The 108778-nt window shown below is 40.7% G+C and overlaps 2 protein-coding genes and 16 non-coding genes across 19 annotated transcripts; 6 read left to right on the top strand and 12 right to left on the bottom strand.

The window, feature by feature from the left end:
* Positions 1-4679: 4679 nt before the first annotated feature.
* On the top strand, positions 4680-4751 carry TRNAA-CGC (transfer RNA alanine (anticodon CGC)). The gene has a single exon. It is a non-coding gene; the product is annotated as a tRNA-Ala (tRNA).
* A 1290-nt stretch (positions 4752-6041) lies between these two features.
* On the bottom strand, positions 6042-6173 carry LOC132538492 (small nucleolar RNA SNORA70). Its single transcript, XR_009549848.1, has one exon. It is a non-coding gene; the product is annotated as a small nucleolar RNA SNORA70 (small nucleolar RNA).
* A 2494-nt stretch (positions 6174-8667) lies between these two features.
* On the bottom strand, positions 8668-8739 carry TRNAA-AGC (transfer RNA alanine (anticodon AGC)). Its single transcript has one exon. It is a non-coding gene; the product is annotated as a tRNA-Ala (tRNA).
* Positions 8740-9495: 756 nt separating this feature from the next.
* Positions 9496-9602, top strand: LOC132538402 (U6 spliceosomal RNA). Its single transcript, XR_009549770.1, has one exon. It is a non-coding gene; the product is annotated as a U6 spliceosomal RNA (small nuclear RNA).
* Positions 9603-14116: 4514 nt separating this feature from the next.
* On the top strand, positions 14117-14189 carry TRNAK-UUU (transfer RNA lysine (anticodon UUU)). The gene has a single exon. It is a non-coding gene; the product is annotated as a tRNA-Lys (tRNA).
* Positions 14190-14713: 524 nt separating this feature from the next.
* On the bottom strand, positions 14714-14786 carry TRNAK-UUU (transfer RNA lysine (anticodon UUU)). Its single transcript has one exon. It is a non-coding gene; the product is annotated as a tRNA-Lys (tRNA).
* A 329-nt stretch (positions 14787-15115) lies between these two features.
* TRNAA-UGC (transfer RNA alanine (anticodon UGC)) lies at positions 15116-15187 on the bottom strand. Its single transcript has one exon. It is a non-coding gene; the product is annotated as a tRNA-Ala (tRNA).
* A 7464-nt stretch (positions 15188-22651) lies between these two features.
* TRNAA-AGC (transfer RNA alanine (anticodon AGC)) lies at positions 22652-22723 on the bottom strand. Its single transcript has one exon. It is a non-coding gene; the product is annotated as a tRNA-Ala (tRNA).
* Positions 22724-27709: 4986 nt separating this feature from the next.
* TRNAA-AGC (transfer RNA alanine (anticodon AGC)) lies at positions 27710-27781 on the bottom strand. The gene has a single exon. It is a non-coding gene; the product is annotated as a tRNA-Ala (tRNA).
* Positions 27782-28989: 1208 nt separating this feature from the next.
* TRNAL-CAA (transfer RNA leucine (anticodon CAA)) lies at positions 28990-29095 on the bottom strand. The gene is made up of 2 exons: positions 29058-29095; positions 28990-29035 (listed from the first exon to the last, which is right to left on the bottom strand). It is a non-coding gene; the product is annotated as a tRNA-Leu (tRNA).
* Positions 29096-44951: 15856 nt separating this feature from the next.
* Positions 44952-73467, bottom strand: TRIM27 (tripartite motif containing 27). 2 transcript variants are annotated; one of them, XM_007538640.3, is made up of 8 exons: positions 72690-73467; positions 71317-71412; positions 65110-65340; positions 59369-59391; positions 52985-53100; positions 52836-52868; positions 50763-50789; positions 44952-46568 (listed from the first exon to the last, which is right to left on the bottom strand). In XM_007538640.3, the coding sequence occupies exons 1-8, from the start codon at positions 73107-73109 to the stop codon at positions 45973-45975; spliced, it is 1542 nt and encodes a 513-aa protein (XP_007538702.1). In that variant the 5' UTR covers positions 73110-73467; the 3' UTR covers positions 44952-45972. The 2 variants fall into 2 exon arrangements, with proteins under 2 accessions (XP_007538702.1, XP_016050531.1); XM_016195045.2 differs by lacking the exon at positions 50763-50789 and having other exon boundaries at positions 72690-73235.
* Positions 73468-76742: 3275 nt separating this feature from the next.
* On the top strand, positions 76743-76850 carry TRNAL-CAA (transfer RNA leucine (anticodon CAA)). The gene is made up of 2 exons: positions 76743-76780; positions 76805-76850. It is a non-coding gene; the product is annotated as a tRNA-Leu (tRNA).
* A 361-nt stretch (positions 76851-77211) lies between these two features.
* On the top strand, positions 77212-77319 carry TRNAL-CAA (transfer RNA leucine (anticodon CAA)). The gene is made up of 2 exons: positions 77212-77249; positions 77274-77319. It is a non-coding gene; the product is annotated as a tRNA-Leu (tRNA).
* Positions 77320-77717: 398 nt separating this feature from the next.
* TRNAQ-CUG (transfer RNA glutamine (anticodon CUG)) lies at positions 77718-77789 on the bottom strand. Its single transcript has one exon. It is a non-coding gene; the product is annotated as a tRNA-Gln (tRNA).
* Positions 77790-79079: 1290 nt separating this feature from the next.
* TRNAL-AAG (transfer RNA leucine (anticodon AAG)) lies at positions 79080-79161 on the bottom strand. Its single transcript has one exon. It is a non-coding gene; the product is annotated as a tRNA-Leu (tRNA).
* A 697-nt stretch (positions 79162-79858) lies between these two features.
* TRNAM-CAU (transfer RNA methionine (anticodon CAU)) lies at positions 79859-79931 on the top strand. The gene has a single exon. It is a non-coding gene; the product is annotated as a tRNA-Met (tRNA).
* Positions 79932-83228: 3297 nt separating this feature from the next.
* On the bottom strand, positions 83229-83301 carry TRNAF-GAA (transfer RNA phenylalanine (anticodon GAA)). The gene has a single exon. It is a non-coding gene; the product is annotated as a tRNA-Phe (tRNA).
* A 21212-nt stretch (positions 83302-104513) lies between these two features.
* On the bottom strand, positions 104514-105449 carry LOC103127763 (putative olfactory receptor 2W6). The gene has a single exon (XM_007538642.2). The coding sequence runs from the start codon at positions 105447-105449 to the stop codon at positions 104514-104516; it is 936 nt and encodes a 311-aa protein (XP_007538704.2).
* Between the last annotated feature and the right edge of the window lie 3329 nt (positions 105450-108778).

Below are 108778 nucleotides of genomic sequence, written 5' to 3'. Positions count from 1 at the left end.
AGACCATAAATATGGCCAGTATTAAATTAAATTAAATAAAACATATATATATATATATACCCTCCACTCAATAGTTTTTTTTTTAATTTAAAGAAAGGTTTGATTCAAAGAAATTGTGATGTAAATTTAAAAAAAATTCTGATTTTTTTAGGATTTAGGTCTGCGAGGTGACCACTAAACTTGAGCGAATGGGGTTGCATGTTTGATCCCAAGCATTACATATGCCAGTGTGAAACTCTGGTTCTTTCTCTGTTAATAAATAAACAAGAAGTCTTTTTAAAAATAATAATAGAGGGTGGTGGGTAGATAGCATAATGTTTATGTAAACAGAGTTTCATGCCTGAGGCTCCAAAGTCCCAGGTTCAGGTTCCTGCATCACCATAAGACAGAGCTGAATAGTACTCTGGTTGAGAAAATAAAAATAACAAAAATAAATAAATAATAAAATAATTATAGACTTATCAGTATCAACAAAGTGTTCTTTGATTTTTCATGTAGTTTGTGCATTCAATTTGCAATTAAAATATTTTGCATATTGAATCATGTTGGAAAAATCTATAAATTTCTTACTGTTGATTTGTATTATAGAAGGTTTCCATTTAAACAAATTCTCATTTCTGTTCATTTAGTTCAGAAATAAAATCTTACCCCTTTTGGAGCTTAGTTTGTTCAAATACATTTCCATTGGCCATTTTTTCTACAAAAAGAATGTTTTGCATATATACCTTCTGCACAAAGACTAAAGTTAGCAGTACAGTAAATTTTCACAAGTATTCCATGACAAAAAAAAAATGGAAGAGAATTTATATCTTTTGTATTCACTGGCAAAGAATACAAGATTGTCAAATTAATTGTCTTATATTTCCTAAAATACCAAATATCTACCATAATTATAACATTTACATGCACACACTGAATGATTTTGTCAGTGATATACATGACAATTTTTAGAATCTTCTTTAGAAAAATCAAGCAAAAATATTTTTAAAGGGTTATAAGAAGTTTACTGGAATAAACAAGGTAAAAAAATAGACACCAGGAGAAGGGCAGCACAAACAGTAAAAAAAGGAGCCATTTACCTCAAAAGTGAGACAAAGGAAGACATTGTGTCTTGAACACAAATATTTTTAAACACACTTCATAAAATAAAAGAAGCAAGGGAAATAGCATCTCATTTCAAAAGGATAATGTATTTTTACTTTTTAAAATGTATTTATTAGAAACATAGGAGGAGACCCACCTGCAGGGGGAAACCTTTGTGAGTGGTGAAGCAGTGCTGCAGGTGTCTCTCTGCCTTTCTACCTCTCTATCCCCTGCTTCCCTCTTGATTTCTGGCTGTCTCTATCCAATAAATAAATAAAGTTAATTTAAAAAATTAAGGAAAAAAAAGAAATATAGGAGGAGAGAGAAAGAACCAGACAACACTCTGGTGCCTGTGTTGCCAGGGACTGAACTCTGGACCTCATGTTTGAGAGTCCAATGCACTGCGCCATCTCCCAGACCACTTATTTTGACTTTTTTCTTTTAATTTATTTATTCCCTTTTGTTGCCCTTGTTGTTTTATCATTGTTGTGTTTATTATTGTTGTTATTGATATAAATAGGACAGAGAGAAATGGAGGCGGGGAAGACAGAGAGGAGGAAAGAAATAGAGACACCTGCAGACCTGCTTCACCGCTTGTGAAGTAAGTGATTTTTTTAAGACATGCTTCTTTTAAAATTGTTTTCTTGGACTCCACTTCCAAGGTGGCGGCGCCCAGTTCATGGCGATGTGAACTTGTAAGGGTAGCAAGGGTGGAATGGACCAACTTGGTGAGACAGCCTAGCTGGTGACAGGTGGAAAGGCAGGCATCTCTGTTGACTTGATATTGTTTCCTCTGGATACCATTAAAACTAGGCTGCAGAGTCCCCAAGGGTTTAAAAAAGCTGGTGGTTAGGGTTAGGGTCTGCAGGTATCTATCTTTCTCTCCCCCTCTCTATCTTCCCCTCCTCTCTCCATTTCTCTCTGTCCTGTCCAGCAACAACGACAACAATGGCAACGATGATAATAACCACAACAATGGTAAAAACAACCTGGGTAACAAGTGGGAAAAAATGGCCTCCAGGAGCAGTGGATTCGTGGTGCAGGTTCTGAGCCCCGGCAACAACCTTGGAGGCAAAAAAAAAAAAAAAAAAAAAAGCGCACAATTTTTCGTATTATACAGAGATGTGTCCAGCAGTCCATGTGGTGTGAGAGAAAGCAGCTGCAGCTCAGGTGACTAGGTAGCCCTCTGAGGAAGTGAGTCCCACTCCATGGCAGCCTGAGTTGGCTACAAAAAGAGTTTCTTCATTTCTAACCAGTAAGATTTGTTGTCTAGCATTTTAAAGTTCAGTACTAGCAACAGAAAGGATGAGATATAATAGATGGTTAACATTTTAGACTAATTTAATATGCTCCAGGTGTTAGAAAAATTCTCAGGAATTTATTAATGTGCGTCTTCCCTGAAGCAACAGAATATGATTTTGCTTTGCCTATTTTTTTTTCCTTTTTTGGAGAAAAGAGTAATTAATAGCAGAATGACCACATTAGGAGGAAAGATCACCTCCAGACTGACCCCAGTATACTTAACATTTACAACTGAACCTTTAAACATGTATATATGAACCTTTATTAAAGACACTTCAATGTCATTTGTTAGGCGCTTCAATATTTTACATGTTTTTCAATGTACATTATGTCAAAACTTCTACAAATAAATAGCTCTGTACATAAAAGTAAAAATTTTAAAAAAGTATTTTCTTTACCTGAGCACTACTCAGCTGGGCCTTATGGTTGTACTAGGGATCAAACCTGGGCATTCAGATCCCCAAGCATGACAGACCTTTGTATAACCACGTGCTAGCACCCAGCATGTTTGCTTAACAACAATGTTATCTCCTCAGCTCTTAGAGTGCTTTTAATATAATCCTTAGCAAAAGGATTACGTAGACAGTGTTTCTAATATTCTACATCTCTTTCACATATGCTTGGCTACTATACCAGGCAGTGAAAATCCAACCTGTTACTTATTTTATCCATGTTTTCCATGACTTCATATTGAAATTCAGACACATGCCAAATAACCAAGGATTGCACTTCCACACTCAGCATTACTGTGTTCCCTATACATAAGGACTAGAATAACCTTTATTTCCTTGTGACTTTTAACGAAACTACCCATAATTGTAGCTACTAAGCAGTAATCATACTAACTGAAAATAAATTTCCAAGTGCTCAATCTGAGAATCTAACATGGAGCCAGCCAAATCTTCCCACAGCAAAAATGTTTTCAGCCTGTTCCCGTTAGGAGAAAATAAGCTTATCTGTTCTTTTTGTACCACCTGCACTTGACCTGCTGTACTACGGCCTGGTTCCATATATATATTCCCTTTTTGTTGCCCTTATTGTTTATCATAGTTGTTGTTAGATAAAACAGAGAGAAATGGAGAGAGGAGGGGAAGACAGAGAGGGGGAGAGAAAGATAGACACCTGCAGACCTGCTTCACTGCCTGTGAAGCGACTCCCCTGCAGGTGGGGAGCCAAGGGCTGGAACCGTGATATTATCTATTCTTTTGTAGCTAGAGGAACAGAGAAAGATGTAGAGCTTACTTGGTCAATTTACATATTTCCTATTAAAACTGTCAATCTCGGGGTCCGGCTGTATCGCAGTGGGTTAAACGCAAGTGGTGCAAAACGCAAGGACCCGCGCAAGGACCGGAGGTGGGATCCCGGCTCCCCACCTGTAGGGGAGTCACTTGACAGGCAGTGAAGCAGGTCTGCAGGTGTTTGTATTTCTCTCCCCCTCTCTGTCTTCCCCTCCTCTCTCCAGTTCTCTCTGTCCTATCCAACAACAACGACATCAATAATAACGATAACAACGATAATAATAACCACAACAATGGTAAAACAACCAGGGTAACAAAAGGGAAAAAATGGCAGTGGGAAAAAAGGAGCAGTGGGTTCATGGTGCAGGCACCGAGTCCAGGCAATAACCCTGGAAGCTAAATAAATAAATAATGCTCTCTAAAACTCATATGGAGTGGGTCATTATACAAAATTAGTTTGGGGAGAGAAACAATGCAACTAACTATCCTTTGTGACTCAGGTGACAAATTAGATTTATGGAATTCTTGAGGCCTATAGAAGGTTAACAAGAAATGGTGGATAGAGATGAGGGATTGGTGGAACCAGAATTGAGATAGTCTCAGAAATAACTATGATGCTTGAGTTGGGAAATGGATGTTATTTGAGTATCTGATCAAACGCCGTGTGAATTTCAATTCTTCACTTTGACTAAAATTGGCAATTGACTCCAGACGGAGAGGGCACTTCATTTGAACCAGGACGACTGGCGATTTGTGTAGGAAATTTATGACTTTCCTTGGTGAAGAAAGTAATTTTCACTCTGCCTTTGAGCAGATCTCGAAGCAGGCTAGGAGTGTGAAAGCCCTAGGACCAGAAACTGTGTTGGTTATACTGTAATCTTGGTGTTTCAGTGAAGCTGTGGCAAACGCTAGAAGAAGAAGAAGTGAAGCTGTCAGACATTTTCCGATTTAGTAGTTGCACAAGGGGAGGAATTTAACCCAGAATAACTGACAGAAAATACTTTGGAATGTATAAGAAACTTGATATACGATCAAAACCACTCCTAGGCGGCAGTAGGGGGTGTAGCTCAGTGGTAGAGCGCGTGCTTCGCATGTACGAGGTCCCGGGTTCAAACCCCGGCTCCTCCACTCGGCTTTTTCTTGCTTCATTTCGACTTTCACTTCCCCCCTCACACACTGCATTAAGAACATACCCCTTAGGCGTTATATTCCTTTTACCACCAGGGTCCCAGTGCCATCCAAGACTCAGGGATTCACAAAGAAAGAGAAAGTAAACAAAACGTGCACCAGCGTCTCTTCGCGAAGCAAGAATCCTACAGCCTCTCTGACGGCCCTGTTTTCTCCGGATTCCGTTTGGCAGTGGCAATAAAGAGCAAGAGAAAAGAAAGAAAGGAAATTAGGAGGGAAATAATAGTTGCGCGAAGTTTCGTCCATTTCATGTTGCACTGGTAGCAGACCCAGAAAAACTTGCCAGTGTTTTCCTTAAACCTCGCTTCTTCCTGCTCCCCCTAGTGTCTGCGCGGCGCAGTACACTGTGAAAGTCTAAGCGGCCGGCGCCAGGGCTCGGCCTTTCTGGCTCAGACAGAAGGTGGACGCAGGGCAACCGCAAGGGAGAGTTTAGCAACACCTCTGTCACAAGCAGGCATACAACAGAATTTGGAAGACTGAATGACTAACTTCATCCTGCCCAGGAGAATTTAGACTAAGGTAAAAAGTTACCAAACAGATTTTAAAAGCCAGACATTGAGTTTGGGCAGGACAGTTATTTTTTATTTCATAAAAATTGACTTTCATTGGAATTTACACAAAATACATGGCAGAAGACCCACATAAGGCCCCATAACCAAAACACCTAGTTGAAGTGAAATCTCGGCAACACTGGTAAATAGCTGATTTAAATTCCTTACCTTCTACATTTCCTCCCTAAAGTTCATATGGTTGAGGTCTGGTGTTTTTGTTTGATAGTTTTGTCTCCCTCCTTCCCAATTCTTTCTTTATTTTTCAAAAGCAGGATCTTGATTTATTGTAATTGATGAAGGCAAATCTGTGAGGCTCTCAGGAGAGCAGGTCCCTCCACTTGTGCAGGGGACCGTGGTTGGGGATGTATTTTACTCCACTGCCACCTGGGATGAGGTGCTTTTCAGCCATCCGGTCTTCAGATTCATCTGCGTTGAACTTGGGGAAGCCCACTTCTTGGAGATGTGGATCTTCAGTTGTTCAGGGAACTTGAAGTCGGGCCTGCTCAGGGCCTAGATCACATGTTCCTTGTTCTGCTGCTTGGTGCGGATGGACTTGATAACCTGGCCAATGTGGACCCTGGCCACAGTGCCCTGGGGCTTTCCAAAGAAAAGCATTCCTGCCCGGAACCTAAGATTAGGAACAGCAGGGGGTCAGGCATGAAATGAACACAGAAGGAAGGGTTGTCTCCAAGGCCCATTAGGGGAGCCTGTGCAAGCAACAGGCTGCATGTACTACCCAGAAGGCTGCTGTTTGCGGCCATTGCACACCGGGCGTTATGGTGGGCAGCACAGTCGGTTTAATTGGCTGCAGTCGCCCTATCTAATTCCTTAAATAAATTAATAACTACATCTTGTAGCACTACAATGAATATTCCAGAGTAAGATGTGACCAAAGAGAGGATATATATTTTCTTGCATTGAAACACACTCCTGGTAAGGTGTCATTACAAACTATGTTGTATCTTTTCTCTACACTTCATTTCCTGTGCAAGCCATATGTTAGATGAACATACCCAAACCAGTCGCATGTTTATTTGCCAAATCTCTTGCTTCTTGCCCTTTGTACTATAAAAGAATGTTTTAAAATGTGAGTTGAGTGGTCTGGGAGGTGGTGTAGTGGATGAAGCATCAGATCCTCCAGCATGAGGTCCTGAGTTGAATCCCTGGTAGCACATGTACCAGGGTGATACCTGGTTTTTTCTCCTCCTATGTTTCTCATTAATAAATAAGTAAAATCTTTTTAAAAATATTTATTTATGTATTCATTCCCTTTTGTTGCCCTTGTTTTATTGTTGTAGTTATTATTATTGTCATCATTGTTGGATAGCACAGAGAGAAATGGAAAGAGGAGGGGAAGATAGAGAAGGGGAGAGAAAGATAGACACCTGCAGACCTGCTTCACTGCATGTGAAGTGACTCCCCTGCAGGTGGGGAGCCCGAATCAAACCCGTATCCTTCTGCCAATCCTTGTGCTTTGTGCCACGTGCGCTTAACCTGCTGAAAATCTTTTTTTATTTTATTAGCTTTATTTCTTTTTTATATTGTATTTATTCCCTTTTGTTGCCCTTGTTGTTTTAATATTTTATATATATATAAATAAAATCTTTTTTTTAATGTGAGTTGAAATTTCAAGATGGGCAAGTATAAACCTATGGGACTACATCAAATTAAAAAGCTTCTTCGCAGCAAAAGAAACCACTACCCAAACTAAGAGACCCCTCACAGAATGGGAGAAGATCTTTACATGCCATACATCAGACAAGAGTTTAATAACCAACATATATAAAGAGCTTGCCAAACTCAACAACAAGACAACAAATAACCCCATCCAAAAATGGGAGGAGGACATGGACAGAATATTCACCACAGAAGAGATCCAAAAGGCTGAGAAACACATGAATAAATGTTCCAAATCTCTGATTGTCAGAGAAATACAAATAAAGACAACAACGAGATACCACTTCACTCCTGTGAGAATGTCATACATCAGAAAAGGTAAAAACAGCAAATGCTGGAGAAGGTGTGGGGTCAAAGGAACCCTCCTACACTGCTGGTGGGAATGTCAGTTGGTCCAACCTCTGTGGAGTACAGTCTGGAGAACTCTCAGGAGGCTAGAAATGGACCTACCCTATGATCCTGCAATTCCTCTCCTGGGGATATAGCCTAAGGAACCCAACATACCCATCCAAAAAGATCTGTGTACATATATGTTCTTGGCAGCACATTGTAATAGCCAAAACCTGGAAGCAACCCAGGTGTCCAACAACAGATGAGTGGCTGAGCAAGTTGTGGTATATATACACAATGGAATACTACTCAGCTGTAAAAAATGGTGACTTCACCATTTTCAGCTGATCTTGGATGGACCTTGAAAAAAATCATGTTGAGTGAAATAAGTCAGAAACAGAAGGATGAATATGGGATGATCTCACTCTCAGGCCGAAGTCGAAAAACAAGATCAGAAGAGAAAACAAAAGCAGAACCTGAAATGGAATTGGCATATTGCACCAAAGTAAAAGACTCTGGGGTGGGTGGGTGGGGAGAATATAGGTCCAAGAAGGATTCAGAGGACCTAGTGGGGGTTGTTATATGGGAAACTGGGGAATGTTATGCATGTACAAATTATTGTACTTACTGTTGAATGTAAAACATTAATTCCCCCAACAAAAAAAAAAAAAAAAAAGAAAGAAAGAAAGAAGAAGAAGAAAAAAAGAAATTTCAAGATGACATGAAAGGTTACTTATTTGGATAAACTTAAAATATCTCCTCTGGAATCAGGAGAGGGATGGAGTTGATTCCTGTAGTAATACTAGGAACTGAACCTGGAGCCTCCTACATACAGGATCATCACCCCACTCGTGCACCACCACTTTATTCTGTTTTTTGAGCCAGCTGCCTTTTGCTTGATTTCTAGTAATAAAAGTTACAGCAAAGAGAATTATCAAGCTATGATTTCATGTCATGTTTTGTTCTTTATCTTCAGCTGATTCTAAGTGAGCAATTTCTGAATTTTTGTTCTTAGTTTTAGTGCGCTGAAGCAGGCAGGATGGGAAGTTCAAGGAGTATAAAGTTCCACTGACAAAAATAGGTAAGTACTGAATAATACACAAGTTAAGGTATGCACAAAGAATATGGAGAATTATCAACATTTAGCTATGAAGGAAAGAAGAAAAAACAAGTTTACTAAATGGTACACGTTAAGTTATGCATATAGACAAGAAAAAAAAATAGGGAGGTCTAGGTCACCAATACTTATCTGTGAGGGAAGAAAAAAAAAAGATTAAAATGAAGGAAAAAAATAAAACTGGAGGTACTGGGGATCGAACCCAGGACCTCATGCATGCTAAGCATGCGCTCTACCACTGAGCTATACCCCCTACTATGAGGATGCTTGAAAATAGTCAGTAGTGTTTTTTTTATTGCATTGTTTGAGAGTTGACAAATCCAAAGTCTTTATGTTTACTTTCTGTTTCTGAAGTTTCTAAACTGATTCCTGTCTCACAGCTATGCCAAGAAAAAAATTGCAGTCTGGATTGAAAGACCCTTAGATCTTTCCAGTTTTCCTCCACTAAAAGGACTGTTTCTAGCCAGTTGTTCACAAGAAGGGAATGTCTCCTCCCTATCTACTCCCCCTCCCCTCTCAATTTCTCGGTCTCTATCTAATAATAATAAAAAACGGGGAATCTCATGACTGAATCTTTTGCTATGTCTTTAGATTGCATTCTCCTTTCATAAAGAGAGAAAAAGAAAGAAAGGGGAAGGGTAGAGAAACAGAGAAAGAGTTCTCTACCTAGGAAATTGTCATGAAGATACAACAGGTAACATTAGCAAACACAAAGACAACGTTCCATGAGGCTGTTTAATTCAGAGTAAGAGTCTCAAGGTAGTCTCATACCATTTGCAAACTATTGGATCCAGCATCTGGATTTGAAAATGTGGTAGTGACTTTGTTTTGGCAAAACTATAGCTTTGTCTTAAAAGACCGTATACAAGAGAGTTAGAAGACAAGAGAAATGTATATACTCCTGGTGTCACAGCATCTCTTTCAGGCATATGACCCTCTAAAAGGTAATCATTTTTCAAGCATATGACCCACTAAAATGTACTCATTTTTCTTAAGATTGACTCACGATGTGCTCGCTTCAGCAGCACATATACTAAAATTGGAACGATACAGAGAAGATTAGCATGGCCCCTGCGCAAGGATGACACGCAAATTCGTGAAGCATTCCATATCTTGCACCAAGAACATAGGAAAAAAAAAAAAAAAGATTGACTCATGAGTGCCTTACGTACACTTCCCCATGCATTGAACAGAAGGACACATCTATGATTCAATAACTGTAGAATAGTAGTCACAGTTATTGGAGACTTCTGAAAGGCAGTGTTGTAGGTATCCCTATGTAGAAACAGCCTTGAATTCAGAAACTAGGCAGGATTTTGTGCTTTCATTGAGAAATAACTGATTTAACAGATTTGAGTTAAAAAATAAAAGAGAATGATGGGGGGGAAAAACTACGTAGTGATTAATGGAATATTTAGGGGAAATAAACTTTTTGGGGGGGAAATTAACTTTGAGTTCTATTTTTCAGTAGCACTGAAGAACAGAAAAGGGGGGGGGATGAAAAGAGGAGGAAACAACCCACAAGGACCCTGGGTCCATACTCCCAGAGGGATAGAGAATGGGAAGGCTATCAGGGATGGGATATGGAGAGCAGGTGGCAGTAACTGTGTGGAGTTGTACCCCTCCTATCCTACGGTTTTGTTAATATCTGTTTTCTTAAATTAAATAAATAAACAAATAAATAAATAAATAGGAGGAAAAAGAAAGAATCTTATAGACATTTTTGTTGAATCTCTTGATTTTGAGAGATGAAACAGCACACAACAGAGCTGGGGAGGTAGTAAAATGGTTATGCAAAAGCCTCTCATACCTGATACTCTGAGATTATAGGTTCAATCTCCAGTGCTACCGAAAACCAGAGTTCAACAGTGCTCTTATCTCTGTCTTTCTCTGTATCTTTCTTTCTCATTAGAGTAAATAAAATATTTTTATAAGAACAAAAATCCTTCCCACTGAACTTTCCTACCTATAACTATTTTTTTTTTTTTACTTATTTATTTTGGTTAAAGTCAGAGAAAAATTGAGAAGGGAGAGATAGAGAGACAGAGAATAGGACAGACACCTTTAGCACTGCTTCATCACTTGTAAAACGTTCCCCCTATAGCTGGGGACCAGGAGCTAGAACCTGGGTCATTGCACACTGTAGCATGTGTGTCTCCCAGGTGTACCACTGCCTGGTTCCGCTAACTTTTCTTCTAACCCCCCTCACACACACACACACCTCCATCCATCCATCACCACCAAAAATTGAATCCTAAATCTTTCTGGGTATGTGGAAAATGAGAGAGTGAATAGTGAAACTTAAAACCCATTTAAACAGTTGAAAAAGCAATTAAAATATGTATTAACCCTTCTGAATGATCCAAGATAGTTCAAAGTGAATAATAGCATGAGGCTGACACAACTAACTATTTTGGGCAACATCAAGTCATCCTTCGAATTACACTAGCATACATCATATAATGGAAAATACTAACACCCTATGCATAGTGAAGGCAAATAACAGTAAGGCTAGACAATAATCGACTTGTTGGTTCGGAGTAAATTCTCAGGGAAAGTTGGGTCCCTAAGCCTAGATAGTTTGGGTGATGAAAAGCAAGTTCTCACTGTGAAGGTCCAGATCTCAAGCATCTGTTCAGAGTTCAGTATATCTACCTCTTCAAATACATATCTCTACCTCTTAAGTAGAAGCTCTTTAAAACACAGATTTCTTCAAAGAGTTGTCTGCAGTAGTTTTTTTTACTCATACTCATTTATTGTTGGTTACCTACCAGTTCTAGAGCAGGACTGTGAACCAGAAAAATCTGACATAATATCAATAACAACTATTTAGTATCTCTACTATTTAGTGACCCTGTGCCAAAGACAAAAATGTTAAATACATATGTATACATATATAGATATGTATATTTATGCTTGCTTTTAGGTTTTATGTGAATGTTTTAAGACTGATTCACTTTAGGTTTCCAAAATCTTCTCCAGGGTCAACAGGTGGAAATCAAACGCTTATTGGAAAACAAAATAACATCGACCACGAAGGACTCGAACCCTCAATCTTCTGATCCGGAATCAGACGCCTTATCCATTAGGCCACGCGGCCAACAGGAGTATGGGTTTCCTCCAAATCTGAAAGCTGGAATGTAGAATGTTTCTGCTCTAAAAATACCAAAAACACAACTATAGCTGGAGGATGATTCATTAACAATATTCAAGACAAGACGTAAAAGAATAAAACTCCATTTGCAACCCCTAACAACTAATTAGTACTCTGAGATTATGAATAATGACATAATTATGATCTTTCACTAAGTACCACCACCACCACTACCACCCTAGCCATGGAGCAAGTTCTCACAGTGAGAACTACTTTTCTCCTAAACTTCGAGAGAATGGAATGCAGTAGGGGATGCAGTTTGGTGACTTCCAAACTACTTCAAGTGGAGAGTGGAGAGTTTGACTACACTTGGAGGAAAGTTTGATTGACATGACGTGTTTTGCATAAAGATCGTCCACTCTAAATTTTCATGATAACTGATTATCCTTCTACTTATCTCCAATCTTCCTATTTATACCCTACCAAAGATAATGGAAGAAAATGAAGAGTCCCTAAATTCCTAAAGTTAAGCAATTGCGGATTTTCTCTGTATTCCTATGGTCTCGGTTTCCAGAAAATGTCAAATTATTTGAGAAAAAGAAGCAATAGTTCTCTTTGTCTTTTCTCTGCAGACAGGTTAGGTTAGCCTTCCTCTCACAACTTGCTTGTTGCTAAAGCCCTTCTTCAGGTAGATTTAGATCAAAACTGCTGAACAAGTTTAGTTATATTCTGGATGGCATGCTCACTGATTTATCATAATAATTATCCACTTTAAAACAGCTAAGAACAGGTTGGACTAAATGGGTCTGGTTAAACCAAAAAAATTACTTCTACTGTTTTCTACGAATCCAATTTAATTGAATTCCTCTCTCTTAATGGATTCTCTAAGTGTTCAGTAGGATCATGATCCTTTGTAAGCCTGTAAGGGAAGCTACTGGATTCAGTAGAAGCTGGAGGTAAGGATTGGGGGGGGGGGGGTGTTCATAACCACCAACACTCAAAAAAGTTCCAGTTCTCAAGTACATTCATACACTGATTGTTCTCACTTGTTCCAGGTCTGCTTGCTTGGTGATTTTTATGACTGAAGAAACAGAAACACGAAATTATATTAAATTTCAAGAATTGATGCTTTGTTCAGCCTAGAGAGGAAAATATTCACTGGCCGGCAAAGGCAGCTGAGTAAGATTGGTGGATGGAACAAAAACCATCAAAATTTCTTTCTTGCAGAGAATGCTATGGCACAACAGGAAAGGTTGGCATATGTGCCAGAAACAGAAGAATAAAATTGTGTGAAAGAATAGCTAGCTAATAAATAGCTCTTGAAAAGAATTATAAAATTTTGTTTACGAAAATATTTTCAAGAAGTTACTCAGTGCTCTCTTATCTCGTATCTCCTTTGGGATTCTTATTCATTTATTTATTTTTAGTAACATATTCCCTTTTGTTGCCCTTGTTGTTTTATTGTTGTTGTTGGATAGGACAGAGAGAAATGGAGACAAGAGAAGACAAGGGGAGCCGGGCAGGGGGCTCGAGCTGGGATTCTTACACCGGTCCTTGCTTTTCGCACCACGTGCTTAAGCCGCTGCGCTACCGCCCAACTCCACCATCTAGCGTTTTTAAATCTGATATTCTCCTGTCAAAGTTTCTTCAAAATTTTAAAAATATTTTTGAAAGCTATATCAGTCTAGGAAGAGGAGAAGGAAAGGCAGTGAAGAAGAGGACAAAAACGGGGAGGAAAGTATCAGTTAAATTTGATTTCCTTAAGAACATCAAAGAAAGGAGAAATGGCTGGGACATAACTTTATTTTATCTAGGAAGCCTGGAAATACAGAACAGTGAACCCAGGGCACCCCTACAAGTTAAATATTTACTCTTCCATATTTTGGATAGTTAAAACACCTTTAACTATCGTTTGGGGAATGAAGGGAAGAACAAGGCTTGCTGTACTTAGTAAACAGACGACAACAGAAACTGCTGAATACTAAGTCAATAAAGAGAGATCCTTAGATTGTAAAAGGAATTCTTGCATAGCAGTACCATTCCACAGAGAGGAGACCATTCTGAAACATTATCAGTGTCTTCAAATTCTTCTTTCTGCAGAACTATGGTGATTGTTGTTGGCTGGATCCGGGCACAGAACTTTGGTGGTGAGTGCGATGTGGAACCTTATAATCTTGTAAACCACTATTAAGTCACTAATAAAAATTTTAGAAGTAAATAAAGTAGAGAGAGTCAAAGGAAATATATTCAAGACAGTATACTGGGATACAGACAGAAAAAGTGTGTTGCTGAGAAATTTATGTGCATGTATCTAGCTACTCTCTAGGCCTTCCTCCAATGATGTGTAGGTTTCTGATTCCAAAAACCTGCAGGTGTGAAGACAAAGATGAGAGAATGAAGGGAAATTCTCCTTCTAGAAATTATGACTCAAACAGAGTCCTTTTTGGAATGAATAGTTAATTTGGAAATGAACAGCATGAAAATGAATGGGTTGACTGTAAGAATCTAGATTAGATACCCAAAAGGTAAGGCATGAGCCTGGATAGCTCAGTCGGTAGAGCATCAGACTTTTAATCTGAGGGTCCAGGGTTCAAGTCCCTGTTCAGGCGGTATGTGCTTTTTGCCAAGTAGCAGAAGAGTTTTGGAGGATTGCTAAAAGAGGGAAAGAATTAAAACAACTTAAAGAAAAATGTCATGTCTCTCTGGTTTCATTATTTTGTTGTTGTTGTTGAAGAATTCAGGAGTTTTGATTAAAATGCTCCAATCAGTTAATGAGACGCCTCTCTAAAACCAGTTATCTCTGGGTTATCAATCTATACAAAGATTTGACTGAGAAGTACTGAGGCACTACTTGGAAAGAAAATTCTGTATAACTGAGTTGTTGCATAACACCTTACAGGATGTGTTTCCCAAAGCCTAAAACTGAAAAAATCATCAAGGTCGTAAATTATGTGGTTTTGAGGAATGGGCAAATTTACCATGTAACTATTTCATACCTGAATACTAAAGAGAACAGTGAATTTTCCTTTTAAATTCTTCCTCTCCTTTTCACAGAGTTTTTCAGTGTCAAAGTATACTAGAACTAAGGACTAGAACTCTTCTAATTAAATTATCTATGATAAAAACACTAAGTCGCCTGAACAGGGACTTGAACCCTGGACCCTCAGATTAAAAGTCTGATGCTCTACCGACTGAGCTACCCAGGCCCTTGTATACCCCCTGTGGATGCCTATCTACTGTTCTCAGTTCCCACCACACTTCTTTTTCTTTTGTTGTACTGCTTTACCATTGTGTCAAGAATCATCCTGTCAAAAACTATCGATTGTATTGTAAACCATTGACTTCCCAGTAAAGTAAAATATTTTATGTTGAACGTACATAAAAACACAACAGACGAGAAAATTAAATAAATCTATTAGGTTATAGTTTTACTTTTGAAGAGTGGAGGAGTGGGAGAAAGAAACTTGTATATATTGTTTGAATTACAGGTTTGAGGAATGTTTGGTGGCTGGGGAGGGAAAAAGACAACCTTGACTGGAGGTGCTGGGGTTCGAACCCAGGGCCTCATACATGCAAAGCATGCGCTCTACCACTGAACTACACCCCCTTCTGGGACTGAAAATGCATATGATTATTTAGCAGTGGGTTTTATTTTCTAGGATTTTTATCATTATAATGGTAATGTTCAGTACTAATGTACATCAGTAATAGATTTCAGTTATAAAACCTTCAGGAGCCAAAAACTGATATTAATTCTTTACTTACAGAACTTAATCTGGAAAGCAAAAATCGAAAATAAGTTTCCAACAACAACCACAAGAATATTCTCTTTTGACTTTAAAATATGACAAGGGTCTACTGTTCTGCAAGGAATCAAATTCCATGTTGCAAATCATTCAGTTCCTCCAAATATGTCTTAAACTGAGACACAGTGCTATTGAAATTCAACTTTTCTCCTCTGTAAACATTTCATAGCATTTGTTTATTCTATCAGAATATGAAGGACTGAGGTTGATGCTGGGAAACTAGCGTCAGAAAAATGTGTTCACTCACTATAAGGTTCTTTTCTAATCCACATATCCAGGTTATTTAAGAGACCCAGTAGTCAGCCCCAAATCTCACTAACAAGGTAGGAATGCAACAACAGCTTCAGGGGTAGAGAAAAATGTCAAATTGTGAGAATGAGACAAAAAATCAGTAGCCACAAATGTGCATTTGTATTTCCTTATCTTTACATAAGGAATAAATAAAGTCTTTATTTATTTGAGGACAGGGATTACGAACCAGAAAGCATGTTTTTGTTACTGGACACATTTTTTCTATTTTTATTGATGATTTAACAATGGTTTATAAGATTACAAGGTTTTAGTTCCATCTGCACCCACAGAAGTTCTGCGACTCCCCCCAACACGTACACAACCTCTCCCTGCCCCACCCCACTTCACACTATAACCACCATAGTTTTCATAGTCTTAGAGACAGGTTAGTCACTTCTTTTTCCCTACTTCATGTGTTTCATTTCCCTATATTCTACATATGAACGAAACCACGCAGGACACTTCTTTAACCCTGGGAGTTTATAACTATTAGGACTATATAAACAAGCAGCTTGAGAGGCGATGAATTCCATAAAATGTTGAACACTCAAGTTGGTCTGGAGTTGGAGCACCGACACGACGTGTGCCGTAGCGATGCTCCCTTTCCAAGATTACAAGAGAACTCATTTCTTGGAACCAGGTTTCTAGCGGTTAACTTTCTGATTTAGTGACTCCAGGTGAACTCTCTTTAAAAAATTGGAATAATGTGACTTGTCTGGCAGAATTGTTCTTTCAAATGATTCACAGCATTTAAAAAATAAAACAGAACAGTAAGTGATAGCCTTTGAGTTAGGAGGGCTAAGTGGCTAATGGATTGAGTGTATACATCTCAAATAATTGTACAATCACTGTCTCTAATGTTGCTTCTCTCCCTCTCTCTCTCTCTCTCTCTCTCTCTCAACAATTTTCCCATTGCAACCTGAAACACTATCTATCCCCCGCCCCCTTTTGTAGTATTTCTGATGTTGAAGTACTATAATTTTTTTTTCTCCTGACAGTGTCCCGGAGTTCTCAATGGGAAATAAAAACAAAAACTGTAAAATCAGAACAGTAATTTAAGAATTCAGAAGTTCTAGCAGGTTAAAGCATAACTATTCTTTCACTCCTGTTGAGGTACGATCTGGCTGTTTCACTCAAGACAGCAGACTCGGGAAGGACGCACGTGGAGCGGTGAGGAAGGGGCTACCGGCCTAGCCAATCTTACCATCCGAATCAACCTTAGTAATCACAGGTGTTATATCCACCTCTCCCTCATATCCTGAAACTGTAATTAAAAACAAACAAACAAAAAGGAACAATTCAATGATCCAAGAACCATCTAACAATGATAGTTTTCAAGAAAGTAGCTGAAATGGGAAGATGTTTTACTTGTGTCTGAGTTTTGTTGACTGTTCATGTGTCTCCACTGTTTTATGTCCCTTTGTGAATTTCAGTTGTATAATTCTTATGGAATTGCTTATTTTCATTTACTTTTCACTACAGAAAATAAAACAGAAAATAGCAAGTTAAACATGTTTTCGGTAGGAATGCAAGGCTTGACAAGAAAACACAGGGTGTTCTTGTAATTGTTTAAAAATTCAGTGATACTCAGCAATGTTCCGTACATATTCCAGAAGTTTAATAGTGGAACAGACTCAAGGTGCAAACCTAGATTTTTCTAATTGGAAATTTTTTCTTGCAAATGCTACACCTATAGACACACATTGACTAGTAGTAGCTCTTTTTCTACAAATTACCCTACACATAATTCTTGTGATTAAAACGTCTATCTCTCACACAGCACCAAAGCAGAAACTAATTGTAAGTACAATGCATGTAGGTATTAGAATCTCTTAACTACCTAGGAAAATAAATTTTTAGATTTTTCACCCTTAAATAAATTATGTACTGTCAGTTAACATTTAGTGGAAAACCTCAGAGAAATAATCCAACTAAAAGAGACTGATAAAAAAAAAACAACATATGTACAATTTTTGATAGGATTTTCAAAAGCTGGTAGAAACTAGTTTTATACATTTACTACTATCGAATTTAAGTATTATGTAAAGCAATGACAGAACCCAAATTCGACCTTCAGATCTTCATTCTCATGCTCTCCCAACTGAGTTGTTTCGCCAAATGTCACAGTGAAGTCTATAATTCCACCAAAATACGATAGTGTTAACTGAGTACAGAAAGCATTAATGTATTATTCAATATCTATATGTTCCACTACCCCCCCAACACTCAATACTCAGTTCCCTTGAATTCCTTATCTAAATTTAAGATCTGGTTTTTAGAGACAATGGAACGGTTGGCAGAAGACAAGAGAAGAAAGAGAGGAATGGAGGGTAGGGGTAGGGGAGACTTGGGAAGGGAAGGGAGCAGGTCTCTCCTTACTTATAAACTTGTAGATTAACAGGGCAGGGAGGGAATACAGTTTAAATAAAACATTTTATTTTTTTCTGGGCAAGGGGGAAGAGGAGTGATAGATCTAGTCACCTTCCACAGCCCTCCAAGATTAGTTTTATTTTGTGTGTGTTATTTTTCTTATTAGAAAAAAGCATACATTATGAAAAACAAACAAAAAAATATATTCAGCCATGGGCAGGGGTAGATAACATAATGGTTATGCAAAGACTCTCATGCCTGAGGCTCCAAAATCCCAGGTTCAATCCCCTGCACCACCATAAACCAGAGCTGAGCAGTGCTCTGGTTAAAAAAAAAAAAAATCAGCCTTTAAATACAAAATTATTGGGCTGGGGAGATATAATGGATATGCAAAAGACCCTCATGCCTGAGGCTCTGATGATCCAGGTTCAATCCCCAGCACCATCATAAACCAGAACTGAGCAGTGTTCTGTTGTGTTTGTCTCTATCTCTCATTAAAATAAAATACTTTTTTAATAATGTAGAGTTCTTCCTCAATGTTTCTGCTTAAAAGTGTGGGTGTACAGTCTCAAACACACCACGTTAACTTAAAAAAAGTCATAGGGGAGGGGGCTTTCATGTCCTGGTGCATTATGGTGGAGGACTTAGGCTGGGGATGAGTGTTTTGCAGAAAACAGAAAGTTAATATATGCATAAACAACTGTCTTTACTGTAAACCATTAATCTCCCCAATAATAAAAAAGAAAAGAAAAGAAAAGAAAAGAAAAAGAAGGGAAAGGAGAGGAGAGGAGAGGAGAGGAGAGGAGAGGAGAGGAGAGGAGAGGAGAGGAGAGGGGAGGGGAAGGGAGGGGAGAGAGAGGCGGGGCGGGGCGGGGCGAGGCGAGGCAAAGGTGGGGTATAGCATAGTGGTTATGCAAAGAGACTTTCATGCCTGAGGTTATCAAGTTCCAGGTTCAATCCTCCACACTACCATAAGCCAGAGCTGAGCAGTTCTCTGGTTAAAAAAGGACAGAAGAGGTTCCTCTTCACTTAAACAAATAAAAAAAATCATCAGAGAGCAGTGGAGATAACACAATGGCTATAATTCTTTTCATTTATTTATTTATAAAATGGAAATATTGACAAGACCATAGGATAAGAGAAGTCCAATTTCACACAATTCACACCGCCAGAACTCTGTATCCAATCTCCTCCCTTTATGGCTTTCCTATTCTTTGTCCCTCTGGGAGTATGGACCCAGGATCATTCTAGGATGCAAAAGGTAGAAGGTCTGGCTTCTGTAATTGCTTCCACACTGAACATGGACATTGGCAGGTCAATCCATACTCCCAGCCTGTCTCTCTCTTTCCCTAGTGGGGCAGGAATCTGGGGAGGTGAGGTTCTAGGACATATTGGTAGGATCGTCTGCTCAGGGAAGTCCGGTTGGCATCATGGTAGCATCTGGAACCTAGTGGCTGAAAAAGAGTTAAGATATAAAGCAGAACAAATTGTTGGCTAATTATGAACCTAAAGGCAAGAATATTGCAGATGAAGATTTGGGGTCTTCATTTTGAAAAAGGGTGGTAGTTTTATTCCCATGACTTTACTAGTTTTTGCCTGAGCCTGACATCTAGTATGCAGGTGGACCCAAGTCATTGCCTGGTGAGATGGTGTCATAGTGGAGCAAACAAATTCTTATGTTTAAGGCTCCAAGGTCCCAAATTCAGTCCCCAGCACCACTATAAGCCAGTGTTCTGATATGAGCAGTGTTCTGGTAACTCTCTAAGATTTTTTTACTATTATTATTAATGAGAAAGACAGGAGGAGAGAGAAAAAGAACCAGGCGACACTCTGGTACATGTGAACCAGGGATTGAACCTGGACCTCATGTTTGAGAATCCAGTGTTTTATCCACTGTGCCACCTCTGGAACTACTCTCTCTGTGTCTCTCTATCACATACCCCACCCTTGATTTCTGACTATATCAAGTAAAGATAATTTTAAAAAAGATTTTTAAAAAGTATATATGTGTGTGTGTGTGTGTGTGTGTATGTATATGTATATATATTTTTAAAACTTTTTAAAAAGCCTGGCTCGTGAATACTAGCTCCATTTTTTCTATTAAATCCTAACATCAAGATATCCTAACTTGAGAAAGAATACCTTTTGGATTTATTTTTTTCCCTTGATAATTAACAGGAAGAGGTAGTCTGGCATTTCTATTGAGAAAATCAGGGATTTCTCAATCCTTGCCCAACTTCTCCGTTCATACTTATATTCCAGCTGCTAATAGTTTGAGGATCTTCAAAATCTATCACAGGGATTTATGCACAAAAGGAAATGAATACAAAATTTCCTAAATACTTACTGATGGAAGGCAGGTCTGAGTTTTGAAATGATTGAGATCTTTTCCTATTAAAAATTATTTCCCAGTGGCTTAGTAGGTGGTGCAGTGGGTAGAGGGATTTAAGAGCGTGAGGTCCTGGATTTGATCTCCCATATTCCATATGCCAAAGTAATGCTGTGTTTCTCTCCCTTGAGTTAAAATAAGTAACTATTTTTAAATAAAATAAGATACTGAGCTCTAAAATCCCAGGTTTAATCCCCAGCACTACTATAAGCCAAAGCTGAGCAGTTCTCTGGTAAAATTAATTAGCTAATTAAATAAAAATAAAATATTGGGGCCAGGGAAGTGATGCTGTGGATAAAGTGCTGAACTCTCAAGTATGTGCCTCTTATTCTCTGACTCTCTCTCATAAGTAAATATATAAAACTTTAAACAAAATAAGATATTGCCCAACAGAAGCATAGGTTCAGTTTTCCAGTTTATACTGAAAGCTAGCATAGCAATTGCTAAACTTGCAAACTTTTTCTTCTTTATTAAAAAGCTATATCTTATGTCAGTTTCAATGTTTACTGTTTTTGAAATACCCTTGTACTATAGAAGGGAAAAAGAGCCAATTGTTAGGACACAAACAGTTCAGTACTTTTTAAAAAAAGTCTTATTTGTTTATTTTTATTACTTTTATTTATTTATTTTTTTAGAGAGAGATGCAGAGAGACACACAGAGAGAAATACGAGAGAACTGCTCAGCTCTGGCTTATGGTGGTGAGGGGATTGAACCTGGGATTTTGGAGCCTCAGGCATGAGAGTCTCTTTGCATAACCATTATACTGTCTCCCCCACCCTAGTTCAATACTTTTTACAGTCAACATTTTTACACTGGTGTAGGAAATAGAAGAAAAAAATTAAATCTGGCAAGTATTTATAAAATATGTTCTCTTAGTTCAAACCACTACACTCAAGCCGATACTTTTCAAACTTTAATGTGCAGAGGAATCACAGCATGTTGAAATCTTGGACGTAGTTTAGTAGGCCTGGGATAGAGCTCATTCTGCATTTCTTCTTATTTTTTTAAAATTTCATTAGTGATTTAATATTGATTAACAAAATTGTAAGACAACAGGGATACAATTCTATACAGATACAGAGTTCTGTCCCCTCCATTGGTAGCTTCCCTATTTTTTATTCCCCTGGAAGTATGGATCAAAATTCTTTATTGGGTGCAGAAAGTGGAAGGTCTGACTTCTGTAATTGCTTCTCCACTGAACATGAGCTTTGGCAGGTAGCTCCATACCCCCAGCCTGTTTCTATTCCTAGTGGGGGAGGGCTCTGGAGAGGTGAGGAAGTCACAAGAGTGTCATGGTAGCATCTGCAGCTTGGTGGCTGAAAGGCAGTAAAATATAAAGCAGGACAAATTGTTTAATACACAGGAACCCAAAAGTAGGAGTAAAGCAGATGAAAGTAGGGGTCTTCGTGTAGTAAGAGGCTAGGAAGCCTATTTTAGGCATGTTCCAAGAGGCCCATGATTTTAGTAATTTTTGCCTGAGCCTGACAGTTAAAAGTAGGTGGAAAAAATAAATAAAAAAATAAATGTAGGTGGACTAAAAATATTGTCTGGGAAAATGTCAGAGTTTAGAATAGTGCTAGAAAACTGGATTAGGGCAGAAATTCTTCATTTCTACAAAATCAGCTACGATCAACTCTTGGTTCAAGGACCATACTAACCAAATATCTGGCAAACTCCTTTCTGATAGAGGGCACAAATCATCAAAAACATCTAGTCCAGTCCATTTCCTGCGTGAGTAAAGATAGGACAAAACTGGAACATAATTCATGAATTTTGAGATTGTCAACAGAATGTATTTCCCTACGGAGTTATTTTAGGCTAGAGTGGCGTCTCCATATGTGCTAATGAAATACTTCTGTTCCCCAAATGGAACTCTTTTCTCCTTTCACATTTTTCTTTCTTTTTTTTTTTTTAATTTGTTTCTTTATTGGGGAATTAATGTTTTACATTCAACAGTAAATACAATAGTTTGTACATGCATAACATTCCCCAGTTTCCCATTTAACCATACAACCCCCACTATGTCATTTATCGTCCTTCATGGACCTGTATTCTCCCCATGTTTCACGTGTTTCATGCTAGTGGCTAGCACAGAGCAAAATTTTTTTTTCTGAGGATCTACGTTGTTTTTCTCAAACTTCTCATTGCTTGTTTTCTTTTTGCTGTGTTTTCAAGTTTCAGATTAGAACCAAGAATTTTAAATTGTCTAAAAGCTGGAGGTGCCGGGGATTGAACCCGGGGCCTCGTGCATGCTAAGCACGCGCTCTACCACTGAGCTACACCCCCTCGACAGAAAGCAACTCTTGGGAATATCTTCAAGACAAAATGCAGCCATTTTTAGTAGATTTCGCAGGAATCAGTATTTAAGTTAAAGTTGTCTCTGCTTGACTCTGTTCTTTTGGAAAAAGTCAAGCGTGGTTCACGCTTGCTAAAATAAATCAATTCTATTTTAGACCCAAAGCCCCTCTTGATAGTTTTGGAACCCTTTCGACTGCAGTCACCATCCTGAGGGCACTATAAAGCCAAGAATTAGATATATTCTTTCGAGTTTTCCTTTGTTCTTGGACTATCGCAACGGATACAAAAACGGCCTTTTGCTCCAGAAGTTAAGAGAAGACGAAGGAAAAATGCAGAACTTTTGATGTCTGTCGCCCAGGAGCTATTATTATCAGGGGTGCTCTTGGGGTAAAATGTTTCCCCTGAAAAGGAAACCGCAGAAAGACTATGGACGAGATGCGTATTAACCCTTTGTTTGAAAGATAAAAACAAAACAACAAACAAATAAAAAAAGCTCTGCACATTGAAATGTAAATTGTTCTAATCATCTTTGGAAAAGCAGCTATTGACTGAGCTTCTAGAGAAGCTAAAAGTGGAACTACCATACCGTAGCAACCTAATAAGAAAACATTATTACTGAAATTTATACCCACCTCGGTGTTTATTGTAGCCTTATTGGCAATATCAAAAATGTGTAAAGAATGAGGCTGGTAGCATGATTGTTACACAGAGACTTTCATGCCTGAGGCTCCGAAGTCCCTGGTTCAATCCTCCCACACCGCTCTAAACCAGAACTGAGCAGTGCTCAGGTGGAGATAAAAAAAAAATGGAGTGTTCCGAAAGGTTGCAACGGGTAAAGGGTTGGATTCTCGCACCTGAGGTCCTGAGTTCAATCCCCGCCAGTACATGTACCGGAATGACGTTTGGTTCTTTCTCTCTCTCCTCCTATTCCTCATTAATAAATAGTTTTTTTTTTTTTTTTAAAGTGGGGTTGGGGCCGCGCGGTAGCGCACCTGGTTGAGCGCACATGTTATAGTGCACAAGGACCCAGATTCGAGGCCCCGGTCCCCACCTGCAGGGGGAAAGTTTCACAAGTGGTGAAGCAGGGCTGCAGGTGTCTCTCTCCCTCTCTGTCTCCTCCTTCCTTCTGTATTTCTGGCTGTCTCTATCCAATAAGTAAATAAAAATAATTAATAATAATAAAACGAAGGATTATTCTTTTATTAACAAAGATGAAATTTTGCCATTATCTGTAAAACAAAAGACCCTTGTTAGCGAGCATAAATCAAACCACCATCCACTGTAAGGAAGCAAAGATGTTTATTGACGAATTGCAATCCGGGCCGAGATGGTGACTGGTGTTAGTCTACCAAACTCGACCCCGAACAGGGCTCAAACCATACAATTTATAGGAATTCAGACTACACTCAGGGAGGGGGAGCACATCACCTTATCAACCTACATCCAATAACAGGCTATAGCAAACACAAGATCCAATCATTTCAAACTTAGCAAAAGCATGATCCATTCAAAGCAAAGCGGGGGCTAGTTTCAAATATAGTAAGATCACACAACCAATAGAATTCAACCAGGCAGGGTCACCACATCCTCCTGCTATCGGCTATGACCACCCATCCGGTAGGCAGCACACCACAAAGTCTGTTCAAAGGTCCTGATAAGGCTTGTCCCCATGTAGGGTCCTTCGAACAATGGGTGGCCTTCACTGATGAGGTCCTGATAAGGCTTGTCCCCAGGCAGGGTCCTTCGAACAATGGGTGGCCTTCACTGATTAGGTCCTGCTTATTCAAGGGGGAAGGGGAAAGGAATTTTACACCTCATACTACAAGCAACTCATACTAAAAGCACTTAACAAACAACTGCATAAAAAGGGAATTTCAAGGCTACTGCCTTTTACAACCCTCCAGAAGATTATGCAAGGTTTGATAAATCAGAAGAGGAAAAGGCAAATATTGGATGATTGCACTCATGAATGTGTTGGATGGATATAAAAGTGATAAACAGACAAAAGAAAAGAAAATGAAAAACCAATAAACATTGACAACAGAACTAAGCTTATCTGAGCCAGAAGAGGAAAGAGGGTGGAAGCTAGCAAACTGGGGTGCTGTGGAGGATATTAAATATTTTTTAACTAAAAATAACCATCTCCTAAGATGGTTATACTCTACAGGATAGATACTACAAGAATAGACAAGTTGTTAGAGTAAGCTATGTAAACATGCAGTTGTGAAAAGCATTGATAATTGTTTCTATGCACTCAAAATTCCTACAAGTTAAACAGTCTCAAAATTATGATAAAATTTCCTAAGGCGCATCTAGCTGAAGAACTGAGCAAGTAAATGTTCACTATGTAAGGAAGGAAAGTACCAGAAGAAAAACAAATGAACAAAAATTTGTGGCACTCTGAACTGGCTCACCAATCTCACATTCCTATGAAGACTCCACCTGCCCAGTAAGAGGACAGAACCTCAGTAAACATTGGAAAAGTCTCTTGCTTGAGGGAAAGACACAATCACTTTATATAGTAAATGATACTCTTCTACAATTAAAAGACTGTTAATAATAATGAAAATAAGTTAATCAAATACTCAATTCAAGATGCTACAAAGTGAAGAACAAAAAAATCTAAATAAATAAAAAAGAAGGTGGACGAAATGAGAAAACAATGAGTTGTTTCTAAGTAGAATTAACAAAAATATTTGATGAATTTGGATATTTGAAAAGCCAACAAAATAAATGACTAGCCTGCATAATCAACAGATGATTAAAGGATGGAGGGTAGATAGCATAATGGTTAAGCAAACAGACTCTCATGCCTGAGGCTCTAAAGTCCTGGGTTCAATACCCTGCACCATCATAAACCAGAACTGAACAATGTCCTGGCTAAAAATAAATAAATAAATAAAATTAAAAAAAAGAAATGATTAATGTAAACACACAATTAGAACTAAATGGAAGAAATAACCATCAAAGGAAAATTAAAATCAATTTTTTAATATTTTATTTATTTATTATCGGACAGAGATAGAAAGAAATAGAGAAGGAAGGAGGCGATAGAGATATTTGCAACTCTGCTTCACCACTCATGAAGCTTTCCCCCTGAAGATGGAGGTTAGGGACTTGAACCTAAGTCCTGGTGCATGGTAATGTGAGTGCTTAACCAGGTGTGCCATCAGCAGGCCTCCCTCCCCCCAGTTTTTTTAATCATAAGAAATATAGCACAGGGAGTCGGGCTGTAGCGCAGCGGGTTAAGCGCAGGTGGTGCAAAGCACAAGGACCAGCATAAGGATTCCGGTTTGAACCCCGGCTCCCCACCTGCAGCGGAGTCGCTTCACAGGCAGTGAAGCTGGTCTGCAGGTGTCTATCTTTCTCTCTTCCAGATCTCTGTCTTCCCCTCCTCTCTCCATTTCTCTCTGTCCTATCCAACAACAACGACAACAACAATAATAACTACAACAATAAAACAACAAGGGCAACAAAAGGGAATAAATAAATAAAATAAAATATTTTTAAAAATTTTAAAAAAATTAAAATTAAAAATAAAAATAAAAAGAAATATAGCACAACTTAACAAATGATTTGAAAACTTGGACGAACTGGATTTTGTATATAATATACCTACATTAGTCCCTGTAGAGAAAGAAAAATCTAAAGAGATCATTAATTTGGAAAAATAGAAAAAATAATTGAGTATGTCTGCCCTTCCAAAAGAGGAAACAAAGACAAATACCTTGAAAAAGAAATTCTATCAATGTGTCAAGTATCATGGTATCAAAATTCTCAAGACAGGAGAAAAAAAAAAAAAAAAAGAAAATCTTTGAATTCATTTTACCAAGTCACCACAAACTTTCTCAGTTTGAACAACAATGAAAGCTACAAGTCACTTTCTTACAATATAGGGTATCTAAATGGGGGTTATTTCAGAAATGTAACTCTCACTGAATGTTAAGAAAGACACCAAAATTTTCTCCTCAGCCGAACTTTGTACAGGAGCCTCTGAACTCTATGTTTCAAGGAGGTCTTTATTTTGGAGTTTAGTACTTATCTTTGTTTTGTCCAATGTCAGTAAGAATTCTGCTTAGTTGGACTCCCCCATTCTCCACTTGCTCTCAACATATTAATTGAGTTCTTCATCTTCCACCATCTCCCAGGGGATGGCTAAGCACTTTGACCTACCCACGACCAGATCCTTTTAGGTTGGTTTAGATAAAGTCCACCACTCTCCCTGAAAGTTCCTTAGTGGTTTTTTCTATCCACTGTACCACCCCTACCTTCTTTCTCTATAAATTGCTATTTGTCTATGCTGAATTCAGAATTGAACCTGATTGTATGGCTCAGGTTTCTTTTTCCTTGTTGCAACACTCTTGAATGGACTCTGTACTGCTTTAGTTACTACTGTCGAGCTTTGATTTATCCTAGTAGTATTAATATAGTCCATCACATTCTTAGAGATAAGGAGCAAAACCATAGGCGATTATCATCATATATGTAGAAAAAGCATTTGACAATAGACAACATATATTTAATATTGCCATGGGAGTTTTCCAAAAATGCAGGTCCATTTGAAACCTGACATTAATTTAGGCACAGTCTTTATATTGACAGTAAACATGAAATTATATTTGGGTTATAATAAACCCTATATCCAGTCATTTATGTTTTTATAAGACAATTTTTTTAAATGTTAACAATCCAGAAGGGCATTAAAAATATATAATGTGCAATTTCAGAGATATCTGAACTCCGCAAAGGACTCTGGTGTTCCCAAAATAGCCACAAGGTGGTGCCCAAGTAATTACATCTCTGAGGGTTAGCATTACGTGAAGGCACTCAGAATAGTAAATAAAAATTCCTAAAATTTTAAAAGAAAAAAAACACGACTTCAACAAAGTCTTCTATGAGTGACTGGTCTCTATGTTTAGCGGAACCCCTTGAAAAAGGTAAAGTTGTAACCAGAATTAAACCAGCTACTAAAACTGGAGGTGCCGGGGATTGAACCCGGGGCCTCGTGCATGCTAAGCACGCGCTCTACCACTGAGCTACACCCCCCCTTGCAACAGAGGTCTCTCCGGAACCTTTCTATACCCTATAATAGTGACTTTCCCTAAAAAAAATGTTAGCAATAGAATATCTTTGCTGAGTTCAGTTTTTAATTTAATTTCTGTTTTTTAATACTAGGCACCTTCTTGAAGCCAAGCTAGGAAAAGCAATCTTAAATGTGGTATTTCTGAGGCGCAAGCATAGCCATTTGACTGGCATACAAACTTTACAAGTGCCGATATTTTTATTTAACTGATCTGTTCTGTTCTATTCCATTATATTTCATTTCGTTTTCAACAGCGATAGGCTACTTAATACCTCTAACTAAAATTTTGTTGTATGATTACGAGTATTCTAAATGTTTCGCAGTCAAAGAAGTGGATAAGCGAAATAGTATAATCTGGGCTGTGAAATTATTTGCTGTATTTCCTTTTGTAATTAAGGGGGGGGGGGAGATGTTCTCACGTGGAAAGAGTCCAAAATACAGTGTCTGTGAATACATATATGCAAACCTAGAGAAAATGAAACTGTATATAATATAAAAAAATATAAATGGTGGTTACATTTGTGGGAGGAAGGCATAGCGTTAATCTATTAATGAGATAAAATGAGTAGTACTCAGTTCTGACTTCGGAAGAAAAATCTGTCAGATGCCAACCTTAGTGTCAATGTGCATACTTCATAATGGACTTTTTAAAAATTATTATTAATTTTCCCTTTTGTTGCCCTTGTTGTCAAAGGAGATTTTTCAGAATTAGTTGCATATACTTTAGAAGTAGAGAGCAGATGATGTATGTAGGGTTTCTTTACAGAGCACTGGGGTAAGCTAGAGGTAAATGTACTCCATTAGCAAGTTACTATACAAGTGGAATACAGCTGGTGACAGGGCTGGAAAACAGAAGGCCTTCCCGCCATGTCCCTTCCACCGAGAAGTTCCAAAATATCGCGGCTTCAGATTAACTCGCGAAGTATCAGAGAAGCCAGCCATCAGTCATTTCTGCTCTTTCGTCGGAGTTTCCCCCAAATCTCGCGATTCCAAAATATGTCGCGATGTTTTCGGTTTTTTGTTTTTATTTACTGAGTCCTTTTGAGGTTTAAAAAAAAAACAACAAACTTCTTTTTAGACGTGTAGCTTCTTAAAAAAAAAAAAAAGTGTAAACTGTTAAGTTCGGTGAGCAGATATAGTGTATGTTTTGCAAATTAGAAAGAAAAGATCGTGTCAGAAGTGGGATTCGAACCCACGCCTCCATTCGGAGACCAGAATCCCCAGTACAGGGAAGCAGAGCTTGAGTCTGGCGCCTTAGACCACTCGGCCATCCTGACACTTCGCCTAGCTGCCTGAGATTTTTCTCTAAAGTAGAAATAAGGAGCAGTGTTTCTGTGATGATTTTGGAAGTGTTGTTAACGTTGCCTGGCAACAGCCTACGAAGACTGTCACCTGTGATTTGAAAATACAAATTTTTCCCCCCGAAAAGGAAGATTTTTCAAGAGAAAAGGAAACCACCCATAAAACTGGGGACAATTCACTCTCAGGTCTTCATACTCTGGAATTCCCATGTTAAGAAGGAAGTGCAAAGATACCTTGTGCAGACAGGCCAGGTATTCGGGCGGAACCGTGCTATTTGTTTTGGTGCCTCTTTCTGACGATTAATTCTCACCGAGATATACACATATTTTTAAGAATAATCTATAACTTTTAAAAAAGAAATATACAAATAACTGTTGTAAGGATAGCATTCAGTTGTCCGGGAGTTGGTGTAGTGATAAAGCCTTGGGCTTTCAAACATGAGATCCCGAGTTTGATCCCTGGTAGCACATGTGCTAGAGAGATGTTTGGTTCTTTCTCTCCTCCTATCTTTCTCATAAATAGAGTCTTAGATAATAATATTCAAACTGTATTTTTGTTTGTTAATTTTTTATTTATAAAAAGGAAACATCGTAGTCCAGGAAGTGGCCCAGTGGATAAAGCATCGGACTGTCAACCATGAGGTTCTGAGTTCAATTCCCTGCAGCATATGTACTGGAGTAATGTCTGGCTCTTTCTCACTCTTCCTATGTTTCTCATTAATAATAAAATAAAATCTTTCAAAAACAAAAAGGGAACACTGACTAAACCATAGGATAAGAGAGGTACAGCTTCACACAATTCCCTCCACCAGAACTCTGTATCTCATCCCACCCCGTGATAGCTTTCCTATTCTTTAACCCTCTGGGAGTATGGACCCGAGGTCATTGTGGGATGCAGAAGGTGAAAGGTCTGGCTTCTGTAACTGCTTCCCTGCTGAACATGAGCTTTGACAGGTCGATCCATACTCCCAGCCTGTCTTTCTTTTTCCCTAGTGGGGAAGGGCTCTGGGGAAGCAGAGCTCCAGGATGCATTGGTGGTGTCATATGTCCAGGGAAGTCTGGTCAGCATCATGCTAGCATCTGGAACCTGGTGGTTGAAAATAGAGTTAACATACAAAGCCAAACAAATTGTTAACCAATCATGGACCTAAAGGCTGTAATAGTGCAGATGAAGAGCTGGGGGGACAGTCCATTTTTTAGATAGCTAGTAGGCATATTTTAGTTATATTTCAAAGGGCATGTGGCTATACTAGAGGTTTTGTTTTGTTTTTGCCTGAGCCTGAAATCTGATATGCAGGTGGTTCCTAATTATTGTCTGGGGAGGTGATGTCATGACTGGCAGAAGGACCAGAAAGCTGCATTAGGGAAGAGAGTAGCTTCCAAATGAAAGGTGTATAAATATTGTTGACTGTAAACCTCATCGATTTGATGTGATCTGGGGCCCATATTCAGCTTAGGAGCTTATGTGACCTCTGCATCCCTGTAGATCTAAGCTCACATTCTGTGGTCATGAGTAGGAACGTTCCAAGCTGCCCCAATATCAGGACCCATCTTCCTCAGGTGTAGCATAGTATTGTCCAGCCTCCCTTTGGAGGATGGAACATTCTCTATCATTGTTGATCCAAGTTGAGGGCAAGGTCCTATAGGGGCCCACAAAGGGGTCTATTGTGTTGTTTCTGATAAGAATGACCTGTAACAATGGAGAGAGGGATTTATTCAAGGTCTAGGCCCATCATGTCTGGGAATCTCAGGACTCCCTGATTAGGGCCCCAGCTGATGGAATGGCCTGATAGTGACTAAAGAGTCATCGTTAAAGTATGCCCGTCTCTTGCCCTTATTCAGCTTTTGCAGTCCTTGCTTTGATAAGGTTAGCTTTGGAGTAAGTGAAAGAACTGTAATAGGAAGTAGGTGAGGAGGGTATCTAAGTCTAAGTAGACACTATTTCATTATGAACTTTTTACTGATTCACTACAGTCTATTGTGTACTTTTGCTTTCAGGTATGTATTTTGCCCTAATTTATGGATACATGTGAACATATGCTCTATCTTACGGGACCTGGTCTATACCTAGGTTTTGGGATTTTTTTAGGAAGTGAACCTCCTGGAATGGAATTTGAGAATACTATGAAAGGAAAGGTCTCACCCGAGTAATGAGGGTGAAGGGTTGACATTCCATGCCTGAAGTCTCTGGACACAGTCTGAAGTGAAGCAAGCTGAGCCAAACCATGTTTTAAAACAATAATAGTCAAACCATGTCTTTTTATATTTCATCAAAATCTTGACCTTGACATGTTTAGTCCTGAGATTTCTTTCTTTTGAAGATGGTAAGAGATTGGGGGGGGGGGGATCCCGCAGCTTCATTCCTTTTAATCTCAATTTAGATCCCCTAAATTGTCTAAATTAAATTCCCTAGATTGTCCCCTAAACTATTTTGCCACTCCAAGAGTTTCTTTGGGGTTCTCTAGGTGGCAACCTGAGACAGTCCCTGTGGGCAGGACAAGGTCTCCCTGGGCTCTGAGGGGCTTCCTGTCCCAGATGCAGAGAAACTCCTGGAGCGATCTTTCTGGTTATTCTCCAGAGGGAAACTCTTCATTCGTCCACTGCCAGGTCTGGGACCACAGAGATTTTAAATGGGGTGAGAGCATGCTATACCTCCTCATTCAAACTTCTCCAGCTGCTGGGCAGCTTTCTTAAGAGACGGTCTGTAAGTCCAGAACTCACTAATTATTGTGTTAAGATAGTCACAAGACTAATTATTTCTTCAATTACACTGAGAACTCTTTGGAGTCAGTCAAACTGTGTTAAAAACAACTTAGGTAGGACCATTGCCTGCTCAGAATAGTGTCTGGCACATATATGGCAGAGACTCAATACTTAAAGCAATTCTGGACTGTGTAATTCAGAGTAAAAGTGGATTGGGAAATTTTTATTAGATTCTATCTCCATAGATTATGTTCTTTATGTGTTAACACATTAAGATTTCCCTTTTTTCTTTCTGTAAGGAAAGGTTCTATTTTATGCATTTCAGGTTTTTAAAAAAAATTTCTTTATTGGGGAATTAATGTTTTATATTCGACAGTAAATACAATAGTTTGTAAGTTTTTTTTAAAAAAGATTTTATTTATTAATGTGAAACAGGAGGAGAGAGAAAGAACCAGGCATCACCCCGGTACATGTGTGCCGGGGACTGAACTCAGGACCTCATGCTTGAGAGTCTGATGCTTTATCCACTTGCGCCACCTCCTGAACCACGTAAGTTTTATTTTTTATTTTTTAATTTATTTAAAAAAGAAGACATTAACAAAACTGTAGAATAAGAGGGGGACAATTCCACACAATTCCCACCACCAGATCTCAGTATCCCATCCCTCCCTTGATAGCTTTCCTATTCTTTAACCCTCTGGGAGTATGGACCCAAGGTCATTGTGGGATTGCAGGAGGTGGAAGGTCTGGCTTCTGTAATTGCTTCCCCGCTGAACATGAGCTTTGACAGGTCGACCCATACTCCCAGCTTGTCTTTCTCTTTCCCTATTGAGGAAGGGCTCTGGGGAAGCGGAGCTCCAGGACACATTGGTGGGGACATATGTCCAGGGAAGTCTGGTCAGCATCATGCTAGCATCTGGAACCTGGTGGCTAAAAAGAGAGTTAACATACAAAGCCAAACAAATTGTTGAGCAAAATTTTCTTTAAAAAATTTATTTATGGGAGTCCGGGAGCTGTAGCGCAGCAGGTTAAGCGCAGGTGGTGCAAAGCACAAGGACCGACATAAGGATCCCGGTTCGAACCCCAGCTCCCCACCTGCAGGGGAGTCGCTTCACAGGCGGTAAGGCAGGTCTGCAGGTGTCTATCTCTCCTCCTCTCTGTCTTCCCCTCCTCTCTCCATTTCTCTCTGTCCTATCCAACAACGACAACAATAATAACTACAACAATAAAACAACAAGGTCAACAAAAGAGAATAAATAAATAAATTAAATAATTATTTATTTATTTATTTATGAGAAAGATAAGAGGAGAGAGAAAGAACCAGACATCACTCTGGCACATGTGCTGCCAGGGATCGAACTCAGGACTTCATGCTTGAAAGTCCAAAGCTTTATCACTGCACCACCTCCCAGACCACAAAGTTGTTTTTTTTTTAAAGACACATATTTTACTTATTACCTATGCCAGAACTTCACAAAAGACAAAGAGGCACAGTGTTGAGGATTCAATTACAACCTCAGGTATGCAAGTTCATTGTTCTGCAGGTTGAGCCATCTTCTCAATCGCTACAGTTATTCTTATAGGTTTTGTTTACAATTTCAAAGTATTGAGCATGGGGTGGGAGTAGATAGCATAATGGTTATGCAAACAGACTCTTATACCTGGTCGTCTGAGGTGCAATCACTCGCCCTATCATTAAGCCAAGAGTGGTACTCTGGTAAAAAAAAAAAAAAAGTATTGTGGGTGGAGGAAATAGCATTATGGTTATGCAAAGAGACTTTAATGAATGAGGTTCCAAGGTCCCAGCTTCAATCTTCCACACCACCATAAACCAGAGCTGAGCCGTGCTCTGGTGAAAATAAAAATTAATAAAAAAGAGTTAAAAAAATATTGACATTACAGATATCCCATATCAAATTCTGTTATTTCTATTTTTTTTTCCAATTTTATGAACAGTGCTCTAAAGAACAATCTTGGGGGTTGGGCAGTAGCGCAGCGGGTTAAGTGCACATGGCGCAAAGTGCAAGGACCGGCTTAAGGATTCCTAGGTTCCAGCCCCTGGCTCCCCACCTGCAGGGATGTTGCTTCACAGGTGGTGAAGCAGGTCTGCAGGTGTCTATCTTTCTCTCCCCCTCTGTCTTCCCCTCCTCTCTCCATTTCTCTCTGTCCTATCCAACAACGACAATACCAATAACAAGTACAACAATAAAACAATAAGGGCAACAAAAGGGAATAGATATTAAAAAAAAAACTTTGATATTTTCAAATGTTCATACTTTATCTCCTTAAATTCTGGAAATAGAATAATTAAACCAAAGTGTATCCAGTGTTTTGTTAGATTGTTTTAAGGCTTGTTAAGAGACTGGGTGAGAACCAAAGCATCACTCTGGTATGTGGGATGCTGGAGGTTGAACTTGCTACCTCATGCTTGAAATTTCAAAGCTTTAAACAATGTACCACCTCGTGGACTTCAATCCAGCTTTTAAAAGCTTCTGATAGACTGGCAAGTTGTCTACTAAATATTTGAAGCAATTTAGATACTCGAGGGACAAGGCTAATGGACAGGGTGATGGCGCACCTCATTGAACACACACATTACAACACACAAGGACCTTGGTTCAAGCCTCTGGCTCCCCAACTGCAGAGGGTTAGTCCTCCCCTACTCTCTCGATTTCTGTCCTATCCAACAACAACAACAATAATAACAACAATAAACAAGGATGACAAAAGTGGAAAAATAGCCTCCAGAATCAGTGATTCATAATGCTGGTACCGAGACCCAGCAATAACCCTGGAGGCAAGAAAGAAAGAAAAGAGAGAGAGAGAGAGTTGTTTTATTGTTGTAGTTGTTTAAAATTTTTATTTATTTAATGGTAGAAACAGGAAAATTGAGAGGAAGGAAGGAATGAATGAATGAATGAATGAATGAATGAATGAATACCCGGACCCCACTAATGTGTCCTGGAGCTCCACTTCCCCAGAGCCCCACCCTACTAGGGAAAGAGAGGCAGACTGGGAGTATGGACCAACCAGTCAACGTCCATGTTCAGCGGGGAAGCAATTACAGAAGCCAGACCTTCCATCTTCTGCAACCCACAACGACCCTGGGTCCATACTCCCAGAGGGATAGAGAATAGGAAAGCTATCAGGGGAGGGGATGGGATATAGAGATCTAGTGGTGGGAATTGTGTGGAGTTGTACCCCTCCTATCCTATGGTTCTGTTAATGTCTCCCTTTTTAAATAAATAAAATAATTAAAAAAAATTACTGGGGAGCCAGTTGGTGGTACACCTGGTTGACTGCACATGTTACAGTACTCAAGCACCTGGGTTCAAGGACGTGGGTTCAAGCCCCAAGTCCCCACCTGCAGGGGGAAAGCTTCATGAGTGGTGTAGCAGGTCTACAAGTGTCTCTCTGTCTCTCTCCCCTCTTGATTTCTGGTTATATTTGTCTAGTAAATCAATAAAGACAACAAAATTTAAAAATTTTATTTATTTATTGGTAGAAACAGGAAAATTGAGAGGGGAGGTAGAGATAGAGGGAGACAGAGAGACACCTACAGCTTTACTTCACCACTTCTGAAGCTTCTCCCCTGCAGGTGGGGACCAGAGGTTTTAACCCGTGCCTTTGTGCACTGTAGTGTATGCACTCAACCAGGTGTGCCACTGCCTGGCCTCTTAAAAATAATTTTTACATTTCTTCCTCTGTAATTAATTGCTCACCAAATATTTATTGAGGAGTATTCTTTCCTTAGTGATTGATAAGACTCATAGAAAGGCAAATCAAATGTGGTTGTTTATGTTCACCAAGAACCCAGGCAAAATGTCTTTTACTAACAAGAATCCCATTAATTCCCATAGTCAACTTGCTTCTCATAAAAATGTATGATAAATATTATATGAGTTGTACCATAGCATAATTAAAAGTTAATAAGGTTTCCATGTCAAACTTTTAAAACCTAAAATGTACAGGCAGCAAAATAGCTTACTGTGCTGATTTTGCTTAGTGTAGCTGATTTGCCATATGCGCAACCTATGTGTGACACCAGCCCCAACCTCACTGAACATAAGATTTGGTGCTATGGTCTCATACACTCTCTCTGCCTTCATTGTCTCTGTCTTAAAACAAAAAAACACACCAAACTGTCCATATTCACCTTAATTTTTAAAAATTCTTATGGCAAGTTAAACTGATACTACTTTGACACATATATAATTTTATTGAACAAAAATACAGTTTAAGTTCTATACTCATCCTTCTGCACCACCTCCTCAGCTTCATCTTGTCGGTTTTTTTTAAAATTATTATTTATTTTCCCTTTTGTTGCCCTTGTTTTTATTGTTGTTGTAGTTAATGTCGTCACTGGTGGATAGAACAGAGAGAAATGGAGAGAGAAGGGGAAGACAGAGAGGGGGAGAGAAAGATAGACACCTGTAGATCTGCTTCACCGCCTGTGAACAACTCCCCTGAAGGTGGGGAGCCAGGGCTTGAACTGGTATCCTTAAGCCGGTCCTTGTGCTTCATGCCACGGTGTGCTTAACCTGCTGCAGCTACTGCCCAATTCCTTCCCCCCTTTTTTTTTCTAAAGAATTTGAAGTCTTTCTGCAAGTGACTATACTTAAAGTTAGGGTTAGGATGATATTGAGGTGTATACTATATATATTTTCTTCATTTCTGTGTATGCTTAAATTTTTCCATCAAGAAGAGTTCAGTACAGGAATGAAAAGCATCCGTTAACACTTCGGTATATTTCTGTACAAGTACTGTGAGTTAACCAACTGCGCAACTGGAGCTCCTCATTTTGGTATATTTCTTATCAGTTTTTAAATGTGTATATTGAAAATGGTGAAATCTATCTTCAAAAAAAAGAAACATCTTTTTCTTTTCTATTGTTGTTACATTCTTTTTTTTATATTCAATTTATTTGTGAAATAATTTGGAGAAGTTGAGAGCAAAGGGGGATACGAAAAGGGAAGGAAGGAGGGAGAGAAAGCGAGAGCGCGAACGAGAGACCAGAGATATATGCAACACTGCCTCACAGCTCATGAAGCTTACCAGATGCAGGTGGGGACCTAGAACTTGAACCTGGGTTCTCATGCATTATAACATGTGCTCTCTATCATATGTGCCACCTCCCAACCCCCTTGATAATACATTCTTCTTGTGTACCAAGTCACAAACTGGGTTCGACAACTACAATCCACACTACAGTCCAGACAAATATGCTTTGAATGAGCAGTCTGAGAAAGAATAAAAGTCTATCTTAAAAGGTTACTTTATTTATTTAATTTATTGGCTAGAGACAGAAATTGAGAGGGGAGAGAGAGATAGAGTGAGAGACAGAGAGACACCTGCAGCCCTGCTTCACCACTCGTGAAGCTTTCCGCCTGCAGGTGGGGACCAGGTGCATGACCCTGGAACCTTGCACGCTGTAATGTGAGCATTTAACCAGATGCATCACCATCTGGCCCCTCTCAAAAGGTTACTTTCAGTTCCAGGTTATAATTGTAAATTAAGCTAACAAATATGTTAAATTTGTCTTGGAGTATTTTTTCATATCTGTTGGCCTTTTGGATATCTTCTTTGGTGAATATTCTGTTCTTATTCTTTCCCCAATTTTGGATGGAGTGTGACTTAGTTTTTTAAATTAATTTGTGGGAGCAGGTGGTGGTGCACCCAGTTAAGCACATATAGTACTAAGCCCAGGAACCTACGCAGGATCTGGGTTCATGGCCCCACTCCACACCTGCAGGAGGGATGCGTCACAAGTGATGAAGCAGGTCTTTGGGTATCTTTCTTTCTCCCATTCTATCTCCCCTTCCTCTCCAAAATTATCTGTCCTATTCATTAAAGTAGAAAAAAAAAAAAAAGGAGTTGGGCGGTAGCTCAGCAGGTTAAGTGCACATAGTGCAAAGTGCAAGGAACTGCATAAAGGTCCCGGTTTGAGCCCCCAGCTCCTCACCTTCGGGGTAGTCTCTTCACAGGTGGTGAAGCAGGTCTGCAGGTGTCTATCTTTCTCTTCCAGTCTTCCCCTCCTCTCTCCATTTCTCTCTGTCCTATCCAACAATAACTACAACAATAAAATAACAAAACAGAATAAATGCTTTTTAAAAAATGGGAGGAAAAAAAAATCTCCAGGAGCAGTGGATTCATAGTGCTAGCATCAAGCTCCAGCGATAACCCTGCAAGCAAACTAAATAAAAATAGAAAATAGTGGTCTGGGAGGTGGCGCAGTGGGTAAAGCATTGGACTCTCAACCATGATGTCCTGAGTTCGATCCCTGGCAGCACATGTACCAGAGTGATGTCTGATCTTTCTCTCCTTCTATTTTTCTCATGAATAAATAAATAAATTCTAAAAAAAAAATAAAAGTAATTTGTTATTTACTAACTAGAGACAGAGAAATTGAGAGGGAGATAGAGGCTAAGAGAGAGATTTCTATAGCACTGCTTCAGAAGCTTCGCCCCCCATGTAGGTGGGGACTGACCATGGCTCAAATCCAGGTCCTTGTGCATTATAATGTGTGCTCAGCCAGAAACACCACCACCCAGCCCCTAATTCAGAACATTTAAAAAAATATTTATTTATACCCTTTTGTTGCCCTCGTTGTTTTATTGTTGTAGTTATAATTGCTGTTGTTGTTGTTGGATAGGACAGAGAGAAATGGAGAGAGGAGGGGGAGACAGAAAGGGAGAAAGATAAACATCTGCAGACCTGTTTCACCGCCTGTGAAATGAACCTACTGAGATGGGGAGCCGGAGGCTTGAACCAGAATCCTTACGCCGGTCCTTGTGCTTTCTGCAACCTGCGCTTGCTTAACTTGCTGCGCTACCGCCTGACTCCCTCAGAACATATTTTAAGTATACTTAGAGAACTATTTGACCTGGATAGCGGCATATCTGGTTGAATGCATATACTACCATGTGCAAGGACCTAGGTTTGAACCTCCAGTCCCCACTTGCTGGGGTAATCTTCAATGCTGCAGATGTCTTTCTCTCTATCATCCTATCTTCCCTTTCCCTCTCAATGTCTCTGTCCCTATCCAAAGCAGATAAAATTTAAGAAATTATTTATTTTAATGAAATACAAAGAGAAAGATACAGAGACCAAAGAACTACTCAGTTCTTGCTGATGGTGGCGCAGGGTAGGAGCCTTAGACGTGAAAATCTTTGACATAGTTTTTATGCTGTCTCCTCTGTCCTATGTGCACTGTTCAGCTCTGGCTTAAGGTGGTGTGGGACACTGGACCTGGGACTCATTTCAGGCATGGAAGTCTCTTTACATAATAACCATTATGCTATCTTCTCCCACCAAGTGCACTTTTTATATTTTCTGACTACTGCTCATGCAAACACGAGTAGATGGAAAGGGGTTAAATCTGGACTTTACAGATGTCCTTCAGACCTAATACAAATATTTGAAGTTATTCTTTAAAATATTTATTGCCTTTTGTTGCCCTTGTTTTATTGTTATAGTTATTGTTGTTGATGTCACTGTTGGATAGGACAGAGAGAAATGGAGAGAAGAAGGGAAGACAGAGAGGGGGAGAGAAAGATAGACACCTGCAGACCTGCTTCACCGCCTGGAAGCGACACCCCTGCAGGTAGGGAGCCAGGGGCTCGAACCAGGATCGTTATGTCGGTCCTTGCGCTTTGTGCCACATGTGCTTAACCCGCTGTGCTACCGCCCGACTCCCTGAAGTTATTTTTATATACTACTTCAGTATGAAGACCTAGGTTCAAACTCCTGGTCCCCACCTGCATGAAGGAAGTTTCATGAGTAGTGGAGCAACACTGCAGGTATCTCTCCTTCTGTATCTTACCTCTACCAGAGAAAAATAATGGCTGTTAGGAGATGGTGGTGGACCCAGATAGGCAATGAGCCCATGATAAGATAATCCTGGGAGCTAAAAAAAAAAAGCTGGTAAAAGGGAGTTGGGGCAGTAGAAAGACATCTGAGTCTATAGCATCTGTTTCTTTCTGTCCTATCCAACAGTGACGACATCAATAAAAATAACTACAATAAAAAAAAAAGGGCAACAAAAAATAAATTTTTTAAAAAGCTGGTAAAATAGCTTATTTGGATAATGTGCTGCTTAGGTAGAGGTAAACAGCATAATGGTTATGTAAAGAAACTCTCATGCCTGAGGCTCTAAAGTCCTAGGTTCAGTCCCCCACACTACCAAAAGTCAGAGCTGAGCAGTGATCTGGTAAAAATTAAAGAAAAAAAAAATAGTGTGCTGCTCTGCCATGTGTGTAACCCAGGTTCAATTCTTTTTTTTTTTTTTTTTTTAAATTTTTTATTTATAAAAGGAAACATTGACTAAGCCATAGGAGAAGAGAGGTACAACTTCACACAATTCCCACCACCAGAACTCTGTATCCCATCTCCTCCCCTGATAGCTTTCCTATTCTTTATCCCTCTGGGAGTATGGACCCAAGGTCATTGTGGGATGCAGAAGGTGGAAGGTCTGGCTTCTGTAATTGCTTCCCTGCTGAACATGGGCGTTGACTGGTCGATCCACACTCCCAGCCGACCCAGGTTCAATTCTAGCCCCCATCATATTGAAGGTAGTTTAGGCACTGTGGTCTTTTTTTTTTTTTTTTTTTTGCCTCCAGGGTTATTGCTGTCGATCAGTGACTGGACTATGAATCCACTGCTCCTGGAGGCCATTTTTCCCATTTTGTTGCCCTTGTTGTTACCTTATTATTATTGTCATTGCTGCTGTTGTTGTTGTTAGCTAGGACAGAGAGAAATCGAGGCAGGGGGAGAGGTTGAGAGGGGAGAGAAAGACAGACACCTGCAAACGTGCTTCACTGCTCATGAAGCGACTCCCCTGCAGTTGGGGAGCCGGGGGGTCGAACCGGGATCCTTATGCTGGTCCTTGTGCTTTGCTCCATATGTGCTTAAGCTGCCATGCTACAGCTCGACCCCTGAGTGGTCTCTTTAATAGTCTCTCTGCATTCTGTCTCTGTCTGGGGGAAAAATGTCATTAAGGATTGTGTGGCAGCACATCTGATTAAGCATACACACTACAACGCTCAAGGACTTGGGTTCAAGCCTCCAGTTACCACCTGCAGGAGGAAAGCTTTTCAAATGGTAAAGCAGAGCTGATAGGTGTCTTTCCTTCTATCTCCCTTCCTCTCGATTTCTGACTGTCTCTAGTAAATAAAGATAATATGGTAGGGGTATAAAGGTTATACAGACTCTCATGCATAAGGCTCTGAAGTCCCAGGTACAGTCCCCTGCACCACTGTAAGCCAGAGCTGAGCAGTGCTCTGGTAAAAAATAAAGTAAAATAAAATAAAAGGGACCAGGTAGTAGCACAACCAGCTGCTGCAGGTGTCTCTTTCTCCTTCTTTATCCCCCCATTTCCTCTCAATCTGTTCTATCAAATAAATATTCCTCTACTTCATGCTCACACACAATGGTAATGATTATTATTATTAAACTATAATTTTTTACTAGAGCACTGCTCAGCTTTGGCTTATAGCAGTGCTGATGATTGCACTTGGGATCTTTGGTGCCTCAGGAATGAGTCTTTTTACATAACCCCTGTACTGTCTCCCCAGCCCAAGATTATCCTTTATTCATTTATTTTTGCCTTCAGAGTTATTGCTGGGGCTTGGTGGTGGCCAGTTTTTCCTCTTTTCCATTTTCCCATTTTATTTGATAGGACAGAGAAAAATTGAAAGGGGAGTAAGAGATTAAGAGAGGGAGACAGATACCTGTAGACCTGTTTTTATTGCTCATGAAGCATCCTTGCTGCAGGCAGGGAGTGGGAGCTCAAACCCAGGTCTGTGAGCAGATCCTTATGCATGGTAGGTACTATGTGAGCTTAACTGGATGTGTTAACATCCAGTCCCCAGATCCTTTTTTTTAAGATATTCTTATCTTGACATATGATTATTTTTAGACATAGGGATGTCATTTCATTCTTTTTTTTTTTTTTTTAGAATTTATTAATGAGAAAGAACTAGACGTCAATCTCTGGTACTTGTGCTGCAGGGATTGAACTCAGAACCTCATGGTTGAGAATCCAATGCTTTTTTTTTTTTTTAACTTATTTATTTTTCTTTTTGTTGCTTTTGCTGTTTTCTTCATTGCTGTAGTAATTATTGTTGTTGTTATTGATGTCGTCGTTGTTGGATAGAGAGAAATGGAGAGAGGAGGGGAAGAGAGGAAGAGACAAAGATAAGACACCTGCAGACCTGTTTCACTGCCTGTGAAGCGACACCTCTGCAGGTGGGGAGCCGGGGTCTGGAACCGGGATCCTTACGCCAGTCCTTGTGTTTTGCACCATGTGCACTTAACCCGCTGGCTACTGCCCGACTCCCCAATGCTTTATCTACTGTGCAAGCTCCCAGACCAGTTTCATCCTTGTTCAATTCGTTTCAACAATTCTTTAATTTTTAAAAAATATTTATTTTCCCTTTTGCTGCCCTTGTTTTTCATTGTTGTAGTAGTAATTGTTGTTGTTACTGATGTCGTTGTTGTTGGATAGGACAGACAGAAATGGAGAGAGGAGGGGAAGACAAGAGGGGGAGAGAAAGACCTGCAGACCTGATTCACCACTTGTGATTCCCTTGCAGGTGGGGACTGAGGGCTTGAACCGGCATCCTTGAACAGGTCCTTGCGCTTTGTACCATGTGTGCTTAACCTGCTGTGCTAACGCCCAACTCCCACAATTTTTTAAAATTCGTTTTAACAATTTTTTATTATCTTTATTTATTTGATAGAGACAGTCAGAAGTCAAGAAGGAAAGGGGAAATAGTAAGAGACAGAAAGACACCTGCAGCACTGCTTCACCACTTGTGAAGCTTTCCCCCTGCAGGTGGGGACTGGGGGCTCAAACCTGAGTACTTGTGCATTGTAACACGTGCACTCAACCAAGTGCGCCACTCCCCTGCCCCTTTTAAAAATTAAAAATATATATTTTTTATCATCTTTATTTATTGGATATGCAGCCAGAAATCGACAGGGAGCAAGATAGAGACACTTGCAGGCCCGCTTCACCACTCATGAAGCTTTCCCTCTACAGATGGGGACCAGGGGCCCAAACCTGGGTCCTTGCTGTACCGTATGCTCAACCAGGTGTATGCTCAACCAGGTGCAACACTACCTGCCCCCCACCCCAATATTCAATTCTGAAGTAGCTTTCTGAATCCAACAAGTTCTGCTCTAGCTGTTAATAAACATGCACTAAGCTATTGCTCCTAAACCATGTCTACTAGGGATCAAGTGGATAATGTGGGACCCTGTTAGCCTGGAAACAGCTCTACCACCACACAGCAAGAATCAGAAATCCATCTCAAAGGCTCATTTGCTTGTTTTGGACAAGTATAAGAGAAGTGCTTTCCTGTGGTCTGGAAGGTGTTGCAGTGGATAAAGCACTGGACTCTCAAGCATGAGGTCATGAGTTCAGTTCCTGGCAGCGCATGTACCAGCACATGTACTGGTTCTTTCTCTCTCCTCCTATGTTTCTCATTAACAATTAACATCTTTAAGGATGAATATGGGATGATCTCACTCTCAGGCAGAAGTTGAAAAACAAGATCAGAAACAAAAACACAAGTAGAACCTGAAATGTAATTGGCATATTGCACCAAAGTAAAAGACTCTGGGGTGGGAGTGGGTGGGTGGGGAGACTACAGGTCCATGAAGGATGATAAATGACATAGTGGGGGTTGTATTGTTAAATGGGAAACTGGGGAATGTTATGCATGTACAAACTATTGTATTTACTGTTGAATGTAAAACATTAATTCCCCAATAAAGAAATAAATTAAAAAAGAAAATTCATAATTACAATAAAAATTAATTAATTAATAACATCTTTAAAAAACAACAACAAAAAAGTACTTTCCTTGCAGGTCCTTCTTTCTTTGCTGCCCCAATTGACTAAATTTAAATGAATGTGGAATGAGACTTCGGGCCTCTTTTCAGTTGCAGATCCCTAAGCCCAAACTTAGCGGATCTTGTTAAAGGTACCCCAGCTGGATGAGCTGGCATTCCATCAGATCTCTGCTTTCCCTTCATCTACAGAGAAGCATAATCCGAATATATATTATGGGGTATTATGTAATGCATATGGTCACATGTTCTATGTTCATTTGAACCCTGGTTTTGCTGTTTGTAAGTAGTATCTTCTTGGATAAGTCATTTATCCTTTTGTTGTTTTTGTTTCTCATGTGATAAAAGGGCAATAGCCAATCTCCTCTCCTCTCCTTTCATCTGTAAGGCTATTAAAACCATCAAATAAGTTATTGTGCATCAAGACTGCTACGTTAGTTGGACTGTACATGGTATTTAATGTAATCATCTGTATTTATGTCTAAGAGTATTCCATAAGAGCGAAGCTAGTTTCCCAGAATTTCCTCTACAGCCACTGGTTATATTTCCTTTAAAAAAAAAATCTTTATCAAGAGGGCTGGTGCACAGCTCACTTGGTAGAATGTATACATTATTATGCATGAGGCTTCTACCCCTGGCACTACACGGCTACTCCATAGTACCAGGGAGAGCTCCAGGGATGATGCAATGGTGGTGCTGTGGTTTGCCTCCCTCTGTCTTTATCTGAAATAGAAAGAATGAAAAAGTCTTCTTTTTTTTAACCCCCCCCCAAAAAAAAAAAGTCTTGAGAGCAGTGGAATCACACATGTGCAAAGACACACACCACACACTAACAACCTCATGAATAAATGACTTAGGAAATGACATCACCAATCTATAATCCTCAGTCAAAGCCCTAATGCCTGGTTTAAGACCATAAATAGAAAAGATCCAATTCCCTAGGAATGGAAATAATCACTCAATATAATCTTTCTTCCTAGTTTATGATGTTAGCACTCCAAAGAGCTAATGGTGATGGTTTTGAGTCGAGAAACGAATTCTGGGTCTGAAGATATATGCCAAGTATTGCTATATTACTTCACTGATGAGTATAGAAAGACAATTTCCCTAGTGAAGTCACTAATATGGAGCTGTAGGCTATAGACGTTCAAAACTTTTCCAGCATTATTTGAAAATAGTGACAACAAGTAGTTTTATTATTCAGCTGGAAGGGAAAAATCCTCATTAATCACTCCCCTCCTCCAACCCCACCAAACCCCAGAAAACAGCAACAATGTAAACAACATCCATACTTACTTTATTTTCAAACAGAGAGGCATGTACCCAAAGAAGTAGAACTAATAACTGTGATGGGAATTTGTTCAAAGTGATCTGCCTTAACACCAGAATGCTTTATGATTTGAATGGCTAGGGCAATGAACTGCCCCTGCACAGTACACACATCAGAAAGGTCAATTTCCCCACCCCGCAAAGGAGATGGAGAAAAAGGGAGCAGAAGTCAATGAATTCCTGGAATATTGCTCCAGAATCCTTCCAGGTATGGCATATGACTGACCATCAGTCCACAAAAGTCAGTGGAAGGGGAGCTAAGACAACAGATGATGTTGGGCAGAAAATAACCCTGGGTGATGTGTATCTAGCACCTGGATACACCTTTCATTAGAATGAAGGGAGCAGACAGAGTCCTCAGAAAGACACAGAGGCAAAGAGCACACTGATTAGAGCATTATCTCGTAACAGAGGTGGGGTCATTTCCCACATTATTGTAAAATAACTGTAACTAATCAAAACACATAAGCCTCTTTAACGGAGTTAATAAAACTATGGCAGATTGGTAGTCAAGAGGAGAGGTACTAGTCCCATAAAGAGAAACTGGGATAACGGGAACCATGCTGTCAGGTCCTATAGTTTCACCTTAGGATCTTAGAAAGGACCCTTAGTCCAGAAATGACAAGAACCCATGACCAATATATGGAGCTGAACCAGATGTAAATATCTTAAATGGCTCTCTAGACCCTAAGATGATCCATTTTCTTTATCCTCTCCAGTAATTTGTAAAAAGTGTAGACCACTGGAGGTGGACACTAAATTTGACTTCTGGGCAATTTTGAGGCTTCTCATATTTCACAATTTCTGTGGGAAGGGACAGGATGGTAGAGAACATGGATATCATATTCCCACTGCAGAAGCATGAAAAGTGGAGATATCCAGTTGTGATGAACAAAGTGGCAAGGCAACAAGATGCCTTATACCTAGGGTAGGATTAGAGCCAACAGCACTTTTGGCCTGAGTTCACTTCAAGGGGAGGTCTCCATGGAATGACCATTATTCCCAACATGGCCTGAAAACCCATCGATCCCACTCATGGGGCAGATGATCAGAGGAGCTGCACTCTTCCCTCCCGAGTAACTTAAACTGAAGTAGGGCCGGACAGGACCACAGAAAGTAGCATGAGAGAAAGTAAAGGTGTGACATCTCTCTGTCACATTGTAGAAGGAGACCTCACCAGCATCATAGTCCAAGAAAATCCCTACCCGCTGGAGAGGTGTCCGCAGAGGGAGGGCTGTCATCGGGGAGGTGAGAGCCCAATATTCTTTCCCATACCACAAGGACACTGCCCAGAATCCATTCTGGGGGGCTGAGGTTACTCCACCTTTTCTGCACACTGAGTCTTCACAGACACCTATGGTCCACTTGGCTTTATCTCCCACCTCTACCTCCCAATAATGTCTCCCAGCGATGAAACATGGAGAGCCCAAGACACAAGGAAACAGATTGAACCGCTCAGGGTTGTCTGGTAGGTCCTGCTGGAGGTAACTGTATCGAACTTGCCGTAGATTATCAGAGAGTATTAGGCTGGGGTAGGCTGTGTCTGGATCCAAAGTCACATCCACTGGAAAAAAAAAAAAAGTAGGTCAGGTCAGTGGGAGTCACAAGAATCCACTCTGGAATACCCACCGTTTCTCCTACTTTAGAAGAGAATAACCTCCCTCCCCACTTTAGCATGCATTTATCTTATGATCAAGTACATTCTAAAAACTATTTCAAGTGTAGCAGAGGAAGTAGCATAGTGAATAAAGTGTTGAACTCCTAAGCATAAGGCCCTTAGTTCAATCCCTGGTATTACATGTGCTAGAGTAATGGTTTGGTTTTCCCTCCCTCCTTCTATTATTCAGTAGATTTATTTTGTGTGTGTGTGTGAAACAATCACATAACAGAGCCATTTAGAATTTATAGATTTTGGATAAGAGATTAGGAACCTGTATAAATTGTCTATTTTTCAAATTACTTTCACATCCTTCATCTCATGAGATCTTTACTTGGAACATTCAAACCCTATCTAACGTCCTGGGCAAGAACCACAGATTCCTCGAAGATTCTGATAACCAGCCCAAGTCATCACACCCTCCTCCCTTGTCTTAAATCTAAAACCATGTTACCCAAACCATGAAGCCTGGTTTTGTGTTAACCTGAAATCACTAATTTTCCAGCTTGACAAGCACTGATAAATGTTTTCTTATGTGATCTTCACATCCTGTTATGAAGAGAGCATACTTAATGATTCCTGCTTGTTCTTGCTCTCTCTTTTTAAAAAAGATTTCTTTTACTTTTTGGGGGGTGGGATGGGGGTAGCCAGAACACAACTCCTACCTAGCACATGCAGTACTGGGGACTGAACTAGGAGCCTCAGGTATGCAAGCACACCCCACCAACTGCACCAGCTTAGTTCTTTCCCCAGCTTCTCCTGCCTATTCTTCTGATTTTTTTTTTTTTTTTAAACAAAGCAGAGGCAGGACTGTGTGGTGATGCACCTGGTTGAGAGCAAGGACCCGGGTTCAAGACCTAGGTCTCCACCTGTAGAAGGATAGCTTCGTAAGTGATGAAGCAGCTGTAGGTATCTTTTTTTCCCAAAGGTAATTATTATTTTAAAAATTATTTTCATTATCTTTATTTATTTATTGGATAGAGTCAGAAATCGAGAGGGAAGGGAGGGATAGAGAGGGTGAGAAACAGAGAGACACCTTCAGTACTGCTTCACCACTTGTGAAGCTCTCCCCCTGCAGGTGGGGACTGGGGGCTTGAACCTGGGTCCTTACGCACTACAACACGTGCGCTGAACCAGGTGTGCCACCACCTGGTCCTTCAAAGGTTATTATTTATCTAAATTATTTTATTGGGGGGAATAATAGTTTATAGGACAGCTGTTGACAAATAATTGTTGCCTCTTTCTTATCTCCTCTTCCCCAATTTGTCTCTATCCAACTTAAAAAAAAAAAAAAGGAGGCAGAGAGTGAAGAATGAAAGAGACCACAACACTAAAGCTTCCTTCAGTGTGGTGGGTGCTGGGCTCAAATCTGGGTAACACACAAGACAAAGCAGCACACAATACACGTGAGCCATTTCTCAGGCCACTCCTGCTAGTTCTTTTACTTTTTAACCAGAGCACTACTCAGCTTTGGCTTATGGCGGTGCTGGGGATTGAACTGGGACCTCACAGCCTCAGTTTATATAACTATTAGATTATGCTATCTCCCCAACCCCTTGGTTCATAATTCTTTGTTTTTGTTTTTTATTTCATAATTCTGTAACATAAATCTAGATGTCTAATTTCTTTTGTATGTCATGATTTACCATATATTATAAACATAGTATACTTTCAGAGTAGAATCCTGTCTTATGCACTCTTTGCCTTTACAGTACTATGAACAATATAAGATACAAGCAAATAGGGAGTTGGGCGGTAGTGCAGAGGGCTAAGCGCACATGGTGCAAAGCACAAGGACCGGTGTAAGGATCCCAGTTCGAGCCCCCAGCTCCCCACCTACAGAGGAGTTGCTTCACAGGTGGTGAAGCAGGTCTGCAGGTATCTATCTTTCTCTGCCCCTCTGCTCTCCATTTTTCTCTGTCCTATCTAACAACGACGACATCAATAACAACAAAAATAACTACTATAACAATGATAAAAAAAAAAACAAGGGCAATAAAAGGGAAAATAAATAAATAAATATAAAAAAACTTCTCTCATGCCTGAGGCTCTGAGGTATCAGGTTCAAGTTGTAACACCGCCATAAGCCAGAGCTGAGCAGTGCTCTGGTCTTTCTCTCTCTCATTGAAAAAAGAATTAAATATGGATTATCACAGCCAGTGATGAAAGATCTGTAGTAGCTAAAGTCCCTCTCTTTATGAATAAAATTACACAAACTAAAACATGGCCATGTGACTAAGGAAAAGTACATATGGGTGGGGGTAGATAGCATCATGACTGTGCAAAGAGACTTTCATGCCTGAGGCTCTAAAGTTCCAGGTTCGATCCTCTGTACCACCATAAGCCAGAGCTGAGCAGTGCTCTGGTAAAAATAAATAAAAAATAAGAAAGCACTTCTTACCTCATTTGAGAATCTCTGGGACTGTAGATTTAGTTTCTTTGAAGCTTAGCTGAAGGTGCTGAGGAGGAGGGGACTTTCAACACTTCCCAGGGGCACAAAGATAGATGTGGTTTTGGGGGCTAGGTTGTGGCTTACCTCATATCATGCACATGTTACAGTGGGAAAGGACCAGGGTTTAAGTTTCAGTCCCCATCTGCAAGGGGGAAGCTTTACAGTGCTGCAGGTCTCTCTCTCTCACCTTCCTTTTCTCTCAAAATTTGTCTCTACTCAAAAATAAATAAAATATATCTAAAAATAAATATGTTTAAACATGAATAGAAGGTGGTCTGGGAGGTGGTGCAGTGGATAAAGCATTGGGGTCTCAAACATCAGGTCTTGGGTTCAATCCCTGGCAGCACAAGTACCAGAATATACATCTGTTCTTTTCTCATTAGTAAGTAAATAAAACCTTTAAAAAATAAAAACAAATAGGAGAAATGGTGGATTCTTAGCTTCTCCCATGTCCAGGAGAGAAGCAATTACAGAACTCCCACCTTCTGTACCCCATAAAGAATTTTGGTCCATATTCCCAGAGGGTTAAATACTAGGAAATATGACGAGAGGGCTCTGAGCTCCAATTCCGTCAGGATCCAAAGAGAGAAGAGGGGGAAAAAAAAAAAAAGACACTCAGAAGCTCAGAAATGGTAGGTGTGACTTAGGAAGAAAAGACAACACCATAGAAAAATTGTGCAAATATATATATAATTATAGACAGTTGTAGAAATAACCTGGGTAAGTGCTCAAATTTAAGTGCACAAGGGCCCAGGTTCAAGTCCCTGGTCCCCATCTGTAGGTAGAAGCTTCACAAATGGTGAAGCAGGGCTGCAGGTATCTGTCTCTTTCCCTCAATATCTCCTCTCCCTTCTCAGTTTCCTGTCTCTAAATTAATAAATACTTCCAAATTAAAAAAAAGTAAGTTAATCCATTATCTTATAATTTTTAAAAACACACACACACAGACACACACACACACACACACACACACACACACACACACACGAGCTGAACTTATTCACTCTTTTGAGATGGGAAGACTGCTTTTTCAAACCACACACTGTCTCCTCTAAGGCTGGGCAGGTAGAGCAATGAACCAGTATACCAGCAGCATTCCAATTTGGGAACTCCAATTTCCACTACACACACACACACACACACTTATTTACTGTTACTATTATTATTACTATTATTTTTACCAGATCACTGTTCAGCTCTGGCTTATGATGGTGCAGGGGATTGAACCTGGGATTGGAGCCTCAGGCATGAGAATCTGTTTGCATAACCATTATGCTATCTCCTCCGTCCTATAATCCTTTAACAAAACAAACAAAATATATATTTAAATGATCCTTTAATTCCAGATAGGTGGTTTTCTATGTACTGGACAGAGAAATCAAGAGGGGAAAGGAAGATGGAGAGGGAGAGAAACAGACAACTGTATCACTACTTCACCACTTACAAAGGTTCCCCCTTGCAGGTGGGGACCAGGTGTTTGAACCTGGGTCCTCGCCCTCAACCAGGTGTCCCACCACACAGCCCCCACTCTGTAATTAATCCTTTACACCATATGAGCCTAATCTCTTATTTCAAAGATTTAAGTTCTGAGACATTTATACTGGCAAAGATACTGTAAACACATCATAGTCTTGTCTTCTATGACCTACCTGAGTATAACTGAGCCTCTCTCAACTCTGAAAGAACAAAAGAGAAAAGAAATTATGAAAATCATGAGTATTTCAGAAAATGCCAGAGGGAACTTGGGTTAAAGTTATGATAAAACAGAGGTCTCAATCAGAAACTCTAGAACCTCTGCTGTCAATCATATACTAATTTATTCATATAATGTATGACTTCTTCTTATAGCCAAAGACTCTAGGGAACAGAGACTAGGGACTGGATAGAAAGATAAGCACATGACTGACACTGGTTGCATGAAGGGGAACTAAGCCAAGATGAAGAATTCAATCCTCTGATGGGTCAGTTGGTTCAGCAGGTAAAGCAGAGTTTCAAGACCACTTAACATAACTCTTCACTTTTTTTTTCTTAAACAAGAGCACTGTTCAGCTCTGGCTTATGGTGGTACTGGGGATGGAACCTGGGAACTTTGGTGCCTCAGGCATGAAAGGCTTTCTACATAACCATTATGCTATGTCCCTAGCCCAAACTCTGCTTTCTTATGTCACCTGTGTTCTAGGGGTTGGATAACTACAGTGATATAAAGTAGCAAAATGCAATAAATAAAAGCATTCATTTAAAAGACACCTTACTGGGCAGGGTGGTGGCCCACCCAGTACAACATACACATTATCATGCATAAGGGCCCTATGTCAACCTCCATCCTCAATTGCAGGGGGAAAACTTCAGAAGCACTAGAGCAGTTCTGCAGGTATTTTCCTTCTGTCTCTCCCTTTCACTCTAAACCTCTACTGAAAGGGTAAGAAGAGGGGGTGGGGGTGGGGGTGGCAGCATCTTATAGGTGACAACGCATTTACACAATAATGTTCTCAGTGAGACTTATAGAGTGGCAGAAGAGCAGAACCTGATCAAAGAAGGACAAGTCTGAATTTACTACTTCTGGATTCATCCACTATTGTAACTAGAGTTTTTCCATATTTGTTTATGGAGGACATACAAGTAATTCCTACTACATTGCTAGATGAAAAGATGTAATGCAGGAGGCTAGGCAGTGGCACACCTGGTTAAGTGCACACATTACAGTGCATAAGGATGCAGGTTCAAACCCCTGTTCTCCACCTGCAGGGGAAAAGCTTCAAGTGGTGAAGAAAGGCTACAGGTGTCTCTGTCTCCCTCTTTATCTACCCTTCCCCTCTCAATTTCTGTCTCTACATATATGAAAAGATGTAATGTAAACAAAGAATCAGCATCTATATTTTTGAAATTATGAAATTAAAGACTTCTATATTAAATATCAGCATAGCACAAAGGCAGGGACAATACATGAACAATGGAGGGTGGTTGAAGTCAAGTTTTTGAAGGCATTTCTATTTATTTATCTAATGAGATACAGAGAGTATGATAGAGAGACTGAAGCATCGCTCAGCTCTGGCTTATGGTGGTACTGGAGACTGGACCTGGGACCTCAGAGTCTCAGTCATGCAAAGTTTTTGCATAACCATTATGCTGTCTCCCCAGCCTGAATTTTAGCATTTAGTATTTATTTAGTCAATTCTTGAGTAAAGGTAGCTCATGGACAGAAGCAATTTTATCTGAAAGAGGTTCCCTTAAATATCTAGAACACTGGGGCAGGGAGGTGATGACTAGGTTGAGTGCAAACATTAGCTTGTACAAGGTCCCAGGTTCAAGCCCCCAGTATCTATCCGCCTGCAGGGGGGAAGGGAGGAAGCTTGATGAAGTGAAGCAGTGTTACAGGCCTTTCTCTTTCTCTCTCCCCTACCCCTCTCAATTTCTCTCTATCCTATCAAAGTTTCTAGAACAGCTTTTTCCCTGTCTCTATCCAATTATAAATAAATAAATAAATAAATGATTAATTCATTGTTCTGGATCATCTATTGATCCATGAGTGAGATGAGAACTGACTGAACCAAGCTAAAGGATATTAAGCTGAAGACTATCACTGAAAAATTTAACTAAGTAAAAGGAAAGATAAAAATACTATGGAATGCTGAATAGTGAATATCACTTCTCTCCCACTATCCCACATGTCTAATGCAGATGTTCATTTACCCAAGAAACTTCAACCCAGTACACATACTTACCTTGGATTTTCTCCATATCTGACTGCATTTTTTCTAAGGAGAGAAAAGGATAAGTATTTTTACTTGGTTGGAAAATATATCCTTTTAGGCAAAACAAATATTCAGAATATACATCAATTTCCCCTCATGGATTTCTCTCCTTATATTACCTGTAAACTGCTTCAGACTCTCAGTTAAGAACAGACACTTCTGGGCAAAAATGTGGATTTTCTCTTGCAGATCTGGAGGCGTAATCCAAGGCTCAGGGATCCTGATTCTTTCAGCCCTAAATTAGACACACATACACGGATAAATGAATCCTTGTGAATCCATTCCCTAACTTTAATCTACCAGGCGCCACAACAGAAACTGAGCTAAAGTGGTCAACTTTTAAAAGCAGTCATTACATCATTTTATATACTCTCCTCCTAGATTACAATACTTTAGACATGCTTTTAGTAGAGACATCTCATTCCTTTTTTTAAATTTCCTTTTTATTTTTTATGTTTATTTAGTTTCCTTTTTGTTACCCTTTTTTTTTTTTAATTGTTGTAGTAATTATTGTTATTGATGTCATCACTGTTGGATAAGACAGAGAAATGGAGCGAGGAAGGGAAGATAGAAAGGGGGAGAGAAAAGGACACCTGCAGACCTGCTTCACTGCTTGTCAAGCGACATCCCTGCAAGTGGGGAGCCGGGTGCTTGAACTGGGATCCTTAAGCTGGTCCTTGCACTTTGTGCCATGTGCACTTAACCCACTGTGCTACCACCCGACCCCCTTTTTACTTATTTGTAATTTAACAATATTTTATGAAATTGTTAAGAATACAGAAGTGGGGCCAGATGGTAGCACATCTGGTTAAGCATCCTCACTGCAGTGTGCAAGGGCCCAAGTTCAAGCCCCTAGTCCCCACCTACAGGGGGAAAGCTTCACAAGTGAAGTAGAGCTGCAGGTGTCTCTGCCTCTCACCCTCTCTATGTGCCCCTTCCCTCCCAATCTCTATCCAAAAATACATAAATAAAATAATTAAAAATGAAATAAAATTCATCCCAATTCACAATATTAAAAAAAAAATAGAGGTATAGTTCCATACCATGCCAGCCACTAAAGTATTTTGCTACCAACTCCCCTACTCTAACTCATTTTTAAAACTAATTTATTTCCTTTTTGTTGCACTTTTTTTTTTTATTGTTGTTGTAGTTGTGATTGATGTCATCATTGTTGGATAGGAGAGAAATGGAGAGAGGAGGGGAAGACAAAGAGGAGGAGAGAAAGATAGGCACCTGCAGACCTGCTTCACCACTGGTTTGGTCTCCTTCCCCCCACCTCTGAGAGAATTGGTTTGGCCATTGCTAGTTTCGCGCCCCTCTTTCTCCCCACCCCCTATGCTACGTAGTGCCAGAGTTCTTGGCGCCGCTGCGTGAGGGGATGCAGGACAGATCTGTGTGGCGATTAGTTTAAGGGTCTCTCTCTGCCGCCAGAGCAGAAAGACAGGAGAGCACGTGTTTGCCCACTCGTGAATAAAGCCTCTCTGCCTAGCCGTGCGCCTATGGTCGTCTCTGTCTAACGCCGCGAAGCTAGCCCGGCCTGCTGGAGCCCCGAAATTTAACAACACCCATGCAGGTGGGGAGCCAGGGCTCAAACCAGGATCCTTACACTGGTTCTTGTGCTTTGCGCCATGTGCGCTCAACCTGCTGCGCTACCGCCCAACCCCCACTCATTTTTTTAAAAAAGATTTTAATTTATTTATGAGAAAGATAGGAGAGAGAAAGAACCAGACATCACTCTGGCACATGTGCCGCCGGGGATCAAACTCGGGACCTCATGCTTGAGAGTCCAAAGCTTTACCACTGCACCACCTCCTGGATCATCCGAATTCATTTTCATAGCTTCCAAAACATCTTAACCATAGCTCTTTGAATGGCATGTCCTCAAAAGTTTATTGAACTAAATTGAAAGCACAGCTGATCTTTTCAGGAAGCATCTGATTCTATATAGTCGAAAAGCCCTCTGGTCACCAAATATGGCAAGAATAGTATCTTCAGACAACTAAGTCTGCTCTGGAGAATACCCAACTACCTATTTCTCTTAAGTGATGTGGCAAAGGCTGATCACTAGATGCCTACCAACATCTCATCTTCTAAATTTTTCTGGGTTCAGGGCTACTTGGTCTAGATGTAACCATGTGAAGTTATGACCAGTGGTAGCTAATACCTTGTGGTAATTTGAGAAGCATGCTTATAAAACAATGTGATATCTCTTTCCCACCTAGAAACTATGGTGAACCCTAAGAATGAGGGGGCCACATACCGAATAGACAGACATCTGAAAGTTTTGATGACCACTGGAATCATATCAGTTCTAGATTTCCTTATATTCGAACAATATAACTTTTTTGAGCCTAGCACCCAGTGCATTGAAGTTTTGGTGCTGTCCTGTCTTTCACTCTTTCTCTCTAAAAATAAGTATTTTTTAAAAAGAGAGTTCCCACAATGACGTTGGGTCCATAGTCCCAGAGAGTTAAAGAATAGGAAAGCTATCAAGGGAGGTGGGATGGGATACAGAGTTCTGGTGGTGGGAATTGTGTGGAGTTGTACCCCTCTTATCCTATGGTTCTGTCAGTTAGGGTTAGGATTGGGGGGGAAAGTTTTTTTTTTAAATAAATGGGGGGGTTTTCACTTGATGATTAACATTCTGCTTTGCCATGTTCATAATCAAGGATCAAGGTTCATACCCTGACCCAACTGCATTTAAGGAAGATTTAGTGCTATGATTTATCTCTCTCTCTCTACATTACTTTTAAAAAATATTTATTTATTCAAATATTCCCATTTGCTGCCCTTGTTTTATTATTGTAGTTATTACTGTTGTTATTGATGTTGTTGTTGTTGGATAGGACAGAGAGAAATGGAGAGGGGAGGGGAAGACAGAAACGGAGATAGACACACCTGCAGACCTGCTTCACTGCCTATCAAGCAAACCCTGTAACGTGGTTTCTTTTTTAAAACATTTTTTAAAAAAGAGGGAGACAAGACAGATTCCTGCAACACTGCTGTACCATTTACAAAGCTGTCCCGCTACAGGTAGGGACCAGGGGCTTAAACCTGCTCCCTTGTATATTGTAACATGTGATTTCTTTTCTTTTTCTTTTAAATATTTATTCATTCCCTTTTGTTGCCTTGTTGTTTTATTGTTGTAGTTATTATTGTTGTTGTTATTGATGTTGTCATTGTTACACAAGACAGAGAGAAATGGAGAGGGGAGGGGAAGACAGAAAGGGAGATAGACACCTGCAGACCTGCTTCACTGCCTATCAAGCGAACCCCGTAATGTGGTTTCTTTTTTAAAAAATTTTTTAAAAAAGAGGGAGACAAGACAGATCCCTGCAACACTGCTGTACCACTTACAAAGCTGTCCCGCTACAGGTAAGGACCAGGGGCTCAAACCTGCTCCCTTGTATATTGTAACATGTGATTTCTTTTTCTTTTAAATATTTATTCATTCCCTTTTGCTGCCCTTGTTATTTTATTGTTGTAGTTTTTATTGTTGTTATTGATGTTGTTGTTGTTACACAGGACAGAGAGAAATAGAGGAGGGGAAGACAGAAAGGGAGATAGACACCTGCAGACCTGCTTCACTGCCTATCAAGCAACCCCTGTAACGTGGTTTCTTTTTCAAAAATTAAAAAAAAATATTTATTCCCTTTTGTTGCTCTTGTTGTTTTATTGTTGTAGTTATATTGTTATTGATGTCATCACTGTTGGATAGGACAGAGAGAAATGGAGCGAGAAGGGGGAGACAGAGGGGGAAAGATAAGACACCTGAAGACCTGCTTCACTGCTTGTGAAGCGACTCCCCTGAAGGTGGGGAGCCGGGGGCTCGAACTGGGATCCTTATGCCAGTCCTTGCATTTTGCACCACCTGCACTTAACCTGATGTGCTACCGCCTGACTCTCAACATGTGATTTCAACCAGGTGTGCCACCACCTGGCTCCTTTCTCTCTTTCTCGGTCTTGTTCTACCTGAAAAAGTCAGCCTGGGGTGGTGAAGCCCCAAATGAGAGGGAGGGAGGAAGGGGGAGGGAGAGGAGGGAGAGGGGGGAGAGAGGGGGGGGGAGAGAGAGAAAGAGAGAGAGAGAGATATGAAGGTAGTATTTGATAGGTAGAGGCTGGTACAATTTCCAATTCATTTTCTCCTAGGAGCCATGAGGAACCTCAATTCTATCAATATGATTCTATTTGCATAGGCCTCTCAGACAACCTGTCTCCTATTTCCTTAAATATTCCCAGAGCCAAGCTGCCATTATTTTCCTAGAAATTTTTCACCATACAGGATTTTACTCAGTTTCAAAGTCCATCTTTTCCCTTCAGAAAATCAATCTGTCCCTACAGACATACCTGAACCAAAATTATATTCCCAAGGCCTATTGTGTTGGCTTTGAATTCTTTTATTTATTTATTTTTTAGACTTTATTTATTCCCTTTTATTGCCCTTGCTGTAGTTATTATTGTTGTTGTTATTGATGTCATTGTTGTTGATGTCGTTGTTGTCAGATAGGACAGAGAGAAACGGAGAGAAGAAGGGAAGACAGAGAGGGGGAGAGAAAGACAGACACCTGCAGACCTGCTTCACCGCTTGTGAAGCGACTCCCCTGCAGGTGGGGAGCCGGGGGCTCGAACCGGGATCCTTAAGCCAGTCCCTTGCGCTTTGCACCACGTGCGCTTAACCCACTGCGCTACCACCCGACTCCCTTATTTTTATTTTTTTTAATCATCTTTATTGAAGAGAAACAGCCAGAAATCAAGAGGGAAGGGGAAGACAGAGAAAGAGAGACAGAGAGACATCTGCAGCCCTGTTTCACCACTCATAAAGCTTTCACCCTGCAGGTGGGGACCAGGGGCCTGAACCTGGGTTTTTGCACACTACAACATGTGTGCTAAACCAGGTGCATCACCACCCACCCCCAGCCTTGACTTCTTGCTCACTCTTGAGTTTTCCCTGCTTAGTCATATACCAATTCTCTGGCAACTCATTCTTGTTTTCTATCTGATGATGTAACAGTGAAATAAGAACAGGAATCTGCATAGTACAACATAGATTATAGAACCTTGAATTGGTCATATATTTCTACTTTTTCCATTAGAAAAAACGAAAAATGGGAGTTGAGCGGAAGCATAGCGGGTTAAGTGCACGTGGCGCGAATCACAAGGACCCACCTAAGGATCCTGGTTCCAGCCCCCGGTTCCCCACCTGCAGGGGAGTCGCTTCACAGGCGGTGAAACAGGTCTGCAGGTGTCTATCTTTCTCTCCCCCTTTCCGTCTTCCCCTCCTCTCTCCATTTCTCTCTGTCCTATCCAACAACAACGACAACAATAGGGAAAAACAACAAGGGCAACAAAAGGGAATAAGTAAATAAATAAATTTTAAAAAAATAATGGAAGAGAAAGAAATCTGAAATGCATAGAAAACAAAAATCAGAAGATGCCTCTGTTCTTTGCCCAAATCTCTGTCAGTCTTCATATTCTCCTTGAAAGTGTCCCCATAATACTTCCTCTCCACTTTTCCAAGCTTTGGGTCCATGATTGCTCAACAATTTGTTTGGCTTTGTATGTTAACTCTCTTTTCAGTCACCAGGTTCCAGGTGTCATCAGGATGCCGGCCAGACTTCCCTGGATTGAAGACCCCACCAATATGTCCTGGAGCTCAGCTTCCCCAGAGACACACCCTTCTAGGGAAAGACAGAGGCAGACTGGGAGTATGGACCGACCAGTCAACGCCCATGTTCAGCGGGGAAGCAATTACAGAAGCCAGACCTTCCACCTTCTGCAACTCACACTGACCCTGGGTCCATGCTCCCAGAGGGATAGAGAATGGGAAAGCTATCGGGGGAGGGGGTGCGATATGGAGATTGGGTGGTGGGAATTGTGTGGAGTTGTACCCCTCCTACCTTATGGTTTTGTTAATTAATCCTTTCCTAAATAAAAAAAAAATTAATTAAAAAAATTAAAAAAAAAAAAAGACATCCAGGAGCTGTGAAGCCCTGGCAACAAGAAGAAAAATTAAAAAAAAAAAAAAGGGGGGGGGGAACAACAAGCCAGAAAAAAAAAAAAGTGTCCCCATAAAATAACTGCACCCTCCTAAGTAAGCCTCTACCCAACTCCCTCACCTACAACTTGTCAGTAATTTCTGAGTTTTACTGCTAAGAGTGGTGGTCCATCTAGTCCTTGGCACACTAGTGACTAAGCTCAGGAACAGGAAGACATGAGCCACATTGGCAAGATGTCCATCTCAGGTATGAGCTCCCTTCAGAATTTATAAATAAGGGGGAAACAGTCTTCCAATACTTAATTTAATACAAGGGGAAGAAAAGTATACCTGTCTGGGCAGTACCTGTTTGAGATACAACAGTTATGTAAAAGACTTGCATGCCTGAGGCTCTGAAGTCACAGGTTCAATCTTCCACATCACTGTTAGCCAGAGCTGTGCAATACTAGTAACAAAGAAAAGGAAAAAAAAAAAAAAGAAAGAAAGAAAAGATAGAAAAAAACTATACCTGTTCAGTGTGTCCCCGATGTCCTACAAGAGAAAGGAAAAGGGTAACGATGAGAAGTCATTCATAACATAAGTTCTCTTTTACAAATGTGTGTTAAAAACCTAATCTGGGTTGGGCTCTTGGGAAAAACCAAGGACACAAGAAACACAACTCACAATTAAGGAGCCAAAAATTCACACAGAGAAAATTGGGGTGGACACCATTTGTTATTCTAGTATTGTCTGTGTCCTGTGCTTATCACCCACTGGCCAATGATTTCCTCATTTCAGACTGATTAACTCAAGGATCCCATCCCTCTCTTGGATCATGACTGCCTACAGCTCACCTCTCTTTCTTCTGGCAGTGGTGCCAGGGCCTCACACACGTATTACTTCACTGCTTTGGGGGCCATTTTTCCTTAAAAATTTTTAAATATATTTATTCATTTCCCCTTTTGTTGTCCTTGTTTTTATTGTTGTTGTAGTTATGATTATTGTTGTTATTGATGCTGTTGGATAGGACAGAGAGAAATGGAGAGAGGAGGGAAAGACAGGAGGAGAGAAAGATAGACACCTGTAGACCTGCCTCACCACATTTGAAGTGACTCCCCTGCAGGTGGGGACCTGGGGGCTCAAACTGGGATCCTTACGCTGATCCTAGAGCTTCGCACCACGTGTGTTTAACCCACTATGCTACTGCCTGACTCCATCTTTTTTCTTTTCTTTTTAATTTGAGAAAGAGAAGCAGAAAGAGTAAGAGACCACAATAAGGGAGTCAGGCGGTAGCGCAGCGGGTTAAGCGCATGTGGCACAAAGCCCAAGAACTGGCGTAAGGATCCTGGTTTGAGCCCCCAGCTCCCCACCTGTAGGGGAGTCGCTTCACAGGTGGTAAAGAAGGTCTGCAGGTGTCTGTCTCTCCTCCTCTTTGTCTTCCTCTCCTCTCTCCATTTCTCTCTGTCCTATTGAACAATGACGACATCAGTAACAACAACAACAATAATAACTATAACAAGGGCAACAAAAGGAATAAATAAATATTAAAAAAAAAAACTTAAAAAAGAGACCATAATACTAAAGTTTCTTTCAATGCAGTGGGGGTTGCACTTAAACCTGGGTCATGCACATGTCAAAGCAGCACAAGCCCAAGTGGCCCTTGTTCTTTTTACTGGCCCTTATTGTTTTTATTTTAGATAGAAATGGGGAGTAAGGAGTGACACCATAGCATTGCTCCACTGTCCATGGAGCTTCTCCTATTGCCAAATACAGTGTTCCTACATGGGGCTGGGGCTCAAATCCAGAGTCCTATGCTAGGTAAAGCATGGGTCCAACTGGATGTGCCACAATATTCTTTCTTTGACTTTCAATTGTAAAATGATTTCAAGCACACAGAAAAACTGTCAGTACAAAGAGCTCCTGTATACTCTTCTCTCAAACTTACCAGACCTCTTTATAACTATGTATATTTCCAGAAAACAAATGCATTAAAAAAAAAATTGACTTGGGACCTCATACTTTATCCTTCTCTCACCTTCTGAACTGTAATCTAAGACAATCCTTATTTGAAGGCTCAAAAGTCTAAGACTTCGCTAAAGTCTGTTTTCTATTTTCATGCAAATTATCCATACCCTTGTTATTCTCTTTTTTTAAAATTATCTTTATTTCATATAGAGACAGAAATTGGGAGGGATGAGGGAGATAGGGAGAGATAGAGAGACACCTGCAGACCTGCTTCACCAGTCATGAAGCTTCCCCTGCAGGTGGGGACTGGGAGCTCAAACCCTGGTCTTTGTGCAGTATAGCATGCTGTAAACCAGGAGCACCACCACCCGGTCCCCCCCTCATTATTCTCCAATGTATCCATCTAACATTTTCTTTGTAAAATTAAGCAGATATATGTATTTTCCAACTCTTTTTCACACAAAAACTAGCATACAATATATATTTTGTACTCCCTTCTCCAACCCCTTGACACACTAGGTATTTATTATATGACAATACACTGAAGACCACTCTATTAGTTTATAGGCATCTATCTTGGTTTTTGTTATTTCATAGTATTCACTATATGTCTGGATTGTGTATATAACCAACTAAGCCAATGTTAAGAGTTAAGAAACAACTAGGTAGGCTGGTCCAAGTCTAAGTTGATGATCCTTCTACATCTCACTGTAGCCAAAAATGGTAGAACTTGAATTTAATCAGAAAGAAATGTCTGCTATCAACAAATAAAAGTACATTCCATAAAATAATCAATTTGTATTAAGCCAATGCCAATATCACAAAAGACGAACTGGGGGCTGGGTGGTGATCCACCTGGATGAGTGCAAACATTACATAAGAAAATTGTTGACGATTTAGAGAGACACATCATGATAATGAATGATTTTAGGTTACCTAAAAGTGGGGAGGGGACTGGTTGTAAAGAATATCACCAATCAGAATAAATGTTATATCAACCTTGAATCTAATGAATTTGATAACTATACCAAGGTTATAAAGAAATGTATTATTATTATTTATTATCTATTTTTGGAAATGTACAGAGGCACAGAGGGGCAAAGATGGCGACTATCAATAATGGTCTCTTGAATAGTCCTGGAAATAAAGATATTTATAATAATCTGATGAGTATTGGGCATGGGCAGCATAATGTTTATGCAAAGAGACTGTCATGCTTGCTCCTCCAAAGTCACAGGTTCAATCCTCCATACCACCATAAGCCAGTGCTGATCGTTACTCTGGTATGTATGTATATATTATACAAGAGTTTTTTTTTTTTTCAGGATTTTATTTATTCATGAGAAAGATAGGAGAGAGAAGGAACCAGACATCACTCAGGTAGGTGTGCTGCCAGGGATTGAACTCAGGGCCTCATGCTTTATCCACTGCACCACCTCCTGGACCACCAAGAATTCTCTGTAATATGTGTGCTCAACCAGGTGCACTACCACCTGGCCCCTAGAATTCTTAGTAGCTTTCCTGCGTATTTGAAAATTATTTTACAGCTGAAAGTCAAAGAAGGCAAGATGAACAAGAGGACAGTTATTGTTGAAGAAGGATGAGATGCTTGAGTTAGTAAATCTGAAATCATGTGGGTTCTTTCTCCAGAGCTGATACTTTCCTATCTTTTGCTTGGTGACAGCAGATAACCCCACTTCCCAATGATTTTTGAGAGCCTATGCCTTAAACATGAATTGCTTAACTACTTTGGGTACTTTCTTTTAAAAATATATTTATCTATTTATTTATTTTGGATAAAGACAGGGAAATTGAGAAGAAAGGGGGGAAAGATACAGAGAAAGGAAGAGAAAGAAAAGACCAGAACACTGCTATGTCTGGCTTATGGTGATATTAAGGATTGAACGTGGGACCTCAAAGCCTCAGCATGAGAATCTTTTGCATAACTACTATGCTATCTCCTCTACCCATTCTAATCCTTTTAAATTATTTTAAAATATATTTATTTACGAGAGAGAGAGAGAGAGAGAGTATGAGTGAGAAAGACAGAATGATCACAAATCAAAGCAGCATTCTTGTTTATATGATAATAGAAGTTGAATTTGGGGCTTTGTACTTGAGAGTCCAACACACCACCCACTATGCTACCTCCTGGCAGCACATTCATTTTATAAGAGACAAATGGAGCACTGCTATACCATTCAAGAATTTCTACTCATTTTTAAAATTTATTTTTATTTTTAAATTTTGGATAAAGTCAGAGAAAAATTAAAGAGGGAAGGAGGATATACAGACAGCTGTAGCATGGTTTCACTGCTTTTGAAGCTTTCCCCCTGCAAGTGGGGACTGGGGTTTGAACTGGGGTCTCAGCTCTACTAACTTTGTCTTTGTTGCTCTCATGTGATGCCAGGAATATAACACAAAACCTGAAGCATGCAAGAAAAAGCACTCTTTTGTTGTTGTTGTTGCCATTGTTGTTATTATTGTTGGCTAGGACAGAGAGGAATCGAGACAGGTGGGGAAGACAGAGATGGTGAGAGAAAGGTAGACACCTGTAGACCTGCTTCACCACCTGTGAAGCAACCCCCCCTAGAGGTGGCGAGCTGGGGGCTGGAACTGGGATCCTTACACTGGCCTTTGCATTATGCACCATGTGCGCTTAACCCACTGAGCTACCGCCCAGCCCCCTGCAATAGGCACTCTTTTATCCCCCCCTTTTGTTGCCCTTGATGTTTTTTTTTTGTTGTTGTTGTAGATATTATTGTTGCTGTTACTGATGTCGTTGTTGTTAGATAGGACAGAGAGAAATGGAGAGAGGTGGGGAAGACAGAGGGGAAGAGAAAGAAAGAAACTACAGACCTGCTTCACCGCCTTCACTCTTAATGTTGAGCCATCTCCTCAGGTCCCTATCATTTTTTTTTTTGGTATCTTTATTTCTTTATTGAATAGAACTAGCCAGAAATTGAGAGGAAGAGGGAGATAAAGAGGGCGAGAGACAGAGACACCTGTAGCACTGTTTCACCACTTGTGAAACTGTCCCCCTGCAGGTGGGGGACCAGGGGCTTGAACCTGGGTCCTTGCGCACTGTAACATGTGCGCTCAACCAAGTGAGCCACCCCCTGGTCCCTCCTATCATTTTTTAAAATGGCATTCACCTATGCCTCTGATTCTTAGCTGCTCACTATTTTTTCTTTGAAAATATTTATTTGTTAATAGGGGATAGAGGAGGAGGGGCGGGTAGGGAGTCAGCATTTCTCTAGGATGTGATGTGGCAGAGATCAAACTTGGGAACTCATGCTTCAGAACCTAGTGCTCTTCCACTGTACGGCCTCCTAGGTCTCATTTGTTCGTGTCTTTACTGTTTGATCTCAACAGAATATCAATTTCAGGAAAGTGTATTCTCTATTTATTCCTAGAGCAGTGCTTGGCACAAAGCAGACAATTTACATGAGCTGAATGAACAAATGACAGGCAAGACTGGCTCTATTGTCCCTTTATAACCGACATTAAGAAGGTTAAATCATATGACTGCAGGAGGTTTGAGCACTGGTCTTAGAAGCATGAGATCTTGAGTTCAAGCAAGACACTGCAGGTGCCAGCATGATGTTCTGGCTCTCTCTCCTCTACTGTTATTATGTGTTAAAAAAAAAAAAAAGTGAAACCATAGGATGGCTTGGGCTAACCACTCTTGCTCAAGTGTTTACTGTTTTGTGGTTGTGGTTTTAACATGTGTACATGTTAAAGTTACAGGCTACTGCAGAGGGATTTTTAATAGTATATGGTTTGGGGATCCAGGTGGTGGTACACCTGGTTGAGTGCACACATTACAGTGCACAAGGACCCAGGCTCACGCCCCTGGTCCCCACCTGCAGGGGGAAAGCTTCACAAATGGTGAAGCAGGGCTGCAGGTGTCTGTCTGTCCCTCTCCCTCTCTACCCCTTCCCTCTCAATTTCTCTCTGTCTCTATCCAATAATAATTAAAAAGTATATGGTTTGACTTGGGTCAAACCCCAAGTTATATGTTGAGCTAATGAGGTTATAAAGATAAAGAGAGGTTACGACTCTTGCTAGTAATCAGACCATTGTCAGTGTAGCATAGACCTGGTTTTTTTTTTGTTGCCTTTAAATAAAACAACTGATTGTTGCCAACTATCAAGTTTCTATGACACACTTTTCCTAACAGCCCCCAAAAGGTTTGGAAGGTCTTACTACTGCTTCAGAGTTAACTAAAGGGTAGGAAGAGAACTTCAGATACTACTTGATGAAGACAGAAGGGAGACTTATAGCAGGACATTCTGACTTTACCTGCAGAAGCTCCCTGGTGGGTTGTTGCTGTTTCTCTTCTAGCTGTGCAATCAGACTGCTGAGGTGGGTGATGTTGCAGGAAAACTGGGTGATGGCACCATTGATGCTGTTGTAGATGGCCAAATCCAGTTCCTCAAGGCGGGCCAGAAGGCGATACTCGTGCTCCTTCAAGGAGTGATAGAGTTGTTCAAACTCCCACACAATCTTCTCCCTTTCCATCTGGGTTAAGCTCTGTACAAATGATAAGAAGGGCCAGCGGTGAGATAATGAAAGGCTAATTTCTAAAATCTTTCATATTTCTTTGTTTTTTTTAAACTAAAGCACTGCTCAGCTCTGGCTATGTTGGTACAGGAGACTGAACCTGGGAATATGAAGCCTTAAGTATGAGAGTGTTTGCATAACCGTTCTGCTATCTACCCCTGCAGAATCTTTCATATTTTTTCCCCAACAACTCACCTCAATACCTATCAGTACGTATCATACACATATCAGTACACTAACTCAAGCTTAATTATTTACTTATTTTGCTCACTTGCTCCTTTGTTCAGTCTATAAGGACTGGGGATATGTGTATGTGCGTATATATATACATGTATATGTACATGCATGCACATATATAGGCTGAAAATTGAATTACGGCAGTGATAATTATGACAGTTTATGCCCTGAAGTGAAAGTCAGATTCATGCAATAAATAAAACAAATGGTGGTCCGGGAGGTGGTGCAGTGGATAAGGCATTGGACTCTCAAGCATGAGGTCCTGAGTTCAATCCCCAGCAGCACATGTATCAGAGTGATATCTGGTTCTTTCTCACTGTGCTCCTATCTTTCTCATTAGCAAATAAAATCTAAAATATATATATATATACACACTCTTAAAACAAAATATTTTCTTTTATTGAGGACCTCATGCTTGACAGTCTAGTTCCTTAGCCACTGCGTCACCTCCCGGACCATCTCTCTCTCTTTCTTAAAGACTTTATTATTATTTATTTATTTATTAATGAGAAAGAACCAGACATCAGTCTGGGACATGTGCAGCTGGGGATTGAAATTGGGACCTCATTCTTGAGAATCCAATGCTTTACTCACTGCACCACCTCCTGGACCACAATCTCTCCCTCTCTACCTCCCCCTACGATTTAGGTTTCTAGCTGTCTCTATCCAGTAATAAAAAGATAATAAAAAGTTAAAACAAATTTAAGAATAAATAAACAAAAACCTATCTTGCCTGGCACAAGAATCTTTTTTCAGCCAGAAGTCTGAAGAACTGATATAAGGAAGTGACATGCTCAAATGTGTTTGGTGGAAGATGGCTTGTACACTCAAGCATATTTTCTGTTTTAATATTTATTTACTTATTCCCTTTTGTTGTTGCTCTTGTTTTATTGTTGTAGTTATTGTTGTTGTTGGATAGGACAGAGAGAAATGGAGAGAGGAGGGGAAGACAGAGAGGGGGAGAGAAAGACAGACACCTGCAGACCTGCTTCACCACTTGTGAAGCCACTCCCCTGCAGGTGGGGAGCCTGGGGCTCGAACCGGTATCCTTCCGCTGGTCACTGCGCTTGGCGCCACGTGCGCTTACCCTGCTGCGCTGCCGCCCGACTCCCTCAAGCATATTTTCTATAAAAATCCTTGCATGGTCTCAGTAACCAGTTCCCAGAGGGCCTTCAGTAACTACTCTAACTTACAGGCTTTGTGCATGTTTCCCTCTTAGTGAAGATTTATTGCCCCAAATTGCTAGCCCTGCCAAGTGTGTTACCCAGGTTTGAACCTAGCCCCCAACCACACTGCAGGAAGCATTAGTGCTGTGGTCTCTTTCCTCCCTATCCCTATCTTAAATAACAAAAACAAAAACAGACAAACAAACAAAACAGGTGTTGAGCTCAACATCACTTGAGTGTAAGAACACAGGTTCACACTACAGTTCCTGACCAACAGGAGAGAAACTTCATGAGTTGTGAAGCAATGCTGCAGGTGACTCTTTCCCCACCTTCCTTTATTTTTAGTTTAATTATGTTAATGAGGGAGAGGAAGAAAGACCAGACTTGTGGTAGTGCTGAGGATTGGAAACAGGACCTTGGAGCCTCAGGCATGAAAGTTGTTTGCATAATCATTAAGTTATTTGCCCAACCCCCCCCAACTATCTAAAAAAAAAAAAAAGGGAGTTGGGCAGCGCAGAGGGCTAATCACAGGTGGCGCAAAGCACAAGGACCAGCATAAGGATCCCGGTTCAAACCTGGCTCCCCACCTGCAGGGGAGTCGCTTCACAGGCGGTGAAGCAGGTCTGCAGGTGTCTTTCTCTCCTCCTCTCTGTCCTCCCCTCCTCGCTCCATTTCTCTCTGTCCTATCCAACAACGACAACAACAATTACTACAACAGTAAAACAACAAGGGCAACAAAAGGGAATAAATAAATAAAATAAATATAAAACAAAAATTAAAAAAAAAAAAGGAGAAAGAGGGGGCTGGGCGGTAGCACAGTGGGTTAAGCACAAAGGGCAAGGGCTGGCTTAAGGGTCCTGGTTTGAGCCCCCGACTTTCTCCCACCTGCAGGGGGGTCGCTTCACAAGTAGTGAAGCAGGTCTGCATGTGTCTATCTTCTTATCTCCCTTTGTGTCTTCCCCTCTTCTCTCAATCCTATCCAACAACAACTCAGTGGCAACAACAACAATAATGACAACAACGGCAACAAAAAGGGAAATAATAGCCTCCAGGAGCAATGGATTCATAGTGCAGTCACTGAGTCCCAGTGATAACCCTGGAAGAAAAATAAATAAATAAATAAGTAAGTAAATAAATAAAAGGAGAAAGAAAGAAGGGGGTGCCAGTCAGGGTAGACAGCACAATGGCTACACAAATAGACTTTTATGCCTGAGGCGCCAAAGCCCCAGGTTCCAGAGCTGAGCAGTGCTCTGGTCTGTCTCCACTCTCTCTAGCTCTCATTAAAATAAATAAAATATTAAAAAAAGAAAGAAATGAAGCAGTGCTGTAGGTGTCTCTATTTCTCTCCCCCTATCTTTCCTGTCCCTCTCAGTTTCTATCCAAAATAATATATATATATATATATATATGTAATATAGAAGGATATTGAAAGAGAAAGGGGACATTAAAAGAAAAAAAAGGAAAAAAGAAAGGAGGGAAGATCACTAGGAGCAGGGGAAGAGCCCCAGTGATACTTCTGGTGTGGGGGGAATTTATTTCAATAAAACAAAATTTACCAACCCTTCTCTTCTGATCCCACATTCCATAGATAGGTCTCCCTTTAGAGCTTTGCTCTCAGACCTCTGGAGATGGTGCTATAAGTAGGGAAGTAAGTTTGGAAGCTTGAGGTGCAAAATTGAATCCCAGGAATCCCATGTGTCAGAGGGATATTGTGGTTCTTTATCTTGTGTTAAATAAATGAAGGGGTTGATGGTGGTGCACATGCTGCAATGCACAAAGACCCAGGTTCAAGCCCCTGGTTCTTACTTGCAAGGGGAAACTTCACAAGTGGTAAAGCAGTGCTACTGGTGTCTCTCTCTCTTATTATTATCATTTTTAAATTTATGCACATAAGAAAGATAGGAGGAGAGAGAGAAAGAAATAGACATCACTCTGGTACATGTGCTGCCAGGGACTGAACTTAGGACCTCACGCTTTAACCTCACTGTGCCACCTTCTGGACCACTCCCTCTCTTACTTTCTATTACCTTCCCTCTTGATTTGTCTGGGTTTACCCAATAAATAAATAAGTCTTAAAAGAAAGGGAGTCGAGTGGTAGCATAGCAGGTTAAGCTCAGTTGGCGCAAAGTGCAAGGACCCGCATAAGGATCCTGGTTTGAGTCCCTGGCTCCCCACTTGCAGGGGAGTTGCTTGACAAGTGGTGATACAGGTCTGCAGGTGTCTATCTTTCTCTCCCCCTCTCTGTCTTCCCCTCCTCCATTTCTCTCTGTCCTATTCAACAACTACAACAATAAAACAACAAGGGCAACAAAAGGGAATAAATTTAAAAAATTTTAAAAAGAAAGAAAAAAGTTATGTTCTAAACAAGGGCCAGTAAATTCCCTTTGCTTATTACCTCCTGGAGTGAAGTTTTATTGGAACAAAGTCTCATTCATTAACATTATTTTTGATTGCTCTGAGCTCCAACAGAACAAAGTAGTTGTGACAGAGGTGATATAGTCTCTAGTATCACCTCTTCCCAAAATTATTTAACAGGCCCTTCACAGAAAGTTTGTTGACTGCCAGTCTTAATCTCAACCTCTCCCTGACAAACCATCCCTCTAATCACCCTTTTGAAGTACTCACTGTACAACTTTGTAATACTATCAACCAACTCTTCATATACTTGCAACTCCCTTCAGCTGTATAAGTCTTTGAAAGACACATATTATACAACATAGCCTTAAAAATAGAAAATTACCCAAGTCCAGAAGAATGACTTTCCTCTATCCTGTGTTGGCCAGGGGTAACAGAACAGTGTGTGATGTCTCAGTAATCCCTATAGTGTTGTTTCCTTGCTCAAACTTAGGAGGCAATAACCACCATCCCAGAAATTCTCTCTCTAAAAAAAAAAAAAAAAAATTAAAACCTTTATTTATTGGATCGAGTGTCAGAAATTGAGGGGCTGGATGGTGTCGCACCTGGTTGAGTGTACATGTTACAGTGCTCAAGGATGCAGGTTCAAGCCCCCGGTCCCTACCTGTAGGGGGAAAGCTCTTGATTTCTGTCTCTATCCAATAAATAAAGATAAAAACAGTACTATCTATTAAAAAAAGAAGAGAGACAGAGACACCTGCAGCACTGCTTCACCACTTGCAAAGCTTTCCCTCAGCACATAGGGACCAAAGGCTCAAATTAGCATCCTTAGGCACTGTAACTCAAATGTGCACTCAACCAGGTGCACAACTACCCGGCCCTCCCCAGGAATTCTCAATAACATTTTATTATTTTTTAAAATTATTTTATTATCTTTATTTATTGGATAGAGACAGCCAGAAATTGAGAGGAGGAGGGGACATAAGAGAGGAGAGAGACAGAAAGACACCTGCAAACCTGCTTCACCTCTTGTTAAGCTTTCCCCCTGCAGGTGGGGACTGGGGGCTCAAACCTGGGTCCTTGTGCACTGTAGTATGTGCGCTCAACCAGGTACACCACCTGGCCCCTCAATAAAATTTTACTACACACAAGAAAAATTAAAATTTAAAGAGACAAAAAAAAAAAAAAAAAAGGTGCTATCAGCATATAAGAGGGACAATTCTGCCTGGCATGGGACTCTTACATCACAGAATCTGTATATACCTGCCTCACCCTCCCTAATCACTAAGACAAACCAAAAAAATACTCTTATACTAATGGAGAAGAGATGGTAGTACTAGCTTCGCTGAAGAACCACTAGGTAGGTCCAATTTACCCACTCCACAGATGAGGAAACTGAGGTCCAGAGAGGCTATACCAGTTTCACCATCTATAAAACTGGCTAGTGTCAGTCTAGAAGTGTATCAAGTACCCTAATTCTTTTTTTTTATATTTATTTATTCCTTTTTGTTGCCCTTGTTTTATTGTTGTACTTATTATTGTTATTATTATGTCATCGTTGTTGGATAGGACAGAGAAATGGAGAAAGGAGGGGAAGACAGAGAGGAGTAGAGAAAGATAGATACCTGAAGGCCTGCTTCACTGCCTGTGAAGCGACTCCCCAAGTACCCTAATTCTTAGCCAAGGACTGTGTTCCCACTTTGGAAATCCTCCCAGAGAAATGTGTACTCTATAACAATATTAATCTGAGTCCACCCAGGTTCAGTGAGAAAACTCTCCAACCATCAGACCTATTTTCAAGCAAGGGTAGCTGAGATCCGCAGGTTATCATGGGAAAAAAAAAGTTTCCCATTCAGATGTCCTTTATTTCATCACAGCCAGGGATGAGAGAATATAGTACAGAATGGTGCCAGACATTACTAGTACAGAGTTTGCTTTTTAGATATAAATGCTTTAATGAGAGAGGATTTATGATATTTTATTTATTGTTCAAAAAAGAAATTTAAACACTTAAGTGGTAGATACAGAAACGCGTCTACTTTGTGGCCTTTTCTTTTTTCCCCCTAAAGGAAAGCCCCCACGTCTACCAATCACAGAACTGAAGCATTATCTAGAAAGAGACCTGACTGGACAAAGTGCAGGGAAATAGCATCAGCCTCAAAAGAGAGGGAACTCCAAAGATGCTTACCAAGAGTTCAGCTCTTGCCTGCTCCCCCTGTGCCCGCCGCCTCTTCTTTAAGTCTTTCACTCTTTTTAGGTGGTCCAGCTGGTTCTGGATTTGCTCCTGAGAAGACAAAACGATTAGAACTCAGCATCAGCAGGGCTAGCCTGTTCGGCACATAGGCAATTCACACTTCTGATGCCAAGTCCTTGGACCACCCTGCCATCACCAGAAGACAGATGGTCACCACACCTCTGTGACAATTTGTGTGTATCAAGAAGGAAGCATAGTGGAGAGGTGATGGACTAGGGTACTTGAAGTTAAGCTGCAGCTCTTCCACAGAGGCATGAAAATGACTGTATTTCTCAAGTGTGACAAAGACATACCACCATCTCCCCAACCTCCTAGAGGTTTCTAACTACTGTAAAATACTACAGTTGAAAGCACCATCCAGGTTATGTGGTTAATTGTGCACGAGTATACTTGCATTTAAATATTTACGTAGGGTTGGGGAGACAGCATAATGGTTATGCAAAAGACTTTCAATTCTGAGGCTCTTATAGGTGCCAGGTTCAATCTCCAGCACATTAAGCCAGAGCTGAGTAGTGTTTTCGTCTTTCTCTGTAACTCTCTTTAAAATTTTTTTAAAATAAAAATGTACGTAACTGTATATGTATTCCTGCGGCCCTTCAGTTTATACACAGCATCATGCACTCTCCTTGGATGCTGTCTTATACTTAGTTGTGTTTAGGCGTGCGAGTCGTCTCACCCTACATTTCACCAAGGGCTCCACACGATTCCATTTCACTTACTCTTCTAAATAACCCTACTGTCTCCTAGAAATCTGAGTGGTTCAAAGACACCCTCAAGTTTGTAATTACAGCGCTCATTTGCTTTCCGTGATTTTCTAGGGCTGCAAGGAGCACGGGGCATTGCTGGGGAAAATGCTTAGGCTAAGTGATGGGTCTCTGCCTGAGGTGTGCATCGCCAGCCAGGGTCCGAGGGTGTTTGGTCTAAGATCACCTGGGAGTATCGACCAGTGTACGAGTGTCTCTGCGTCTCTGAATCCTGTAAAGGTGTCAGTGACTTCACATACATCTGTTCTACCGTCAAGGAGGGTCTCCAAGGGCCTTCTTTCTACTTTAAGTGCGTGTGTACCGGCAAACATAGGGAAGCTGAGGACAAGAGGGTTGTGGGGGAGGAGACTTTTTGGCTTTCTCACCAGCTACAGGTTTTCCTCCAAAATCCGAGGGCCGGGGCTCTGGAGCGGCCAGAGAGGAAATGACGGCTGCGAACCCCACGTCCGGCTCAGCCATTTTCTAGGCGGAAAGGAGGCAGCAGCCCCCTCGGCGCTCGCGTCCCTTTGTCCGCCCCGCCCGCCCCGCGCGCCGGGCCCTCACCTTGAAGCCCTCCACCGCCTCCTCGAGCGGCAGCACGCTGTGGCCGCGGTGCTCGCGGGAGCGGTCGCACACCACGCAAATGGGCATCTGGTCCTCCTCGCAGTAGAGCTTCAGCGGCTCGCGGTGCTTCTCGCACACGCCCATCTCGCCGCCGGGCCCCGACGGCCGCTCGGTACGCAGCTGCTTCACCAGCTGGGTCACGTTGGCCAGGTGCCGGTTGGGCCGCATGTGGCGCTGCGGGAAGGTCTCCCGGCACTGCGGGCACGACACGTTGGTCTCCGCCGCGCCCCAGCAGCGGGCCAAGCAGGCGCAACAGATGTTGTGGCCGCAGTCGAGCATCATGGGCTCGACAAAGTACTGCAGGCACACGGGGCAAGTGGTCTCCTGCTGGAGGCACTCAGCCACGCTCCCGGAGGCCATGGCGCGGGCCCGCAGGGGAGCACGGACATGGGCCCCCGGCGCCCGGCTCTGCGCCGAGCACAACTCGACCGCGCGCCCTCCGGGGTCGCGGCGGGGACGGGGCCGGGCGGCCGGAGGGCGGCGCCTCGCGGGCCCAGAGCCCTGAAGTACCCGCGCGCTGGAACCTTCGAGGGGGTGGGCCGCACCCGGCGCGGCAGCCCAGGGCACAGCGACCGCGGGGGTCCTGAGGCCCCACTTGAGCTCGGTAGCCGCTTGAGGGGTGTCACTAAGGGCGCGCCGCGGGCCCGGCCCACAGGACCCGGCGCTCAGCGCGCGAGACAACGTGGCCGCGTCCGAACGGATCCCAACCGCGGCGTAGACCCCACCCCAGCGCCAGCGGAAGGGGCGGGGCTTGGCGCGGGCCTAGCGCGGCGCCTCTGGATTTCGCCGCCTCGGGCGCTGGACTTGTTCCTGCGGGACGGCGCTGGGCAGATGGCGTCACCGGCTCTTATCGCCGACTGGGGGGCGCCCTCCCCGCGCGCGGCGGGCTCGCTGCTGGCCCAGTCTCCTCAAGCCTGGACCTGAAGCCCGAGCCTTTTGTTGGGTTTCTTGTCTGGCGCTGAGGCGTCAGCTCCAGGAAAAGAAAAGCCGGCTTTGTGTTGATCTGAGAACAGACATCTGGCCTCCTGAGGCGGGAGGACTGGGGGTAGTAGCCCACCCCTAACTCTCGGTCTGTGAGGAGCTTTATAAAACAACTCCATTGACGCGCACTTAACAAATTTTGTTTTGAAAAAGACAGACTTGCTCACAGAGGGCATCGTATCTTGAGACCTGAAATCAAGTCAGACAAATCCATTTCTGCAGCTTTCTTTCTAGGCATAAGCAAGTTAGATTACTTTTCTGTTTCTCCACTGGTTGAATGAAGATAATTATGCTGCAGCAAGGAGGAAGGTTTTATTGTGCCTTTTGCGTCTTAATGTTTATCACTGGCCTGTTCAGGGCAGGGAAGATAGCATAATGGTTATGCAAACAGATTGTTTTGCCTGAGGCTCCAAAATCCCAGGTTCAATCCCCCATACCACTATAACCCAGAATTGAGCAGTGCTCTGATGTTCCTCTCTGTCTCTCTCCCTCTGCATCTCTCTCAAAAATAAATGAAATTTTACTCAGGCAGAAGTTGAAAAACAAGATCAGAAACGAAAACACAAGTAGAAACCGAAATGGAATTGGCATATCGCACCAAAGTAAAAGACTCTGGGGTGGGAGTGGGTGGGTGGGGAGAATACAGGTCCATGAAGGATGATAAATGACATAGTGGGGGTTGTATTGTTAAATGGGAAACTGGGGAATGTTATGCATGTACAAACTATTGTATTTACTGTTGAATGTAAAACATTAATTCTCCAATAAAGAAATTAAATAAATAAATAAAAATTTTAAAGTGCCTATTTATGAATATGGGACCAGGACCTAAAAATCCTCCCTTTGCCTTAAGGTTGTCAGTGCTCTCTTGTCTCTGTCACATTCGCAAGGCCCCAGTTCCTCAAAGGATAAACAAATAGATAAGTAAATACTCAGTGTGTTATTAATAGTTAAAGGACTCCTCAGCCCTAACTCCCCAACCTGGATAAAGCCCACAGACAGAGAGGATCCAGCCAGGTTATGGCATATATCAGATTTTTATCTGCAGTGGTGACTGTGAATGTCCAGTTCCTAAGGGTACAACCTATGGCCAGTTTATTCATCCTGATGTTAACTAGCTGGCATTTGCGGGAAGCCTTCAGTTGTTGATCGCTCTACACACGACTATGAGGCTCTGTGAGTCCTAAATTTTTACTGGATTGGTGAGGGAGAGGCAAAGGTAACTTATCCCAAATGTGTAAGTTCTCCCTCAATTTTTTTTGTTTGTTTTGTTTTATGGTAGTCACTCCACTCATTGTCCAACATTACACACTTTTGAGATTAAGAGTGTTTTTTGTTTGTTTGCTTACAAGAGCAACAGGTGGAAATAGAAAATACTTCAGATGAGTCAGGGCAGACACAAAATGTCTAGTTTCCAGGCTTTACCATACAATTGATTCCCTTTGCCTAGTTCAGCTGTGCCCCTTCCTTTCTGGTCACCACTACTTTATTCTCCTAGTCTAAGAGTTTATTTTCTTATGTTGATATATTTTAGTTGTTTTAGTTTTTTACATTTATTTATTCCCTTTTGTTGCCCTTTTTTGTTTCATTGTTGTAGTTATTCTTGTGGTCGTCGTTGTTGGATAAGACAGAAATAGAGAGAGGAGGGGAAGACGGAAAGGGGGGAGAGAGACATCTGCAGACCTGCTTGTGAAGCAACGCCCCTGCAGGTGGGGAGCCTGGGGCTCGAACCAGGATTTTTCAGCCGGTCCTTGCGCTTTGAGCCACGTGCGCTATATTTACTTTATTGTATTGAGGTGCCAGGGCATTTTGCAGAGCCACTATGCTATCCTCCTTGCGTGTGTGTGTGTGTGTGTGTGTGTGTGTGTGTGTGTGACATTTCTAGTATTATTTATTTATTATTGCATAGAGACAGAGAAATTGGGAAGGGAAGGGAATATAGAGAGGGAAAGCGACAGCGGTAGGACCTGCAGCACTACTTGACCACTTGCGAAGCTTCATTCCCCTCCCCATCCCTGCAAGGTAGGGGTCAGGGGCTTGAGTCAGGGTCCTTGCACACTGTAATGTGTGAGTTTAGGTGCGCCACTGCCTGCCTCCCCCCCACCCCATTTCTAGTATTTTAATAAAAACGTTTCTCATCTTGTGCTCATGGTATTGTGATTTCTATGAGGTTATAGTTGGTCTGCTTTCACTTTGTCTTCATAATGACATTTTAGAGAAAATTGAATTTGTCCTTTAGACAACCGAAAAAGGGGAGGTGGAAGAAGATAAAAAATAAACTCGTCAATAACATATTTTAAGGTATCTGTAAGCATCCTTTATATTTGTGCCCTGGGAGATGGCACAATGAATCTCTCGAAACTTTACATCAGGCTCAACCTGACGCTGTTGACTGGCTACGGAAGAAGGGCAAACGCTAGAAGAAGAAGATCAAGTCTTGAACTCTCAAGCCTTTGGGGGAGTTGGGGTGGAAAGAGAGGTTGAGCTAGCAGAAAGTTGGAATTCTTTTTTTTTTTTAATATTTTATTTTATTTATTTATTCCCTTTTGTTGCCCTTGTTGTTTTATTGTTGTAGTTATTGTTGTTGTCGTCGTTGTTGGATAGGACAGAGAGAAATGGAGAGAGGAGGGGAAGACAGAGAGGAGGAGAGAGAGAGAGACACCTGCACACCTGCTTCACCGCCTGTGAAGTGACCCCCTGCAGGTGGGGAGCCGGGTTCGAACCGGGATCCTTATGCCGGTCCTTGTGCTTAGCGCCACCTGCGCTTAACCCGCTGCACTACAGCCCGACTCCCGAAAGTTGGAATTCTAACACCCCCCCCCCCCAAAAAAAAAAAAAACACTTTGTAAATTAAATCAGAATTCCCTATTTTACTAAGAAGTCTCAGTTATTTTGTAAGGATTTACACTCACATTTCTGAAATAAATTCTAAATTACAGAAAGTGAAAGAAGATAACTTATAGGTACTGTAAAGTCAAAGTTTATACTTTGGGAGAAAGACCTAATCCATGTGTCAGGATGGCCGAGTGGTCTAAGGCGCCAGACTCAAGTGTTGACTTCCTCGAAGTAGGGGATTCTGGTCTCCCGATGGAGGCGTGGGTTCGAATCCCACTTCTGACATGCATTTTTCCCCCCCTCTAACTTGTTTTCCACTTTAACTTTAATGACAAATTCTCAGTAGTTTGTGTCCGCCCTTTTTCGTTTGGGTTACTGCTTAATAATAGATCAGGCAGGTTTGGTGTGTGTGTTAGGATGGTTGAGTGGTCTAAGGCGCCAGACTCAAGCGTTGACTTGCTCATAGTAGGGGATTCTGGTCTCGCGATGGAGACCTGGGTTTGACTCTCACTTCAGACATGTGTTTCCCTACCACCCCCAACTTGTTTTACACTTTAACTTAAATGACAAATTCTCAGTAGTTTGTGTCCACCTTTTTGTGTTTGGGTTACTGCTTAATAACAGATCAGGCAGGCTTGGCTTCCGTGTCAGGATGGCCGAGTGGTCTAAGGCGCCAGACTCAAGCGTTGACTTCCCCATAGTAGAGGATTCTGGTCTCCGAATGGAGGCGTGGGTTCGAATCCCACTTCTGACACGTCAGTTTTTCCTCCTCTCATAACTTGTTTTCCATCCTTACTGAAATGACGGACTCTCAATAAAACGTGTTCTCTTCCTATTCCGTTTTGGTTACTTTTTAGCCATGGGTCAGGTTTGGCTAGGCACTCTGGTATGTTCGTTAGTAAGATTCCATAAAAACACGTTAACTGAATGCACATGAACCCGAGGAATTCCTTGGAGAAAAATTAGATAATTGGAACAGACAAGTCAAACACACAGTCATTTATAAGACTTGAGCTCACAGGGCAATGAGATTTTATGTGTGTCTTTGCTCACTACTCCAGACAGTTAAAATTCACACCGCTAAATTTTAGTAGTTGGTGATGTTTATATTGCCTTGACAGAGTTTTAAAGCAAAACAAACCAGGCTATGTAAGGTTCCACCGAGATTTGAACTCGGATCGCTGGATTCAGAGTCCAGAGTGCTAACCATTACACCATGGAACCAACCCGCTGAAGTGCTTGCCTTTTGATACCTCTTTCCCTGTGTCTGTTAACATTAATCCAGATGCAACTGAAAATGAAATGCCACGTTGAGCGAAAGTTCTGCCTTTTCTCCCTGATTTAAAAACAAAACAAAACAAAACTTTATTTGGTCATTAAGTATTTTTAATGGAATAAAAATAAGTGTTTTTTAAATGGAATACCTACGCATTTCTCAGTCTCAGGGTGATGGGTAGGTACATCAAACATGGATGGGAGGTGTGTGGGAGAGGACATTGCCTGAGTTTCCACTTCACTTTCTCAGCCTTCTTTCCCTACATGTCAGGGCAGGGTATGTCATGATCCAAAAATGTTGTTACCTCGAGGTTTCTTTGTGCTTTCTGCTCAGCATTAATCGTGGACTTGAAATTTTAAAGTCTCTCCTCACACAAAAATGCTTTAAGCGCAGGACCAGGCTTCATACCTCTTTGAAACCCCAAGGTCTGCTAACATAGCAGGACCGTAATGGACTCGTGATCTTACCTAAAACTGCTGACCTCAGGTTCTTCCTGGCGCCACTGTATACCTTGCTTACTTCACAAACAGGAAAGATATTTTATGTTTTTATTCATGGAAACTTACCACCGATTTTTATTTAGTTTTCATGATGTGGGAAAGCAAGAGAAATAAGTTTCTGCATCTGACGAAACTTTTGATGTATTTGGGGAAACATTACACAGAATTGTAAGTGCTAATATAGTTGAGTAAATGAGACTATAGAGCATACCTAGTGCACACAGACAAAAATGTCTAGTTAGAAGACAGTAGCAAAGAGAAAAAGCTGCAAGGAGAGCGCACCGAGTTGAGGGATGTTTCTTGCCCTCAACACATTACATTTTTCTTTTCTGTATTTATACGGTAGGACCTTAAGAAAAATCATTTATGAATTTCCTTATTTAATTTATGAATGAAATAGTCACACAGCATAACAACTAAAATAGAAGTGTTTAATGTAAAATTTATAATCTTTCCTTTTCTGTTCTCTGATAATGTGATCAGTGGGAATATTATGAAATGAGTCCTTTTGTATAATCTTCTACAACAGTATTTGGAAATAGCCTTTATTCTGGCAACAATAAATCTAACATGTAATTCATCACTCAATCTCATTAGGTTATCTTGTGGGGAATTTGACATCTAACCATACATCTAATCTTCGCTGTAGCGTTAGGGCAGAGATCTGAATACTGTCTGTGGGAGGAATTCCCTACATCTTCTAAGATCTGCTCTACTGGTGCTTGAAAAGAAAAATTCTGGCAGCGGTGGGATTCGAACCCACGCCCCCGAAGAGACTGGAGCCTTAATCCAGCGCCTTAGACCGCTCGGCCACGCTACCCTTTGAGTGCCCCCGCTCTTCTGAACTTCTCCCAACTTGAATGTCGACCCTTTTGGTTCTTTTCTTCCAGTTCTCTGGCAAAGTGCCTTTCCCACTCCCAACATGGCCCCCAGCCCCCTGAGTCGCTGCTTCTTGCTCTCTTACTTTGAACTCCGCAGGTGGTTCTGGAGTGGCTTTTGTCCGTTTAGTCACCAACACGGGAAAAACGGGCCGTGAAGAACTAGGGTTCCAATGCACGCTGTTGGGTCCCAGGAAATAAGCTCGGACGTGGGGAATGAGTCTGTCTGGGGGTGGTCGTTCTGAGATCCCAGCAGCCAGGGAGAAGCGAAGGGAGAGAGAGCACCACGGGCCCTTCCAGCCCCTGCTCTCCCCTCTCCCTCTTTCAACTCCAGCGACTCAACACTTAGCGGATTTCCGAGTGCTTTTTAGTCTTGTTTGCCGTGTAGAAAATGGCCTGTCTCCACAGACCCTGCTCATCAAAAGGAACAGAACTTCTGAAAAGTCCCGGCTCAGTTGTTCATTCAGTTCTTACATTTTCTACAGAAAAGTCTCGTGCTTTGTTCTGTATAGTTATATGAACTTTGAGTATTTTAATGTATAAAAGCTTCCTCTTATTTTAAAACACCGGGGCTGAAAAAAAGACAATCGTTCCTTCAGCATTATTGGTAAATGTTTCTTGCAGCGCCGAGAACCAACTGCCTCCTTAGCGCAGTAGGCAGCGCGTCAGTCTCATAATCTGAAGGTCCTGAGTTCGAACCTCAGAGGGGGCAATGGTTCCTTTTATCGCGAAAAGTAACGATATAATATTCAATTTAGAACTTTTATTTTTTCCCCCTGTTGAAAAGCGTGCACTGTTGTTATTTCTTAATTTAATATTTTAATGTTTTAATTCAATTGTTTCCTATAAGGCTGAAAGCAAGAAAAAAAAAAACGGAAGGAATCCCACCCGTAGGGCGCAAAGCTTCACAAATGATACAGTATTATTTCAGGTGTCTTTTTCTCCTTTATCTTCCCCTCATCTCCCTACATTTTAGATTTCTCTGTATTCAATTAAAAAAAAAAATCCAGGGGCGGATGGTGGCGCACCTGGTTGAGGGCACATGTTATAGTGCTCAAGGAACCGGGTTCGAGCCCCGATCCCCACCTGCAGGGGGAAAGCTTCACTAGTGGTGAAACAGTGCTGCAGGTGTTTCTCTGTCTCCTCTCTGTCTCCTCCTTCCTCTCAATTTCTGGCTGTCTCCATTAAATAAATAAAGATAAAAAATAAAAATCCCCAGGTGTATCGTCCCTAAGTAAAGGACTCTGTGGTGGCGTGATGCCCGGGCGGCGGGCGTGTTGTTGAAGTTCTGGAACATGATGATGGAGGAGGACGTAGGTGGGGGGTTAGAGTGTTATGTGGAAAACTGAGAAATGTTACACGTGTACAAACTACTGTATTTTACTGTCTAGTGTAAACCATTAATCTTCCCAATAAAGAAAAAAAGTCTCCTGATTTTTAAATTTCTCTCCGTCTCTATTCAATTAAAAAATACTGAAAAAAATCACTAAAAGAGTAATTTGCTGTTCAACCCAAAATTCTAATAATATTCACTTACAAAATAGTGAATTTAGGTTGGTTGGGAGGTGGTGCAGTGCATAAAAAGTTGGACTCTCAGTCATCAGGTCCTGAGTTCAATCCCCTAACTGTGCATGTACCATAGTGATGTCTGGTTCTTTCTCTCTCCTCCTATCCTTTTCATTAATAAATAAAAACTTTGAAAAAAAAATAGTGATTTTAGTTAAAAACATTCCAAAAATTTCTGATAGCTGTCACTATTAAGAAACTGTTTCCCTCTTTATGGGATCTTGCTGTGGAACTTCCTCCAGTATTTCTAAGTACCCAGGGGTTTTCAGATTTGCAAGACTGACACACAATAATCAAATGCTAGAAACATTTCAAATCAGAGCGTGAACTGACTAGGGTCACATTAGTGATTGCTCTTTATTGACAGTTCCAACAGAGATCAGTTAATCTCTATCAATTGCCCCAACAGCAGAACTATCTATGTCTATTTGGTCTCTCCCAAAACCTTAACTACAACACTAACTGTGGCAGATGGAAGTTCCTGAAATCAGAGACTGAATGACTAGAAGACTGTTAAGATGTTCCCTATTTTATGCCTTCTTATACCTACTTTAGAATACACTGTAGTGAGAGCTATACTGAAAAGAAACCTCTCCAATGTTCAAATATTTTGCAGGAGTGCTTCAAGGATTGACTTCTCCAATTTCCAGCACAGACTGAGTAATGAGTTATATCCTGCAAGATGAAGTGTAGCAAGCATGCTTCTTAAGGGAGGTTTTACAGTTTAATACCTGGCACCACATGTGCCTGAGTGATATATTGGTGCATCTCTCTCTCAGATTAAATAAAAAAATTTCAAGGGTAGAATTTTAAACCCAAATCTAATGTGAGTATGTCACCACATCCTTCACCAAAGAACTATCTCCCTTGCCTCCCATTCATGATTTTCAAGAGTCATATTTTTTCGTTACTTACTTTTTTGAACAATATATAGACTGTTTTTGCAGCACTGAGGTCTTGCTGTGGAACTTCTTCCAGTGCTTTGGTATTTCCATGTAGTGTAGGGCTTGAACCCAGGACCTTGCTCCATGGTAAGTCACTTGCTTTTTCAGGTGGATTATCTCCTAATTCCATGAAGAAATGTTTGTGATTAATAATTGGTTACAATATTGTAAAATACAGATATTACAATCTTGTAGTTGGTTACAAGATTTTAAGATTATTTCCACACCACACCCACCACTAGAGTTCTGTATCCCCAAACTTTCTACCTCCCAAGGATAATCACTATAGTTCTCACAATACTTAAAAACAATTTGCTTGTGGTCTGGGAGGTGGTGCAGTGGCTAAGGCACTAGACTCTCAAGCATGAGGTCCCGAGTTTGATCCCCAGCAGCACATGTAACAGAGTGATGGCTGGTTCTTTCTCTCCTCCTATCTTTCTCATGAATAAATAAGTAAAGTCTAAAATATATATATAGTTTTCTTGCTTCTATTTCTCCCCCACCCCATATGTATCAGTGTAGCCTTTATTTCCTAAGGCTGTCACAAATTAACCATTAACTAGTATTAAAACAAAATAAATGTTTTTTCCCTCATATTTCTGAGAGGTGGAGTCCAAAATCAAGGTATTAGTAAGACCATACATCCAATCTGAAAGCTCTGAGGGAATAATCCTTCCTCACTTCTTCCTAGCTCTGGAGGTAACTAGCAGTCCTTGATGTTCCTTGCTTTGTAGTAGCATGACTTCAGTGTCCATCCTCACATGGCCTTCTTCCCTGTGTGTTCTCTTTTCTTTTTCTTTTCTTTCTCTCCCTCTTTCTTTTTTTCTTTCTTTCTCTCTCTCTTTCTCTCACTTTTTTTTTCAGGGGATTGAACCTGAGACTTTGGAGTCATCCTCTGGCATGAGAGTCTCTTTGTGTTCTTTTTTCTTCACATGACCTTCTTTTAATTTATTTTATATTTAAGATTTATCTATTGATATGAGAAAGAGGGGAAAGACAGAACCAGAGCATCACTCTGGCATATGCTGTGTCTGAGATAGAACTCAGGAGCCCATGTAGAGTCTGACGCTTTATCCACTGCAACACCTCCTGGACTTCCATAGGACTTTGAAAATAAATATCCCTCAGCGTTATTTCTGTACAGAAAGCCAGAACCGATGATTTCACAGGTAGAGCGGTATACTCGCTAGATGGTTTTCAGGTTTTGCACAGAATTAAGTAGGTGTTGCAAGAAATTCTATCGAGTGGCCGCTTATATTGGGAATTTCACCCTACGTTTCAGGGCCATCTAAGTATTAAGACTTTGTTAAATATATATTTGCATAAAAATGGAGTTGCATGACAACTATATAATCCAAGATAGATCTATAACAGGTATGAATGTCAAGTTTCTTTTAGAGCTCGTGTACAAATTGTTTTGTCAGAGGATTCAACTTCATGAGACTACGAAAAGTGTTTTGTGATTCATTAAAAAAAAAAAAATGAGGAAATGCTCCCCTTGCCGAAACCCGGGATTGAACCAGGGACCTTTAGATCTTCAGTCTAACGCTCTCCCAACTGAGCTATTTCGGCTCTGCTCACAGGGGCTTTATAGAAGTCATAATGGTTCCCTTCCTCAAGTGTTTCTCTACTAAATATTACTTAAACATAACAAGCATTGAGAAGAAACATAAGACAAGTTTAAGAATAGTTTATACCTTCAAATAACACAAATTTATGAGGAGACGAGAAAACAATGCTAAATGAATGTCTTAAGGGCTGCTGAATCGACGGGTTGCAATCTGTACTTTATTCCTGTCTGAAACCACATGTATGAAGCAGATAAAGGGTTTTTTTTTTTTTTTCCTAATCTAAATGTTTGTCCCAAGATTTCTCGGGTTTGGGTTTAGCCACACCTCCTTTCCCCCAGAGTTTATTGGCTGTTGTAGATTAGAGACCCATGCATAAATGAATATAACTTTGTGCTGGTTTGTTGGTGAATCTGGAAACTGTAGTTAGGTACTCTGTACTTTTTGACTTTTTGATAGGCAAATCTATTTCAAAAGCTTCAAACACCTACCTCCCTTGGTTGTCTAGTGGTTAGAATTGTATTCCGTGGTTAGGAAGTAACTCCTTTCTTTTCTTTTCTCCCTTATTTGTATGTTTACCTAGGACAAAAAGTAAAATTTCAAACATTAAACATTATTTGCATCTAGATTAAAGTTCAATTCTCTGTGAATGAATTTCTGCCTAGAAACTCTACAATGGTTTTAGTTTTTCAAATTCAAAATGATAAGCCATATATTTTCTGGTGACTTAAAAAAATGCTGAGTGCTATTCGAAGTGCTTTAAAATTTAATTCTTTCTGTTGGATGATTCAGTGAATGGAAGATTTGGAGAAAGCTGATAAACTGTAAGAGATTGTTGAGATTAGTACAATGTTTTGAAAAGACAATGAAAGTGGGGGGGAAGGATTAGAAAAGTCATTAAGTTTTTTTTTGTTATTTACTCATTACTATTGGATAGAGACAGAGAAACTGAGAGGATGGGGAGAGAGAGTGAGTCACCTGCAGCCCTAGTTCACCACTTGTGAAGCTTTTCCTTTTTTTTTTTTTTTCTGGCTGTCTCTATCCAATAAATAAAGATAATATATATATATATTTTTAAAAGAAACATTAAAAAAAAAAAAAGAACTGGGCAGTTAAAAGCAAAGTCATTTCCTGGAGGTAGGTCTTAACAGGCTGTCTGTGAGTTTCTAAGTCTGTAGACCTAGTAGAATTTTGCATAACCATTATACTATCTTCTTGGCCCTGAGCTAGTGGAATTTTGAAAGGTAATATCTACCCACCATTCACTCTCATTTGGGTTAGACCTTTTCAGTTCACAATTCTAGCCATGCAGATGCCTGCAGAGTAAAATAAACTATCAAAACAAAAAGCTATTCTACAAATGGGAGAAAATATCCACACAATATGCATCTGACAGAGGCATAATATGGAGAAAAATCAAGAAATGAGAAAATTCAGCAAGAAAAACCATCAGTTCATGGTATAAATACATTTTGCTATACTTCTGAGTTTGGACCAGATTTGGTACCTCTGTGCAAATTGATTCCTTTCTGACGGTATTGGTGCACAAACTCTTGTTATTTGGTCTGTCCCAAACGTATCTACATATATATTACCTGCTATTTCTTTTTTCCATCCTAAAATTAAACAAAAAGTCTTGTTTTAATGAGACAAAAAGATACAAAGAGACCTACTTATTATTTCCATAATTATTATAAAAATTTAACACACATCTGACCTCTCCAGCGGCTTTCAAACAAAGATCATCATGTTCCTGATCTTACTTTGCCAACAGATGGGAACATGATGTTTTTCTGATGCTGTCACATGAAATTGTACTCTTGGGCTGGGGAGACAACACAATGGTTATATAAGTGACTTCTATGCCTGCCGCTTTTAAATCACAGGTTCAATTCCCAGTATCATAAACCAGAGCTGAGCAGCGCTCTGGTCTCTCTATATCATTTCATCACTATCTCTCTGGTCTTTCTCTCTCTGTATCATTCCATCTCTCTCTCTCTCTTTTTCTTTCTTCTTAAATATCTTATTAGTTTATTAATGAGAAGATAGAACCAGACATCACTCTGGAACATGTGCTACTGGGAATTGCTTTATTCACTGCACCACCTCCTAGACCATTTTTCTCTCTCTGTCTCTCTCTCATTAAAACAAATTGGGGCCAGGTGGTGGCACGCCTGGTTGAGCGCACATGTTACAATGAGCAAGGACCTAGCTTTGAGCCCCCAGTTCCCACCTGCAGGGGGAGAGCTTCACAAGTGATGATGCAGTGCTGCAGGAGTCTCTCTGTGTCTATGCAATAAATAAAAGATAATAAAAGAAATAAAATCTTAAAGAGAAAGAAAGAAAAAGTACTTTTTGCAATTAATCACACATGCCTCTGCTTTCCCTGCAGCCCCTATATGTAAATTTAGAGTTTCCAAAACTTCCTTGAGATGAGACAGTCTGTTGGGATCCTTGAGTCAATAAACTTTGACACATAAGCGATGCCAGTCTACCCAAGAATGTTTGCTTTGACTCTCATGCCTGAGGCTCCAAAGTCCCAGGTTCAATCTCCTACACCAACATAAACCAGAGCTGAGCAGTGCTCTGGTAAAAGTAAATAAATAATTAAATAGATAAATAAATAAATAAATAAATGAAGGCAGGAAGGAAGAAAGGAAGGAAAAAGTTTGCTTTGATATAGGCATAAAAATAGTCTAATTTGACACATTTCTCTACATATTGCAGTTATTCAGTGTCTGACTAATGTTTTCCAGAAAATCAACCCTAAGGTGGGGGAGATAGCATATGCAAACAGATTCTCCTGCCCGAGGCTCCCAGGTCCCAGGATTAACCCTAGCAACACTGTAAACTGTGTTCTGGTAAAAGAAAAAAAGAAAAAAGAAACCTCTAGATATGATGGCAATCACTCCCTGAACACCTTTCTCCTTTCATAATGCCATATATATTTAAAAAATCATTTATCTCTATGCTGTCCCAGAGAGGCACTGGACAATTTTGGTCACCAAGCCTTGGAAGGCGGACTAGTACGCTTTGCTCACTTGGCTCGACGAGCAGCCAGAGTGTGCGTGTGGAGCGCCCTCTTGTGGAGAAATCTAAGTATTCTTGTGCTTTTATTTTATTATGTTAGGTGTTTGAGGATTGACTGATGAAAGAAAAACTGTCTCACTGCATAGACGGGATTACCCATAGGAGAAAAAAGACTAGTGATCTTGGTCTCACGCCTAACCAATTCGGCCAGTTTTTACATTTTTTATACTGTAGGTCATGTGATGAAGATGGGTATTTTTCAGACTGAAAGCCTTGGGAACGAAGATTCGTTAATTAGAGATAGAATTTATGGAACACAATTGTCTTTTAAGAGTCAGGAGGGATGTTTACCTCCTTAGAATGATCCAGGTAGCTAGTATATATAGTTAGGTGGAATACTCATCACAGTCTAGAGGGTCAGTGCTTGCACAGCGAAATACTGCCACCTTGTGGTAAAAACCAGAGGTGCGAAGAAGTGGACTTCCATGGTTGGGTTTGCAAAGATGAAGTCAATGAGGATTTGACATTTGGAGATAATTTAGCCCAAAATATAAACAATGGATTTTCTGTTAATGCTTCACCAAAATAGAGAATTAATATTAAAATAATGACAGAAGAAAAGAGCCACAAAACATATTAATACTCCAGTTTATAAATTTCCTTCGTGGTGAAAATTCTGTCCAGGTCTTTTCTTTTTTAAAGAATTTATTTATTCATGAGAAAGATAGGAGAGAGAGGGAGAAAGAACCAGGTACCATGTTGGGCATTACGCTCTGCTCCATTGTTGATACTATGGTCTATTTACATAATCACTGTTTTGCCTGAGACCCACTCTGCCTGCAGGGTATTGGTTAATCCCACTGGTTAGAACCTTCACGACAGCTGCTATGGAAGCTTTCTACCTTTGTGCACTTTTTTCCACCCCCTCTTCTCCACCCTCTCTCCTAGCCATTTTCTTTTCTTTTCTTTTTTTTTTTTTTATAAAGGTGTTGTCTCTGATCAATAAAGGCATTGCATTTCATTCAGCCCCACCAGGAGTCCCTGGATCCTCTCTCCCACCCTCAAAGCTTGCCGGCAACATCACGCTGGTACATGGGCTGCTGGGGATTGAACTCAGGACCTCATGCTTGAGAGTCCAATGCTTTATCCACTGCACCACCTCCCCAGACCACCATGTTCATAGCTTTCTTCATCCACATTTTTGATGGGATATTTTTTTCTTTTTCTTTTTCTTTTCCTTTTCCTTTTTTTTTTTTTTTTTTTTTTGCCAGAGCACTGGTTTATAGTAGTGTGGATTTAATCTGGGACTAGGAGAGTTGGTTTGCATAACCATTATGCTATCTCCCCCACCCGGTATTCATTCATTCTTTCTTCCTTTCTTTGTTTCTTTCAAAAAGGAGACATTAACAAAACCATAGCATAGGAGGTGTACATATCCACAAAATTCCCACCACCAGATCTCTATATCCCATCCCCTCCCCTGATAGCTTTCCCATTCTCTATCCCTCTGGGAGTATGGACCCAAGGTCATTGTGGGTTGCAGAAGGTGGAAGGTCTGGCTTCTGTAGTTGCTTCCCTGCTGAACATGGGGCGTTGACTGATCAATCCATACTCCCAGTCTGCCTCTCTTTTTCTCTAGTAGGGTAGGGCTCTGGGGAAGCGGAGCTCCAGGACACATTGGTGGGGTCCTGGTATTCTTTCTTTCCTCCTTCCTCCCTTCTTTCCTTCCTTCCTTCCTTCCTTCCTTCCTTCCTTCCTTCCTTCCTTCCTTCCTTTCCTTCTCTCCTCCTCTTCCTTCTTCTTTCTCTCTCTCTTTCTTCCTTTCTTTCTTTCTTTCTTTCTTTCTTTCTTTCTTTCTTTCTTTCTTTCTTTCTTGCCTCCAGGGTTATCGCTTGGTCTTGGTGCCAGCACTATGAATCTACTGCTCCTGGAGGCTATTTTTCCACTTTTGTTGCCCTTGTTTGTTGTTATTATTATTAGTGTTGTTAGATAGGATAGAGAGAAATCGAGAGAGTAGGGGAGGACAGGCCCTCTGCAGGTGGGGAGCCAGGGGCTTGAACCAAGATCCTTGTGTATTGTAATATGTGTGTCCAATGAGGTGCACCGTCACCCTGTCCATTAGCCTTGTCCCTTAAATTCATTAATTTTCAAGTAAGAAGTGTATTTCTCTGGGCTGGGGAGAGAGCATAATGGTTATGCAAAAAGACTTTTAGGCCTGAGGCACCAAAGGTCCCAAGTTCAGTTCCCAGTACCACCATAATCCAGAGCTAAACTCTACTCTAGAGAAAAAAAAAAAAGCTTCTTATTCAGTCATGGAAAAAGACAGTATAAGAAGTCCAGACAGTGGCTTGTCTGGTTAAGTGCTCACATTACAGTGCATAAAGACCCAGGTTCAAGTCCCTGGTCCTCACCTTCAGGGGAAAGTTTCATGAGTGGTGAAACAGGGCTACAGATGTGTCTCTGCCTCTCTCCCTCTCCTTCTCCTCCTCTTCTCTCAATTTTTCTCTGTTTCTATTCAATAATAAGGAAATAAAAATATTTTTTAAAAAGAAAAGACAATATAAAAGAAAGGTAGTGGCTGGGGAGTTCATTCAGTATGTAAAGTACAGGAGTTGTTTGTGTAGGGTCCTGGTCTCAGTCTTTGATATCGCACACAGTGAAGTATTACTCTGATCTCTCTCTCCTTCATAAAATAAATAAGTAAGCAAACAAATAAGTGCCTTGTACAATAAGTTTTTAAATTTGTCTTTTTTTTTTTTTTTTTTTGCTGGAGCACTGTTCAACTCTGGCTTATGGTGGTGCAGCAGACTGAACCTGGGACTGTGGAGCCTCAGGCACGAGTCTCCTTGCATAAACACTATACTATCTACCCCTGCCCCCTTATATAATAATTTAAAAAACACAAAATGTTTAAGACCCTGGACTTTAGGTTTTGGAGCACTGTGATTTTTTTTTTTTTTTTAGAATAGAATTTATCAATTACCTCACTGTGTGAACTTAAGCAAGCTAATTAATTCACTTAAGTGTCAGTTACTACCTCTGTAAAACAGTAGTTCTAATAGAATCTACTTTATAGGGTGGTTGTGAGGATGATGAAATAATATTAACTATAAAGTAGTCAATTAATTTGTGGAGCATAGAGAGTATTCAGAAACTTAAACTCTGGTGGTTATCTGGGAGGTGAAAGGCTGAGAGCACAGGACACTGGTGGTGGGTGTGATGGAGGTGCAACCTATTATTTATTTATTTTTAAACTAGAGCTCTGCTCAGCTCTGGCTTATGGTGGTGAGGGAGATTGAGTCTGGGATTTTGGAGCCTCAGGCATAAGAGTCTCTTTGTGTAACCATTATGCTGTCTACCTCTACCCATAACCTACTATTAATCACTAATAATAATAATCAACTCACTAACAACTCTTGGTGAAATTTAATATAACCCACTTTCCTGAGTGCATATTAGTATACTGATATTTATAGTTCAGATTCCTTCCTCATTTTCTCTTTCATGTTTTTTAATTATTTGTTTTTAAATTATGACTGGGAAGGGGGAGAGAGAAAGAGACACTACTGCAGTCTCAATTCACCATCAGTGAAGCTTTCTTTCTACAAATGGGGATGAGTTGGGGGTGCTTAATCTGAGTCCTCATGCTTAGTAACTTATGTGCTTTTTTGCCCCCCTTCTTTTTAATATTTTTAATTTGTTATTAATAGTTTGTTATAAGATTACAATGTATAGTTCTACACTACAACCACCACAAAAGTTCTATATCCCAGCCCACCAAATTCACAAGATAACCATCAGAGTTCTCACAGCTCTTACAAACTGTTTGCTTACTTCTGTTTTGTTTACTTTTTTTTTGTAATGGTCATGTAAATCAGATCTCTAGATTCCACATATGAGTGAAACCATCTGGTAGTTGTCTTTCATCTCTTTACTTATTTCACTAAGCATAATCACCTCCAGTTCCAGCCATAGAACTGGACACAATAGTATCTTTTTTTAAAGATCTTATTTATTTATTTATGAAAAATGATAGGCAAGAGAGAGAGAAAGAACCAGACATCACTCTGGTACATGTGCTGCCTGGTATTGAACTCGGGACCTAATGCTTTAGAGTCCAAAGCCTTATCCACTGCACCACCTCCCAGACCATAGCATCTTTTTTTGATCACAAAGAAATATAGAATTTCCTTCTTTCTTTCTTTCTTTCTTTCTTTCTTTCTTTCTTTCTTTCTTTCTTTCTTTCTTCCTTCCTTCCTTCCTTTCTTTCTTTCTCTCTCTCTCTCTCTTTCTTTCTTTCTCTTTCTTTCTTTCTTTCTCTTCCTCTCTCTCTCTCTTTCTTCTTTCTTCACTTTCTGCCTTCAGGGTTATTGCTAGGGCTCGGTATCTACACTACAAATCCACTGCTCCTGAAGGTCATCTTCTTTCCATTGTTGTTGTTATTGTTGTTACGTAGGCATATGCTAGACTAGCTTTGCAGGCGGGAGACAGACGACCAGAGACTCATGGCTGAGCTGTACACAGTATTTCTTTATTCGTGTGGAATGCAGCACAATCTAAGCCATCTAAACTAACTATAATCACAGTCTTGTCCTTATATATATACTTGCCAAGTAGGGTGGAAACAGGATGTGATGTAGAAAGGGTGGAGCGAAAAGCGACTGGTGCAAATTAGGGTGTACTACGAGAGGGGGCGGAGTAAAAAGACATCATGAACCAGTGGGGATTAAACCAATGCCTGCAGGCAGGGCAGTGCTTAGTTAACAGTGGTTATGTATGTCGTTAAGAGTTCAGGGCTCTAGTAGGCTGGGCTAGCTTTGTGGAGGTAGACAGAGACTTGGGGACACATGGCTGGGCAGAGAAGCTGTATTTCTTTATTCAGGAGCAACGATTCAGAAACTAACCTAAAACCAATCACCACACAGATCTGTCCTGCATCCTTCACCTCTGGCAGCAGTGGCAAGAACCCTGGAAGTCCGTGGGGGCCGGGGATGGGGACAAGGGGGCAAACTAGCAGGGGCCAAACCACCACCTCCGGGGGGGGGCAAGATCAAACCAATGTGAAGCATAGCAACAATTCCCCCTTTTCTTTTTAATGGCTAACTCAGTTGGTAGAGCATGAGACTCTTAATCTCAGGGTCGTGGGTTCGTACCCCACGTTGGGCGCCATATATCGTTAAGAGTTCAGGGCTCTAGTAGGCCGGGCTAGCTTCACGGAGGTAGACAGAGACTCAGGGACACACAGCTGGGCAGAGAAGCTGTATTTCTTTATTCAGGAGCAATGATTCAGAAACTAACCTAAAACCAATCACCACACAGATCTGTCCTGCATCCTTCACCTCTGGCAGCAGTGGCAAGAACCCTGGAAGTCCGTAGGGGCTGGGGGTGGGGACAAGGGGGCACGCAAAACTAGCAGGGGCCAAACCATCATCTCCCAGAGGTGGGGGGGGGCGGGGGGGAGGAGGGGTGGTGGGGGGAGGGTGAGACCAAACCAATGTGAAGCATAGCAACAATGTAAATAGAATACAGTGTTAAGCAGGGGGGATTAAACCAATGAAACAGAAGGGGTTTTTAGAAGCAGAATTAGAAGCATACCAACAGGCTTAAGAGAAATTGACAGAGGAGGGGAAGACAGAGAGAGGGAAAGATAGACGCCTCCAGACCTGCTTCACCACTCGTGAAATGACCTCCCTGCAGGTGGGAAGCCCAGGGCTTGAACCAGGATCCTTGTGCAGGTCCTTGCACTTCAAACTATGTGTGAAAACTATCTTATAATTTCTTTAGTTAGTCATCTGTTGTTGGGTATTTAGGCTGCTTCCACTTTTTGACTATTATGAATAATGCAACTATGAACATAGGGATGCATATGTCTCTACTAGTTATTGTTTGAATATCCATTGGATAAATGTCCAGGAGTGGTACTGCTGGATCATAAGGTACTTCTATTTTTATTTGTTTAAGGACTCTCCATGTAGCAGAGTTCCCTTTTCTCTACAACTTCTCCAACACCTACCATTTCCTCCTTTGTTGATGTAAGTCATTTTCTCAGGTATAAGATGGTATGTCAGTGCAGCTCTTTTTTTTTTGCTTTCAGGGTTATTGCTGGTTGTCTGCACTACGAACTAGGAATCCACTGCTCCTGGAGGCTATTTTCCCCCCTTTTGTTGCCCTTGTTGTTTATCATTGTTGTTGTTATTGATGTCGTCGTTGTTAGATAGGACAGAGAGAAATGGAGAGGGAAGGGGAAGACAGAGAGGGGGAGAGATAGATAGACACCTGCAGACCTGCTTCACCACTTGTGAAGTGACCCCCATTGCAAGTGGGGAGCCAGGGGCTCTAACTGTGATCCTTACACCAGTCCTAGTGTTTTGCGTTATGTGCGCTTAACCCACTGCACTACTGCCCAGCTTCCAGTGCAACTCTTTTTGAGTGAAATTTTTCTTTCTTTCTTTTTTAACCTTTACATTTTTAAAAAAGATTTTATTTATTTGTTTAAGAGAAAGATAGGGGGAGAGAGAGAAAGAACCAGACATCACTCTGGTACATGCGCTGCCAGGGATTGAACTCAGGACCTCATGCTTGAGAGTCTAGTGCCTTAGCCACTGTGCCACCTCCTGGACCACTAACCTTTACATTTTTAAAAATCTTTATTTACTGGTTAGAGGCAGCTAGAAATCGAGATGGTAGGGGGAGATAGAGAAGAAGAGAGAATAGAGAAACCTGCAGCACTGTTTCACTACTTGCAAAGCTTTCCCCTTGCAGGTGGGGACTGGGGGCTCAAACTCAGGTCTTTGCGCATTGTAACATGTGTGCTTAACTAGGTGTACCACCATTCAGTCCCAAGTAAATACCTTTAATTTTTTTTTTATTTTTAAGAGAGATTTAAAGACACACACACACACACACACACACACACACACACACAGAGAAACATCAGAGCACTGTTCAGCTCTGGCTTATGGTGGTGCAGGGTGTTGAACCTGGAATTTAGGAATCTCAGGAATGAGAGTCTGTTTGCATAACCATTATGCTATCTCCCCCACCCATAAATACCTTTTTTACATATTTGGGTCCATATATTTTGGGAGCATATGTACTGATGATGGTTATGTTTTCCCTTTGGACTGATCTTCTGATGAATATGTAGTGACCATGTCTGTCTCTTCACCTTCTTTGCCTGAAATTCTAATTTATCTGATATTAGAGTAGCTCTTCCAGCCCTTTAATTTGCATTATTGACTTGGACTACTTGTTTGAATGTGTTATCCAGAGCTTCTGTTTGTCTTTCTTTTCGGTGTGTGTTTCCTGAAAACAGGCGAGATGGCTCTTGATTTTTAATCCATTCAGTCATTCTGAATCTTTTGACTGGCAAATTTAAGCCATTCATATTTAGGGTGATTATTGATGAATGTGGTATGCTTATAGCCATACTGTTTTATTTTTTTTAGATTTGTTTTTTTTGTTCTTGTTGACTCTTTTCCTGCTTGTTATTTTCTATGGACTTTTTTTTATAATACTCTTTCCTGCTGCATATATGTTCCCTATTTGTATTTGTGCTATATTTTGTTTTGTGGTTATCATGAATATTGTGTCTAACTTACAATATCTACAAGAGAATTTTTCAAGTTGGCCTTGGTTCACCAACATTGGATTGTGCTGTTCTATTTTGCTCTTCCTTTTCCTGTGTTTGTTTTTTCTCTGTTGTTGTTGTGTTCCTGGTTCTATTCTTCCCCCCCCCCCCGGTTCTATTCTAATACTAATAATCTCATTAAAAATTGGAATTCCTTTTATTTTTGCTTTCATGTGGAACTCCCCTCAGTAGTTCTTGAAAAACAGGTTTGGTAGTGGCAAATTCATTCGGTTTCTGAATTTTTGAAAAGATCCTTATTTCTCCCTCATATTTGAAGGATAGTTTAGTGCAGGGCTAGCATGAAGGCACTTATTCCCAGGCACGTGCTTTCTGGGTTGGAGAGAACTCGACTGGCGCCAACCTGGGCTGCTGCTTACTTAGCAACGTGGGAGAGAGATGAGGAACTCGTGGTGGAGCGGGAAAGCAATGCAATGCCTTTACTGATCAGAGACAATGCCTTTATATGTATATTTAACTGGAAGTGGCAAGTGGGAAAAGGAAATGGCTAGGAGAGGGGGTGGAGAAGAGAGGGTGGAAAAAAGTGCACAAAGGTAGAAAGCTTCCATAGCAGCTGTTGTGAAGGTTCTAACCAGTGGGATTAACCAATACCCTGCAGGCAGGGCGGGTCTCAGGCAAAACAATGATTATGTAAATAGACCACAGCATTAGAGCAGGGGGGCTGTCCAACAGTTTAGCAGGATACAGAATTTGTGGCTGACAATTCTTATCTTTTAATACTTTGAATATGCCATTCCACTTCCTCCTTGCCTATAGGATTTGTGATGAGAAATCTGATGAAAAAAAGAAATCTGATGAAAGCCTGATGGTTCTGCCTTTGTATGTAACTTCCTTTCTCAGGCATCCTGCAATATCTTTTCCTTGTTCCTGGTTTTGGATACTTTTACAATGATGTGTATTGGTGTATGTTATTTTGGATTAAAAAATTCAGATGTGCATTTACCTTCTTGAATTTCTGGATTATTATTTTTTATTTTTTATTGGGGGATTAATGGTTTAAAGTTGACAGTAAGATACAATAGATTGTACATGTGTGACATTTCTCAGTTTTCCACATAAACAATTCAACCCCCACTAGGTCCTCCTCCACTGTCATATTCCAGGACCTGAACCTTGCCTCCATCCCAGAGTCTTTTATTTTAGTGCAATAGGATGTCTATATTCTGAACATTGCTCAGGTATGGAAAATTTTCTGCTAACATTTCTTTGAATATGTTCTCTACTCCTCTCTTCTTTCCCTCTTCCTCAGTGATCACAATAATTCTGATGTTCATCTTTCTGATGGAGTCTGCTATTTTATTGAGAAGTGCTTCATTTTTCCTAAACCTTTCCTCTCCAAGAGTTTTAATTTCATAAAGTGTGATGGTTGTGTCCTCTAGTTTTATTATTCTCTCCTCTACCTGGTTAAGTCTACTTCTGAGACCTCTTATCTCAACCTGAACTGCATTCAAAGTGTCCTTTAGACCCTTCAGTACTGTTTGGAGTTTTTATTTTCTTTTTCTGTACTTTGTAATTCTTTTGTAATACATTCACTAAGTTCTAAATCTTTTTTTATATTTATTTATTTTCCCTTTTGTTGCTCTTTTTTTTTGTTGTTGTAGTTATAATTGTTATTTTTATTGATGTTATCATTGTTAGCACAGAGAGAAATGAAGAGAGGAGGGGAAGACAGAGGGGGATAGAAAGATAGACACCTGCAGACTTGCTTCACTGCCTGTGAAGCAACTCACCTTAAGGTGGGGAGCCAGGGGCTAGAACCAGGATCCTTAGGTCCTTGTGGTTTGCACCAAGTGTGCTTAATGAACTGTACTACTGCTCAACTCCCCTAAGTTTTAAATCTTAACTTTAGTGTCTTGAAGTGATTTCTTAATAGTTTTCTGAACTTTATCTCTGTTATTTTTTCTAAATTTGTGATTGATTTTTCTTTTTTGTATTGCTGCCTGTGTATTTCTGTTTCCACATTAGTATTCTTTTACTGTTGTGCTAGCAGGAGGCACTGCTGATTTCCCTGTTTACATATATTGATAGGGGAGGTGAGATTTTGACCTGAGGCACCAGGCTGGGTCAGTGTCCTTCTGCCAACCTCCCAATTTGGTGCCAGCCATCACTGAGCAACGGTTTTTAGTCCTGGGATTTGTTCCCTCACCACCTTTCCATCCACAAGTCACACATCTGTACTCACCTGTGGCTTGAGTGGTTTTCTTTTTCTTTCTTTCTTTCTTTCTTTCTTTCTTTCTTTCTTTCTTTCCTTCTTTCTTTCTTCCTTTATTTCTTTCCCTTTTTTGCCTCCATGTTCGGTGCCTGAATCATGAATCCACTGCTCCTGGAGGCGATTTTTCCCCATTTTTTTGCCCTTGTTGTTTTATCATTGTTGTGGTTATTGTTATTATTGATGCTGTTGTTGTTGTTGGATAGGACAGGGAGAAGTGGAGAGGAGGGGAAGACAGAGAGGGGGAGAGAAAGATAGACACCTGCAGACCTGCTTCACCACTTGTGAAACGACCCCCCTCCAGGTGAGGAGGGGGGGCTGTCTCTGCACTTGGTGCCATGTGCACTTAACCTACTGTGCTGCCACCTGACCCCCTCTTCCTTTCTAACAAGTTTTTGTTTAACTCAGACCCAGAAGTGGTATTTTCAGCTTCCAGTCTCCCAGTTTGTGCCAGTCATCCTTGAGTATGTCCTTCTGGTCCTGAGAATTTCTCTCACCCCCCTTTTTAATTTATAAAATGAAAATATTGACAAGGCCATAGGATAAAAGGGGTACAATTCCACACAATTCCACACAATTCCCACCACCATGACTCTGTATCCCATCCCCTCCCTTGAAAGCTTTCCTATTCTTTATCCCTCTGGGACTATGGATCCAGGATCATTATGTTGTGCAGAAGGTGGAAGGTCTGACTTCTGTAATTGCTTCCCCACTGAACATGGGTGTTGGCAGGTCGATCCATACTCCCAGTCTGTCTCTCTCTTTCCCTATTGGGGCAGGGCTCTGGTCTTGCCTCCTCCCCCCCCCTTTCTTTTTACCACAAGCTCACACGTGTCTGTACTCATCTGTGGCTTGGTGAGTTTCTGAAGAAATCTGGGTAGTATTTTGTTGAGTTTTCAGGAGACTTTCATTGCTTTTCCTAGTTGACCTGGGAGAGTGAAATGTGGCTGCTGCCACTCTGGAGCCACACAGTAAGTAACCTATGTGCTTTACCTCTTGCATCCCTTTCATATAAATCAGATGCCTTTGCTACCTGAACACTAGTCTTTCTTTGTTTTTTATTTTATTAAAAAAAATTTTTTTTTTAAATTTCTTTATTGGGGTATTAATGTTTTACAATCGACAGTAAATACAATAGTTTGTACATTCATAAAATTTCCTAGTTTTCCATCTAACAATATAACCCACACTAGGTCCTCTGTCATCCTTTTTGGACCTGTATTCTCCCCCCTACCCACCCCAGAGTCTTTTACTTTGGTGCAATCCACCAACTCCAGTTCAGGTTCTACTTGTGTTTTCTCTTCTGATACAAGCATGATTCTTAATCTCTACAAGACTAGAGGTTTCTGTTGTATGCTTTACATTGGGTAGTTCTCCCCTGCCAAGAGAATTAGATCAGTCCAGTTAGTTTCGCGGGCCTGCTTGGCCCCGCCCAGGCGGAACCCCGCCAGAGTTCGAGAGTTGGAGAGTTGCAGAGTAAGAGAGAGTGCTTGCACCGCCGCAAAGAGGCAGCAGAGTTCTGTTTGGTGATTAGTTTGGTTTAGTTTATGAATCGTTGTTCCTGAATAAAGAAATACAGCTTCCGTGCCCAGCCGCCGCCGCAAAGAGGCAGCAGAGTTCTGTTTGGTGATTAGTTTGGTTTAGTTTATGAATCGTTGTTCCTGAATAAAGAAATACAGCTTCCGTGCCCAGCCGTTGTCTCTGCGTCTCTGTTACCTGCCCGTGAAGCTAGCCCGCCCAGCTAGAGCTGCCGAATTTTTAACAACAAATGGCGCCCACGTGGACCTGGCCTGTGCATCTCTCAGATAAGTAAAGACAATTTGGCTACCTATGTACTATGGCCTTCTCTTCTGCTTGTGAAGAGATCTCCAAAGGCCTCTGCTCTTTCTTCATGAGACTGTTTTGCTGTTTCTGGAACATTTATCTCTGGACCACTCTCTGGTTTACACTTGCTCGGGCAAACTCAGAACAGCCAGTGGGAATAGCCAGCGGGCTGGAGGAGAGGCGCGGAGCTGCTGTTTCCACCTGGTTAAACAGGACAACCTGTTAAACAGACAACCCTGCGCACCGTGCCAGTAGCCCTGCAGCCCCACAGCCCGCAGGAGGCCGACGCCAGCACACAAGAGCCCCAAGAGCCCGACGCCAGCACACAGGAGGCTGACGCCAGCACACAGGAGCCCGATGCCAGTACGCAAGAGCCTGAGGCCAGCCCACAGGAGCCGGCTCTCCACCGCGTGGCGCAGGGCACTGGACACGTGATCCCTCCACGCTGCTCGGCCACTGCGAGCAGGGCAGCAGACATGACAGGGCCATGGGGCAGGGCCGCTGTGGCCTATCATGGCCGCCACCCCTGGGAACCTAGACCCACGCTTTCTACAAGACTGGCCTGCCTGCCCTCTTGCTATGAATTCTGGAACAATCCCGGACCTCCCGGACCCCCAGGCTCCCTGCCGAAACTGGGCACATGAGATCTCCAGCCGTCAGTCCGGTCTGAAGGCAGACAAGCTGGAGTACGCAGAGATTTGTGCAGAGATCGCAACCTGCAATTCCTAGAAGTGAAGCTGCGCGGGAAGCCACCTCCAGATGGTGAACCCCCCCAACAACTAAGACAGTACAGATTTAAATTCGTGTTTAAAATGACATGTCTTCATAACAAAGGTTTCTCTCCTTGTGTATTAATGACCATGTTTATGTGTATGCTTAAAGTTTGGTAAACAGTAACTTTAAGGCTAAATTCTTACTAGACAAAGTTAAATGAAAAAGGTTTTCAATGTAATTCTCATAAAGATAAAATTAACTTACATTTAAAGTCTGAGGTAAAAATTAGTTAACAATCAATATATTTTAACTAAGTTGGTCTAAACAAAAGGTTAAATAGACTTGTTGATATGTAAAACTCTCCATTACCTTCTCTATTAGAAATGGTAGATCGCACAATGGCTATGCTAATTATTCTCATGCCTGAGGTTTCCTTTCCTGACTCCATCTTGAATGGGTGTAACAAAAGGTTAAAAAGACGTTGTTTGTATGTAAAAGTCTCAAATTCCTTCTCTATTAGAAATATGCTAATAACAAGTTTTGTTTCATAGTAAGTAAATTGCTGCCAGCTGCCTTTGAGACTCTAGGCCGTTCCCCGCCCCCATGCAAATGCCCGTCAAGGCAAGTACGCCCCCCAGAGGCAAGAAATGTTTTTTTTAAGCTGATAAAGTTTTGCCCACAGAGAAAAAAAAATGGCCCCCTCAGGCCTTCCCTTGGCAGCACACTGGTTCTTGTTACTTGCTTACATGTTTCCTTTAGGAGTAGATTCCTCTTTCTTATCTCTTCCATTTTCTTTTTACAGATTAAATTTTTTATTATCTTTTCATTAGTAATTTTTAAGATTATAGAGGTATAATTCCACACCACTTCTCCCACCACAGTTCTGTACCCCAGCCCACACCAGCAGTAACCACCATAGTTCTCCCAGGTTCACAGATACACTGACTATACATATACTTTTTCCAAGGTCACGTATTTTAATTATCTATATTCCACATGAAATCAACCAGTAGTTGTTCATCACTTCCTTACTTTACTCCACTAAGCATAATCACTTCCAGTTTCATTCATTTTGTTCCAAAGGACACAATATAGCCTTTTAAGCTCTAAGTAGTATTCCATTAAATATCTGCCCTATCACCTCTTTTTAGTTTTTGTTTTTATAAGACTCAAATGATTTTTATTTTACTGTTCAAGTCTTTTCTCCTTCTTTTAGTATTCCTCATAGGTTTTTTTCTTCTTTATTTTTTAATAATTAAAAATATGTTTTATTATCTTTGTTTATTGGATAGTGACTACCAGAAACTAAAAGGGAAAGGGATGATAGAGAGGGAGAGAGACAGAGAGACACCTGCAATAATGCTTCACCACTCAAAAAGCTTTCCTCACTGCAGGTGGGGGCTGGGGGCTTGAATCTGGGTCCTTTAAGATTGTCACATGTGTGCTCAACCAGGTGTGCCACCACCTGGCCCCTGAGCTCTATACTTTCTACCATTTGTTTTGATCATACATCGTTTTCTGTTATAATAGCAAAAATATCAACTAGAAGACAAACATAACAGAATATATTTACATTTTCATCAGGAAGAGGTCACAGATGTCAGGATTTCATGGAGTCCAAATGTACTCTTTTCTTATAAAGATGATCCACCATTTCATTGATAAATCAGAAAAATAGTTTATGTCATTGTCTCTCAGAAACATAGGATTAACTACCAGTTTCCTGTATTAACACAGCAATCACTATCTGCTTTTGAAAGTAACAGCTGAACTTAGACTTACTAGAAACATCTATCTAATGTAGGTGATGGAGAAAAATAAATATGTGGCTGGTGGAAGAGTTGAAAAATAGGCTTTTATTAAATATATTTTTGGGGCCAGGTGGTGGCACAACTGGTTAAGCACATTACAGTGCACAAGGACCAAGGTTCAAACCCCTGGTCCCCACCTGCAGGGGAAGCTTCATGAGTGGTGCAGGTATGTTTCTGCCTCTCACTCTCTATGTCTCCCTTTTCTCAAATTCTTTCGGTCTCTATAAAATAATAAGTATATTTTAATTGGACATTTATAGTTATTTGGTATGTATTCTGGTTATGAGACTGCAAACAAGGAAGTGTTTATAACTAGGGCTATTGTTCTGATGTGGTTTAGCCCTGAGGGACTGTTATACCACAGAGGTGATTAAGAAATCTATGACTATGGCCAGAGGGTTATCCAAAAGTCAATTTTATGAGGAGTTCCCTTAAGAGATTTTTATTCTTTCTTTTAAAAAATTTAATCCATACAAATTAACTTCAGAAACAAATTTACTTATTTACTTATTAAATTTATGATTGAGGTAGAAAAATAAAAAATCATAAGTATTTACAGATTAGCACATTTAATTAAAATTTTATCGATTTAACAAGTAAGATAAATTGGAGAAAAACAGGCAATTTTCTTGCTATGTATACACAAAAGAGAGAAAATATATAACTGCTTAAATTATGGAATAATCATAGTTTGTCAGTGATGAGTCATATTGTTCTGTTTATAAGGAATTAATAATACGAACACCTTTGAGGTTACCACTCAGTTGAAGAATTGTTAACTTACAATTTAGGTTAACTTTATGTCTCAATAATCTACCTACCTGATTCCTAGGAAGTCATAATCTTGACTTTTATAGTCATCACACTTTAAAAAAAATATTTATTCATTCCCTTTTGTTGCCTTTGCTGTTTTATTGTTGTAATTATTATTGTTGTTATTGATGTCATCGTTGTTGGATAGGACAGAGAGAAATGGAGAGAGGAAGGGAAGACAGAGGGGGAGAGAAAGATAGACACTTGCAGACCTGCTTCACCGCCTGTAAAGCGACTCCCCTGCAGGTGGGGAGCTGAGGGGGGGGGCGCTCAAACCCGGATCCTTACTCTGGTTCTTGTGCGCTGTGCTACCTCTCGACTCCTAGTCATCACACTTTTACCTTAGGATATAATTTATATGTTAGCACACTCAAATGCATAAGCGAATGTTGAAATAGCATGTATTTAAGTTGTGTCTGAACTTTCAAAAGAAGTACTATGTTTTATCTTACATATTATTTTGTATATGCTTTTGAGTTTTTTTCTCCATCATTTTATTACTAAGGTTATTTAATGTTTTGTGCACTCAGAATTGTTTACTTATATTTCACGTACATCCTCTGCATGCATATATATAAACTTTTTTTTTAAAAACTGGAGCACTGTCAGCTCTAGCTTATGGTGATGCAAGACTGAACCTGGGATTTTGGAGCCTCAGGCATGAGAGTCTCTTTGCATAACCATTATGCTATCTACCTCTACCCTATCCTCTGCTTACAGTGTTGCTATAATTTTGCCACTCATTAACATAAATTTTTGCTGATAACTGGTTTTGGCTCATATAAAAATCTAAATTATGCTGAAAAAATTTTCATAAATCTCCTAGAGACATATTTGCAGTAATGTAAGTATCAGTATAATTCACCTACCACTGGCTGTCGTCTTTCTATACCATGGAACACTGGGCCACCAATCTCCTCCTTTTCATTCCTTCTCACCTTCTCCTTTTGAATTCTTAGGTCTACTGAAATAGACCACAGTTTATTAGTGACTTGCCCTGAGTTTTCCTTGCTTATTTCCCTTAAGTATCTCTTATGAGTGACATCACCTGGAAAGATAGGAGGAGAGAGAGAACCAGACATCACTTTGGCACATGTGCAGCCAGGGACTGAACTCAGGACCTTCTGCTTGAGCTTCCTCCCTGAAGGTGAGGAACTCTGGGCTCCAACACGGATCCTTACACCAGTCCGTGCGCTGTGCGCCATGTGCGCTTAACCCGCTGCACTATCTCCTGGCCCCCTAAAAAAAAGGTTTTTTTTTTTTTTTAAGTTGCCATATTTAGTTATTTATTGCCTCCAGGGTTATTGCGGGGGTTCCAGCCTGCACTACGCTTCCACCGCTCCCGGTGGCCATTTTCCCCCCATTTTATTGGATAGGACGGAGAGAAATTGAGAGGAGGAGGGAGGTAATAAGGGAGAAAGACACCTGGAGACCTGCTTCACCGCTTGTGAAGCAATTCTCCCTACTGCAGGTGTGTGTGGGTGGCGGCTCGAAACTGGATCCTTGCGCGGATCCTTGAGATTGGTACTATGTGCACCACTAGCCACCACCCAGCCTCCACCATTTATTTATTTTATTTTTTAAATACATATTTTAAAAGATACAACACTTTTAAAAATATTTACTTATTTTCCCTTTTGTTGCCCTTATTGGCTAAAAAATTGTTGTTGTTACTGGTGTCGTCGTTGTTGGATAGGACAGAGAGAAATGGAGAGAGGAGGAAAAGACAGAGAGGGGGAGAGAAAGACACCTGCAGACCTGCTTCACCACCTGTGAAGCGACTCTTCTGCAGTTGGGGAGGTGGGGGGGCTGGAACCAGGTTCCTTACGCCTGGTGCTTGTGCTTTGAGCCATGTACACTTAAGCTGCTGAGCTACCGCCCGATTCCCTTATTTTTTAAATATTTAATTCATTAATTTTATTATTATTCTTAAATCTTTTTTTCCCCTTTTGTTGCCCTTTTTTTTATCGTTGTGTGGCTATTATTATTATTGATGTCGTTGTTGTTGGATAGGACAGAGAGATATGGAAAGAGGAGGGGAAGACAGAGAGGGGGAGAGAAAGGTAGACACCTGCAGACCTCCTTCACTGCCTGTGAAGCGATTCCCCTACAGGTGGGGAGCCGGGGGCTCGAACTGGGATCCTTACGCCAGTCCTTGGCACTTTGCACCACATGCGCTTAACCCGCTGCGCTACTGCCCGACTCCCTTCTTTCTTTCTTTTTTTTTTTGTAATTTATTCTCCCTTTTGTTACCCTTGTTTTTTTATTGTTGTAGTTATTATTTGATGTTGTCGTTGTTGGATAGGACAGAGAGAAATGGAGAGAGGAGGGGAAGACAGAGAGGGGGAGAGAAAGATAGACACCTGCAGACCTGCTTCACCGCCTGTGAAGCGACTCCCCTGCAGGTGGGGAGCCAGGTGCTCAAACCGGGATCCTTAAGCCGGTCCTTGTGCTTTGTGCCACATGTGCTTCACCCACTGCGCTACCGCCCGACTCCCCAATTTTATTTATTTTTAATTAGAAACAGAATAGTTAAGAGGGATAAGGATGAGGGTGGAGAAAGACATCTGCAGACCTGCTTCCTCACCTGTGAAGCTTCCCACCCTGCAAGTGGGGGCTGGGGGACTTGCACCCGGCTCCTTGCACACTGTGATGTGTGCACTCAATCAAGTGTGCCACCACTTGGTCCCTAACGCAGCACAATATGTAACAGCCCAAACCTGGAAGCTCCCCAGGTGTCCAACAATAGATGAGTGGCTAAGAAATTTGTAGTATCTTTACACAAGGAATACTACTCAGCGGTTTTAGAGATTTTTAACAGTAAGGATTGTGTTTTATCTTTGCAGCTCTACCTACCATCTTATTAAGCCCATCCACTTATTTACACAATTAGTATCTAGTACAATTCTTGGTACATGGTAGGCACTCAAGAAATGTTCCTTGATTTAATGAGTCATCTTTTATTGGTTATGAGAACTTAAGATAGGAAGAGATAGATGAAGCAAAAGAACACTTCACTACCTATGGAACTCCTCAGACTTTGTAGCTTTCCTGTGGTGTTGAGCCATACAGGTGTTCTACTGAGATGTGTTCCCAGCCTCAGGAAATATTGTTCTTTAACTCTCTGCATTCTTACTCATATCTTTCTGTCTGACTCATGACTTTTCTTATGTATTTTTAACACACACTACTCTCTTTATTGCACTCTTCACATCTTTGTTTCTTAAAGTATAGATCAATGGGTTAAGACTGGGTGTTACTATTGTGTAAAAGAGTGTAAGGAACTTTCCCTCATCTAGGGAGGTGCTATTATTTTGTGGTTTCATGTACATATAAATAATTGTTCCATAAAACAGAGTTACAACTGTGAGGTGAGAACCACAAGTATTGAGGATCTTGCGCCATCGTCCTGCTGACTTGATCCTCATGACAGCTTGTGTGATGACTCCGTATGAGATGAGAATGAGTGACAGAGGTGCTAGAAGTAACACCACTCCAAGAGTAAAGACAACAATCTCAATTACTTTTGAGTAGACACAAGCCATTTTGATCAATGCTGGCATCTCACAGAAAAAGTTATCCACTTGCCGTTGTCCACATCTTGGCAACTTCAGAGTCAGGGAACAAACAATTAAGGCACTTCCCAGACCACCTATCCAGGAGGTCAGCACCATCTTCTGGCAGAGCTGAGGGTGCATGATGACTGTGTAGTGAAGAGGTTGGCAGACAGCAGCATAGCGGTCATAGGCCATCACAGCCAGGAGGAGACATTCTGTGGCTCCCAAGTCAAGGGCAAAGAAGAATTGCAGCACACAGCCTCCATAAGTAATGGACTTTTTAGGGCCCCAAAGATTCACCAGCATCTGGGGCACAATGCTAGTTGTATAACAGAGGTCCAAAAAGGACAAATTGGATAAGAAGAAATACATGGGAGTATGGAGGTGAGTGTCTAGATAGGACACAAGAATGATAGTTGTGTTTCCTACTAGAGTCACAAGATAGAAGATAAAGACAAACACAGAGATGATGTGTTCTAATTGGGGTCTGTCAGAAAATCCTAGGAGGATGAAATCTGTTCCATAACTTTCATTACTTGTTTCCATTGCTTCATATGAAACTAGAACCAATACCATGGTAATAAAACATCAGTCTTACATGTTTCTGAAAATTCTTTTTTGTCTTGGACAACCCAAACTCACTTTTTTCATGCATTTTACCATCTGGAACATTTCTCTCTCTCTCTCTCTTTAATATTTTATTTATTTATTAGTGAGAAAGAAAGAAGGAGAGAGAGTTAAAAAAATCAAGCTAGTTCCAGAATCATTTGGTTACTCCATACACCTAAGAACACATTGTTGCTACTACTAACCTGGGTATTAGTTGAAATTAGTAAGACAGGAAATTAAAGAAGAAAAGAAGAGCACAAAGCTCAAGGACCGGCATAAGGATCCCAGTTCGAGCCCCCAGCTCCCCACCTGCAGGGGAGTCACTTCACAGGCAGTGAAGCAGGTCTGCAGGTGTCAGTCTTTCTCTCTTCCTCTCTGTCTTCCCCCCACTCCATTTCTCTCTGTCCTATCCAACAAAGATGACATCAACAACAACAATAATAACTACAACAACAATGAAAAACAACAAGGGCAACAAAAGGGAAAATAAATATAAAAAAAAGAAGAAGAGGAGAGAAAAGTTAAGAGAAGAGAAGGAAAGATGAGAAGAGAAAAGAAACGAAAAAGAAGAAGAAGAAAAGCAGTTCATTAATCAATCACAAAGTGAGTTGTTTTTGCCTGTAGAGTTTGCTGATCATAGAGTGGTTCCTCTGACCACTTTGAACTGAGTAGTTTAAAATCATCACTTCATTTTGACTCTAAAAGTAATACAAATAAAGGATAAAAATTGCCCGAGTCTTACTGAGTTTATGAAAGTTTATGAGTAGAATGTTTAATGACTGATTTAGCCCCTCTCTCTCCCTGTCCCTCCCTTTCTCTCTCTCTCTCCCTCTCTCTCTCTCTCTCTCTCTCTATATATATATATATATATATATATATATATATAGTCTGTAGTTTCTCATTATGAACTTCAGATCTAGGATAGTCCTCATTTATAGCATTTGTGGCAAGAGTATAATATTTGCTGTAGTTACAGTAAAATGAGTAAAGATAAAATTACCACAGCATATTATTCTAAGCATTTTAATTAGAGCATTGTTGTCATGAAGGAGCTGTTATTATTATCAAGTAGTTGAAATCATGATGTACTTTTTCTCCCTACAGAACAGAAATGTAAATAAATTAGTATTCAAAGTCAATATGACATTGCATACCTGGCAGAACTTATACATTACTGTGTACAAGTTCTTGGGTTCAAGTCCCTGGTCTTCACCTGCAGTGGGGGAAGCTTCACAAACAGTGCAGCAGTGCTAGAGGTCTCTCTTTCTCTCTATATATATTTCTCTCTGCTTCTATCAGAAAAAAAAAAAGACCATTGGGAACAGTGGTGTCGTCATGTAACACCAAGCCCCAGTGATAACCCTGGTGGCAAAATAAAATAAAAATAAATCATATTCTGGAATAAGAATATTTGGAATAAAATTTCAGTTCCACCACTTGGAAACAAATGACATGTCTTTGTGCAGTCAGTTATTTAATTCGTTTGTGTGCCAGGCTCTTTTTATGTTCAGTGAAGATAAAATGCTTCTGTTCTCAAAAGACGTGAGTTTATTATTGTCAAAGCATATTATTGGAACTGTGCGTGGTCATACTTAATTCTAAAAATAAAAAAACATATTTATGGGAGTCGGGAGGTAGAGCAGTGGGTTAAGTGCACGTGGCACGAAGCACAGAGACCAGAATAAGGATCCCAGTTCTTGCCCCGGCCCCCCACCTGCAGGAGGGTTGCTTCATAGGCGGTGAAGCAGGTCTGCAGGTGTCTATCTTTCTCTCCCCCTCTCTGTCTTCCCCCTCTCTCTCCATTTTTCTCTGTCTTGTCCAACAATGACAACAACAACAACTACAACAATAATAAAAAAGGCAACAAAAGGGAAAATAAATAAATATAAAAAACCCCATACTCATTTAAATTATTATGCTAACTACACTTAGAGTTTTCATATTTCACTCTGATGACTTTATCATGATGGTTCTAAAACTATTTGGAATGCATATCTTTTTATTTTTTGCATAACTTTAAAATGTACTGAACTGTTCACAAAAATGTCCATGAACACTGTTATACCATAGCCAGGCCTCCAGAAGTCTTGAACATAATAGATATACAGAAATGACAAACTACAGAGACAGGCCTGAATGTTAAAATGCTTTGATTATAAAATTCCCTTTTAATTTTTAATTTGTTTTTTTGTCATTTGAGAATTTAAGGTTTAAATAGAGTTGGGGGTTAAAAAGCCATGATGGGGTTGGGGGCGATGGGGGCAATAGCATAACGGTCATGCAAAAAAGCTTTCATGCCCGAACCCCAAAGTCCCAGGCTTAGCCCCCTGAACCACTATAAGCCAGAGCTGCGCAATGCTCTGATCTTTTTCTCTCTGTATATATATCTGTCTCTTTCATTAAAATAAATAATAATAATATAATAATAGTAGTCATGACTTTTGGGGCCAGGCGGTAGCAAACCTGGGTAAGCGCACACATTACAGTGTGCAAAGACCCAGGTTCGAACCCCTGGTCCCCACATGTAGAGGGAGAGCTTCACAAGTTGTGAAGTATGTCTGCAGGTATCTTTCTGTCTCTCTCTCTCTCTCTATCTTCCCACCCTCTCAGTCTCTGGCTATCTCTATCCAATAAATAAAGATAATAATAAAAAAAGTCATGACTTAAATTTTTTTTTTCTTTTAAAAAATATTTATTTATCCCTTTTTTGTCTTTCTTTTTTAATTTTTTTTTTATTTAAGAAAGGAGACATTAACAAATGACGTTTTAGAATTGAAAATAGACCTCAGAGGCCATCTATCTTGTCTCTGTCCTGCACAGGATATCCTGACACAGAATATCCACGGAATTCCTATTGTTGTTATTTCAGTAACAGAAATAAACTGCACAGGACGCAGCCTCGTACCCTCTGGTTAGTGAATTCAAAAAGGAGCACACTACTCTAGGTGTGCTACATATGCTACAAGGAAAAGAGTGAACATCTATTATCTATTTTCTTTTTAAAAAAATTATCTTTATCTTTTTTTAAACATGAGTCATTATTTATTAGAGACAGAGAGACAGAGGTGAGGAGGAAATAGAGAGGCAGAGAGATAGAGAGACACCTGCAGCTCTGCTTTACCACTCATGAAGCTTCCCTTCTGAAGGTGGGGTCCAGGGGCTTGAACCTGGGTAGTTGCAGACTGTAATGTGTGCACTTAACCAAGTTCGCTACCACCAGCCCCCCCTTTTTTATTATCTATTTATTGGATAGAGACAGCCAGAAA

The sequence above is a fragment of the Erinaceus europaeus genome, chromosome 4 (genome assembly GCF_950295315.1).
Source record: "Erinaceus europaeus chromosome 4, mEriEur2.1, whole genome shotgun sequence".
NCBI lineage: Eukaryota > Metazoa > Chordata > Mammalia > Eulipotyphla > Erinaceidae > Erinaceus > Erinaceus europaeus.
Note: the sequence above shows the minus strand (reverse complement) of the source record. Positions and strands in the feature narration are given on the sequence as shown.

What these genes read in the sequence shown, in the direction of transcription:
- TRIM27 (XM_007538640.3), bottom strand. Translation starts at nt 73,109, where the DNA reads ATGGCCTCCGGGAGCGTGGCTGAGTGCCTCCAGCAGGAGACCACTTGC. An exon ending in CCACCAGGGAGCTTCTGCAG is followed by an intron (nt 59,392 to 65,109) that starts GTAAAGTCAGAA and finishes TTTCTCTTGTAG; the next exon opens with GACATCGGGGACACACTGAA. An exon ending in AGAGGCTCAGTTATACTCAG is followed by an intron (nt 46,569 to 50,762) that starts GTAGGTCATAGA and finishes TTTTTTTTCCAG; the next exon opens with TGGATGTGACTTTGGATCCA.
- LOC103127763 (XM_007538642.2), bottom strand. Translation starts at nt 105,449, where the DNA reads ATGGAAACAAGTAATGAAAGTTATGGAACAGATTTCATCCTCCTAGGA.